The sequence below is a fragment of the Leptodactylus fuscus genome (genome assembly GCF_031893055.1).
Source record: "Leptodactylus fuscus isolate aLepFus1 chromosome 2 unlocalized genomic scaffold, aLepFus1.hap2 SUPER_2_unloc_2, whole genome shotgun sequence".
Lineage (NCBI taxonomy): Eukaryota > Metazoa > Chordata > Amphibia > Anura > Leptodactylidae > Leptodactylus > Leptodactylus fuscus.
In genome coordinates, this window is record NW_027439803.1 from 24,557 (window position 1) to 168,735 (window position 144,179).

The 144,179-nt window shown below is 46.3% G+C and overlaps 1 protein-coding gene across 1 annotated transcript; it reads left to right on the forward strand.

Annotated features, from left to right (window-relative positions):
* The first annotated feature begins 55,716 nt into the window (after positions 1-55,716).
* LOC142186332 (pancreatic secretory granule membrane major glycoprotein GP2-like) lies at positions 55,717-115,270 on the forward strand. Its single transcript, XM_075261159.1, has 9 exons — positions 55,717-55,780; positions 65,221-65,412; positions 65,491-65,592; positions 68,803-69,026; positions 83,712-83,860; positions 95,141-95,386; positions 95,541-95,697; positions 104,455-104,515; positions 115,104-115,270. Exons 1-9 carry the CDS (start codon positions 55,717-55,719, stop codon positions 115,268-115,270), a joined length of 1,362 nt encoding a protein of 453 aa, XP_075117260.1.
* Positions 115,271-144,179: the final 28,909 nt, after the last annotated feature.

Sequence of the window (144,179 nt, forward strand, 5' to 3'; positions counted from 1 at the left end):
AGAGGAAGACACAGAGCACCGGAAACTGCAAGAGGAAGACGCAGAGCACCGGAAACTGTGAGAGGAAGACGCAGAGCACCGGACACAGCGAGAGGAAGACACAGAGCACCGGAAACTGTGAGAGGAAGACACAGAGCACCGGAAACTGCGAGAGAAAGACACAGAGCACCGGAAACTGTGAGAGGAAGACCCAGAGCACCGGAAACTGTGAGAGGAAGACGCAGAGCACCGGACACAGCGAGAGGAAGACGCAGAGCACCGGACACAGCGAGAGGAAGACACAGAGCACCGGACACAGCGAGAGGAAGACACAGAGCACCGGAAACTGCGAGAAGAAGACACAGAGCACCGGAACCTGCGAGAGGAAGACACAGAGCACCGGAAACTGCGAGAGGAAGACACAGAGCACCGGACACAGCGAGAGGAAGACACAGAGCCCCGGAAACTGCGAGAGGAAGACGCAGAGCACCGGAAACTGTGAGAGGAAGACGCAGAGCACCGGACACAGCGAGAGGAAGACACAGAGCACCGGACACAGCGAGAGGAAGACGCAGAGCACCGGAAACTGCGAGAGGAAGACACAGAGCACCGGAAACTGCGAGAGGAAGACACAGAGCACCGGAAACTGTGAGAGGAAGACACAGAGCACCGGAAACTGCGAGAGGAAGACACAGAGCACCGGAAACTGCGAGAGGAAGACGCAGAGCACCGGAAACTGTGAGAGGAAGACGCAGAGCACCGGACACAGCGAGAGGAAGACACAGAGCACTGGAAACTGTGAGAGGAAGACACAGAGCACCGGAAACTGCAAGAGGAAGACGCAGAGCACCGGAAACTGCGAGAGGAAGACACAGAGCACCGGAAACTGCGAGAGGAAGACGCAGAGCACCGGAAACTGTGAGAGGAAGACGCAGAGCACCGGACACAGCGAGAGGAAGACACAGAGCACCGGAAACTGTGAGAGGAAGACACAGAGCACCGGAAACTGCGAGAGGAAGACACAGAGCACCGGAAACTGTGAGAGGAAATCACAGAGAACTGGAAACTGCGAGAGGAAGACGCAGAGCACCGGAAACTGCGAGAGGAAGACACAGAGCACCGGAAACTGCGAGAGGAAGACGCAGAGCACCGGAAACTGTGAGAGGAAGACGCAGAGCACCGGACACAGCGAGAGGAAGACACAGAGCACTGGAAACTGTGAGAGGAAGACACAGAGCACCGGAAACTGCAAGAGGAAGACGCAGAGCACCGGAAACTGCGAGAGGAAGACACAGAGCACCAGAAACTGCGAGAGGAAGACGCAGAGCACCGGAAACTGTGAGAGGAAGACGCAGAGCACCGGACACAGCGAGAGGAAGACACAGAGCACCGGAAACTGTGAGAGGAAGACACAGAGCACCGGAAACTGCGAGAGGAAGACACAGAGCACCGGAAACTGTGAGAGGAAGACGCAGAGCACCGGAAACTGTGAGAGGAAGACGCAGAGCACCGGACACAGCAAGAGGAAGACACAGAGCACCGGACACAGCGAGAGGAAGACACAGAGCACCGGAAACTGCGAGAAGAAGACACAGAGCACCGGAAACTGCGAGAGGAAGACACACAGCACCGGAAACTGCGAGAGGAAGACACAGAGCACCGGACACAGCGAGAGGAAGACACAGAGCACCGGAAACTGCGAGAGGAAGACGCAGAGCACCGGAAACTGTGAGAGGAAGACACAGAGCACCGGAAACTGCGAGAGGAAGACACAGAGCACCGGACACAGCGAGAGGAAGACACAAAGCACCGGAAACTGCGAGAGGAAGACGCAGAGCACCGGAAACTGTGAGAGGAAGACGCAGAGCACCGGACACAGCGAGAGGAAGACACAGAGCACTGGAAACTGTGAGAGGAAGACACAGAGCACCGGAAACTGCAAGAGGAAGACGCAGAGCACCGGAAACTGCGAGAGGAAGACACAGAGCACCGGAAACTGTGAGAGGAAGACACAGAACCCCGGAAACTGCGAGAGGAAGACGCAGAGCACCGGAAACTGCGAGAGGAAGACACAGAGCACCGGAAACTGCAAGAGGAAGACGCAGAGCACCGGAAACTGTGAGAGGAAGACGCAGAGCACCGGACACAGCGAGAGGAAGACACAGAGCACCGGAAACTGTGAGAGGAAGACACAGAGCACCGGAAACTGCGAGAGGAAGACACAGAGCACCGGAAACTGTGAGAGGAAGACCCAGAGCACCGGAAACTGTGAGAGGAAGACGCAGAGCACCGGACACAGCGAGAGGAAGACGCAGAGCACCGGACACAGCGAGAGGAAGACACAGAGCACCGGACACAGCGAGAGGAAGACACAGAGCACCGGACACAGCGAGAGGAAGACGCAGAGCACCGGAAACTGTGAGAGGAAGACAAAGAGCAGCGGAAACTGCGAGAGGAAGACACAGAGCACCGGACACAGCGAGAGGAAGACACAGAGCCCCGGAAACTGCGAGAGGAAGACGCAGAGCACCGGAAACTGTGAGAGGAAGACACAGAGCACCGGAAACTGCGAGAGGAAGACACAGAGCACCGGACACAGCGAGAGGAAGACACAAAGCACCGGAAACTGTGAGAGGAAGACACAGAGCACCGGAAACTGCAAGAGGGAGACGCAGAGCACCGGAAACTGCGAGAGGAAGACACAGAGCACCGGAAACTGCGAAAGGAAGACGCAGAGCACCGGAAACTGTGAGAGGAAGACGCAGAGCACCGGACACAGCGAGAGGAAGACACAGAGCACCGGAAACTGCGAGAGGAAGACACAGAGCACCGGAAACTGTGAGAGGAAGACGCAGAGCACCGGAAACTGTGAGAGGAAGACGCAGAGCACCGGACACAGCGAGAGGAAGACACAGAGCACCGGACACAGCGAGAGGAAGACACAGAGCACCGGAAACTGCGAGAAGAAGACACAGAGCACCGGAAACTGCGAGAGGAAGACACAGAGCACCGGAAACTGCGAGAGGAAGACACAGAGCACCGGACACAGCGAGAGGAAGACACAGAGCCCCGGAAACTGCGAGAGGAAGACGCAGAGCACCGGAAACTGTGAGAGGAAGACACAGAGCACCGGAAACTGCGAGAGGAAGACACAGAGCACCGGACACAGCGAGAGGAAGACACAAAGCACCGGAAACTGCGAGAGGAAGACGCAGAGCACCGGAAACTGTGAGAGGAAGACGCAGAGCACCGGACACAGCGAGAGGAAGACACATAGCACTGGAAACTGTGAGAGGAAGACACAGAGCACCGGAAACTGCAAGAGGAAGACGCAGAGCACCGGAAACTGCGAGAGGAAGACACAGAGCACCGGAAACTGTGAGAGGAAGACACAGAACCCCGGAAACTGCGAGAGGAAGACGCAGAGCACCGGAAACTGCGAGAGGAAGACACAGAGCACCGGAAACTGCGAGAGGAAGACGCAGAGCACCGGAAACTGTGAGAGGAAGACGCAGAGCACCGGACACAGCGAGAGGAAGACACAGAGCACCGGAAACTGTGAGAGGAAGACACAGAGCACCGGAAACTGCGAGAGGAAGACACAGAGCACCGGAAACTGTGAGAGGAAGACACAGAACCCCGGAAACTGCGAGAGGAAGACACAGAACCCTGGAAACTGCGAGAGGAAGACACAGAGCACCGGAAACTGCGAGAGGAAGACACAGAGCACCGGACACAGCGAGAGGAAGACACAGAGCACCGGACACAGCAAGAGGAGGACACAGAGCACCGGAAACTGCGAGAGGAAAACACAGAGCACCGGACACAGCGAGAGGAAGACGCAGAGCCCCGGAAACTGCGAGAGGAAGACACAGAGCACCAGAAACTGTGAGAGGAAAACACAGAGCACTGGACACAGCAAGAGGAAGACGCAGAGCACTGGAAACTGCAAGAGGAAGACACAGAGCACCGGACACAGCAAGAGGAAGACGCAAAGCCCCGGAAACTGTTAGAGGAAGACACAGAACACCGTAAACTGCGAGAGGAAGACACAGAGCACCGGAAACTGCGAGAGGAAGACACAGAGCACCGGACACAGCAAGAGGAAGACGCAAAGCCCCGGAAACTGCAAGAGGAAGACACAGAGCACCGGACACAGCAAGAGGAAGACGCAGAGCCCTGGAAACTGCGAGAGGAGGACACAGAGCACCGGAAACTGCGAGAGGAAGACACAGAGCACCGGACACAGCAAGAGGAAGACGCAAAGCCCTGGAAACTGCAAGAGGAAGACACAGAGCACCGGACACAGCAAGAGGAAGACGCAGAGCCCTGGAAACTGCGAGAGGAGGACACAGAGCACCGGAAACTGTGAGAGGAAAACACAGAGCACCGGACACAGCGAGAGGAAGACGCAGAGATCCGGAAACTGCGAGAGGAAGACACAGAGCACCAGAAACTGCGAGAGGAAAACACAGAGCACCGGACACAGCGAGAGGAAGACGCAGAGCACTGGAAACTGCAAGAGGAAGACACAGAGCACCGGACACAGCAAGAGCAAGACGCAAAGCCCCGGAAACTGTTAGAGGAAGACACAGAGCACCGGAAACTGCGAGAGGAAGACGCAGAGCACCGGAAACTGTGAGAGGAAGACGCAGAGCACCGGACACAGCGAGAGGAAGACACAGAGCACTGGAAACTGTGAGAGGAAGACACAGAGCACCGGAAACTGCAAGAGGAAGACGCAGAGCACCGGAAACTGCGAGAGGAAGACACAGAGCACCGGAAACTGCGAGAGGAAGACGCAGAGCACCGGAAACTGTGAGAGGAAGACGCAGAGCACCGGACACAGCGAGAGGAAGACACAGAGCACCGGAAACTGTGAGAGGAAGACACAGAGCACCGGAAACTGCGAGAGGAAGACACAGAGCACCGGAAACTGTGAGAGGAAATCACAGAGAACTGGAAACTGCGAGAGGAAGACGCAGAGCACCGGAAACTGCGAGAGGAAGACACAGAGCACCGGAAACTGCGAGAGGAAGACGCAGAGCACCGGAAACTGTGAGAGGAAGACGCAGAGCACCGGACACAGCGAGAGGAAGACACAGAGCACTGGAAACTGTGAGAGGAAGACACAGAGCACCGGAAACTGCAAGAGGAAGACGCAGAGCACCGGAAACTGCGAGAGGAAGACACAGATCACCGGAAACTGCGAGAGGAAGACACAGAGCACCGGAAACTGTGAGAGGAAGACGCAGAGCACCGGAAACTGTGAGAGGAAGACGCAGAGCACCGGACACAGCGAGAGGAAGACACAGAGCACTGGAAACTGCGAGAGGAAGACACAGAGCACTGGAAACTGTGAGAGGAAGACACAGAGCACCGGAAACTGCAAGAGGAAGACGCAGAGCACCGGAAACTGCGAGAGGAAGACACAGAGCACCAGAAACTGCGAGAGGAAGACGCAGAGCACCGGAAACTGTGAGAGGAAGACGCAGAGCACCGGACACAGCGAGAGGAAGACACAGAGCACCGGAAACTGTGAGAGGAAGACACAGAGCACCGGAAACTGCGAGAGGAAGACACAGAGCACCGGAAACTGTGAGAGGAAGACGCAGAGCACCGGAAACTGTGAGAGGAAGACGCAGAGCACCGGACACAGCAAGAGGAAGACACAGAGCACCGGACACAGCGAGAGGAAGACACAGAGCACCGGAAACTGCGAGAAGAAGACACAGAGCACCGGAAACTGCGAGAGGAAGACACACAGCACCGGAAACTGCGAGAGGAAGACACAGAGCACCGGACACAGCGAGAGGAAGACACAGAGCACCGGAAACTGCGAGAGGAAGACGCAGAGCACCGGAAACTGTGAGAGGAAGACACAGAGCACCGGAAACTGCGAGAGGAAGACACAGAGCACCGGACACAGCGAGAGGAAGACACAAAGCACCGGAAACTGCGAGAGGAAGACGCAGAGCACCGGAAACTGTGAGAGGAAGACGCAGAGCACCGGAAACTGTGAGAGGAAGACGCAGAGCACCGGAAACTGTGAGAGGAAGACGCAGAGCACCGGACACAGCGAGAGGAAGACACAGAGCACTGGAAACTGTGAGAGGAAGACACAGAGCACCGGAAACTGCAAGAGGAAGACGCAGAGCACCGGAAACTGCGAGAGGAAGACACAGAGCACCGGAAACTGTGAGAGGAAGACGCAGAGCACCGGACACAGCGAGAGGAAGACACAGAGCACTGGAAACTGTGAGAGGAAGACACAGAGCACCGGAAACTGCAAGAGGAAGACGCAGAGCACCGGAAACTGTGAGAGGAAGACGCAGAGCACCGGACACAGCGAGAGGAAGACACAGAGCACCGGAAACTGTGAGAGGAAGACACAGAGCACCGGAAACTGCGAGAGGAAGACACAGAGCACCGGAAACTGTGAGAGGAAGACCCAGAGCACCGGAAACTGTGAGAGGAAGACGCAGAGCACCGGACACAGCGAGAGGAAGACGCAGAGCACCGGACACAGCGAGAGGAAGACACAGAGCACCGGACACAGCGAGAGGAAGACACAGAGCACCGGAAACTGCGAGAAGAAGACACAGAGCCCCGGAAACTGCGAGAGGAAGACGCAGAGCACCGGAAACTGTGAGAGGAAGACGCAGAGCACCGGACACAGCGAGAGGAAGACACAGAGCACCGGACACAGCGAGAGGAAGACGCAGAGCACCGGAAACTGTGAGAGGAAGACAAAGAGCAGCGGAAACTGCGAGAGGAAGACACAGAGCACCGGACACAGCGAGAGGAAGACACAGAGCCCCGGAAACTGCGAGAGGAAGACGCAGAGCACCGGAAACTGTGAGAGGAAGACACAGAGCACCGGAAACTGCGAGAGGAAGACACAGAGCACCGGACACAGCGAGAGGAAGACACAAAGCACCGGAAACTGTGAGAGGAAGACACAGAGCACCGGAAACTGCAAGAGGAAGACGCAGAGCACCGGAAACTGCGAGAGGAAGACACAGAGCACCGGAAACTGCGAAAGGAAGACGCAGAGCACCGGAAACTGTGAGAGGAAGACGCAGAGCACCGGACACAGCGAGAGGAAGACACAGAGCACCGGAAACTGTGAGAGGAAGACACAGAGCACCGGAAACTGCGAGAGGAAGACACAGAGCACCGGAAACTGTGAGAGGAAGACGCAGAGCACCGGAAACTGTGAGAGGAAGACGCAGAGCACCGGACACAGCGAGAGGAAGACACAGAGCACCGGACACAGCGAGAGGAAGACACAGAGCACCGGAAACTGCGAGAAGAAGACACAGAGCACCGGAAACTGCGAGAGGAAGACACAGAGCACCGGAAACTGCGAGAGGAAGACACAGAGCACCGGACACAGCGAGAGGAAGACACAGAGCCCCGGAAACTGCGAGAGGAAGACGCAGAGCACCGGAAACTGTGAGAGGAAGACACAGAGCACCGGAAACTGCGAGAGGAAGACACAGAGCACCGGACACAGCGAGAGGAAGACACAAAGCACCGGAAACTGCGAGAGGAAGACGCAGAGCACCGGAAACTGTGAGAGGAAGACGCAGAGCACCGGACACAGCGAGAGGAAGACACATAGCACTGGAAACTGTGAGAGGAAGACACAGAGCACCGGAAACTGCAAGAGGAAGACGCAGAGCACCGGAAACTGCGAGAGGAAGACACAGAGCACCGGAAACTGTGAGAGGAAGACACAGAACCCCGGAAACTGCGAGAGGAAGACGCAGAGCACCGGAAACTGCGAGAGGAAGACACAGAGCACCGGAAACTGCGAGAGGAAGACGCAGAGCACCGGAAACTGTGAGAGGAAGACGCAGAGCACCGGACACAGCGAGAGGAAGACACAGAGCACCGGAAACTGTGAGAGGAAGACACAGAGCACCGGAAACTGCGAGAGGAAGACACAGAGCACCGGAAACTGTGAGAGGAAGACACAGAACCCCGGAAACTGCGAGAGGAAGACACAGAACCCTGGAAACTGCGAGAGGAAGACACAGAGCACCGGACACAGCGAGAGGAAGACACAGAGCACCGGACACAGCAAGAGGAGGACACAGAGCACCGGAAACTGCGAGAGGAAAACACAGAGCACCGGACACAGCGAGAGGAAGACGCAGAGCCCCGGAAACTGCGAGAGGAAGACACAGAGCACCAGAAACTGTGAGAGGAAAACACAGAGCACTGGACACAGCAAGAGGAAGACGCAGAGCACTGGAAACTGCAAGAGGAAGACACAGAGCACCGGACACAGCAAGAGGAAGACGCAAAGCCCCGGAAACTGTTAGAGGAAGACACAGAACACCGTAAACTGCGAGAGGAAGACGCAGAGCACCGGAAACTGTGAGAGGAAGACACAGAGCACCGGAAACTGCGAGAGGAAGACACAGAGCACCGGACACAGCGAGAGGAAGACACAAAGCACCGGAAACTGCGAGAGGAAGACGCAGAGCACCGGAAACTGTGAGAGGAAGACGCAGAGCACCGGACACAGCGAGAGGAAGACACATAGCACTGGAAACTGTGAGAGGAAGACACAGAGCACCGGAAACTGCAAGAGGAAGACGCAGAGCACCGGAAACTGCGAGAGGAAGACACAGAGCACCGGAAACTGTGAGAGGAAGACACAGAACCCCGGAAACTGCGAGAGGAAGACGCAGAGCACCGGAAACTGCGAGAGGAAGACACAGAGCACCGGAAACTGCGAGAGGAAGACGCAGAGCACCGGAAACTGTGAGAGGAAGACGCAGAGCACCGGACACAGCGAGAGGAAGACACAGAGCACCGGAAACTGTGAGAGGAAGACACAGAGCACCGGAAACTGCGAGAGGAAGACACAGAGCACCGGAAACTGTGAGAGGAAGACACAGAACCCCGGAAACTGCGAGAGGAAGACACAGAACCCTGGAAACTGCGAGAGGAAGACACAGAGCACCGGAAACTGCGAGAGGAAGACACAGAGCACCGGACACAGCGAGAGGAAGACACAGAGCACCGGACACAGCAAGAGGAGGACACAGAGCACCGGAAACTGCGAGAGGAAAACACAGAGCACCGGACACAGCGAGAGGAAGACGCAGAGCCCCGGAAACTGCGAGAGGAAGACACAGAGCACCAGAAACTGTGAGAGGAAAACACAGAGCACTGGACACAGCAAGAGGAAGACGCAGAGCACTGGAAACTGCAAGAGGAAGACACAGAGCACCGGACACAGCAAGAGGAAGACGCAAAGCCCCGGAAACTGTTAGAGGAAGACACAGAACACCGTAAACTGCGAGAGGAAGACACAGAGCACCGGAAACTGCGAGAGGAAGACACAGAGCACCGGACACAGCAAGAGGAAGACGCAAAGCCCCGGAAACTGCAAGAGGAAGACACAGAGCACCGGACACAGCAAGAGGAAGACGCAGAGCCCTGGAAACTGCGAGAGGAGGACACAGAGCACCGGAAACTGCGAGAGGAAGACACAGAGCACCGGACACAGCAAGAGGAAGACGCAAAGCCCTGGAAACTGCAAGAGGAAGACACAGAGCACCGGACACAGCAAGAGGAAGACGCAGAGCCCTGGAAACTGCGAGAGGAGGACACAGAGCACCGGAAACTGTGAGAGGAAAACACAGAGCACCGGACACAGCGAGAGGAAGACGCAGAGCCCCGGAAACTGCGAGAGGAAGACACAGAGCACCAGAAACTGCGAGAGGAAAACACAGAGCACCGGACACAGCGAGAGGAAGACGCAGAGCACTGGAAACTGCAAGAGGAAGACACAGAGCACCGGACACAGCAAGAGCAAGACGCAAAGCCCCGGAAACTGTTAGAGGAAGACACAGAGCACCGGAAACTGAGAGAGGAAGACACAGAGCACCGGCAACTGCGAGAGGAAGACGCAGAACACCGGAAACTGCGAGAGGAAGATGCAGAGCACCGGAAACTGTGAGGACGTCCCAAAGATGTAACAGAAGGTGAGTGTGTGTTTCTTTACACCTTCCTGGGACTCCACCTAATACACTCTGAGGTCTGAAGAGACCCCCAAGTGTAATAATGTCACTTCTGGTTTTTTAAAAACTGAAACGAATCTGAGCGGAGTCACCTGAACCTGAAACAAACCCAATCTTGGGAGGTGCGCCCATCTCTAACCAAGAAAACATCTGACAGTCCCTCATAGTAACAGGTAGTCCATCACTTTATACAGTAGATAAAACCAACAGACCCCGGGATTATCTGCGGCAGTGAGTGCAGGAGAATATCTATAGGGGTCACATAGGTTGTGGTCACACTCCGATGCCTGGGTGGGATCCAAGGGTCTCTCCATTGTAAGGGGTCTCTCCATTGTAAGGGGTCTCTCCTAATACTAGCCTGAGATAGTTTAGGGCCCAGTTATACATTTTGCATTGGGGCTCAGGAGCTTCATGTTACCAGTCCTGTATATACGAGAGGGGACCCAAAAGTTTCCAGAGAAGTTGTTTTTGAAGCGTGTATTTATTTTTTTGTACAAAATTCCTTCAATCTCCTTCATAGTCCTCTCCTTTAGCGGCAATACACTTGTCAAATCTCATCTGCCATTGTTCAAAACATTTTTAAACTCATCTACTTTGATGTCTGCAAGCGCCTCCGTCATTTTCCTCTTCACCTCCTCCACGTCGGTGAAACGCTTCCCCTTTAGGTTCCTCTTCATTCGTGGGAATAAAAAAAAGTCACTGGGAGCCGTATCGGGTGAATAGGGTGGGTGGGGAAAGACAGTCATGAAAGTATCACTGAGATGGTGGTGTGGGCTGGGGAATTGTCGTGGTGGAAAAACCGATCACCAGACTGCCACATTTCGGGCTTTTTTCGCCGCACACTGTTGTGCAACCTCTTGAGAACCTGGTTGACGGTCTGACCTGTTGGAACGAATTCTGAGTGCACAATCCCTTTTGCATCGAAAAAACAAATGACCTGTCAGGATACGGAGTCGCCGCGGTCTCCTTGCTGCGCGGCGTCTCCCTGGGAGACGTGTTCGGAGTTCTATTGGGTGTGCTTAGGTCATTAAGGGTTAATCTTTTCCTTACCTTCAGTCTCCATGCCGTTAGCCATCAGGTGTGTTCTCTGCTGCTATTTAAACTCCACCCAGGCATGGATCCTTGCCAGCCATTCACTTGGGTTTCCTGGTCCCCCTGCTCAGTCTGTTCCCCTGTCTGTTTGTATTCCATATGTTTTTGGTATTTAGACCCGGCTTGTATTTTTGACTATCCCTTGTCTTTTGATTCTGTACCTTTATTATTTCTCCTGGCTCGACCTCTTGCTCATCTGACCTCGCCTTCTCTTCTGTGTCTTGCTGGGACTTGTGGTCCTCCCTGGTTCCTTGCTGTATTAGTCTTTTGTTTTGCATTGCTGTTACACTGTGCTTTCTGTTTAGGTGTGACCCCCGTGTTTCCAGTCCCTAGGACTTTCAGGGCCTCCTCTCCCTTTATCCATAGCTGTCGGATAGAAGTATCAGGAGCCTTGGTAGGCGCACTTCAATTAGGAAGTGCATGGGTCTGCCTCATCTCAGATACTACAGCATAGTCATAGCCGCAGGGCCTACGACCCCTTTTGTCATTAGTTGCACAGTGTTGCTTTCCCAGATGTGTCACTTTGCACTGCCTGACCCTGACTCCAATCCTTACATGACCATTGTCTTCACATTGGACTTCACTTTTTGGCACGGGGCGAGGATGGCGTCTTCCAATGGCTTTATTGTTGTTGGGTTTCTGGGTCGTAAGCAGAGCACCAAGACTCATCTCCCTTTATAATTTTAGAAAAAAATTCTGGTTCGGTTTTGGTATGTTCATACATGGCACGGCATGTTTCCATGCGACGCTCTTACTGTTGATCAGTCAAGAGCTGCGGCGCAAACGTTGCAGTGAATCGTGACATGCCCAAATCCTCCGATAAAATGCGCTGAATTGAGCTCCAACTCACTCCAGACAACTCTTCGAGTTCCCCAATGGTTCGTCGTCGATCTTCACGCACGAGCTCGTTGATTTTTTTGGACACTTTCGTCCCCTCTTTCCCTTGCTGTTGGGGTTCCTCAGAGCTCGGTCCTCGGCCTCCTGCTCTTTTCTCTCTACACAGCCCCCATTGGACAAACCATTGCCAGATTTGGCTTCAGGTACCATCTTTATGCTGATGACACCCAATTATACACATCTTCCCGTGACATCACCCCTGCACTCATACAGAACACCAGTGACTGTCTCTCTGCTGTCTCTAATATCATGTCCTCGCTCTATCTGAAACTAAATCTCTCTAAGACTGAACTACTACTGTTTCCACCATCTAACAGATCTGTCCCTGATATATCCATTGCAGTCTCAGGCCTTACTATAACTCCTAGGCAGCAGGCCCGCTGCCTCGGGGTCATATTTGACGCAGACCTTTCCTTCACCCCTCATATTGAATCACTCGCACGTTCATGTCACCTCCACCTCAAAAACATCTCCAGAATACGCCCTTTCCTCACCAGAGATACACTAAAGACACTTATTGTCTCTCTGATTCATTCTCGCCTTGACTACTGTAACTCCTTACTAATCCGTCTTCCCCTCACTAAACTCTCCCCTCTACAATCTATTCTGAATGCAGCGGCCAGGCTCATCTATCAGGCTAGACGCTACAGCGAGGCCTCTGGTCTGTGCCGGTCACTACAGCGAGGCCTCCGGTCTGTGCCGGTCACTACAGCGAGGCCTCGGGTCTGTGCCGGTCACTACATTGGCTGCCTATTCATTATAGAATAAAATATAAAGTTATTACTCTCATCCACAAGGCTCTCCATAATGCCGCACCCCCATACATTTCCTCCCTCATCTCTGTCTACCGCCCAACCCATGTTCTCCGCTCACTCAATGACCTAACACTTCCATCCTCTATTATCAGAACCTCCCCCGCTCGTATACAAGACTTCTCCCGAGCTGCACCACTTCTCTGGAATGCTCTACCCCGGACAATAACATTAACTCCCAACTTCTACAGTTTCAAACGCAAACTAAAGACGCATCTTATCAGACAGGCCTATCACAATTCCTAATGCACAAAATTGTCTGAACACTGTATAAGCAATGCCGCCCCTGCTACCTCTTGTGTCACCCCCTCTACCTCATAGATTGTAAGCTCTTTTGAGCAGGGCCCTCAGTCCCATTGTGTGAAATGACGTTCTTTGTTATGTATGTCTGTATCTGAACCCTATAAATTGTACAGTGCTGCGGAATATGTTGGCGCTATATAAATAAAATGTATTATTATTATTATTATTATTATTATTGGTGGACGTGCAGAACGCGGTTGATCATCAATTGATATTTCACCATGTTTTAAAGTGGGTGAACCACGAGTAAACTTGAGCTTGACACACAGCGTCATCCTCTGCAACATTTGAACGGTTTCCAATGCTTTTTTCCCGAGCAGAAAGCAAAACTTCACAGCCGCATGCTGCTCATAAAACATCTCCATGAAGAAAGACGACGGCTGGACAAAACAGCTCTTGTAAGAAAATTCACTGCGGGTAGGCGAAACCTTCCGCATCAACGCCGCTTGGCACACTGACTGAGAAGGCGTGGTTGAACAAATAACTAGCTGCAGAATCGCGTACTATGAAAACTGCGCGCGCAGCAGCCTCATTCTGGAAACTTTTGGGTCCCCCCTTGTATTAGTATACGGCTTATTGGTGGGCCCGGGATTTGGAGGCCGCTGGTTCTAGTAGTGCAGAGAGTTGTAGAGAAGAGCTGAGAATGTGGTGTCCTGTATTAGTGACTAGTAGATGGTTTGCTGTGATATAATCTGCCGTGTATTCCTCTCTCTAGCCGCCTCCTGGCCTGTGTTGGCCGCCGCTCTGCTTGGACTGACTATGAAGCTCCTCTAATAAGATCTCTGAGAACCTGGAGATGGACGACATCATGGACACTATGGCCACCACTTGTAGTTACGCCTCATTTTTTACTTTTGGGACTTTAGTTCATTTATTTTTCTTCTTGTTCCAAAATCTCTGTCTGTTAATTCTCTGAGGGAACTGAGAACATAAAAGGACGATGTCTAGTCCTAATGATATCAGTGTAGCCTTCCGGAAAGTTCTCCTGAACCTCCATATCCCTGTGCTGGTATTGGCTTCTTAGTAGAGATGAGCGAACACTAAAATGTTCGAGGTTCGAAATTCGATTCGAACAGCCGCTCAATGTTCGTGTGTTCGAATGGGTTTCGAACCCCATTATAGTCTATGGGGAACAGATACTCGTTAAGGGGGAAACCCAAATCCGTGTCTGGAGGGTCACCAAGTCCACTATGACACCCCAGGAAATGATGCCAACACCTCTGGAATGACACTGGGACAGCAGGGGACTGGGGGCATCTAACACACCAAAGACCCTCTATTACCCCAACATCACAGCCTAACAACTACACACTTTACACACTCAATACCACCTCTCTGACAGTAGGAAAACACCTTGAAACATGTGTATTTGGCACTTGCAGTGAGGAGAGCTTGTCACCAGCAGTGAATTTGGCCCTTGTAGTAAGTTGAGGTTGGCACCAACATTTGTTTTGAAAATCAGGGTGGATTGAGCCTCTAACCAGCAGAGTTTGGGCAAATTCATGGTGGAGGGAGCCTCTAAACACCCCAGTTTGGGCAAATTCATGGTGGAGGGAGCCTCTAAAAACCCCAGTTTGGACCAATTCATGGTGGAGGGAGCCTATAAACAGCCCAGTTTGGACCAATTCATGATGGAGGGAGCCTCTAAACAGCCCAGTTTGGGCAAATTCATGGTGGAGGGAGCCTCTAAAAAACCCAGTTTGGACCAATTCATGGTGGAGGGAGCCTCTAACCAGCCCAGTTTGGGCAAATTCATGGTGGAGGGAGCCTCTAACCAGCCCAGTTTGGACCAATTAATGGTGGAGGGAGCCTCTAACCAGCCCAGTTTGGACCAATTCATGGTGGAGGGAGCCTCTAACCAGCCCAGTTTGGGCAAATTCATGGTGGAGGGAGCCTCTAACCAGCCCAGTTTGGACCAATTAATGGTGGAGGGAGCCTCTAACCAGCCCAGTTTGGACCAATTAATGGTGGAGGGAGCCTCTAACCAGCCCAGTTTGGACCAATTCATGGTGGAGGGAGCCTCTAAACAGCCCAGTTTGGGCAAATTCATGGTGGAGGGAGCCTCTAAAAAACCCAGTTTGGACCAATTCATGGTGGAGGGAGCCTCTAACCAGCCCAGTTTGGGCAAATTCATGGTGGAGGGAGCCTCTAACCAGCCCAGTTTGGACCAATTAATGGTGGAGGGAGCCTCTAACCAGCCCAGTTTGGACCAATTCATGGTGGAGGGAGCCTCTAACCAGCCCAGTTTGGGCAAATTCATGGTGGAGGGAGCCTCTAACCAGCCCAGTTTGGACCAATTAATGGTGGAGGGAGCCTCTAACCAGCCCAGTTTGGACCAATTAATGGTGGAGGGAGCCTCTAACCAGCCCAGTTTGGACCAATTCATGGTGGAGGGAGCCTCTAAACAGCCCAGTTTGGGCAAATTCATGGTGGAGGGAGCCTCTAAAAAACCCAGTTTGGACCAATTCATGGTGGAGGGAGCCTCTAACCAGCCCAGTTTGGGCAAATTCATGGTGGAGGGAGCCTCTAACCAGCCCAGTTTGGACCAATTAATGGTGGAGGGAGCCTCTAACCAGCCCAGTTTGGACCAATTCATGGTGGAGGGAGCCTCTAACCAGCCCAGTTTGGGCAAATTCATGGTGGAGGGAGCCTCTAACCAGCCCAGTTTGGACCAATTAATGGTGGAGGGAGCCTCTAACCAGCCCAGTTTGGACCAATTAATGGTGGAGGGAGCCTCTAACCAGCCCAGTTTGGACCAATTCATGGTGGAGGGAGCCTCTAAACAGCCCAGTTTGGGCAAATTCATGGTGGAGGGAGCCTCTAAAAAACCCAGTTTGGACCAATTCATGGTGGAGGGAGCCTCTAACCAGCCCAGTTTGGGCAAATTCATGGTGGAGGGAGCCTCTAACCAGCCCAGTTTGGACCAATTAATGGTGGAGGGAGCCTCTAACCAGCCCAGTTTGGACCAATTCATGGTGGAGGGAGCCTCTAACCAGCCCAGTTTGGGCAAATTCATGGTGGAGGGAGCCTCTAACCAGCCCAGTTTGGACCAATTAATGGTGGAGGGAGCCTCTAACCAGCCCAGTTTGGACCAATTAATGGTGGAGGGAGCCTCTAACCAGCCCAGTTTGGACCAATTCATGGTGGAGGGAGCCTCTAAACAGCCCAGTTTGGGCAAATTCATGGTGGAGGGAGCCTCTAAAAAACCCAGTTTGGACCAATTCATGGTGGAGGGAGCCTCTAACCAGCCCAGTTTGGACCAATTAATGGTGGAGGGAGCCTCTAACCAGCCCAGTTTGGACCAATTCATGGTGGAGGGAGCCTCTAAACAGCCAAGTTTTGGGAAATTCATGGTGGAGGGAGCCTCTAACCAGCCCAGTTTGGGCAAATTCATGGTGGAGGGAGCCTCTAAACAGCCCAGTTTGGACCAATTAATGGTGGAGGGAGCCTCTAACCAGCCCAGTTTGGACCAATTCATGGTGGAGGGAGCCTCTAACCAGCCCAGTTTGGGCAAATTCATGGTGGAGGGAGCCTCTAAAAAACCCAGCTTGGACCAATTCATGGTGGAGGGAGCCTCTAAACAGCCCAGTTTGGACCAATTCATGGTGGAGGGAGCCTCTAAAAAACCCAGTTTGGACCAATTCATGGTGGAGGGAGCCTCTAAACAGCCCAGTTTGGGCAAATTCATGGTGGAGGGAGCCTCTAACCAGCCCAGTTTGGACCAATTAATGGTGGAGGGAGCCTCTAAACAGCCAAGTTTTGGGAAATTCATGGTGGAGGGAGCCCCTAAAAACCCCAGTTTGGACCAATTCATGGTGGAGGGAGCCTCTAAACAGCCCAGTTTGGGCAAATTCATGGTGGAGGGAGCCTCTAAAAAACCCAGTTTGGACCAATTCATGGTGGAGGGAGCCTCTAACCAGCCCAGTTTGGACCAATTAATGGTGGAGGGAGCCTCTAAACAGCCAAGTTTGGACCAATTCATGGTGGAGGGAGCCTCTAAAAAACCCAGTTTGGACCAATTCATGGTGGAGGGAGCCTCTAAACAGCCCAGTTTGGACCAATTCATGGGGGAGGGAGCCTCTAAACAGCCAAGTTTGGACCAATTCATGGTGGAGGGAGCCTCTAAAAAACCCAGTTTGGACCAATTCATGGTGGAGGGAGCCTCTAAACAGCCCAGTTTGGGCAAATTCATGGTGAAGGGAGCCTCTAACCAGCCCAGTTTGGACCAATTAATGGTGGAGGGAGCCTCTAACCAGCCCAGTTTGGGCAAATTCATGGTGGAGGGAGCCTCTAACCAGCCCAGTTTGGACCAATTAATGGTGGAGGGAGCCTCTAAACAGCCAAGTTTGGACCAATTCATGGTGGAGGGAGCCTCTAAAAAACCCAGTTTGGACCAATTCATGGTGGAGGGAGCCTCTAAACAGCCCAGTTTGGGCAAATTCATGGTGGAGGGAGCCTCTAACCAGCCCAGTTTGGACCAATTAATGGTGGAGGGAGCCTCTAAACAGCCCAGTTTGGACCAATTAATGGTGGAGGGAGCCTCTAAACAGCCAAGTTTTGGGAAATTCATGGTGGAGGGAGCCCCTAAAAACCCCAGTTTGGACCAATTCATGGTGGAGGGAGCCTCTAACCAGCCCAGTTTGGGCAAATTCATGGTGGAGGGAGCCTCTAACCAGCCCAGTTTGGACCAATTAATGGTGGAGGGAGCCTCTAACCAGCCCAGTTTGGACCAATTAATGGTGGAGGGAGCCTCTAAACAGCCCAGTTTGGGCAAATTCATGGTGGAGGGAGCCTCTAACCAGCCCAGTTTGGACCAATTAATGGTGGAGGGAGCCTCTAACCAGCCCAGTTTGGGCAAATTCATGGTGGAGGGAGCCTCTAACCAGCCCAGTTTGGACCAATTAATGGTGGAGGGAGCCTCTAACCAGCCCAGTTTGGGCAAATTCATGGTGGAGGGAGCCTCTAACCAGCCCAGTTTGGACCAATTAATGGTGGAGGGAGCCTCTAAACAGCCAAGTTTGGACCAATTCATGGTGGAGGGAGCCTCTAAAAAACCCAGTTTGGACCAATTCATGGTGGAGGGAGCCTCTAAACAGCCCAGTTTGGGCAAATTCATGGTGGAGGGAGCCTCTAACCAGCCCAGTTTGGACCAATTAATGGTGGAGGGAGCCTCTAAACAGCCAAGTTTTGGGAAATTCATGGTGGAGGGAGCCCCTAAAAACCCCAGTTTGGACCAATTCATGGTGGAGGGAGCCTCTAAACAGCCCAGTTTGGGCAAATTCATGGTGGAGGGAGCCTCTAAACAGCCCAGTTTGGACCAATTCATGGTGGAGGGAGCCTCTAAAAAACCCAGTTTGGACCAATTCATGGTGGAGGGAGCCTCTAAACAGCCCAGTTTGGGCAAATTCATGGTGGAGGGAGCCTCTAACCAGCCCAGTTTGGACCAATTAATGGTGGAGGGAGCCTCTAAACAGCCAAGTTTTGGGAAATTCATGGTGGAGGGAGCCCCTAAAAACCCCAGTTTGGACCAATTCATGGTGGAGGGAGCCTCTAACCAGCCCAGTTTGGGCAAATTCATGGTGGAGGGAGCCTCTAAACAGCCCAGTTTGGGCAAATTCATGGTGGAGGGAGCCTCTAACCAGCCCAGTTTGGACCAATTAATGGTGGAGGGAGCCTCTAACCAGCCCAGTTTGGGCAAATTCATGGTGGAGGGAGCCTCTAACCAGCCCAGTTTGGACCAATTAATGGTGGAGGGAGCCTCTAACCAGCCCAGTTTGGGCAAATTCATGGTGGAGGGAGCCTCTAACCAGCCCAGTTTGGACCAATTAATGGTGGAGGGAGCCTCTAAACAGCCAAGTTTGGACCAATTCATGGTGGAGGGAGCCTCTAAAAAACCCAGTTTGGACCAATTCATGGTGGAGGGAGCCTCTAAACAGCCCAGTTTGGGCAAATTCATGGTGGAGGGAGCCTCTAACCAGCCCAGTTTGGACCAATTAATGGTGGAGGGAGCCTCTAAACAGCCAAGTTTTGGGAAATTCATGGTGGAGGGAGCCCCTAAAAACCCCAGTTTGGACCAATTCATGGTGGAGGGAGCCTCTAAACAGCCCAGTTTGGGCAAATTCATGGTGGAGGGAGCCTCTAAACAGCCCAGTTTGGACCAATTCATGGTGGAGGGAGCCTCTAAAAAACCCAGTTTGGACCAATTCATGGTGGAGGGAGCCTCTAAACAGCCCAGTTTGGGCAAATTCATGGTGGAGGGAGCCTCTAACCAGCCCAGTTTGGACCAATTAATGGTGGAGGGAGCCTCTAAACAGCCAAGTTTTGGGAAATTCATGGTGGAGGGAGCCCCTAAAAACCCCAGTTTGGACCAATTCATGGTGGAGGGAGCCTCTAAACAGCCCAGTTTGGGCAAATTCATGGTGGAGGGAGCCTCTAACCAGCCCAGTTTGGACCAATTAATGGTGGAGGGAGCCTCTAAACAGCCAAGTTTGGACCAATTCATGGTGGAGGGAGCCTCTAAAAAACCCAGTTTGGACCAATTCATGGTGGAGGGAGCCTCTAAACAGCCCAGTTTGGGCAAATTCATGGTGGAGGGAGCCTCTAAACAGCCCAGTTTGGACCAATTCATGGTGGAGGGAGCCTCTAAAAAACCCAGTTTGGACCAATTCATGGTGGAGGGAGCCTCTAACCAGCCCAGTTTGGGCAAATTCATGGTGGAGGGAGCCTCTAACCAGCCCAGTTTGGACCAATTAATGGTGGAGGGAGCCTCTAAACAGCCAAGTTTTGGGAAATTCATGGTGGAGGGAGCCCCTAAAAACCCCAGTTTGGACCAATTCATGGTGGAGGGAGCCTCTAAACAGCCCAGTTTGGGCAAATTCATGGTGGAGGGAGCCTCTAAACAGCCCAGTTTGGGCAAATTCATGGTGGAGGGAGCCTCTAACCAGCCCAGTTTGGACCAATTAATAGTGGAGGGAGCCTCTAAACAGCCAAGTTTGGACCAATTCATGGTGGAGGGAGCCTCTAAAAAACCCAGTTTGGACCAATTCATGGTGGAGGGAGCCTCTAAACAGCCCAGTTTGGGCAAATTCATGGTGGAGGGAGCCTCTAACCAGCCCAGTTTGGACCAATTAATGGTGGAGGGAGACTCTAACCAGCCCAGTTTGGGCAAATTCATGGTGGAGGGAGCCTCTAACCAGCCCAGTTTGGACCAATTAATGGTGGAGGGAGCCTCTAAACAGCCAATTTTGGACCAATTCATGGTGGAGGGAGCCTCTAAAAAACCCAGTTTTGGACCAATTCATGGTGGAGGGAGCCTCTAACCAGCCCAGTTTGGACCAATTCATGGTGGAGGGAGCCTCTAACCAGCCCAGTTTGGACCAATTAATGGTGGAGGGAGCCTCTAACCAGCCCAGTTTGGACCAATTCATGGTGGAGGGAGCCTCTAAAAAACTCAGTTTGGACCAATTCATGGTGGAGGGAGCCTCTAACCAGCCCAGTTTGGACCAATTAATGGTGGAGGGAGCCTCTAACCAGCCCAGTTTGGGCAAATTCATGGTGGAGGGAGCCTCTAAAAAACCCAGCTTGGACCAATTCATGGTGGAGGGAGCCTCTATCCAGCCCAGTTTGGGCAAATTCATGGTGGAGGGAGCCTCTAAACAGCCCAGTTTGGGCAAATTCATGGTGGAGGGAGCCTCTAACCAGCCCAGTTTGGACCAATTAATGGTGGAGGGAGCCGCTAAACAGCCCAGTTTGGACCAATTCATGGTGGAGGGAGCCTCTAACCAGCAGAGTTGGTGGAAATCAGGGTGGAGGGAGCCTCTAACCAGCAGAGTTGGGGGAAATCAGGGTGGAGGGAGCCTAGTATTAGCAGAATTGTGCAACGCTTATGGTGGATGAGTATGAGGATGCGGAGGAATTGGAGAGGTTGAGTACAGACATGGAGTTTCATGTTGGGGTGCTTTACACAGGTGGGCACAAAAATGAAGGCTCTACCCAGTGGTGGTTCATTTTTATCAAAGTGAGCCGGTCGGCACTCTCAGCTGACAGACGGGTGCGCTTGTCAGTGATGATGCCACCGGCTGCACTGAACACCCTCTCAGATAGGACACTGGCGGCAGGACAGGACAGCACCTCCAAGGCATATAGGGCAAGTTCAAGCCACAGGTCCAACTTCGACACCCAATACGTGTAGGGCGCAGAGGGGTCGGAGAGGACAGGGCTGTGGTTGGAAAGGTATTCCCGCAACATGCGCCTATACTTCTCACGCCTGGTGACACTAGGACCCTCCGTGGCGGCACTTTGGCGAGGGGGTGCCATCAAGGTGTCCCAGACCTTAGACAGTGTGCCCCTCGTTTGTGTGGACCGGTGAGAACTTGGTTGCCTACTGGAGGAACTGCCCTCCCTGCCGCCAACGTCACATGCTGGAAACATCTCCATCATATTCTGCACCAATTGCCTGTGGCAAGCATTGATGCGATTGGCCCTCCCCTCTACCGGAATAAAAGACGAGATGTTGTTTTTATACCGGGGGTCAAGGATAGTAAAGATCCAGTACTGGTTGTCCTCCATGATTTTGACAATACGCTTGTCGGTTGTAAAGCACCCCAACATGAACTCAGCCATGTCTGCCACAGCGTTAGTTGGCATGACTCCTCTGGCCCCACCGGAAAGTTCAATCTCCATTTCCTCCTCATCCTCCATGTCTACCCATCCGCGCTGCAACAATGGGACGATTCGAAGTTGCCCGGAAGCCTCCTGTATCACCATCACATCATCGGACAACTCTTCTTCCTCCTCCTCCTCCTCCTCCTCCTCCTCCTCCATTAAACGCAGTGAAGCGGACAGATGTGTGGACCTACTCTCCAGCTGTGATGGATCGGATGCTATCCCTGACTCCTCTGTGTGATCTGAGTTATCCCTGATGTCAATCAGGGATTCTCTCAGAACACACAAGAGCGGGATTGTAAGGCTCACCATCGCATCCTCAGAGCTCACCCTCCTTGTGGACTCCTCAAAGACCCGTAGGATGTCACAAAGGTCTCTCATCCATGGCCACTCATGGATGTGAAACTGAGGCAGCTGACTTTGTGGCACCCTAGGGTTTTGTAGCTGGTATTCCATCAAAGGTCTCTGCTGCTCAACCACTCTATTCAACATCTGAAACGTTGAGTTACAGCGTGTGGGGACGTCGCACAAAAGCCGGTGTTGTGGCACATGCAGGCGTTGCTGGAGAGATTTTAAGCTAGCAGCGGCTACTGTCGACTTGCGAAAGTGGGCGCACATGCGCCGCACTTTCACCAGTAGCTCTGGAACATTGGGGTAGCTCTTTAGGAAACGTTGCACCACTAGGTTGAAGACGTGGGCCAGGCATGGAACATGTTGGAGTCCGGCAAGCTCCAGAGCTGCTACCAGGTTCCGGCCGTTATCACAAACGACCATGCCTGGGCCCAGGTGCAGCGGCTCAAACCATATTGCCGTCTCATCGAGGAGGGCATCCCTCACCTCGGAGGCAGTGTGCTGTCTGTCCCCCAAGCTGATCAGCTTCAGCACAGCCTGCTGACGTCTACCAACGCCAGTGCTGCAACGTTTCCAACTCGTAGCTGGGGTCAATCTAACAGCGGAGGAGGAGGCGGTGGCGGAGGAGGAGGCGGTGGCGGAGGAGGAGGCGGTAGAGGAGGAGGAGGAGGGGGGTGTTCTTCTCGTGTCCCTGCCAGGAATGTTAGGCGGGGAGACGAGGTACACCGGGCCAGTTTGGGAAGCAGTCCCAGCCTCAACTACATTCACCCAGTGTGCCGTCAGTGAAATGTAGCGTCCCTGTCCGCATGCACTTGTCCACGCGTCGGTGGTCAAGTGGACCTTTGTGCAAAGCGCGGAACTAAGGGCCCGCCTGATGTTGAGTGACACGTGCTGGTGCAAGGCGGGGACGGCACACCGGGAGAAGTAGTGACGGCTAGGGACGGCATAGCGAGGTGCCGCAGTTGCCATCAGGTCCAGGAAGGCGGGAGTTTCAACAAGCCGGAACGCCAACATCTCCTGGGTCAGCAGTTTAGCGATGTTGGCGTTCAAGGCTTGCGCGTGTGGGTGGTTAGCAGTGTATTTCTGCCGCCGCTCCAATGTCTGAGAGATGGTGGGTTGTTGTAAAGAAGCGCCTGATGGTGCCTTTGATGGTGCAGGACAAGGAGATAAGACAGGACCAGGGGAGGATGAGGTAGAAGTCAACAAAGTGGCGGAGGCAGATGAAGTGGTGTCCTGGCTCGTCCTCTGGAGTGCATCGCCAGCACAGTCAGCAGTGGCAGTGGCAGAGGCAGAGGCAGAGGCAGTGGCAGTGGCGTGAACGGCAGGCGGCCTTTGTCCTGCCGTTGCTGCCTGCCACTGATTCCAGTGCTTGGATTCCAAATGACGGCGCATTGAAGTGGTGGACAGGTTGCTCTTCTCAGAGCCCCTAATCAATTTCGAGAGGCAAATTGTGCAGACAACACTATATCTGTCCTCGGCGCATTCCTTGAAAAAACTCCACACCTTCGAGAAACGTGCCCTCGAGGTGGGAGTTTTTCGGGGATGGGTACGAACTGGAACATCTTGGGAGATTCCGGGTGTGGCCTGGCTTCACCTAAGCTGCTGACCTCTGCCTCTGCCTCTAGCTACCCTTTTTGGTGCTGCACCTGCCTCAACATCCACACTACTTTCCCCGCTTGACATCCCCCCTGTCCAGGTCGGGTCAGTGTCCTCATCATCCACCACTTCCTCTTCCAACTCCTGTCTCATCTCCTCCTCCCGCACAATGCGCCGGTCAACTGGATGCCCTGACGGCAACTGCGTCACATCATCGTCGATGAGGGTGGGTTGCTGGTCATCCACCACCAAATCGAACGGAGATGGAGGAGACTCTAGTGTTTGAGCATCTGGACACAGATGCTCCTCTGTTAGGTTCGTGGAATCGTGACGTGGAGAGGCAGGTTGAGGGACAATGAAAGGAGCGGAGAACAGCTCTGGGGAGCAGGGACAGTTTGGGTTATTGTTCTGTAAAGCTTCGGAATTTTAGGAGGAAGGAAGACAAGACTGTTGGGTAATAGGAGGAGAGGAGGCAGAGTCTGACTGGCTGCTGGACAATGTGCTGTAAGCGTTCTCTGACAGCCATTGCAAGACCTGTTCCTGGTTCTCGGGCCTACTAAGGTTTGTACCCTGCAGTTTAGTTAATGTGGCAAGCAACCCTGGCACTGTGGAGTGGCGCAATGCTTGCTGCCCCACAGGAGTAGGCACGGGACGCCCTGTGGCTTCACTGCTACCTTGCTCCCCAGAACCATTCCCCCGACCTCGCCCACGGCCTCGTCCACGTCCCTTTCCGGGAGCCTTGCGCATTTTGAATTCCCAGTCAGAAACTGGCACTATATGGCAGTAGCAAGAGATGAGGGTATTTGTAACCCCAATATATTCTTTGAATTCCCAGTCAGACAATGGCACTGTATACCAGTAGTAAAAATTGTGGGTGCACGTAACCCCAATATATTCTGTGAATTCCCAGTCAGAAACTGGCACTATATGGCAGTAGCAAGAAATGAGGGTATTTGTAACCCCAATATATTCTTTGAATTCCCAGTCAGACAATGGCACTGTATACCAGTAGTAAAAATTGTGGGTGTATATAGCCCCAATTCTATTGCTAGGGGACTTGCAGGGTATTTCTGGGGTGAAGGTGGGGGGCACACCGTTGGAACGGGTATCGGGGGTATATATCGGGTATACGGGAATACACTGTCAGTGTATTCCATTCAGGATCCTGGGAAAGCTGGGTTGCGGCGATTGAGCCCGTCAGTGCCACGTTACACTGACAAGCTTCTCCCTGGAATTTAGCTCTTACAAGAGCTGTTGGTTGTCTTCTCCTTCCTATCCTAGCCTGTCCCTGCCTACCCAGAATCTAAGCCCTAGCTAGCTGGACGGAAACCTCCGTCCTCGGTGAATTGCAAGCTCAGAATGACGCGAACCTGGGCGGCGCTGTTCTTTTAAATTAGAGGTCACATGTTTTCGGCAGCCAATGGGTTTTGCCTACTTTTCTCAACGTCACCGGTGTCGTAGTTCCTGTCCCACCTACCCTGCGCTGTTATTGGAGCAAAAAAGGCGCCAGGGAAGGTGGGAGGGGAATCGAGTAATGGCGCACTTTACCACGCGGTGTTCGATTCGATTCGAACATGCCGAACAGCCTAATATCCGATCGAACATGAGTTCCATAGAACACTGTTCGCTCATCTCTACTTCTTAGTCCTAGACATGGCTGCCATCTTCTACTCTTCTTACTAGTCCTGTAGACCTGGATCTATTTCTCCTTTAATTGCATAAAATAAATGGAAAAGAAGCAAAGCACAAAAAACTGGAATAAACGAAGCAGCTCCATAATTATTCCACAAAAGACACAACACACAACAGTGCAAAATAACCAAAGGGCCAGCGGAACAAAGAGCCTGCAAACTCAGGCATGACTCCCTATATAATATATATTCCCTATATAATATTAATTAGAGGGAGGACCCGGTATGTTGTATGTGGTTTGTGTGTATGTCCATAAGCGTCATGTGATTATGTGGATCTCATTTTGGATATCAGTGGAAAACCTGTGATCAGTTGTTATGGATACCTGGAGTAAAGCTGTATCTAATCCTTCCCCGTGTAGTACTGTGTTTAGACGCAAGTATCTAATCCTTTTTGGTGTGGTACTGTGTGCAGATGTGTGTATCTAATCCTACCCCATGTGGCATTGTGTGAAGAGGCACGTATCTAATCCTCCGGTAAATGAAACTGTGTGCAGACGTGCATATCTAATCTTACGGCATGTGGTACTATGTGCAGACGCGTGTATCTAATCCTCTGGCGTGTGGTACTGTGTGCAGACAGGTGTATCTAATCTCTGGCGTGAGGTACTGTGTGCAGAGGCATGTATCTAATCCTCCCCCGTGTGGTACTGTGTGCAGACACGCGTATCTAATCCTCCCCCGTGTGATACTGTGTGCAGAGACGTGTATCTAATTCTCTGGCTTGTGGTACTGTGTGCAGAGGCATGTATCTAATCCTCCAAAGTGTGGTACTGTGTGCACACACACGTATCTAATCCTCCCCTGTGTGGTATTGTGTGAAGAGGCGCGTATCTAATCCTTCGGCGTGTGGAACTATGTGTAGACGCGCGTATCTAATCCTACTGCATGTGGTACTGTGTGCAGACGCGTGTATCTAATCCTATGGCGTGTACAACTGTGTGCAGTCATGCGTATCTAATCCTCTGGAGTGTGATACTGTGTGCTGATCTGTGTATCTAATCCTCTGATGTGTGTATCTCAGTTTGGATATCAGTGTTGTATTGTGTATGTGGAGTGACCGTGTGTATTGCAGTTGGAATATGAGTGAAAGTCTTGCAGGTTTGTATTGGCTAAGGGGGGGGGGCACTGTGTTTGGAATGCTGTATCTCAGCAACGGTACGTCTGAGCGAGTTGGAGTCTCGTCTTAAACCTTCCCGGATATCTGAAGTATCTCTGTGCCAAATTTGGTGAAGATCGGTCCAGTCGTTTGGTTCGTATTAGAGAACAGACAGACAGACGGACAGACATACGGACAAGAATTCATTTTTATAAGATAGAGAGAAGAGATATGTATCAGTGTCTGCATTTCATATGACAAAGAATGCATACATCATAATAGAAGTGTGCAGCAGATAGGCAGGTGCCATGATAAGTAGATCTCACATAGACTACTGCACATGGTATAATGACATGCAGCAAACTACGGAGTGGTCAGACATACGTGCTAACAGTGCCAACTATAAGTCAGATCAAGAAAAATAACCATAATGTTGTAGGTAACTGGAGACAGAGGGGAGAGGCTGTGCAATGGAATACGTCTGGAATACGTTCCCCCGGACAAAGGCGTATTCCAGCCAAAACGCGCGCCAGGTGTGGTCAGCGCACAGCCTCCAGTCTGTAACTGGAACTGTCTGAGCCGTCACCAGCCGGGACCTGTGAATAAATATATACTAAGTGCAAGGAGCGCAGGGAAACTTCTAGATCTGGGATCATCAACCTTCGGCTCTCCAGCTGCTGTGAAACTACAACTCCCAACATGCTCCAGTCACTTACATGGAAGTTCCAAGAACAACAGAGCAAGTATGCATGCTGGGACTTGTAGTTTTACAAAAGCTGGAGAGCCAAAGATTGCCTATACCTATTGCAGATGAAGACGACAGTATCTGAGGAACAGAGGAGGAAGAATAAGACATGTTATTGTTCTCCACCACCGCACACTACACTATGATTAGGCCATGTGATAAGCCTGACCAAACAGATGTCATTTTAGGGCAGTTATGAAGCTGCAATTGGGGATTAATCGGATTGTCTGGGGTAAAGCATTCCAAAGCACTAGTGCAGCCAAGAAATGTATTGGAGAGGGGAATGGGATGGAATATACCAGAGTGATCTTGTAACATCTCTGCCTGTTCGGGCCTCTGCTCGCATGCTGCGGCGCCGGAGGCGTGTGCAGTTTGACAATCTGCTTAAGGTTTTTAGTTGCACTGTGTGAACATGGCTCTGTCCTTAATTGGATTGGCACCACACCCGTCTTCTGCCAAGGTTACCTCTGTTCATTAAGTGGTTAATCTGTCTTGCCTGTGATTGACAGCTTTTCTTCCTGTCAGGTTCTGGGCGGGTTCTTCCTTCCCTATTTAGTCTTGGCTCACAGTCACACTGGTGCCGGTTATTGCCTCTAGCTTTCTGGTATCTCTTGCTGTTACTTACTTGTATACTGATCCTTGACCTCTGGCTTTCCTACTGACTATTCTCTTGACTCCGATTTGGCACTGCATCGCTCTCCTGTTACCGAACCCTGGCTAGCTGACCTCCCTTTGTTGTTGTGCGTCTTGTCTGCGTTTTGTGTTTCACGTATTCAGGGAGGGTTTGTCCTCGTGGTTGTCGCCTATCACCTAGGATAGGGTCTGGCAATAGGAAGGGAAAGCGGGGGGCTTCAGTTTAGGGCTCACTGTCCCTTGTGCCCCTCCCTCCAGGGTTCACCAGCAGCTTCTGGGGAATTATCATCTGCTATTCCCTAACAGAATAACCGGCCTGCAACCTACATCCATTGCTTCCCTACAGACAGCATGGATCCTATTCAGTGCTTTGCAGCCAAGTTGGAGGGATTGATAGGCCTGGTAGCTGAACTTGCTAAACAGGTTCAGACCCTAACTGAGGCTGCTGCACCATCCCCAGCTGTTTTGGCACCTTATAAGGTCAAGATGCTACTCCCAGACCGTTTTTCAGGGGACCGTGCAAAATTTGAAACTTTCAGGGAGTCTTGTCGCCTGTACTTCCGTGTTAATCCACATGTGACTCAGGCCCAAATGGTGGGAGTGGTCATATCTCTGCTACAGGGGGACCCACAAGCTTGGGCCCTTAAACTCCCTGCTGAGGCTGAGGAGTGGGTTGATCTGGAAAAATTTTTTAAGTCCCTGGGCTCTATCTATGCTGAGCCAGACCACATTGCGCTTGCGGAAACTCAACTCCTCACCATGCGGCAAGGAAAACGCTCTGCAGAGGAGTATTGCGCAGAGTTCCGTAAGTACAGTGTAACGGCAGGTTGGTGTGAGTCCGCGCTAAAGGCTCACTTTAAACAAGGGCTATGTGATCGTGTTAAGGAGCTCTGGGTTGGTCACCCAGATCCCCCAACTCTTGAGAAGGCCATGACTTTGGCGGTCCGTATTGACCGCAAGATCCGAGAGAATTTAAAAGAGAGAGTAGGGCCTGTTGCCTCCAAGTTTTCTGTCTCTTCCTCTCTCTCCTCTGATAAACCTACTTTTCCTCCCGTCACTTCTGGTGAGGAACCCATGCAACTGGGAGCTATGGACGCCAGAACACGACGAGCGTATCGTCTCCGGAATAACCTGTGCCTGTACTGTGGTTCCTCTGGTCATGTCATCCGAGACTGCTCTATCAGACCCCTGACACCTGCGCAAAGACTTCAATGCCTGAGTGGTAATCGGAAGAACCACTCAGGCAACCAGGTATGTGGTGGAAATAACAATAAGCTGATGTTATCTGTGTCTCTGTCCTCTGGGGACAGATCTGTTTCTGGCAAGGCCCTAGTTGACTCTGGGTCTGCAGCAAATTTTATTAAATATTCAGTTGTGGAATCTTTGGGCATTGAGCTTTTGCCACTTGATACCCCTCTGTCTGTTACTGGAGCGGATTCTACTCCACTGGCCAGGGGTAAAGTCAGTTTTAAAAACCCCTTGATCTCTTTGCAAGTGGGTTCTTCACATTCAGAGGTCATAAGCCTTTTTGTTATGGAGAATCTCTCTGCTGATGTTATTTTGGGGTTCCCCTGGCTGAAGCTCCATAACCCTATTTTTGATTGGGGTAAAAAGGAGTTGGTGGAGTGGGGAGATGAGTGCTCATCCCACTGTATTGCTTTACATTCTGTTGATTGTGTCAGTGAGGAGAAGGTCTCAGCTACTAAAAGTTGGGAACGCTCCTCTGGTATTAAAACCTGGTGGTATCAGAAGCGCCAGGTGAATAAAAAATGTTTGCCTGGTTCTCAAGCATCTGTGGTTCAAGCAGAACCAAAATACAAGGTAGGGAAAACTCAGAATCCCTCTAGAACTGGTTTGTCTGGTGAGGGTCCGGTGGCCCCTCATAAAAGGGGGGGTACTGTAACATCTCTGCCTGTTCGGGCCTCTGCTCGCGTGCTGCGGCGCCGGAGGCGTGTGCAGTTTGACAATCTGCTTAAGGTTTTTAGTTGCACTGTGTGAACATGGCTCTGTCCTTAATTGGATTGGCACCACACCCGTCTTCTGCCAAGGTTACCTCTGTTCATTAAGTGGTTAATCTGTCTTGCCTGTGATTGACAGCTTTTCTTCCTGTCAGGTTCAGGGCGGGTTCTTCCTTCCCTATTTAGTCTTGGCTCACAGTCACACTGGTGCCGGTTATTGCCCTTGCTTTCTGGTATCGCTTGCTGTTATTTACTTGTATACTGATCCTTGACCTCTGGCTTTCCTACTGACTATTCTCTTGACTCCGATTTGGCACTGCATCGCTCTCTTGTTACCGAACCCTGGCTAGCTGACCTCCCTTTGTTGTTGTGCGTCTTGTCTGCGTTTTGTGTTTCACGTATTCAGGGAGGGTTTGTCCTCGTGGTTGTCGCCTATCACCTAGGATAGGGTCTGGCAATAGGAAGGGAAAGCGGGGGGCTTCAGTTTAGGGCTCACTGTCCCTTGTGCCCCTCCCTCCAGGGTTCACCAGCAGCTTCTGGGGAATTATCATCTGCTATTCCCTAACAGATCTTTAATAAAACTAAACACTTTGACATTCATCTCAAATGAACTAAAATGGCCACCAAGATTTGTGCAGTGAAAATACAGAAGATGTTACATGTTACACGTTACATGTGTGACGTCCTGGCAATATACTGTCAGGTGATGCCAGGTTATCAGCCAATAGTCAGAGGTAGGTGGACACTTTACAGTGCAGATGATGTATACAGTATATAACACACTGTGGCCAGGAACACAAGGCATCTCAGTGATGGGGGACGTTGGGGGTGGATCTGTTATTCATCACAGAGCAATGTGTAGTAGAACAAGAGAATATTTGGAGTAGGAGAAGTAGAACAAAGATTAGTCAGATTGACTCAATTACAGGCAGATAGTGATAGAAATCATAGATAAGACTGAGCAGGGGAAAGGCAGGAGAAAGAGAAAACACATGTGCAAGTACTAACAAAAAGAATGTGAATGGCAACAGCAACACTACTTCTGGTCTCCACAGCCCCACCAGTAGTCATAGCATTGTTGTATATCATCAACATTAAGACCTTTTTGAAGGCAGAAAACACAAGTGTTGAGTCAGGTTTTTGCTTTTTCCTCTTCTGTAGTAGCACATAATTCCTCATGCTGTCTTTCTGTACTATCAACCATTTCTTCTTCACTGACACAGATCCCATTCTCTAGTAGTCATCCATGGAGAGAAATATTCCTTATGACCCAAGTCTTTCTCTTTTTGATGAGTTGATTGATAAAAAATGACAGTAGTGAAGCATCTAACCTTTTCGTCAAGCCGCCCCACCACGCCCCTTTTCTTTGAAGTGTGACAGGTACCACACCCCTTAGTTCCCAAAACACTTCTCGTCAACCCGCCCCACCACACCACATTACACCCCCTTTCCTTTGTGTGGTGACAGGTCTCCCCGCCCTCCTCCAACCCACCTACGCCCCCCATCCGCCCTTCACAGGAGTGTCTGGAAAAGAGCCTTCGCACCCCTCCCGTCACAGGGACCTCTGTGCGCATTCCAAAGGTTGAAGAATGCGATGTGCTCAAGAACGCGGCGTCAATTTGATCCAACTCTGATAATGTGTTTAGTTTCTCTATCTCAAATCAATGGACAAGTCCCCTCTCATCCTCCTCCCTTCACAAGCAATTCTGTCTAGAACGTGATGTGGTCTCGGCTGGCTCTTCGTCTGTTGCTATATTACAGATCTGTGTAAGGCGTGTGCATAGGATGTATAGTCAGGTGGACGTGTTGAGATTAAAATCATCATGATACCTCTCTCATATCACTTATTAGGCTCATGTGGTAGCCTAGGCCGCTAGAGATATGCCCTGGCATGATTTAGGGGGCTTATTGACATGCCCTGGCTTGTCTTAGGGCGCTTATATCTAGGTGTGGCGCTATATTATATATATGTGTGTAAGGGAATGGATTTTCAGAGCGAGTTATTAGCTAACGGCTGTATACGTATTAAACACAGGCAAAAATCCAATGTTTTAAAAAACTTTATAAAACAAATCATTAAAGCGCGTATTAGTTACATTATATAATAATATGCACATGATATATAAAGAGTCATTAAAATCAATATATTGCACCATACAATGAAAGGACAGCGGGGGCCTCTTGTAAAGAACATGGATCCCTCACCCCGTTCATTGTATCATGCAAAATATTAGAGATATCAGCAGAATCTGAATAATGTATCTGATAGCCTAGATATATCAGCAGACTGTATCTCATCACATTTAGCCTCTGCACTCACTAGTGTTTCCATATTTCTTCACGTTTAATTGTCACTCAATCAATGATGAGCTCTGCAGGTCTGTTGGTATATACAGCTGGCTTTGCACTTATTAGATATAGTAGGCAGCCGCTGTATTATAAATATTTCTACTAATTTATCATTATGGGAGCATTTTTTATTAAACAAATCTAAAACCTTCTTATAAGCGACACCCCGGGCTAAATTATATAAAAAGAACAAGGTGTAGGCGCCACAAACAGATGTATTCAAGGATTGTAATTGTCTATTTTGATAGATATATCTCTTACAATTCCTTTCTATAAACTGATCAAATCTCCGAGGATACATTTCAAAAGCAGGTGAAAATCCATAAGAGTCAAAAAATATAGCGACATCATGATACAATATAATTGGCGCCCAGTGCGAGCCACATTTACCTGAATCATCAGTATTGACAATGTACGCTGCAAGTCGTTGTAGCAGTGGCTCATCCGGTAATACACGGAGATACACCGGCAAATATACGGTTCATATACGGGTCAGATTTAGCCAGAATTGTAAGTTGTAGACTATTCATTTCTGAAAATGGCTGAGAATGTTTAATCAAAAATCGCACATGATCTCTCTTCGGTTGTTAATCTCCACAATGTTTGTATGAATAGAGTAAACTATCATATTCACCGTGTGGGGTGTTAGCACTGCAACGTGCACCTCTGTGCTAAGATTCCCAGTTGTAATGGTGAAAAATGTCCGGTGACAAATCAAATGCAAAAAATGTATAGCCGTTTATAAATTCACCTCTGTCTATGGCCGATCCACCATCACTTCTCTGCTTGTCTGATATATGGAGAAGGGCCGCATACTCCCTGACCGCTGAATCCATTTCAAAATCCGGTTGAAACGGCCTTGCAGGAATCTGCTGACCGTCCAGGCGCTTGATTCACATTATACTGGTAGAAGCGTAGCGGATTGCGGTTATACGATCCGCTAAAGGCTTCATTCTGAACAAAGCCTAGTATCACTGCTTTAGGCACCTGCCCCAGAAATAGATTCTCCTGCTATGTAAGACGCGTACCGGCAGGAATACCATAGACTTTGGGACAGGCTCTATCAATGGCGTATTGGCGTATTTCGATACCGGCTGCTAGAAGGGCCTGGCTGTGTCTGATTCTGACAGCTGGTGATACCTGTACCCGTTGACATACAGGGCCACTTGTAAGATTTGCACCTTAAATTGTTCAGCATCTGCAGACATCAGGCAAAAGGAGTCCTTATTCCTGGTTAGTTTAATTTTAAGATCCAAACAATTCAGTATGAGTTTCGGTTGATTAAATATATCACAAAAAATGAGGCCCAAAAGCTGTACAGGTCTAGATCGCACTGTATACCGAGCGGGTTTAGCAAACCCCAAATTACTAGCCTCAAAGACCCTCTCATGATGGTGACCGGGCGTGTCTTTATAGAACAGGCCCAATGTGAACTGCGATGACAGTGCTTATGGGCTGTAATTTAAAATAGTCTCTGTGTACGCTCTATAGCTGTACAAATTTTCTGAGATTGTGAAATGTCTGTCGCCGAGTGTCACGTCTATCTGGCTGAAAAGCGTGGCTATTGGATAATTAATCAAACCAACATTAGCGTCCGCGGGAATACCTGTATTGCCCGCCTTCACAATAAGGCAGCTGATATACAAGAGCGTGTTGTTCAGGTCGTAATAATATTAAAATTGAAATTGTAATGGAGTCGAAGTGCTGCTTACACAGCGGGATATAGTCAGGGGTCATGTAGCGTAATGTGACAATTGTGTTTTACAGTTCTCTACAGTTCTTAAAAGTTGAACGTAACTGTCACTCACCTACTGATATTGTATGGTGTCGCTGTAGATGTACACTGTGTAAAATCCATCTTTTATATCAGGATACGGTTTCCATCTGCCTGTATGATTTTCAGTCTCAGAATCATTAAAACAGCATGGTAACCCAAAAATATTACACAACTTGCGACCTAGTTCGAATCCTATTGTACGTGATGTGGGGGTCCTCACAGTGCCCCTTATTTCATCATAGCGGAGCCTAAAGTTTTCATCATTTAGCTTTAGTTTTTTTTGATCTTGTCATTCTGAGTTGAAATTAATTCTTCTACACTGGAGAAATACCGCAGGTTTACAAACTGCTCCGAGAGCTCGTCACTAGAGATGAGCGAACAGTGTTCTATCGAAAACATGTTGGATCGGATATCAGGCTGTTTGATGTATTCGATTCGAATCGAACATCACGTGGCAAACTCCAAAAAATTCGATTCCCCTCCCACCTTCCCTGGCGCCTTTTTTGCACCAATAACAGCGCAGGGGAGGTGGGACAGGAACTACAACACCGGAGGCATTGAAAAAAATCGGAAAAAGTCATTGGCTGCCGAAATCAGGTGACCTCCATTTTAGACGAATAGTGGATTTCAAATCCGGGTCATATGAGAATGTGAACTTTGTGACTATGAGACAGGGATAGCTGTACAGGCAGGGATAGCTAGGGAGAACCTTTATTTAGGGGGGAATGTTATTAAAAATAACTTTTTGGGGCTCTATCGGGTGTGTAATTGTGATTTTTGTGAGATAAACTTTTTCCCATAGGAATGCATTGGACAGCGCTGATTGGCCAGAGTACAGAATTCGACCAATCAGCGCTGGCTCTGCTGGAGGAGGCGGAGTCTAAGATCGCTCCACACCAGTCTCCATTCAGGTCCGACCTTAGACTCCGCCTCCTCCGGCAGAGCTAGCGCTGATTGGCCGAAGGCTGGCCAATGCATTTCTATGGGAATGCAGAGACTTAGCAGTGTTGAGCCAGTTCTGCTCAACTACACCGTGTGCCGGTCAGCCCATCAGATGTAGCAGAGCCGAGGGTGCACTAGAACCCTTGGTGCGTTGTTTGTCTTTCAGAGCGATCTTCCTGATCTGTCGGTACGTGCACTTTTTGGGTGTGGGCTGATCGGCCACATTTTGCAGTGACAGTGCAGCTCGGGGCCCACGGCTTCCAGTCAGCAGCACAAAAAATCTGATAAAGAATTGACAGCTCGGCATAAACAGGCAGCCCTCATCCTCCAGCACCTGCCGCTGAGCAACATCGCAGGGAATCACTGGGGAGACTTGTGCTTAGGTTTATTAAGAAATTCTGCCCCTAAAACCCAAAGAGTCTCAAGTGAAGGAAAGAATAAAATCTGCGACTGATCTTCTAGATGGCCTTTGTAGCTGGCACTCTGATAAGTAACTGTGGTTGACACTCTGGTGGGCGCTTGTGGTTGGCACTCTGGTGGGCGCTTGTGGCTGGCACTCTGGTAAGTACCTGTGGTTGGCATTCTGGTGGGCACCTTTGGCTGGCACTCTGGTGGGGACCTGTGGCTGGCACTCTTTAGGCATCTCTTAAATGCATATTTGGTGGTATTTGTGGCAGATAATCTGGAAAGCATCTGTGGCCGGCTTGCTAATAGGAATCTGATTGTGCCAACTTCCCGGGACCTATGAATGGCATACTAACATTTGTTGGTAGACAATTTAGAAGACAATCTAAGGCTGGCACTACTGGGGACATCTGAGTCTCAGGCTCTGTATGGGGTACAGTTGAAGTACTTATGGGGTATCTATAGCCAAAATGCCGATAGTTAATTTTATTGCACCACTTGGTTCCTTATAATATATAGTGCATGGGAAATCTCTGCCCCTAATATGTCAACATGGCCCAGGCGGGCAAACGACAGGTATTACTATAGAGGGGAAGATTCCTGAAATGTCGCTCAGAAGCCTCGTCATCACTTCAAAAATCCCATGAGGCTGTCGTGTCCTAGCGGAGGGTAATGTGGACAAAGATTACACTCTCGGGTTATATCAGTGTATTATATATATACCTACAGTATGGACCGCGTGTCAGAGGATTCTTGTATGGTCAGGTTGGCTCAACAGCGTGCCAGGCAATCCTCCAATGGGACCAACAATCTGACAGAATAATGGACACCAAACAGGCAATTCTCTTTGGACGTAACTTTGGAGCATTGAACCCTCAACCAGAGCGGAACATATCCCAAACCCTATAGGCATAAAGTGCCAGAGGCTTCCAGAATCTGAGAGCAACGTGGCACTGGTCAACTATGTGATATGAGGGCAAGATACTTGTCTTCAACAACCCTTGTGATGTAGCAGAGCCGAGTGTGCACAAGGCTTCTAGTGCACCCTCGACTCTGCTACATCTGATGGGCTGACCGGCACACAGTGTAGTTGAGCAGAACTGGCTCAACACTGCTAAGTCTCTGCATTCCCATAGGAATGCATTGGCCAGCCTTCGGCCAATCAGCGCTGGCTCTGCCGGAGGAGGCGAAGTCTAAGGTCGTACCTGAATGGAGACTGGTGTGGAGTGATCTTAGACTCCGCCTCCTCCATCAGAGCCAGCGCTGATTGGTCGAATTCCGTACTCTGGCCAATCAGCGCTGGCCAATGCATTCTATTAGCCCGATGAAGTAGAGCTGAATGTGTGTGCTTAGCTCAACTACGCCGGTCGAGTAGTTGAGCTAAGCACACACATTCAGCTCTACTTCATTGGGCTAATAGAATGCATTGGCCAATCAGCGCTGGACAATGCATTCTATTAGCGTGAGCTGAGTGTGCACAGGGGTTCCAGTGCACCCTCGGCTCCGCTACATCTGATGTAGCAGAGCCGAGTGTGCATAAGGGTTCTATTTATTTTAATACAGCTTTTATTGGTTTTTTGAAAGCAAGGAACATTACAAACATGAGGCATGTTGTCCAAAAATAAGGACAGGTACTAATAAAGTAAAGATTAACAACATTATTTGATAACAGATATTTCCAAAGAAACAAAGAATATCCATATAAGACATCTAATGCAGAAGATTAATGCAGTGAGCAATGTAAATAATAAACCTTGTGAACCTAAGGTAAATAAAGCAGAAAGTACTGCAGTCATTAGTCCAACATAATGTATGAGTAAACAATAACAAAATAATCTGAATCAAAGTCAGTAAAAAGGGGGGGGGGGGGGGGAGGGGGGGAGAGGAGGAGAGGAGTAAGATAGAGGGGGCAGAAGGATGGATGTGGACTGGTACATAAGGGGGAGGGGGGGGGGAACGAATATGTAGATCCAGAGGCATGGTCAGGGGTTAAGTACTAAACGCTGTCCAAGTCAGTCAAAGGTATGTCTCAGGTTTAGCCAGGCATTCCATATCTGGAGGAACTTGCAATGACTCCTATTTCTCCAACTGGTCAGTTCCTCGAAGCAAACAATTTCGTTCACTTTGGCCATCCATTGACACATAGAGGGTGTGGAGTCAGTCAGCCACATTTGTGGTATTATAGAGTTAGCTGCAATTAACAAAAGGCAAAGTAAACAATCCAGGTTAGTGCCATAACTTAGCGTAGGCAATGCCAGTAGAACTTGTTTAGGAGAGAGTGTTAGTGATGGGGATATAAGCTTCCGCAAACAGGATTGCACTTCAGAGCAATAGGGAGTGAGTTTGGGGCAGTTCCACCATATATGCAACAGTGAACCGGTATGCGTCTTACACCTCCAACATTTGTTATCTGTGGTCAGCGTCATCTGAGCAAGTTTTTCAGGAGTGCGATACCATCTTGTTAATAATTTATAATTTGATTCTTGGAGGCGAACACACCTAGATGGGCCATGAGAGTGTCGTAAAATCTGTGATATTCCCTCAGCTGAGAACGTAGTGTTAAGTTCCCTCTCCCAGGCGTAGATAAAGGCAGGTTTGCAGGGTATCGAGGGATCTATGTAAGTATGTAGAAGATGAGATATTTTCAACAATTTCTTGGATTTGGTCAATATCAATTTCTCAAAGGAAGTGAGATCTTTGCGCAAAGGGTATTGGGATGTGAATTGCTGAGTATAAAATTTCAGATGCTCCTTGAGGAGAAAGTTAGAGGAAGAGTCCTTTACTTTGTGAGACAATTCGCTTAGTGAGATAGTCCGTCCATCTAGAGAGAGATCTCTAAGAATCCAAGAGTTCAGGCTACTCCACACACCGTCAAAAAGGTCTTTATTCTTATCCAAAAATTTCGGAATGAGACCAGCCGGTAATAAAGGAGATGGAGCGGGTGCAATAGTGTCTTGAAGGCTATTCCAGACATCCATAAGGCCAGAAAGTAAAGGACGTGCGTAAGCGTCTCTGACAGGGTATAAGGAAGGCAACCAAACATGACTTAATAGAGAGGACCCTGTGAGTAAAGACATAAGTTGATTGTCCATGAAATCCGAGCCCAAGGTTGCAGTAGAAATCCACCTGCCCAGTTGTATGGCATGATAATATTTTCTGATGTCGGGGAGACCAATACCACCAAGTTGTTTTTTACGGATCAGCTGAGACCATGCAACTCTGGATCTACAGTTCTTCCAGATAAAATTAGCGAACAGTCGTCTCAGTGTCTGGAAGAAAGACGAAGGCAAATGGATCGGGACCATATTAAGCTTATATAAAATTTTTGGAACCAGGTATGTCTGAATATAATTCTTACGTCCAAACCATGAAAGCGGTAAAGAAATATGTGAAGCCAATTGAGATTTTAATCTCAGCTAGTAGGGTTAGGAAATTCTTGTCATATAAAGCAAAAGGGTCTGCGGTGAGAGAGATACCAAGGTACTTTATATGTGATGACGTCCATGGAAAGGGGGTCTGCGAAGCAAGCGACTGCTGGGTTGCTTTAGACAGGGTAACATTTAACACTTCCGATTTAGTAAAGTTGACTTTATAGCCAGACAGTTTACCATAATCCTCCATCAATGTAGCTATGTGTTTAAGACCTTCTTCAGGGTTCGTTATGATAAATAATACATCGTCCGCAAATGCGGTTGCATGCAATGACTCGCTTTCCACCTCCATTCCCTTGATATGGGGATGTTGGCGCACTGCCTGCAGCAACGTTTCCAAAACTAAGATGAAGATTGTCGGGGACAAGGGGCATCCCTGTCTCGTGCCGTTAGTTATTAAGAAAGGGGGGGGGGGGGGGGTGAGTGTTCCATTAAGTTTCAGGCGAGCTGATGGGTTATGGTACAGAGAAAGAATGGCAGTCACATATTGTGCAGGGAAGCCAAAGCGGAGCAATACCGCCCTCATGAAGTTCCAGTCCACCCTGTCGAATGCTTTTTCAGCATCCACACTGAGAAGAACTAGGGGAAATTTCTTCTTTTTGGCTAGATATAAGAGGGGGAGAAGTTTCGCTGTGTTGTTCTTTCCCTCCCTTCCAAAAACAAAACCAGATTGCTCTGGGTGGATTAGTGAGGGAATAAGCGGTTTCAATCTAAGTGCCAATATTTTTGCTCAAATTTTTATGTCTAAGTTCAAAAGGGAGATGGGACGATAGCTACCACAGGCCTGAGGGTCCTTACCCTCTTTAGCAATGAGGGCTATATGGGCCTCTTGTGATTGTTTGGGTAGATGTTTGCCAGACATTAAAGCATTACACAGAAGTGACAGGTGCGGAGACAGGGTGGACTGGAACTTCCTATAATACTGGAGCGGCAGCCCGTCCGGGCCAGGGCTTTTCCCAGGAGGGAAAGTCTTCAAAACCTGAGTAATCTCATCTAAAGAGATGGGTGCAGTTAGTTTTTCTCCCACATCTTGCGAAAGAGTTGGGAGGTTGAGCTCAGTCAAAAAAGCATCAATGCATTTAGTGCGTTCGTCTGAGGAATAATGGACATTATCAGGGTTTGCTTTAAGGTTGTACAGGGAATCGTAAAAGGAGACAAATTCGGTTGCAATATCTTTAGTTGCTGTTACTAATTTGCCACTAGGAGTTTTAATAGAGGGGATGAATGTTTTGGCTCTGGCTTTTTTAATAAGTGCTGTCATAAGGCGTCCCCCCTTATCACCATGTGCGTATAGCAATTGCCGATACTGAAGATGGAATTTAGATGCCTTTTTGTTCAGAATATCTTTTAAAGATTCTCTAAGAGACTGTAATTCTTTGAAATGTGACATCGCTATGGATCTCTTGTGGGTTCTCTCAAGCATGGTTATACGGCATAAAAGATCATCTAGTTCCTTTCGTGCCTTCTTTTTAAGCCGTGTGGCTAAAGAAATGAGAACACCTCTGATGAAGGCCTTATGGGCCTCCCAGGTGATAGTCGGGCAGATGTCAGATCTAGAATTAAGTGAGAAGTATTCCTGCAATTGGTCAAGTAAGTATTTAACATTTTCCTCACTATCAAGTATGGACTCATTCAAGCGCCATTGCCATTCTTTAGCTGGTAGCGGTTTTAGTTCCGCAGTTACAGATACTGGTGCGTGGTCAGACAGGGTTATTGCACCAATACACGCCTTGGTGGCAGAGGTGAGGAGGCCCTGGGTAGCAAAAATATAGTCTAACCTATGATAGGTCTTCCCTGCTGAGGAATAGAAAGAATAATCTTTAACAGATGGGTGAAGACGTCGCCACACATCAGATAAACCGAGGTCCTGAAGGGTTTTGATTAGTTTGCTAAGTAGCTTTTGGGAAATTGGAGGTCTCTGCGTGGTAGAGTCTATGAGCGGGTCTAATGCTAAATTGAAATCTCCCCCTATGACAACTTGACCTTCTGCAAAAAGTCTAAGTTTTTCTAACACTTTCAGTAACCAAGAAACCTGACGTCTGTTAGGAGCATATATATTCACAAAAGTATAAGGTATAGATGCAATACTACTAGAGATGAGCGAACACTAAAATGTTCGAGGTTCGAAATTCGATTCGAACAGCCACTCACTGTTCGAGTGTTCGAATGGGTTTCGAACCCCATTATAGTCTATGGGGAACATAAACTCGTTAAGGGGGAAACCCAAATTCGTGTCTGGAGGGTCACCAAGTCCACTATGACACCCCAGGAAATGATACCAACACCCTGGAATGACACTGGGACAGCAGGGGAAGCATGTCTGGGGGCATAAAAGTCACTTTATTTCATGGAAATCCCTGTCAGTTTGCGATTTTCGCATGCTAACTTTTCCCCATAGAAATGCATTGGCCAGTGCTGATTGGCCAGAGTACGGAACTCGACCAATCAGCGCTGGCTCTGCTGGAGGAGGTGGAGTCTAAGATCGCTCCACACCAGTCTCCATTCAGGTCCGACCTTAGACTCCGCCTCCTCCGGCAGAGCCAGCGCTGATTGGCTGAAGGCTGGCCAATGCATTCCTATGCGAATGCAGAGACTTAGCAGTGCTGAGTCAGTTTTGCTCAACTACACATCTGATGCACACTCGGCACTGCTACATCAGATGTAGCAATCTGATGTAGCAGAGCCGAGGGTGCACTAGAACCCCTGTGCAAACTCAGTTCACGCTAATAGAATGCATTGGCCAGCGCTGATTGGCCAATGCATTCTATTAGCCCGATGAAGTAGAGCTGAATGTGTGTGCTAAGCACACACATTCAGCACTGCTTCATCAAGCCAATACAATGCATTAGCCAGTGCTGATTGGCCAGAGTACGGAATTCGGCCAATCAGCGCTGGCTCTGCTGGAGGAGGCGGAGTCTAAGGTCGGACCTGAATGGAGACTGGTGTGGAGCGATCTTAGACTCCGCCTCCTCCAGCAGAGCCAGCGCTGATTGGCCGAATTCCGTACTCTGGCCAATCAGCGCTGGCCAATGCATTCTATTAGCTTGATGAAGCAGAGTGTGCACAAGGGTTCAAGCGCACCCTCGGCTCTGATGTAGCAGAGCCGAGGGTGCACAAGGGTTCAAGTGCACCCTCGGCTCTCCTACATCAGAGCCGAGGGTGCGCTTGAACCCTTGTGCAGCCTCAGCTCTGCTACATCAGAGCCGAGGGTGCGCTTGAACCCTTGTGCAGCCTCGGCTCTGCTACATCAGAGCCGAGGGTGCGCTTGAACCCTTGTGCACACTCTGCTTCATCAAGCTAATAGAATGCATTGGCCAGCACTGATTGGCCAGAGTACGGAATTCGGCCAATCAGCGCTGGCCAATGCATCCCTATGGGAAAAAGTTTATCTCACAAAAATCACAATTACACACCCGATAGAGCCCCAAAAAGTTATTTTTAATAACATTCCCCCCTAAATAAAGGTTATCCCTAGCTATCCCTGCCTGTACAGCTATCCCTGTCTCATAGTCACAAAGTTCACATTCTCATATGACCCGGATTTGAAATCCACTATTCGTCTAAAATGGAGGTCACCTGATTTCGGCAGCCAATGACTTTTTCCAATTTTTTTCAATGCCCCCAGTGTCGTAGTTCCTGTCCCACCTCCCCTGCGCTGTTATTGGTGCAAAAAAGGCGCCAGGGAAGGTGGGAGGGGAATCGAATTTTGGCGCACTTTACCACGTGGTGTTCGATTCGAACATGGCGAACACCCTGATATCCGATCGAACATGTGTTCGATAGAACACTGTTCGCTCATCTCTAAATACTACCTTTAAGCATGAGGACTCTCCCCTCTGCATCCTGATATTGCTGAGTACATAGAAAGGGAACAGAAGGAGCAGACAGGATTGAGACACTTTTGGCTGCGGAGGTGGGGTGGGTACAGTGAAAGGACACAGGAAATTGTTTAGACGGAAGCTTGGGTATTTTCCCCAATTTAAAATGGGTCTCCTGGATAAATTCTACATCTGTCCGTAGTTTCTTCAATAACACAAATATACTATGCCTCTTCTGCGGGGTGTTAAGCCCATTAACGTTGTACGAGGTAAAGGTGAGTTTGGAGATTGTTGAGAAGAGGGAGGAAGTATGTCACAGTCCAAGCCAGGGGGAGCGAAGGGGGGAAAGAAAAAAGGAGAGATAAAGAGAAAGGTAGGGACAGGTAAAAATGTGGTAGGAAAAGTCAGACTAACAAATAAAACTATTCAACACTTCCACCAGAAGCGTGCTAAGTAGATAGTAGTGGTCCGCGTTCTGGGACGGCACACTATAAACAACAGATTTCAAAAATACGAGGGAAGGAGTAATTCCTGATCGGTAACGACCGGGTCAGCTTCCATAATAACACTTTGGAGCAGATTTGACAAACAATAGTCAAGAACAATTCGTCTGAATAAGGGAGGGCAGGAGGGGAAGGTTGCATACGCATGGGGGGGGGGAGGGGTGTGCTGTAGATAGCGGAAAAGGACATAGCCAAGGGCGAGTCACCTGGCAAGGGCCGCGTCCCCGCACCAAGCACGGTGAGACACGGCGGCCACCAGGCAAGTGCACACTCAGCAATAAGCTATACGGAAAAAGAAGGGGGGGAGGGGGGGAGAAAGGAGCATCTAGCACAGCAAGTTTCAATAAACAAACTAGTAAAGTGAACCTTTTTAAGTGTAATACACAAACTACAATTATATGAACAGTTACTAAAGATCGCCACTTATATTACCGTAAAACAACCACGTATGCGGAGCACCAAGGGATTAATATAATAATGTACAGCACCATGGGATTAATATAATAATGTACAGCACCATGGGATTAATATAATAATGTACAGAGCACCATGGGATTAATATAATAATGTACAGAGCACCATGGGATTAATATAATAATGTACAGCACCATGGGATTAATATAATAATGTACAGAGCACCATGGGAGTAATATAATAATGTACAGAGCACCATGGAATTAATATAATAATGTACAGAGCACCATGGGATTAATATAATAATGTACAGAGCACCATGGGATTAATATAATAATGTACAGCACCATGGGATTAATATAATAATGTACAGAGCACCATGGGATTAATATAATAATGTACAGCACCATGGGATTAATATAATAATGTACAGAGCACCATGGGATTAATATAATAATGTACAGCACCATGGGATTAATATAATAATGTACAGCACCATGGGATTAATATAATAATGTACAGAGCACCATAGGATTAATATAATAATGCACAGCACCATGGGATTAATATAATAATGTACAGAGCACCATGGGATTAATATAATAATGTACAGAGCACCATGGGATTAATATAATAATGTACAGTGCACCATGAGATTAATATAATAATGTACAGCACCATGGGATTAATATAATAATGTACAGAGCACCATGGGATTAATATAATAATGTACAGAGCACCATGGGATTAATATAATAATGTACAGAGCACCATGGGATTAATATAATAATGTACAATAAGAAGGAGCTTCACAGAAAATGGTGTCCAACCAAACATGTTTATTAGTAGAGTTTCAGTAGTGAACGTTTTCGGTCTTTATCGACCTTCATCAGACTCTACATAAATTTCAGAAAAATAAATAAATCAATAAACTTGAGAAAAATTATACTGATTCACAATTAATCGGTGTGACACATCGTGATACAGACATATACAGTCCTATGAAAAAGTTTGGGCACCCCTATTAATCTTAATCATTTTTAGTTCTAAATATTTCGGTGTTTGCAGCAGCCATTTCAGTTTGATATATCTAATAACTGATGGACACAGTAATATTTCAGGATTGAAATGAGGTTTATTGTACTAACAGAAAATGTGCAATATGCATTAAACCAAAATTTGACTGGTGCAAAAGTATGGGCACCTCAACAGAAAAGTGACATTAATATTTAGTAGATCCTCCTTTTGCAAAGATAACAGCCTCTAGTCGCTTCCTGTAGCTTTTAATCAGTTCCTGGATCCTGGATAAAGGGATTTTGGACAAACAATTCAAGTTCAGTTAAGTTAGATGGTGGCCGAGCATGGACAGCCCGCTTCCAATCATCCCACAGATGTTCAATGATATTCAGGTCTGGGGACTGGGATGGCCATTCCAGAACATTGTAATTGTTCCTCTGCATGAATGCCTGAGGATTTGGAGCTTTGGTGTTTTGGATCATTGTCTTGCTGAAATATCCGTCCCCGGCGTAACTTCAACTTCGTCACTGATTCTTGAACATTATTCTCAAGAATCTGCTGATACTGAGTGGAATCCATGCGACTCCCAACTTTAACAAGATTCCCGATGCCGGCATTGGCCACACAGCCCCAAAGCATGATGGAACCTCCACCAAATCTTACAGTGGGTAGCATGTGTTTTTCTTGGAATGCTGTTTCTTTTTGGACGCCATGCATAACGCCTTTTTTTTATAACCAAACAACTCAATTTTTGTTTCCAAAATGAAGCTGCCTTGTCCAAATGTGCTTTTTCATACCTCAGGCAACTCTATTTGTGGCGTACGTGCAGAAACGGCTTCTTTCTCATCACTCTCCCATACAGCTTCTCCTTGTGCAAAGTGCGCTGTATAGTTGACCGATGCACAGTGACACCATCTGCAGCAAGATGATGCTGCAGCTCTTTGGAGGTGTCTGTGGATTGTCCTTGACTGTTCTCACCATTCTTCTTCTCTGTCTTTCTGATATTTTTCTTGGCCTGCCACTTCTGGGCTTAACAAGAACTGTCCCTGTGCTCTTCCATTTCCTTACTATGTTCCTCACAGTGGAAACTGACAGGTTAAATCTCTGAGACAACGTTTTGTATCCTTCCCCTGAACAACTATGTTGAACAATCTTTGTTTTCAGATAATTTGAGAGTTGTTTTGAGTAGCCCATGATGCCACTCTTCAGAGGAGATTCAAATAGGAGATCAACTTGCAATTGACCACCTTAAATACCTTTTCTTATGATTGGATACACCTGGCTATGAAGCTCACTGAGGTTACAAAACCAATTTTGTGCTTCAGTAAGTCAGTAAAAAGTAGTTAGGGGAATTCAAATTAATAAAATGATAAGGGTGCCCATACTTTTGCACCGGTCAAATTTTGGTTTAATGCATATTGCACATTTTCTGTTAGTACAATAAACCTCATTCCAATCCTGAAATATTACTGTGTCCATCAGTTATTAGATATATCAAACTGAAATGGCTGTTGCAAACACCAAAATATTTAGAACAAAAAATGATTAAGATTAATAGGGGTGCCCAAACTTTTTCATAGGACTGTATATACAATCATATACATTATATACAAAGAAAGCCATGTATGTGCAAAAAATGAGGTTGCCAACAACAAAGGTTACACGATAGCTGTATATGGGGTGTCAAGGTAAGCAATATGTCATACTGAAAGGTGATAGAGGGTAGTAAGAAGCAAAAATTGAGAAGGAGAATATCCCCTGTCTTGTAGTGGAAGCAGTGGTAATATCAAGGTAATGGAGGCTCACAGATACCTGCAAACAGCATAATGTACGTTCCTAAGAATAAACACATTCCAATAGTTCAATGGTGTAACTGCTCGTTCCCTAGGGGTCCTTACCTCCGCTGGAACTGAACCAAGCCCGCTATGGATCAATACATATGTGCTGCCCAAAAATGAATCAGGCGATATGCCAGGGGAAAGCGCGGATAGAGTGGCGTCTTACCTCCCTTCAAAAATGGTGCTGGACCTCACCTGATTGGTCCGGATCGCGCCTACGTGCATGTGACCAACAGATAGGAGCGTGCATGCGCAGGTAGGCACATGCACATCATGAAGTAAGGGAAATAAGATGTAAGCGTCTAAGCATATAAAGAGAAGAGCAGTAAAAGGACCCGAAAAGAGATCCTGGGAGGGGGCAAGGGTGGCATGACTCTGTTGGGAAGATTGGGCATGTTGGGAGGAAGGAGGGGGAAGACTCTTGGGTATGAACACGACTGCAGGTAGTGGCTGACCGGCTGCTGTAAAAGCAAGGGGGCGTGCTTTAATTTTGGAGGGGGGCCTGAAAAATAGCAGCAAACCACTGCATTTACAAGTCCATATAGCTGGAAAAAAAACTTGAATTTTGTTGCTTCTTGAAAAATTGCAGCAATCCACTGCAGTTACTTCTTGCTATATACATGCAAAGCAGCTTTTCAGGCTGTGTAACCCCAAAACAAGGATACAGAGCAATTAGGTCAGGCTATGTCCGCTCAATCCAGATATCCAGGGTGTGTACCCCAAAACCTAGGTGGGAGAGAAAGAATTTCAGTCCAGTTATATCAGCTCAATCCAATTTTTTGTTCAATCCAGTATTGTTTGCTCTCCATGATGTGAAGTATGCCTTTGTCTCTTGAAAAGCAACCCAACATGAAGTCAGCCATGTGTGCCAGTGTGTTACTTGGCATGCCTTTGCTGCCCCCAACTGTAAGGGTCACTCTCCATTTCCTCCATTTTCCACTCCCCTTCACACCATTTGTGGTGAAGCAATGGGATGCACTGAAGTGCACCCTCTAGCCTCCTGTGGGACAGGGACATCAGATGCCACTCCAACCCCCTCGTCTTCCTCCACCAGCCAACAGTGCAAAGATGAGAGGAGTGTGCTCTGAATGTTTTCTGCCTAGCAGAGGCTACTTCTCACTTACGAAAATGGCCACACTTTGACCTGTATATCAGGCACAATGATGTAGGTTTCAAAGAAACATGGCACCAACAAGTTGAAAACGCGGGCCATGTGTGGACCGTGTTTAAGCCTGGCAAGCTCCAGATCTGCTACCAGGTTCCGGCCAGGGAAAAACACATTGCCAACTGAGCCAGGATGGCATCCCTGACCTCGGAGGCACTGTGCTGTCTGTCCCCCAAGCTGATGAGCGGCCTGCTGACATCTACCCACGCCAGTGTTACAGCATTTGCCGCTAGTAGCTGGGGTGAAGGTTGCAGCGTAGTAGGGTTTCAGTTAACTCCTGCCATGAATTTTGGCCTGGGAGAGGAGATAGGCCACCCCAGTTTGCACCCGGGGACCAGACTCCACCACATTCACCCTGCCTGTCATTAAAGATAAGCACTGCAGCATCCCTGACCACAGGCGCTTGTCCATGTGTCAGTGGTCAAGTGGACCTTGCAACAAAGCGCAAAGCTCTGGGCCCGACTGATGTTATGGGACACATGCAGGCGCAAGGCGGGGATAGCACACCAATAGAAGTAGTAACGGCTAGGCCCAGCATAGGGAGGTGCCCCAGCTGCCATCTGCTGACGGAAGGCCTGGGTCTCCAGAAGCCTAAACACCAACATCTCCAGGGCCAGAAGTTTTGAGATGAGGCCGCTAAAGGCTTGGTCATGTGGGTGGCTTGCGCTGTACTTCTGCCTGCAATGAAACACCTGGGAGATGGGGAGTGGCTGGGAAGAGGTGCATGATGGTGCAGGCCATGCTGGAAGCTATGGTAGCTGCCTAGAGTTGGTTGCTCCAGGGTTCTCTTACAGCAAATTGCCAAGGGAACTCAGATGAACAGCACTGAGGCCAACTCCTCTGAAATCCCAAGGGAACTTGACAGGAGTTGTGTTTGACCCTTGACAGGGTGGTGTTTCAGCACTCCTGCCAGGAATATTGGGCAGGGGAGACAAATCAGGCCACCAGTTAGCAACCCAGTCCCAGCCTCAACTACATTCATCCAGGCTCACGTTAAGGGCCATAAAAGTGAATTTTGGAAGGTCTCCCCACATCACACACACACATATACATATATATATATACACATCACACACATCCACAATGACAGGTCAGGGGGGGACTGAAGGATTTCCCATTGTCTATTCCATCTGTGCTTGTCATGGGTAATGTGATATAAAGGGGGGCTCGGTAATGTTTGTGGAGCTTACATTGGGGTTTGTGTCCCTCCATTTGGGGAGTAAAGAAGGTTTCCAGGTATTTCCCCCACTGTGATAGACGTTGTAGTGAGTGTGTATAGTGTGTAGTTGTTAGGCTGTGATAGTGGGGTAATAGAGGGGCTTTGGTGTGTTAGATGCCCCCAGACATGCGCCCCCTGCTGGCCCAGTTACATTGCAGAGGTGTTGCATCATTTCCTGGGGTGTCATAGTGGACTTGGTGACTCTCCTGAGGTGAATGGTGGGATCCCCTGGAGTGAAGCATTGTCTCCCATAGACTATAATGGGGTTCCATATTCCTTCCAATAGTCACATATTCAGATGATATTCGGAACGGATAACGAACATCGAATATTTTACTGTTCGCTCATCTCTAATCGATACGTATTGTGGTTATTTAAAAACCTCCACATTTTTATTTTTAACATTCTGTTAAATCCTTCCACTAAAAAAGCTTTGATGCAGTTTGTAGTAAAAAAAAAAAAAAGAAAAGGTGAATATTACGCTCTTGACAAAGCTGTTTCATAGCGTTGTTCATAAATTCACAACCCCGGTCTATCTGTAGTTTATGAGGCACGTGGCAATCATTCTTGAAAATCAATTCAATAGTTTTGGCTATAGAAGTCCCCGTCTTATCTTTCAAGGGTACAGCCCAGGCATATTTTGATAGCACATCAACAACTGACAGTAGGTGCTTTATACCTAGAGATGAGCGAATGCCGTTCCATCGAATATCAGGCCGTTCAAGGTATTCCATCCCAATCGAATACAAGGCTGCAAACGCAGTAAAAATTTGTGTCCCCTCCCACCTTCCCTGGCGCGTTTTTTGCACCAATAACTGTGCAGAGGAGGTGGGACGGGAACTACAACAACGGAGGCAGTGAAAAAAATTGAAAAAACCCATTGGTTGCCGAAAACATGTGACCTCTGATTCATAAGAATAGTGTCGGCCATCTTCGTGTCATTTTAGTTTTGGAGTGATAGGGAGAGTTTGTTCTCAGGGCGATACTGGGCTTATAGCTTTGGTTAGGCCGGAAATAACAGAGCTAAATACATGATACAGCAGCGTAGCAGCAGGGGATGTGGGCGAGGACATGGATATACCGCTGTATATCCACCCCACAGTCCAGGTACTGGAGAGAGGCTGCCAGCACACAATTCACTCCTCCTCCTCCTCATTCTCCTCCTCCTCCAACCCCAGCCCCTACTCCGGTATGTAATGATAAAAAAAAACATAGTTTTTTTTTTTTTTTAATTACAATTAATCTTTCATGTACCCCCCCCCCCCCCCCAAGGGCCTGAAATCTAATTTTTTTTAGGGGTTACTCCAAGGGCCAAAAGATGAAACACTGCTGGTGCTGCTGCATGGCTCTAGTCACTTCGAGGGCATAAAACACTGTATTTTAAAGACTCTACTCACTCCAAGGACACAAATCTCTGCTGGTGAAGGCTGAACTAAGTTGCAGGGCCTAAATCTCTGCCGGTAGAGGCTGAAGTCACCTGAGGGGCCCCAATCTCTGCAGGGGCTCAGCTTAAGGGCTGGAACTTCATTTGTACGGGCTCATGTTAAGGGCCATAAAAGTGAATTTTGGAAGGTCTCACCACATCACACACACACATATACATACATACATATATACATATATACACATCACACACATCCACAATGACAGGTCAGGGGGGGACTGAAGGATTTCCCATTGTCTATTCCATCTGTGGTTCTCATGGGCAATGTGATATAAAGGGGGGCTTGGTAATGTTTGTGGAGCTTACATTGGGGTTTGTGTCCCTCCATTTGGGGAGTAAAGAAGGTTATAATCCAAAAAGAGCAATCAAGATATAAGACTTAACGTTTAATTATATAAGTTAACCACTTCAGTACCGGGCCAATTTGTGCTCCAGGACCAGACACATTTTAGGTTTATTTTGTATGTGCGGTTTTGAGGTCTGTAACATTTTCCTCGTAAGTCTCAGTCAACTAATTTTTGCGTCTTTTTTCGGGGACACATAGGGCTTTATTTTTATGTTATTTTTATTTTCGAATGTGTTTTAATTTTATTAATATCCAGGAAAATATAAACAAAATAGGAGGGAAATTGTGTCTGGCTTTCAAATTTTTTTTTTTTTTTAAATTAATAACACAAAGTGTCACTGAAAAACTTTATAAAATAGTTTTTCCTCTCCGTTATGGTAATTTTTATTTTGTATGGTGTCGTCGGGGGTGGGGCTATAACCTTTAATAACAGCATTTTATTAGCGTATTATTTATTTATTTTTTTATTATTATTTTATTTACATTTTTTTTTAAAACTTTTTTTATTATATTTTTATTTTATTTTTTTTCCACATTGTGTCCCCATAAGGTGATAAGAGACCTTTGGGGACATCTGATCACTTATTTTTTTGTACTTGAGGCTGATTTCTCCTATAACTGAGGCTGGTACATTTAACCTCAGTTGCAGGAGAAATCCATCCTCCTGCACGCTGTATATACAGCTTACTGAGCTGATCTGGGGTCCTGCAGGACCCAGCAGCTCTGGTAAGACTCTGCTCCCGGAGGATCACGTGTCCGCCGGGTCAGAGGGCGGCTGAATTATGGCAGCGTCCATAGCTGTGTATACAGCGCTCATTGAGCTCCATGTCCATCGCAACACCTCCAACATGGCCTGCAGGGCAGAGCTAGGCAGACTCCCCCTATGGATCACCATACAGAAGAGGGCGCTAGCTTTCCAGGCACACATCCAGGGGAGCAAGCCCGACTCCTACCACCACCAAGTATGGCTAAGCCACCGGAGCAAACCAGACACTCACCAACCAAACAGCAGCCAACCACCAAACCAAAAACACCAACAGATGATAACCAAGGCCGAAATAAAGGCGACCACAGAGGCAAACAGAGAGCGGTATATTGAAGAATGGAGAAACGAAATAAATAACTCCAAGAAACTCACCAATGTGTACCAATCCCTACAAAGGGACTACACCATGGCCACCTACCTGGAGAGAATACGCCACCCCAAGCACAGACAGACCCTGAGCCGGTACAGACTGAGCGCCCACAACCTAGAGATAGAGACGGGGCGATACAGACAGACGTACAAGCCACGGAAGAACAGACTGTGCCAGCACTGTGACCAGGGGGCCCTAGAAGACCAGACCCACTTCCTGCTACACTGCACCAAATACTCAGCTGTGAGGGCCGTCTACTACCAAAGACTCTCTGCCCACATCCCAGACTGGGAGAAGAGGAAACTCTACATCCTACTGGGAGAAGAAGAGGCCACTGTGGAGATCGCTGCCCAATACGTGTCCAGCTGTCACCAAACAAGAGGAAGATGAGACTCCACGGACTGTTATATTTATCCCAATACACCCGCCCCACCCCACCCCCCCATATAGCGGTCACCAACCAAGAGGAAGATGAGACTCCACGGACTGTTATAACCCAAACCACCACCCCCACCCCCCCATACCCACCACTCACCCGCCCGAATCCAATTCCCCCCCCACACACACACTTTACTAGCTTTGGCAATGCCAAATATCTATTCGGACGTGCCAATAAAGCTTTTTTTGATTTGATTTGATTTGATATACACAGCGATCAAGAAGGCAGGGGAGGTAATAAATCTGCCCTGTCTTCTCACTGGGAGCTCTGGCTGAAGTTACAGCCGGCTCCTAGTGAAAGCAGCTGCACGATCTCCGTGCAGCTGCTGTGTTCTGACTGGACGTACCGATACATCCTGTCAGAACTAGGCAACCACTTCCCGGACGTCTATGGGCGGTCCGGAAGTGGTTAAAATTATAAATATTCACAAAAATATATAAAAAAGTCACACATCTGACATGTTACCTCATAGAAAACAATGAAACAACTCCACAACCACTGAATAGTTTACAGTGGACACGGCGGTCCCAAGTAAGGTAACCAATCACACTTACACAATTTCAATCCGTGATAGGAAAGTTCCAAAAAGGACCGACAGGGTATTGGTCAGCTACACCAAAGCTAAGCTCGGCCCCAACAACTTATGGCTCTCTAAACACGGAGACCTAAGAGACAAGTAGGGTGAGAGCTGAAAGAGGCTAGGGACTGGGGTACTAAAGGCAGTCACCCCTAGCGAAGAACAGGTGCAGCTGCAAACAGTAACAACTAGGAAGAGACGTGCTGGACAACTAACAGGTGCAGCAAAATAGGGTGGAGCCGATCTTGAGATTTCAGGAACATATTTAATATCCAATTTCCGATCATTTTCCATTCGAACCCGATCTTGATCCCAATTCTGATCCTAATGTAAATCAATGGGATTTTTTAATGATCGAAGATCAGATTTTAAAAACGATCCTATTCACTACACAGCATGGAGTCCAAAAATTGAAGGCTTCAATTTTCGGACTCCACGCTGTGTAGTGATAAAATATCCACCGGCTACTCAGTCCCCTTCACTTACCTGCACAGAATCGTTGCCACTGCCGCTCCCCATTCTTCTCGCTTCTCTTCTCTCTCATTCACAGTCCTACCTAGGCTGGTGTGACTGATGCTGGGAGTAGGCAGGGCTTGTTGTGGCTTAGGAGAGTGTGTCGGCGGGTACAGGGTGGGGAGATGTGAGTGCATCACTCACATCTCCCCTCCCATACTTTCCTAAGCCACAAGCCCCGCCTTCTCTCTAACACTAGCCTAGGAGGCGGGGGTGCGCATGGCGCTCTGAAAGCCTGTGAATGAGAGAGAAGAGGAGCAAGAAAAACGGGGAGCGGCAGCGCTTCTGTGCAGGTAAATTGAGCGATCAGGATTGTAATTCCGTTCCCAATCTTTTTTAGGCGGGATCAGAACTCGATCGCGATCGTGAAATTTACTCAATCGCTGATCAGGATCTGATCTTTTCCGATCCCGATCGCTCAACCCTACAGCACAACCACTAAACACACAACAGGAGATTGAGGAGAGGCAAAGTGGAGTAGTGAGGAAAGGGTATCACAGGACAGGGGCAAAACAAACCTGAAGCCCAAAAAACTCACTAATACTAAACAGTGTCAGGCAGCCAGGAATACAGGACAGGGGGTGAGCAGAAATGTTGAGGGTTAAAAAGATTCTCACACAGAACAAACTCACAGCACTTCCAAACCAGCTCCTGAGCCGTGCAACTTTCACAAACCACTCCTCCTAAACTGGGCCAAGAATCCTGGTCTGTAACAACGAAAACCGGTGAGGACTGAAGCCGTCAGTGAGTCTGACACAGAGCCCGGAATGACTTGATAGGCTGATGACAAAGTCAAACACCTGAAGCCGCAGCACCTGAGACACCAAACAAGTGTATACTAAGGCAGATACCCAACGCCTGACTCCACAGCTCAGTGGTAAAGAGAACGACCAGAGAGTCACAGGACACCGGCTCAAATCCCCAGAACAAAACCTCCAGAAACTACACAACAATGTTACAAACAGCTCAGGTCCTGACACATGGGTGGATTTTCACATATTGTGACTTGGGTATATTATTCACTACATTACATACAGTCACTTCCATCTTCTGCTCCTCTACTATAACATCACACAGACACAAAAGTTGAAAATATGAACTTAGTACAAGAGATAGTTATGTAGAGAAAACATCGAATTTCATGCTCAGTGTCATGGACAGATCATGTCGTGTGTCCTCGGGGGTAAGGCAGGGCAGAGCTGACCTTAATACCCAGAATCCTCCACATCTGAACATTCCTGAAATACACGGCTGTAAATGTCACGTTAGCCTTTACGTCACTATCATACAACATCTCCTGTGTTCGGCACCAGCTTAGTCTCTACCCCCTTCGGGGTAAATCTCCTATGAAGGCGACACCAAGTCTCTGCCTCGCACTTGTTAGCACTGCAGTGTCCTGAAGAAGAGGCGAAGACGACGGAAGACATGAGATCTCTTCTTGTGCTCGCCTTGTGCGCTCTGTTGGAATACGCAGGTAACATCTGATACTGAAGACGACTCCATTGTCAGGGGATGGATTTCCATCTCTTTGTCTTTCATTCCTTCACTCCACTTTCTATGTCTTGATGGGATTTGGTATACAGTAGACTTGGATGCTTCTGAATGTATAACTTTGCCTTGCTGGTGACATATTGTAGCCCCGACCTCAGAGAGCTTCTATAGGATACAACCAGATTTGGGGAATATCCTAGAAATCCATTGTATGTGATATAAGAGGTTTTCCTGCCCCTGTGTATGGCCGCCGGGTTTAGTGGCCAAGCTGCAGGATGGTACAATGATATACATGTCTACATCTGATATAAACCCTGCCCAGACAGCGAGCATATGAGGTTGTCCCCATGGTGGTCCCAGTGTCCCTACTTATGTCCCTTCTGTTAGTGGAAGCCATGATGGGGGTATATAATGCTATATACACTACAAGACTGAGGGGTAACACATTATTCATCGGGGCCCTTCAATGTCTGCAGAATGTATAACCTGGATGAGATGAATAATAACTCGTGTATGGACTTCTATTACACTGACTATATTCTATATGTGCTGGGGGTCACTTATATCTCTTATTCTCTCCTTCCATTACAGGGGCAGCGTGTTACAGTAAGTCATTTCCATCCTTCCATGCTTGCTAGTGATGTGTGCAGAGGGTTTGGTGTTTGCTCGGCCTTATGGCGTCCATATTTATAAGCGCTGTCATCCTTCTTCTGTATTATATTCTCTGTCACCAGTTAGAGGGGAGAGATTCCACCAGTGTGACCCGTCTATATAGATCCACCAGTGTGACCCGTCTATATAGAGCCACCATTGTGGATTGTTAGATGACAGGAGTAGTAGAGAGCCCTGGACTCTTTGCTCAGTCTCCGGATAGGCAGCACCTATGGACTGTGAGACATGTAGGGAACACAGGAGCGGGAGATTGGGGCCATAGAGAGTATGTAGGATATACCAGGGGGAGAACCATATAGAACTGCTGGATACCTTATATGAAGCTCTGGACCTATGAGAAACACCAAACCAGTCTGCATGTGTAAGGGATGGAGCGGAGATGAAACTGGCGGCAAATCTGAAAGACCCCGTGAGGTTCCCGGTAAGAGTCAGCCATGTTTGTATTCACTTGGTGGTCTAATGTCTCAGATAACTCTGATATATGAGGTGTGAGGTTATACTGGGCGGATGAAGAAATGGGGAGTCTTAGACTCTTTGCAGTGTTGTCACTGGAGCTGAATCTGTCCTGTAAAGTCGGAAGCGGCTGTAGGAACAGTGCGAGGGTTAAAAGACAAAAGTAAGAAAACTGCACCAACAATTCTTAAGGCTGGAGCTAGAGAGTCTCACGTCTTGCCGATAGGCAGTAACCCTTTCAGTACTGACCTTTTAATATAAGGGTTAACGGTGTCCCTGAGGGGTGAGGGAGGAGAGGTGTGTCTGACATTCTGTATCATAAACCTAAAAAAGAACAGGGCGGAAGACGTTAAGATTCTTGGACTGTCAGACTTTAAAAGAGATCAAAGTGCTTTGAGAAAGACCTGGGAGCCCCTCCCCCCTCAGGCCGCTAGTAATGGTCTGCCCCTCCTCCATGACAGTGTTCCAGAAGGAGCAGCAGAGTTTAGTCTCTACACAAAGTTCTACAAAATGATTCTCTAGAACTTTTATTATATAAGGAAAGTGTATTTTTATCACATTTCCACTGGGGTTGAGCAATCGAGATCGGAAAAGATCGGATCCCAATCGGCGTTGGAGTAAATTTCACGATTGCGATCAGGTTCCAATCCCGCCTAAAAAAAAAAAAAAAAAAAAAAAAATCGAGAACGGCATTCCGATCCTGATTGCTGAACTTACCTGCACAGAAGCGCTGCCACTTCCCGTTGTTCTTGCTCCTCTTCTTTCTCCTTCACATGCCTTCAGAGCGCCGTGCGCGCCCCCGCTTCCCTAGACTAGTGTTAAAGATGCTGGGAGAAGGCGGAGCTTGTGACTCTCCTAAGCCACAACAAGCCCCGCCTACTCCCATCATCTCTAACACTAGTCTAGGGAGGTGGGGGCGTACAGGGCGCTCTGAAAGCGTGCCAATGAGAGAGGACCGGACCAAGAAGAATGGGGAGCGGCAGTGGATCTGTGCAGGTAAGTGGACACCAGGGGGGCTAAGTAGCCGGGGGATTTTTTTCTTAATCACTACACAGTGGGGAGTCCAAAAATTTAAACGATTTTTGGACTCCATACTGTTATGTCAGTCCAGGTAGCTGCAACGGGGCTAAGGGATAGCAGTAGGGAATCTCGCCCTGCACTACTCCCACTAGCTATCCCGGTCCCTGCCTCACGGGTGTGGGTCGGCTGTACTCAGGCTAAGCCTGACCCCGACAGCTCCTCTCTCACTGATTCCGTAGGCCTAGAGGGAAGTGGGAGAAGGAATGCCCTATAAGACCTCTAGGGACTGGAGACTAAAGGGGGTCACCCCTAACGAACAAGTGAAGCTGCTACTGACAGGGACTGATAAGGGTGTGCGCTGACTAACAACACAAGCAGCACACAGGAAAAATGTGGGAAAGGATTCCCCCAAACCAATATGGGAAGGAACCTTACACTAGGAAACAAACACAGGGAAACTGAGTAGAAATCAAAGGATAAGGCAATTCACTCACACAGTCAGTTATACACAGAGGGAGGATTGGTGAACACAGAAGGGAAAACACACAAACCAACTCGTTCACCCAAACCTCCCAAAAATCAACCACGGAACTTCCTCTATCCCAGAACACCACCTACTCCTCCTGCTAAGGCCTAGCTCTGTAAAAGCGACACTCAGCACAGAACCATGGGAGGCATGGGTTTAAATACAGAGTAGAGACCACTCCTCCCAGGTGCAAATGGGAGGACAGACTAATCAACCAGGAGATAAAGCTGCCTACCATCAGTGCGCGCGTGCAAGTCAGAAGGTGTGCACCAATACTCACGACAGGACAACCCCGCAGCGCCAGGATGCCACCCCAGACACTGCGCAGCCAAAAACTCCCCAGGTAAGAAAAATAGAAATTAAAGAACCTAAATACTCCTAACAGGATCCTCCCCTCAAGGAGAAGACTCCGGATTATCTAGGAGCATCCCTCTTCGGGAACTCCTTGTGGAATTTCTCCACGAGTCTGGGAGCTGACACATCCGACTCCAGGACCCAAGAATTATCCTCAGGACCGTATCCCTTCCATGCCACCAGATACCGTAGCTTCCCCCGAACATATTTGCTATTCAGAACTCGGGATATCTCATACTCCCCGGACTCAGAAACTGGTGGAACCTTAACTGGAGGCGTTCCCTTCTTGGCCTTCTTTAACAAGGAGACATGGAAGACCCGGTTTATCTTCCACCTTTTAGGTAGTTGCAGCTGCGCCGCCACTTCATTTACCATCTTGATGATCTTAAAAGGACCCACAAATCTGGGACCCAGCTTCTTGCTAGGAACCTTCAACCTGATATTCTTGGTGGACAACCAAACCATCTCACCAGGGAAGAACTGCAACTCTCCTCTCTTCCGATCCGCCTGGACCTTAGCCTGGTGCGACGCCCGCACCAGATTCTCTCGGATACGGGACCATACCCCTTGCAGCTTTTTAGAAAATAGATCCTCCTCCGGAACTGGGGAAGAAATGGAAGAAAATACTCCGAAAACAGGATGTCTACCACCGGAGCAAAAAAAAGGTGTGGTACCTGTGGCATTGGAATCATGGTTGTTTAGGGAAAATTCTGCCAGGGGGAGAAAGGCAGCCCAATTATTCTGGTTCTCTCGAACAAAACACCTCAAAAACTGTTCCACATCCTGATTCTTCCTCTCTGTTTGTCCGTTAGACTCTGGGTGAAACCTGGAGGAAAACGACAGTGTAACTCCCAACCTGCTGCAAAAAGCCCGCCAGAATTTAGCCACAAATTGCGGTCCCCTGTCCGAAACGATCTCCTCAGGAAGACCATGCAACCTTACAATCTCTTTAATAAACGCCTCAAATAGTGTCTTGGCACATGGCAGCCTGGAAAACGGGATCAAATGGCACATTTTCGTGAAGCGGTCAACGACTACCCAAATGACCGTGAAACCCTTAGACACCGGAAGGCCCGTGATGAAATCCATAGACAGATGAGTCCAAGGTGCCTTAGGAGGTTCCAATGGATGTAGAAGACCGTGGGGACGGGTATGCGACGCCTTGGCTCTTGCACAGACCGAACAATTTTGAACAAACTGCAAGACCTCCTTACTCCACCCTGGCCACCAAAAATTCCTAGACACCAATCTCATGGTCTCTGAAACCCCCGGGTGACCAGCAAGAACCGACTCATGACACTCCCTCAGGAGACTTTGTCGGAGAGTAGTTGGGACAAAAAGCTTGTTTCTAGGTATCTTGGAAGGTGCAGCGTGTTGCGCTTCGATCAAGGCCTTCTCCAATTTCGCGCCTAATACTGCTACCACCACTCCATCCCCAAGAATAGCGGCAGGCGCCTCTCGTTCCTCCTCAGTCGACATATACCGGGATAAAGCATCAGCCTTAACATTCTTTGAACCCGGCACATAAGTCACGTTAAAATGGAACCGCGCAAAAAATAGAGCCCATCTGGCCTGCCGTGCATTTAATCTCTTCGCCGACCCAAGATAAACCAAATTCTTGTGGTCAGTAAATACCTGGACTGGCCTTCTGGCGCCCTCCAGGAAATGACGCCAATGTTCGAACGCTAGTTTTATTGCTAGTAGTTCCCTATCTCCGATGTCATAATTCCATTCAGAGGCAGAGAATTTCTTAGAAAAGAAGGCACAGGGATGCGTACCCTCCTCGAACTCCTGAGAAAGTACTGCTCCCACCCCCACCGAGGAGGCATCCACCTCCACTCGGAAGGCCAACCTCTCATCCGGCTGTCTCAAAATGGGAGCGGACGAGAATCGCTTCTTCAGTTCTTCAAACGCAGCTAGCGCCTCTGGCGACCACTTAGCACAGTCAGCCCCCTTCTTAGTCAAGTCCGAGATAGGTTTCACAACCTCAGAAAATCCCTTGATAAACTGGCGATAATAGTTGGAGAACCCCAAGAACCGTTGGACCGCCTTTAGGTTCTCGGGTCGCGGCCACTCCAAGACTGCCCTGACCTTCTCAGGATCCATCTCAAACCCCTTGTCCGATAGGATATAGCCAAGGAAACATAATTTATTGACCGCGAACACACATTTCTCCAGCTTAGCACTTAATTGGTTAACCCTCAGGAGATTTAAAACCTCTCTCACTCTCTCCCAATGAGTCTCCAAATCCGGGGTGTAAATGAGTATATCGTCCAGATAGACCACAACCCCCCTCCCTATGACGGCACTTAGTACATCATTAATAAAATTCTGAAAAAACGCAGGCGCATTGGTTAGACCGAAAGGCATCACAAGATTCTCAAAGTGTCCTAGGGGTGTGTTAAACGCTGTTTTCCACTCATCCCCCTTCTTGATTCTCAGCAAGTTATACGCCCCACGTAAATCTATTTTACTAAACCAGCGGGCTCCCGTAATCTGGCTGAATAGATCCGAGATCAACGGAATGGGATAGGGATTCCGCACCGTGATTTTGTTAATCTCCCTAAAATCCAAACAAGGGCGCAACCCTCCATCTTTCTTCTTAACAAAGAAAAACCCCACTGCTACTGGGGACTTAGATGGGCGAATATGCCCCACCTCTAGACTCCCCTCAATATACTCTTTGAGCGCCTCCCTCTCCGGAATAGTGAGATTGTACAACCGTGTCTTGGGTAACACTGCATTTGGTATGAATTTAATCGAGCAATCATAGGTGCGATGTGGTGGTAATGTCTTGGCTGCCCTTTCCTCAAAGACCTCCCTGAACTCACATATTTCTTGAGGCAAATTGTCTATAGACAAAGACATAACGGATATGGGCAGACATCGACCATTACACCCCTGCCCCCAAGAAACTACTGTCTCGGTCTCCCAGTTGATAATAGGGTTATGCTGCTTCAGCCAGGGCCACCCCAACACTACTTGTGCTGGTAACTTAGACAACAAGAACAAGTCAATCTCTTCCCTGTGGCCACCCACAATAAACTCCAAACCCTCCACCTGTTTGGAGATGACAGCTTGCTGTAGAGGGGTCTTATCAATAGCCCACACCGGTATCTGAGACTCCAAGACCAAAGGACTCACCCTTAATTGCTCACAAAACTCTGAGTCAATAAGGTTGACTGCCGAACCACAATCAACCAAAATCCGGCACTTCTGCCCATTTACCCATCCTTCAAGGGTCAACCCGGCAGTCTGAGTACAGGAAATATGCACACCTCCCTCCTTAGTAGGTTTTCTCCCTTTACCCTCAATAGACCTGGGGTTATTACTCTCCTTGGCGAACCATTCTCTGGAGGGGCATACCCTTGCTACATGTCCCATCCCTCCACACACAAAACAGCGTACTGTGCGGGACCCTTCACTCTTGGGTCTAGCACTTCGCACAGTGGCCCCAATCTGCATGGGTTGGTCCCCCGGGTCCTCTCTAAAAACAGAGAATTGAGGAGGGCTAAGCCCCCCAGGACTCTTGTCTCCACGCTCCCGGAGGCGCCGTCCAACTCTAATTGCCAGCTGCATGGCCTCATCTAGATCTCCCGGAACAGGGTGAGAAACTAGATGGTCTTTAACCTGGTCCGAGAGCCCTGTCTCAAACTGACTAAGTAGAGCGGGGTCATTCCAGTGTACTTCTGCTGCCCACCTACGAAACTCGGTGCAATATTTCTCTATAGCGTGATCCCCTTGCACCACACGTCGTAGGTTATACTCAGCCGTGTGTACCCTGTCTGGGTCGTCATACAGTAACCCCATTGTGGAGAAAAACGCCTCTACAGTTAGTAAGCAAGCTGAGTCGGCTGGTAACGAATGTGCCCAGATGAGGGGATCATCTCTCAATAAAGTAATAATAATCCCAACTCTCTGTACCTCAGAACCGGAGGAAAACGGCCGTAGCCGGAAATACAAAAGACAGTCCTTTTGAAATCGGAAAAAATCTGACCTCTTACCTCGGAAGGGTTCAGGTAAGCTGACTTTTGGCTCCAGAGGCCGACCCACAGGGGCGCTACTCACCTGCCTCTGTATGCCCTCCACCTGAGAGGCTGTGTGTTGAGCCAACTGCTGTAACTGAGATACGCCAGAAGCTTGGATGGCATCCATTCGTAGCTTGATCCCCTCCATCTCAGTGGAAATCTGCTGCACCGCCTGGTACAACTGTTTCAGGTCCGTCATAATGCAAACGAACCTTTTTTTTTTTTTTTACCGTCTGAGTGTACTGTTATGTCAGTCCAGGTAGCTGCAACGGGGCTAAGGGATAGCAGTAGGGAATGTCGCCCTGCACTACTCCCACTAGCTATCCCGGTCCCTGCCTCACGGGTGTGGGTCGGCTGTACTCAGGCTAAGCCTGACCCCGACAGCTCCTCTCTCACTGATTCCGTAGGCCTAGAGGGAAGTGGGAGAAGGAATGCCCTATAAGACCTCTAGGGACTGGAGACTAAAGGGGGTCACCCCTAACGAACAAGTGAAGCTGCTACTGACAGGGACTGACAAGGGTGTGCGCTGACTAACAACACAAGCAGCACACAGGAAAAATGTGGGAAAGGATGCCCCCAAACCAATATGGGAAGGAACCATACACTAGGAAACAAACACAGGGAAACAGAGTAGAAATCAAAGGATAAGGCAATTCACTCACACAGTCAATTATACACAGAGGGAGGATTGGTGAACACAGAAGGGAAAACACAAACCAACTCGTTCACCCAAACCTCCCAAAAACCAACCACGGAACTTCCTCTATCCCAGAACACCACCTACTCCTCCTGCTAAGGCCTAGCTCTGTAAAAGCGACACTCAGCACAGAACCATGGGAGGCATGGGTATAAATACAGAGTAGAGACCACTCCTCCCAGGTGCAAATGGGAGGACAGACTAATCAACCAGGAGATAAAGCTGCCTACCATCAGTGCGCGCGTGCAAGTCAGAAGGTGTGCACCAATACCCACGACAGGACAACCCTGCAGCGCCAGGATGCCACCCCAGACACCGCGCAGCCAAAAACTCCCCAGGTAAGAAAAATAGAAAGTAAAGAACCTAAATACTCCTAACACATACTGTGTAGTGAGTAGGATCGTTTTTAAAATCTGATTTTCGATAATTAAAAAAATCCCTTTGACTTGCATTAGGATCGGAATTGGGATCGGGTTCGAATGGAAAATGATCGGAAATCGGATTTTAAAAACGATCCTGAAATCTGAAGTTCGGCTCAACCCTAATTTCCACTTATTATATTTTTGGGTGTGACACGACCTCATAGTATAATGATAACACCTCGGGAATCTGACAAACAAGTCCGGCTTAAACTCATCTCAGAAACATCTTGGCCCGAAACAAATCTTCAAAGTTTTGCTCCTATTTACTTTATTAGCAGAGAAATATCCTGTTAAATTGTTCCTGCGTCTTATAGAGTGAAGTCAGGAGGTTTCGGCAGGGCCCCCCAGTTCCTTAATGGTCGGGAGGAGCATGGACAAGGCGCTCTGCCCAATCACTGAGACAGATGTATATACTGATATATACAGAGCGGAGCCGGGGAGGAGAAGAGACTGGATAGAGAGGACTGTGGGACAGAGTCGTCTTCCTCCATACAGGGAGGGCCATTATACTGGGAGGGGAGGGGGCAGAAGGGAGGCATTGTACTGTGAGGGGAGGGGGCAGAGGGGCAGAAGGGAGGCATTGTACTGTGAGGGGAGGGGGCAGAGGGGCAGAAGGGAGGCATTGTACTGTGAGGGGAGGGGGCAGAGGGGCAGAAGGGAGGCATTGTACTGTGAGGGGAGGGGGCAGAGGGGCAGAAGGGAGGCATTGTACTGTGAGGGGAGGGGGCAGAGGGGCAGAAGGGAGGCATTGTACTGTGAGGGGAGGGGGCAGAGGGGCAGAAGGGAGGCATTGTACTGTGAGGGGAGGGGGCAGAGGGGCAGAAGGGAGGCATTGTACTGTGAGGGGAGGGGGCAGAGGGGCAGAAGGGAGGCATTGTACTGTGAGGGGAGGGGGCAGAGGGGCAGAAGGGAGGCATTATACTGTGAGGGGTAAAAGTGGGCCATTGTACTCTGCGGGAGGGATTATACGGGGCTGTTATACTGTGTGTGATAGAAGGAAGACATATTATAGTGTGTGTGGCAAAATGGGCCATTATACTGTGTTGGGATCAAAAGGTGACAATTATACTACAAGTGGAAGCAAAAAGGGGCCAATATATGGTGACTTGGGCAAAAAGGGCCATTTTGTTTGTGTTTTGGGACACAAGGGGGCCATTATATTGTGAGTGGGTCATTATACTGCTATACTATGGGGGCACCAGAGAGCACAACGTTACTATTACTGCTTATCAGCCACACTTACAGACGGGCAGACGACATATACAGCAGAATATCTCCTTATTCACTTGTTGTTTCTGATTCATTCTCAAGTCTCAGGTCAGTGACAAAGTGACCCCTCCATTATGTAACACTGATGATGTCGCCACTGATGTCTTCTGTCTGTGACTGTACACGTCTTCCTACCCGGTGTCCTCAGATTTTCTGCTGCTATTAATCACATTATGGCTGCAGCAAATTTTACATTTGTCTCTGAGGCAGGGCAGGCACAAGAAGGGATATATATAGGAGAGGCAGAGTTAGGTTTTACTTGCAACACCTGAAAATGTCAAGGCTCTGGGTGTGTTAGATTGGTCTTACACGGCCGCAATGTAAGTCCGCAATTGAGGGTTTTCAACTGCGAACCATTTGCGGATACATTATATTCAATGCGGCCTCTTACACCACCAGATATTTTATCCATGGTGTGGCCGGGCCACAACCGAGGTCCGCAATTTATAGCACATGTCCGTAATGGCCATGAATTGCGGCACTGCGCGGACTTACCCATAGAACTCTATGGGCGAGTGCGGCAGGACTCAGGCGTCTGCGGAGTCTATGTTGCCGATCAGCAACTTGCGGACTGTAGATTCAATACGGTCGTGTAAGACCAGACTTATCTGCGACAGACTGGCGGGCAGATAACATTGCCTGAGCCAAGACCACGCCACCTACAGGAATCTTCAGTCTTCAATGCTCCTGATTTAAACCAGTCCATTCTAAACCTCACTACAGCATTAAATAGACTCTCCTTACACTAATTGTATGCTATGAGAAGCTGCAGACTCCTCTCTGTGCAGTGTCCAGGATGGGAAAGCTGTGCAGACATGTAGAGACTGTGCAGAGACACCTGCCCCTCCCCCTCCCATCTTCATCCTGCTGGTTTCTAAAGACTGAACCTCCCTGGGAGCGGCAAATTATCAGTCAGGGAGACACCGAGTGGTGTGAGATTATCAGGCAGAAAACAGCAACATCTTTCTATAAAGTATCTCATGTTGGTGCAGAATCACAATCTCTATTATATGAATGTAAGTTCTGTGAGAAGGTCCCGGCCATGTGCAGATGTTTTCTGTTCCCTGTATCATTTCTGCTTTGTTTCTGCAGGCGGCTCCGATCCTGTTCTGTGCAGTGCTGATTCCTGTGCAGGGTTTTGCATTCCTGGTAATGGCTGTCTCTGTAAGGATGGCTTTACAAACTGTGTCCCCCCTAGTAATACTGAATGTCCGATGGAGGACAACACGTGTTGTAGTAACCTTGTAGGCTGGTACTGGGATAGTAACTTACACTGCTGCACAGGTAAGTGGGACTGTTGTATAATAGTGGCTCCGCCATATTGTCTTGTCTTGTAGATTCATCTCTGTTTTTCTGTTGCAGAAACTCCATTCTGTTATCCATACTGCACACGGGATGAGGTTTGTTCAGTTCTAAATGAAGCTGCAACTTGTGATTGTAATAGCACCACATATGAGGGAATAAGTAAGTAGCAATACGTTTTCTTAGTCATTGCTCTTCCTTGGTGTTCATGTATTTTAATGTATTTAAAGAAAGCTCATGGTGTACAGCACAAAGCCATGGGCAGGGAGTGGAGAGAACCAGGTAAGAAATGGAGAGAACTGGGTCAGAGAGTGGAAAGGGCTAGGACAGGGAGTGGAAAGGGCAGGGAGGTAGAGAATGCCAGGCATGGAGTGGAGAGTGCTAGGGTTGGGAGTGGAGAGGGCTAGGGATGGGAGTGGAGAGGGCTAGGGTTGGGAGTGGAGAGTGCTAGGGTTGGGAGTGGAGAGGGCTAGGGTTGGGAGTGGAGAGGGCTAGGGTTGGGAGTGGAGAGTGCTAGGGTTGGGAGTGGAGAGTGCTAGGGATGGGAGTGGAGAGGGCTAGGGTTGGGAGTGGAGAGTGCTAGGGTTGGGAGTGGAGAGTGCTAGGTTTTGGAGTGGAGAGTGCTAGGGTTGGGAGAGGAGAGTGCCAGGGATGGGAGTGGAGAGTGCTAGGGATGGTAGTGGAGAGTGCTAGGGATGGGAGTGGAGAGGGCTAGAGTTGGGAGTGGAGAGTGCTAGGGATGGGAGTGGAGAGTGCTAGGGATGGGAGTGGAGAGTGCTAGGGTTGGGAGTGGAGAGTGCTAGGGTTGGGAGTGGAGAGTGCTAGGGTTGGGAGTGGAGAGGGCTAGGGTTGGGAGTGGAGAGTGCTAGGTTTGGGAGTGGAGAGTGCTAGGGTTGGGAATGGAGAGGGCTAGGGTTGGGAGTGGAGAGGGCTAGAGTTGGGAGTGGAGAGTGCTAGGGTTGGGAGTGGAGAGGGCTAGGGTTGGGAGTGGAGAGTGCTAGGGTTGGGAGTGGAGAGGGCTAGGGTTGGGAGTGGAGAGTGCTAGGTTTGGGAGTGGAGAGTGCTAGGGTTGGGAGTGGAGAGGGCTAGGGTTGGGAGTGGAGAGTGCTAGAGTTGGGAGTGGAGAGGGCTAGGGTTGGGAGTGGAGAGGGCTAGAGTTGGGAGTGGAGAGTGCTAGGTTTGGGAGTGGAGAGTGCTAGGGTTGGGAGTGGAGAGGGCTAGGGTTGGGAGTGGAGAGTGCTAGAGTTGGGAGTGGAGAGTGCTAGGGTTGGGAGTGGAGAGTGCTAGGGATGGGAGTGGAGAGTGCTAGGGATGGGAGTGGAGAGTGCTAGGGTTGGGAGTGGAGAGGGCTAGGGTTGGGAGTGGAGAGGGCTAGAGTTGGGAGTGGAGAGTGCTAGGGTTGGGAGTGGAGACTGCTAGGGTTGGGAGTGGAGAGTGCTAGGGTTGGGAGTGGAGAGGGCCAGGCTCGGGAGTAGAGAGGACCAGACGCGGAGTGGAGAAGACCAGGTAGGAAATGGAGAGGACAGAAGAGTGGAGAGGGCCAGGTGGGGAAAGAAGAGAGGGCTAGGCAGGGAGTGGAGATGAGCAGGCAGAGTCAAGAGGGCCAGGCTGAGAATGGAGAGGGCCAGGGCAGGGAGTGGAGATGGCTGGGGGAATTAGTAAACCAGGACCAGTTGGGGGATGGAAATAGGAGTCCCTGTCCCGGCATGATGTTTGGGCTGCTAAATCTGGCCAACATACAGACTGAATTTCATGGATGAATAAAGGATAAGGCTACATTCACACAACTGTGGTGCAAAACGGCCAATAAAAAACATAATTTTTCTCACGTCCGTCTTGCACCCAAAGGACAATCATCTTCATGGATCCCTCGTATATCTGAGTGTATGGATCGGTCTGTGAAAAAGGACAAAATTGGACCTATAGGGGCGGTCTATTACAATAGTATTAGAAGAAGTAAAAAGGAAAAAGAAAAAAATTACAAAAATTGAACAGCCTCCCCCTTCTCTAGGTCACATATAAAAGTAACTAAGGTGCTGAGAAGCCCAAACTGATGAGGTCTCTGTGTCCACAAACAGCCGCTCTAGAAACTCAGAAAAATACAGGGGAAAAAGATCAAAAGTGTCAAAGTGATTGAGAGATTTATTGATTGATTTGTTTTGCCTCTGATAAAAATTTTTAACAAAAAGTGATCAAAGCAATAACAATTCCCCAAAATGGTATAACTAAAGTGTACACCTGACACCCCCCCCCCCCCCCTGCAAATTTAAAATTGTTATGGGTATCGGAACATGGTGACTTTAAGAAAATTTAGGATTTTTTGTAAGCGGTTAAAACCTAAAGTAAACGATATAAATTTGGTTTCCCTGGAATTGCACCGCAACGTAGAGTACAGGGGACGGGTCAGTTTGGCTGCAGAGTGAACGCCATAAAAATGAAGCCCAAAAGAAAGTCACAGAAATTCTATCAATTTGATGTCCATTAAAGAAACAGATGTCACATTATCCGTGTGAATACAGCTCTATAGAGCAGATCTGGTTTTCGGCAGTGAATATTTTCTGTGTGACGTTTTTTTTCAATGTCCATCACAGAAATGCATTGAATTCAATGTTTAATGGTCCATCAAAAAACAAAATGGAGCTTGTCTTATTTTTGTCCGTTTTCTCACTCACTTAAGGGAAACATCTGTCAAAATGGATGTTAAAATGTTTTTCATGACCGTTTAGCACCTCAGTCTTGTGGATAAGCCCCTGCTTTATAAGAGTTCACCTACTTTATGTCAGGGGTCCCCGACCACCAGTCTGTGGACCAGTACCGGGCCGCGGGGTATGTTGCACCAGTCCGCGTACCGGCGGCGAAGAGTCAGCAGCTGCTGTGTAGCCGGCTCCATAGCACTGACGCTTGGTTGTTGCTCATTGGGATAAGGTGAGCAAAGTGCGGGGTTGTGCCGGGATCCGCTGTATGTCCGGGATTCTAGTAAGGACATGCAGCGGGTCTTGGCTCCACCTTGCACTTGCCTACTAAACTTTGGGCAACTACATTACACATTACTTGTCCTTGTGACATGTAATGTAGCTGTATTGAGGTTGTAGTAACCCCACCCCCATCCACACCCCTTCCCCGCCCCCACCGAGCCATAGAAAAATTGTCTTGCTGAAACTGGTCCCTGGTGGAAAAAAGGTTGGGGACCACTGGGTTATGTAGTCAAATATAATCTAAGAGATGTCCGACATGATGGAGAGAGTCCCAGGGACCAGACAATCTCCGACACAACTCCAAGCCTGTTCACCGAGGACCAGAACACAGCTGCTAATGTAGGACTCTGTTGTAAGAATTGTCACCTCTAAGACATCATTTTGTATTTGTCTGCAGAGATTTCAGATGTGAAACCTATAGTGAGTTGTGAGGGCGGCCTAATGACGGTCTCTGTTTGTCGGTGCCAACTGCAGCAACTGGGATACGACACCAGCAGCTTCCACCTCATTAATGACTCGGCTGCGTGCAACTATCCTTATACGGACGCTATAGACTATATCCGAGTGGACAGTATGGAAGTAAAAGCCGCCATAGGATGGTGCGGGAATGTTTTTAGTAAGGTAAGACTATGAGAAGGACATGGAATAGAATTATACCATTAGTTTGGTACAAGTGTCCCCGGAGGTGGCGCCATCTGCATTCAGTCCCTAGACCACCCATACTATCACTGCTTAGGCCTTATTCACACCTCCGTGGCTCAGTCAGTAGTTTAGATTCCATTTGCCAATACTAGAGATTAGTGAATTGGATGGAATTGAACTGCATTCGACCCAAATATTCAAAATTGTTCTGTTTTTTAATGAAACCGAACAATTTGAAATTTGTCTTGGATGAAGTAAAAATGGTGTCGGCTTGTAGATGATAGCGGGACCCCAAATACTGTTATCAGCTATTGTGGGTCACACTCACGTAATAATATCTCTGTGTGGATCAGAGCCCAGAAAAACCCCAAGAGCTGGCACCGGTGCTAGGGGAGGTGAGTAACACGGTCTATTCACCTCCCCCGCCCTCCACTTATTATACTCTGGGGTCTGTAGAGATAATAGTAGTTCCCGGTGGTGAGTCCCAAAGATTGTGTGTTCAGTTGAATGTAAAAATTTTGGAAAATTCATATCAGAAGCCTGTTTGGTTAACTCTATGTATGTGGCATTATGGGACATTATACTGTCTGGAGGGGATAGTATATATACACATACCTCCCAACTTTTGAAGAACTGAAAGAGGGACAAAATGTGCGTCGCGCTATGCGCGCCGCGGCAAATTTAGCCCCGCCCACTTTTGTGTTGACTCCGCCCACTCGTTAATTTTTCATGTGCCCGCACACAGTATACTCCTCCTACAGTCGCCCGTAAATTATATGTCCCCCCTCTATCTCTCCCCCAGTTTCATATACACCCTTCATCTGCCCCCAGTTTCATGTCCCTCTTCCATCTCTGCCCCCAGATTGATGTCCCCCCTCCATCTCTGCCCCCAGATTCATGTCCCCACATCTCTGCCCCCAGATTCATGTCCCCCTATCTCTGCCCCCAGATTCATGTCCCCCCATCTCTGCCCCTAGATTCATGTCCACACCATCTCTGCCCAGAATTCATGTCCCTCCATCTCTGCCCCCAGATTCATGTCCCCACATCTCTGCCCCCAGATTCATGTCCCCATCTCTGCCCCCAGATTCATGTCCCTCCATCTCTGCCCCCAGATTGATGTCTCCACATCTCTGCCCCCAGATTCATGTCCCTCCATCTCTGCCCCCAGATTGATGTCTCCACATCTCTGCCCCCAGATTCATGTCCCCCCATCTCTGCCCCCAGATTCATGTCCCCCCATCTCTGCCCCTAGATTCATGTCCACTCCATCTCTGCCCCCAGATTCATGTCCCTCCATCTCTGCCCCCAGATTCATGTCCCCACATCTCTGCCCCCAGATTCATGTCCCCATCTCTTCCCCCAGATTCATGTCCCCCCATCTCTGCCCCTAGATTCATGTCCACTCCATCTCTGCCCCCAGATTCATGTCCCCCATCTCTGCCCCCAGATTCATGTCCTCTCCATCTCTGCCCCCAGATTCATGTCCCTCCATCTCTCCCCCAGATTCATGTCCACTCCATCTCTGCCCCAGATTCATGTCCCCCATCTCTGCCCCCAGATTCATGTCCTCTCCATCTCTGCCCCCAGATTCATGTCCCTCCATCTCTCCCCCAGATTCATGTCCCTCCATCTCTGCCCCCAGATTCATGTCCCACATCTCTGCCCCCAGATTCATGTCCTCTCCATCTCTGCCCCAGATTCATGTCCCCCATCTCTGCCCCCAGATTCATGTCCTCTCCATCTCTGCCCCCAGATTCATGTCCCTCCATCTCTCCCCCAGATTCATGTCCCTCCATCTCTGCCCCCAGATTCATGTCCCCATCTCTTCCCCCAGATTCATGTCCCCCCATCTCTGCCCCTAGATTCATGTCCACTCCATCTCTGCCCCCAGATTCATGTCCCCCATCTCTGCCCCCAGATTCATGTCCTCTCCATCTCTGCCCCCAGATTCATGTCCCCATCTCTGCCCGCAGATTCATGTCCTCTCCATCTCTTCCCCCAGATTCATGTCCCTCCATCTCTCCCCCAGATTCATGTCCCTCCATCTCTCCCCCAGATTCATGTCCCTCCATCTCTGCCCCCAGATTCATGTCCCACATCTCTGCCCCCAGATTCCTGTCCCTCCATCTCTGCCCCCAGATTCATGTCCCCCATCTCTTCCCCCAGATTCATGTCCCTCCATCTCTGCCCCCAGATTCATGTCCTCTCCATCTCTGCCCCCAGATTCATGTCCCTCCATCTCTGCCCCCAGATTCATGTCCCCACATCTCTGCCCCCAGTGTCATGCCGTCCTCTCCATCTCTGCCCCCAGATTCACGTTCCACCTCCACATTAAACTTACCTTCTCCTCTGCTCCCTCGCCGCTCTCTGCCCGCCTCTCTCGCTGACACATGCGGCTGAAGGAAGGAGCTGACACAGGTCAGCTCCTCGCTTCACCGCTGCCCGCCTCTCTCCCTGACACATGCGGCTGAAGCTGCTCGCGTGCTCGCTTCGCCACTGCGTGTCTCTCTCCCTGACACATGCGGCTGAAGCGAGGAGCTGACCTGTGTCAGCTCCTCGCTTTGCCGCTCCCGCCGGCTCCTGGCTTGTACATCGCGTCTACAAGCCAGGAGTCGGCGGCAGCAGCGAAGCGAGGAGCTGACACAGGTCAGCTCCTCGCTTCAGCCGCATGTGTCAGCGAGAGAGAGACGCAGCGGCGAAGCGAGCAGGCGAGCAGCTTCAGCCCCATGTGTCAGGGAGAGAGGCGGGCAGCGGCGAAGCGAGGAGCTCACCTGTGTCAGCTCCTTGCTTCAGCCGCATATGTGTTCAACTCAGATCTGCGTCCTCTGGACGCAGATCTGAGTTGAAATCGGGACATACCTCCCTCCAACCGGGACCGCGGGACATGTCAACCAAATCGTGACTGTCCCGCGGAAATCGGGACGGTTGGGAGGTATGTATACAGGGGCCAGTATAGGACAATATACTGTATGGGGGTCACTATGGGACATTATACTGAATGGAGGGGATAGTATATATACAGGGGCCAGTATAGGACAATATACTGTATGGGGGTCACTATGGGACGTTATACTGTATGGAGGGGATAGTATATATACAGGGGCCAGTATAGGACAATATACTGTATGAGGGTCGCTATGGGACGTTATACTGTATGGAGGGGATAGTATATATACAGGGGCCAGTATAGGACAATATACTGTATGAGGGTCACTATGGGACGTTATACTGTATGGAGGGGATAGTATATATACAGGGGCCAGTATAGGACAATATACTGTATGAGGGTCACTATGGGACGTTATACTGTATGGAGGGGATAATATATATACAGGGGCCAGTATAGGACAATATACTGTATGGGGGTCACTATGGGACGTTATACTGTATGGAGGGGATAGTATATATACAGGGGCCAGTATAGGACAATATACTGTATGGGGGTCACTATGGGACGTTACACTGTATGGAGGGTATAGTATATATACAGGGGCCAGTATAGGACAATATTCTGTATGAGGGTCACTATGGGACATTATACTGTATGGAGGGGATAGTATATATACAGGGGCCAGTATAGGACAATATACTGTATGAGGGTCACTATGGGACATTATACTGTATGGAGGGGATAGTATATATACAGGGGCCAGTATAGGACAATATACTGTATGGGGGTCACTATGGGACGTTATACTGTATGGAGGGGATAGTATATATACCGGGGCCAGTATAGGACAATATACTGTATGGGGGTCACTATGGGACGTTATACTGTATGGAGGGGATAGTATATATACAGGGGCCAGTATAGGACAATATACTGTATGAGGGTCACTATGGGACATTATACTGTATGGAGGGGATAGTATATATACAGGGGCCAGTATAGGACAATATACTGTATGGGGGTCACTATGGGACATTATACTGTATGGAGGGGATAGTATATATACAGGGGCCAGTATAGGACAATATACTGTATGGGGGTCACTATGGGACATTATACTGTATGGAGGGGATAGTATATATACAGGGGCCAGTATACGACAATATACTGTATGAGGGTCGCTATGGGACGTTATACTGTATGGAGGGGATAGTATATATACAGGGGCCAGTATAGGACAATATACTGTATGAGGGTCACTATGGGACGTTATACTGTATGGAGGGGATAGCATATATACAGGGGCCAGTATAGGACAATATACTGTATGGGGGTCACTATGGGACGTTATACTGTATGGAGGGGATAATATATATACCGGGGCCAGTATAGGACAATATACTGTATGAGGGTCACTATGTGACATTATACTGTATGGAGGGTATAGTATATATACAGGGGCCAGTATAGGACAATATACTGTATGAGGGTCACTATGGGACATTATACTGTATGGAGGGGATAGTATATATACAGGGGCCAGTATAGGACAATATACTGTATGGGGGTCACTATGGGACGTTATACTGTATGGAGGGGATAGTATATATACAGGGGCCAGTATAGGACAATATACTGTATGAGGGTCACTATGGGACGTTATACTGTATGGAGGGGATAGTATATATACAGGGGCCAGTATAGGACAATATTCTGTATGAGGGTCACTATGGGACATTATACTGTATGGAGGGGATAGTATATATACAGGGGCCAGTATAGGACAATATTCTGTATGAGGGTCACTATGGGACATTATACTGTATGGAGGGGATAGTATATATACAGGGGCCAGTATAGGACAATTTTCTGTATGAGGGTCACTATGGGACGTTATACTGTATGGAGGGGATAGGATATATACAGGGGCCAGTATAGGACAATATACTGTATGAGGGTCACTATGGGATGTTATACTGTATGGAGGGGCTAGTATATATACAGGGGCCAGTATAGGACAATATTCTGTATGAGGGTCACTATGGGACATTATACTGTATGGAGGGGATAGTATATATACAGGGGCCAGTATAGGACAATATACTGTATGAGGGTCACTATGGGACGTTATACTGTATGGAGGGGATAGTATATATACAGGGGCCAGTATAGGACAATATTCTGTATGAGGGTCACTATGGGACATTATACTGTATGGAGGGGATAGTATATATACAGGGGCCAGTATAGGACAATATTCTGTATGAGGGTCACTATGGGACATTATACTGTATGGAGGGGATAGTATATATACAGGGGCCAGTATAGGACAATTTTCTGTATGAGGGTCACTATGGGACGTTATACTGTATGGAGGGGATAGGATATATACAGGGGCCAGTATAGGACAATATACTGTATGAGGGTCACTATGGGATGTTATACTGTATGGAGGGGCTAGTATATATACAGGGGCCAGTATAGGACAATATTCTGTATGAGGGTCACTATGGGACATTATACTGTATGGAGGGGATAGTATATATACAGGGGCCAGTATAGGACAATATACTGTATGAGGGTCACTATGGGGCGTTATACTGTATGGAGGGGATAGTATATATACAGGGGCCAGTATAGGACAATATACTGTATGAGGGTCACTATGGGACATTATACTGTATGGAGGGTATAGTATATATACAGGGGCCAGTATAGGACAATATTCTGTATGAGGGTCACTATGGGACGTTATACTGTATGGAGGGGATAGTATATATACAGGGGCCAGTATAGGACAATATACTGTATGAGGGTCACTATGGGACGTTATACTGTATGGAGGGGATAGTATATATACAGGGGCCAGTATAGGACAATATTCTGTATGAGGGTCACTATGGGGCGTTATACTGTATGGAGGGGATAGTATATATACAGGGGCCAGTATAGGACAATATACTGTATGAGGGTCACTATGGGACATTATACTGTATGGAGGGGATAGTATATATACAGGGGCCAGTATAGGACAATATACTGTATGAGGGTCACTATGGGACGTTATACTGTATGGAGGGGATAGTATATATACAGGGGCCAGTATAGGACAATATTCTGTATGAGGGTCACTATGGGACGTTATACTGTATGGAGGGGATAGTATATATACAGGGGCCAGTATAGGACAATATTCTGTATGAGGGTCACTATGGGACGTTATACTGTATGGAGGGGATAGTATATATACAGGGGCCAGTATAGGACAATATACTGTATGGGGGTCACTATGGGACGTTATACTGTATGGAGGGGATAATATATATACCGGGGCCAGTATAGGACAATATACTGTATGAGGGTCACTATGTGACATTATACTGTATGGAGGGTATAGTATATATACAGGGGCCAGTATAAGACAATATACTGTATGAGGGTCACTATGGGACGTTATACTGTATGGAGGGGATAGTATATATACAGGGGCCAGTATAGGACAATATACTGTATGAGGGTCACTATGGGACGTTATACTGTATGGAGGGGATAGTATATATACAGGGGCCAGTATAGGACAATATACTGTATGAGGGTCACTATGGGACGTTATACTGTATGGAGGGGATAGTATATATACAGGGGCCAGTATAGGACAATATTCTGTATGAGGGTCACTATGGGACGTTATACTGTATGGAGGGGATAGTATATATACAGGGGCCAGTATAGGACAATATTCTGTATGAGGGTCACTATGGGACGTTATACTGTATGGAGGGGATATTATATATACAGGGGCCAGTATAGGACAATATACTGTATGAGGGTCACTATGGGACGTTATACTGTATGGAGGGGATATTATATATACAGGGGCCAGTATAGGACAATATACTGTATGAGGGTCACTATGGGACATTATACTGTATCGAGGGTATAGCATATATACAGGGGCCAGTATAGGACAATATACTGTATGGGGGTCACTATGGGACATTATACTGTATGGAGGGGATAGTATATATACAGGGGCCAGTATAGGACAATATACTGTATGGGGGTCACTATGGGACATTATACTGTATGGAGGGGATAGTATATATACAGGGGCCAGTATAGGACAATATACTGTATGGGGGTCACTATGGGACATTATACTGTATGGAGGGGATAGTATATATACAGGGGCCAGTATAGGACAATATACTGTATGAGGGTCGCTATGGGACGTTATACTGTATGGAGGGGATAGTATATATACAGGGGCCAGTATAGGACAATATACTGTATGGGGGTCACTATGGGACGTTATACTGTATCGAGGGTATAGCATATATACAGGGGCCAGTATAGGACAATATACTGTATGAGGGTCACTATGTGACATTATACTGTATGGAGGGGATAGGATATATACAGGGGCCAGTATAGGACAATATACTGTATGAGGGTCACTATGGGATGTTATACTGTATGGAGGGGCTAGTATATATACAGGGGCCAGTATAGGACAATATTCTGTATGAGGGTCACTATGGGACATTATACTGTATGGAGGGGATAGTATATATACAGGGGCCAGTATAGGACAATATACTGTATGAGGGTCACTATGGGACATTATACTGTATGGAGGGGATAGTATATATACAGGGGCCAGTATAGGACAATATTCTGTATGAGGGTCACTATGGGACGTTATACTGTATGGAGGGGATAGTATATATACAGGGGCCAGTATAGGACAATATACTGTATGAGGGTCACTATGGGACGTTATACTGTATGGAGGGGATAGTATATATACAGGGGCCAGTATAGGACAATATTCTGTATGAGGGTCACTATGGGACGTTATACTGTATGGAGGGGATAGTATATATACAGGGGCCAGTATAGGACAATATTCTGTATGAGGGTCACTATGGGACGTTATACTGTATGGAGGGGATAGTATATATACAGGGGCCAGTATAGGACAATATACTGTATGGGGGTCACTATGGGACGTTATACTGTATGGAGGGGATAATATATATACCGGGGCCAGTATAGGACAATATACTGTATGGGGGTCACTATGGGACGTTATACTGTATGGAGGGGATAGTATATATACAGGGGCCAGTATAGGACAATATACTGTATGAGGGTCACTATGTGACATTATACTGTATGGAGGGTATAGTATATATACAGGGGCCAGTATAGGACAATATACTGTATGAGGGTCACTATGGGACGTTATACTGTATGGAGGGGATAGTATATATACAGGGGCCAGTATAGGACAATATACTGTATGAGGGTCACTATGGGACGTTATACTGTATGGAGGGGATAGTATATATACAGGGGCCAGTATAGGACAATATACTGTATGAGGGTCACTATGGGACATTATACTGTATGGAGGGGATAGTATATATACAGGGGCCAGTATAGGACAATATTCTGTATGAGGGTCACTATGGGACGTTATACTGTATGGAGGGGATAGTATATATACAGGGGCCAGTATAGGACAATATACTGTATGAGGGTCACTATGGGACGTTATACTGTATGGAGGGGATAGTATATATACAGGGGCCAGTATAGGACAATATACTGTATGAGGGTCACTATGGGACGTTATACTGTATGGAGGGGATATTATATATACAGGGGCCAGTATAGGACAATATACTGTATGAGGGTCACTATGGGACGTTATACTGTATCGAGGGTATAGCATATATACAGGGGCCAGTATAGGACAATATACTGTATGGGGGTCACTATGGGACGTTATACTGTATGGAGGGGATAGTATATATACAGGGGCCAGTATAGGACAATATACTGTATGAGGGTCACTATGTGACATTATACTGTATGGAGGGTATAGTATATATACAGGGGCCAGTATAGGACAATATACTGTATGAGGGTCACTATGGGACATTATACTGTATGGAGGGGATATTATATATACAGGGGCCAGTATAGGACAATATACTGTATGAGGGTCACTATGGGACGTTATACTGTATGGAGGGGATAGTATATATACAGGGGCCAGTATAGGACAATATACTGTATGAGGGTCACTATGGGACGTTATACTGTATGGAGGGGATAGTATATATACAGGGGCCAGTATAGGACAATATACTGTATGGGGGTCACTATAAGACGTTATACTGTATGGAGGGGATAGTATATATACAGGGGCCAGTATAGGACAATATACTGTATGAGGGTCACTATGGGACGTTATACTGTATGGAGGGGATAGTATATATACAGGGACCAGTATAGGACAATATACTGTATGGGGGTCACTATGGGACGTTATACTGTATGGAGGGGATAGTATATATACAGGGGCCAGTATAGGACAATATACTGTATGGGGGTCACTATGGGACGTTATACTGTATGGAGGGGATAGTATATGTACAGGGGCCAGTATAGGACAATATACTGTATGGGGGTCACTATGGGACATTATACTGTATGGAGGGGATAGTATATATACAGGGGCCAGTATAGGACAATATACTGTATGAGGGTCACTATGGGACATTATACTGTATGGAGGGGATAGTATATATACAGGGGCCAGTATAGGACAATATACTGTATGAGGGTCACTATGGGACGTTATACTGTATGGAGGGGATAATATATATACAGGGGCCAGTATAGGACAATATACTGTATGGGGGTCACTATGGGACGTTATACTGTATGGAGGGGATAGTATATATACAGGGGCCAGTATAGGACAATATACTGTATGGGGGTCACTATGGGACGTTACACTGTATGGAGGGGATAGTATATATACAGGGGCCAGTATAGGACAATATACTGTATGGGGGTCACTATGGGACATTATACTGTATGGAGGGGATAGTATATATACAGGGGCCAGTATAGGACAATATACTGTATGAGGGTCACTATGGGACATTATACTGTATGGAGGGGATAGTATATATACAGGGGCCAGTATAGGACAATATACTGTATGAGGGTCACTATGGGACATTATACTGTATGGAGGGGATAGTATATATACAGGGGCCAGTATAGGACAATATACTGTATGGGGGTCACTATGGGACGTTATACTGTATGGAGGGGATAGTATATATACCGGGGCCAGTATAGGACAATATACTGTATGGGGGTCACTATGGGACATTATACTGTATGGAGGGGATAGTATATATACAGGGGCCAGTATAGGACAATATACTGTATGGGGGTCACTATGGGACATTATACTGTATGGAGGGGATAGTATATATACAGGGGCCAGTATAGGACAATATACTGTATGGGGGTCACTATGGGACATTATACTGTATGGAGGGGATAGTATATATACAGGGGCCAGTATACGACAATATACTGTATGAGGGTCGCTATGGGATGTTATACTGTATGGAGGGGATAGTATATATACAGGGGCCAGTATAGGACAATATACTGTATGAGGGTCACTATGGGACGTTATACTGTATGGAGGGGATAGCATATATACAGGGGCCAGTATAGGACAATATACTGTATGGGGGTCACTATGGGACGTTATACTGTATCGAGGGTATAGCATATATACAGGGGCCAGTATAGGACAATATACTGTATGGGGGTCACTATGGGACGTTATACTGTATGGAGGGGATAATATATATACCGGGGCCAGTATAGGACAATATACTGTATGAGGGTCACTATGTGACATTATACTGTATGGAGGGTATAGTATATATACAGGGGCCAGTATAGGACAATATACTGTATGAGGGTCACTATGGGACATTATACTGTATGGAGGGGATAGTATATATACAGGGGCCAGTATAGGACAATATACTGTATGAGGGTCACTATGTGACATTATACTGTATGGAGGGTATAGTATATATACAGGGGCCAGTATAGGACAATATACTGTATGAGGGTCACTATGGGACATTATACTGTATGGAGGGGATAGTATATATACAGGGGCCAGTATAGGACAATATTCTGTATGAGGGTCACTATGGGACATTATACTGTATGGAGGGGATAGTATATATACAGGGGCCAGTATAGGACAATTTTCTGTATGAGGGTCACTATGGGACGTTATACTGTATGGAGGGGATAGGATATATACAGGGGCCAGTATAGGACAATATACTGTATGAGGGTCACTATGGGACATTATACTGTATGGAGGGGATAGTATATATACAGGGGCCAGTATAGGACAATTTTCTGTATGAGGGTCACTATGGGACGTTATACTGTATGGAGGGGATAGGATATATACAGGGGCCAGTATAGGACAATATACTGTATGAGGGTCACTATGGGATGTTATACTGTATGGAGGGGCTAGTATATATACAGGGGCCAGTATAGGACAATATTCTGTATGAGGGTCACTATGGGACATTATACTGTATGGAGGGGATAGTATATATACAGGGGCCAGTATAGGACAATATACTGTATGAGGGTCACTATGGGACGTTATACTGTATGGAGGGGATAGTATATATACAGGGGCCAGTATAGGACAATATTCTGTATGAGGGTCACTATGGGACGTTATACTGTATGGAGGGGATAGTATATATACAGGGGCCAGTATAGGACAATATTCTGTATGAGGGTCACTATGGGGCGTTATACTGTATGGAGGGGATAGTATATATACAGGGGCCAGTATAGGACAATATTCTGTATGAGGGTCACTATGGGACATTATACTGTATGGAGGGGATAGTATATATACAGGGGCCAGTATAGGACAATATACTGTATGAGGGTCACTATGGGACGTTATACTGTATGGAGGGGATAGTATATATACAGGGGCCAGTATAGGACAATATTCTGTATGAGGGTCACTATGGGACGTTATACTGTATGGAGGGTATAGTATATATACAGGGGCCAGTATAGGACAATATACTGTATGAGGGTCACTATGGGACGTTATACTGTATGGAGGGGATAGTATATATACAGGGGCCAGTATAGGACAATATACTGTATGAGGGTCACTATGGGACGTTATACTGTATGGAGGGGATAGTATATATACAGGGGCCAGTATAGGACAATATACTGTATGAGGGTCACTATGGGACGTTATACTGTATGGAGGGGATAGTATATATACAGGGACCAGTATAGGACAATATACTGTATGAGGGTCACTATGGGACGTTATACTGTATGGAGGGGATAGGATATATACAGGGGCCAGTATAGGACAATATACTGTATGAGGGTTGCTATGGGACGTTATACTGTATGGAGGGGATAGTATATATACAGGGACCAGTATAGGACAATATACTGTATGAGGGTCACTATGGGACGTTATACTGTATGGAGGGGATAGTATATATACAGGGGCCAGTATAGGACAATATACTGTATGAGGGTCACTATGGGACGTTATACTGTATGGAGGGGATAGTATATATACAGGGGCCAGTATAGGACAATATACTGTATGGGGGTCACTATGGGACGTTATACTGTATGGAGGGGATAGTATATATACAGGGGCCAGTATAGGACAATATACTGTATGGGGGTCACTATGGGACGTTATACTGTATGGAGGGGATAGTATATATACAGGGGCCAGTATAGGACAATATACTGTATGAGGGTCACTATGGGACGTTATACTGTATGGAGGGGATAGTATATATACAGGGGCCAGTATAGGACAATATACTGTATGGGGGTCACTATGGGACGTTATACTGTATGGAGGGGATAGTATATATACAGGGGCCAGTATAGGACAATATACTGTATGAGGGTCACTATGGGACATTATACTGTATGGAGGGGATAGTATATATACAGGGGCCAGTATAGGACAATATACTGTATGGGGGTCACTATGGGACGTTATACTGTATGGAGGGGATAGTATATATACAGGGGCCAGTATAGGACAATATACTGTATGGGGGTCACTATGGGACGTTATACTGTATGGAGGGGATAGTATATATACAGGGGCCAGTATAGGACAATATACTGTATGGGGGTCACTATGGGACGTTGTTCCGTCACTGGGATCTTTCATGGGAAGGGGAGGCATCAGCTACTGAACAGTCTGGTGCCCATGGTATCCTTAATCTGCCCATGACCCATCAGGACCATTGTGTGGCTTCATCCCAAGGGTAAGTTTAGACTGAGTTTTTTGCCGGCAGATTTTAAAACAGATTCCACCTCGTAAACCTCATAGCAATTGATAGGAGGCAGAAAAAAACATTAGCTGGTTTTATTTGTTTGTTTATTTTGGAGAAGTTTTTGCAAAAAAACAGTTTCTTGCCTCCCATTTATTCCAATGGGGTTTGCAATCTGCCTGAATATAGATCATGACACCTGAAAACCACCTAGAGAAAAAAAATCTGCTGACTCCAATACGGATGAATGGGAGATTTTTTGAGACAGATATTAAGGTGGAATAGGCCTCCAAAAACCCACTTGCAAAAAAATCTCATGTGAACTTACCCTTACATGGTTTGTCTCATGTGCACAATTCCTTATTCCTTACATGGTGGAATGTAATATGGGGCTGAGGATCACAGAGCGGGGATCTACCAAATCCATAGGGCCCAATAATACACCTTTATATCTGCAAGATCAAGAACATATTTTTTTTATTATACTAAGGGGATTTATTTTAGAATTTTGATAGAAAACACCAATACGATCTTCAAATATCCATCCAAAAAGTCCTAAGAATGTGCATTTGGTCTACGGAAGATGTTTGTTCTCGTACCGTGTTAGCCGGTGGGTAGGAAATATAAAAAAAAACAAAACACTTGCTAGTCTTCAGTAGTTGATCCCTTTGTAATGGCTGATAATACTGAGGACAAATTACAACGTTTCGGATCTCTCGGCTCCTTTCTCAAGTAAATTTAAAAACCATTTCTGAAGGAGCAGATTTATATACAAAAGGCACACAGGGATAGAAATCCAGGAGGAAGGGGGGGGGGGGGGGTTATTAGTAATTGGTAGTAACAATGTAAGAACAATGTAAACAATTCCAGGTCCTTATCAGTTCTCAGGGTCTCAGGTCAGTGATTTCTGTAAAATGCCATAAAGCCATGTGACAGATTTAACCCCTTCTCCAGTGTGTGGAGCAGGGTCATAAGTTTATACTCATAAATCCATTGTTCTTTCTTTGATTTAAAATTCCCTCTTAAAACCAAAATTTTTATGTGATGGGTAATATTATGATCCTCATTGCAGAAATGTTTTGATATGGGAAGGTCCAGTCTTCGTTCTCTAATTGTATGGCGATGTGAGTTCATACGTATTCTAAGCTTCTGTCCGGTCTCTCCAACATACAGATTTTCAGTGGGACACTTGGTGCACATTATCAAATACACTACATTAGGTGTGAACATTTCCATGCAGACAGAAAAGGTGCAAAACCTGCCCTCACATACTGACCACTGACAGGATAGAGATACCAAACTCTAACAGGGAATATAAAGTCCCAGGTACGTTCACCTGCAGCACACCTAATGTAGTGTATGTAATAATGTGCACCAAGTGTCCCACTGATAATCTGTATGTTGGAGAGACCGGACAGCAGCTTAGAATGCGGATGAACTCACATCACAGGGAACTACTGAAGACTAGCAAGTTTTTTGGTTTTTTTTTTTTTACATTTGGTCGACGTAAGACATCCAGGGCACGATCAAGCCAATAACTTATTGTATTCGCTCACACAGACTGATTCCAAAATCTACTTCACCAACACGCTCCACATCAGTCCAAAGCCTGGACTGTCCCCCACCATAAGTCCAATCGCCTTTAACTTTACCTGCGAATACAACCTGACTATGCAGACCAGCCTTAGCTTCTCTCCCAAACCTATCAGGTGAGATGTCAATGTCCAACATGCTATATACAGTGTATGCAGGCTCTTCTCATACTTGGATTTTGTTGTATTGTATCTGGATAAACATGATGTCATCTGAGAATATCTAAGAACAATCCTGCTGGATTCCACTTTGAACAAGGATCTGAATGGTGGGATTCTATAGACTTCTTTACATGGTTGTCTTGCCCATTTTCATGGGTCCCTGATATATTTGAGTGTATGGAGGGATCCCTGAAAAAGGACAAGAACAGAACATGATCCATATTGTGACATTCTATTACAATGGACTGGCAAGATAACGGTTCCTGAATGCCGCCATGTGACAGCCACTAGACGGACATCACACGGCCGCTATTCACTTTGAGTAAGAGCTCATTCACACGGGCGTTTTGACCAACCCTCAAATTCATTGGAATGGGCGAATAGGTTCGTAATTATCCGGGTTCATCCAGAATGTTTCGAATTGTTTGTTTTTCAACAAAACTGAACAAATGTTGTTTCAGTTCAGACAATCAAAAATGGCCACACCACGAAAATGTGTCCAGTGCCACGTTATACCAGACAATACAGAGCAGACAATGTCATATGTGCAGAGACTCCCACATCATGTGATAGTGTCAGCCAATAGACAATGATAGGTGGAGCTTACAGCGCTGATGTCATATATGGTATATAAGGTTGTGCTCTCGTGATTAGCCCTTAGGTGCTGTAATGGGGTAATCTCGATGAATCTTATATAGGAGGAGGACTTAGAGAATCAGCAATGTACACAGGCAGATTAGTAGTGTTAGAATAGAATATACAGACATAGCGATACAGGACAGGTTCAGTCACTGAGTTAACCCTTTTATTGCCAGGCAATCACCTATATTGTCTGACAGTACTTGTGATAGAACGATTTCATCTCTTCTGTATACACATAACACATTCTTTCTAGCATTGAAAATCTGAACAGAATATTTTAAACCTTTCTCTGTAATGTGCAAGTCCACTGTGTGCACAGATGTAATTGTAGATACACTGATTAGTAAAAGGGTAACGATGTTCTGACTTTGTGACTTTGAGGCTCCATCTCAACATCTACTACAGCTTGGAACGTGAGATTCCCATCATGTTATAGACAATCCCATACATAAATGTGACTTACAGCTACTAAGCATATGATTAGTTCTGCAGATTCTTCTCATGTAGCTGTAAAGTTACCGTTTTGCTCCTGGTGGTGGAAAAATCTTTCCCAAGTGAGAGGTCACTGGTTGACATAGAGGATCAGCCATGAAGAAGATTTACAGAGAAAAGAGAACCAGCGTCATCCAGCTCATTGATAGCGGTCTCTAGGCCAAGGAAATTGTCAAACTGCGTCATGTGAGCGTCAGGACAGTGGGAACAATATGAAATGAAGCCCATCTATCTATTCTGAAGCCAAGAGGTAGACATCCAGACAAATATCAGTCAACAAGTTGTTTCATCACAAGGTCTATCAATTATGATACCACAAAAACGGCAGTGGAAGTGTCTCATAATAGTGAGATCACAGACGTCCGTGCAAGCAATGTGCAACGCACATCACATAAGTCTGGAATGGTGGCCCAAAGTAAAGGTGGGAAAGCCTCAACCGCAATTTCGTCATAAGAAGCGTTGGCTCAAGTTTGCTGCAAAGTCGACAGTAGAAGATTAGAAATGGGTTATTTGGAGCAATGACATGAATGTCAATAGACTGGGCACTGATGGGTGCAAATGGGTCTGGAAGAAACAATGGAAAAAGGGGCTAATGGATTGAGAAATGAAAGGAACCGTCAAGTTTGGTGGAGGAAGCCTGATGACATGGGATCGTTTCACAGCCAAAAGTGCCACCAGGATCGATGTGGTCTCATTAGTGAGCTAAATGTGAGTGTCCTACAAGACAAGTTACTTAATACACTTCAGTACTATGTGTATGATAAGGACGACATCATGTTCCAGAAGAACAATGACTAGGGTTGAGTGATCGGGATCGGAAAAGATCGGATCCCGATTGGTGATCGAGTAAATTTCGCGATCGGGTTCCGATCCTGCCTAAAATAGATTGGGTATGGAGTTCCAATCACTAAACTTACCTGCACAGATCCGCTGCCGCTGTTGCTCCCCATTCTTCTTGGCCCGGTTCTCTCTCATTTACAGGCCTTCATAGCGCCATGCATGCCCCTGCCTCCCAGGTTAGTGTTACACACCTAGGAAGAAGGTGGGGCTTGTGGCTTAGGAGAGTGTGGGCGGGTACTTGGAGGGAGGGAACATTCACGCAAGTACTACAACTGCTAACAATAAGAATGTGGGTGACAACAGCAACACTGCTTCTGATTTTGGTGGTATCGCCAGTAGCTGAAGGATTGTTCTACTTCCTGAAAATGTTGATGAAGTTTATGATTATTTTGCTTGCTCATCTCAGTCATAGAAGGATATTTTGTCTAAGAGTGATGTCATCTTGAGTCAGAATTCAACTGTGTCTCCTTCACATTCCAGGGGGTGTGGTGCTACTACTGGTAGGGGAGCTAGGGTGACATCTGAAGGTGGAAATTCTGAGAGTATCCATGGTCGTGACGTGTTACAAAAAACAAGGAAGATGATCATGATGACATTGCTGATAATGTTTCTCTTCTGATTAGGACTTGGAAACCAGGTCACAGTAACAAGGTGACATCAGATCAATAGGGTGATGCAGGTGGTGATAATAATTCCAGTCATTTCACAGGTCCAACATCCTAAAATCTTGCTAGGGGCAGACCTAGGGAACCTATCAGGGTGGGGATGGTGGTACTGGTCGTAATAGTGACAGACTTGTTCCGCCTGCGTCTGGCAGCAGCAACTACACGAGGTCATCTCTAGTGTTCAAATTTTTTATGTACATTGCCCAACAATAAACTCATGGAGATGTGAAAGATCTGCAAGCATAAACATAGCTGTGGCCGTGCAGGAGAAAATGTAGGAATGACAACTCTACGTTCTCACATGAAGAGGCATCACTCTCTTGTTTGGAAAAATAAACTTGGCAGTGGTACTGGCAGGGGAAGGATCCACACTGTAATATCCTTCCCGCGATCTTGCAGGCAGGTCACATCTACACGTAGCACTAGCATCATTATCATCACCAAATGTTTCTCCTCCTCCTCCACACCAACGTCAATCATCCATAAGGGAATGTGTGGCCAGGAGAGTGCAATATGCGTCCAGTTATTCGGCAGTTACAACTTAACTTCCACCTGACCAATCTGCTGGTGGTGCAGTGAGTGCCGGACCACTTAGTGGATTCCACTGCTTTTCGCCAACTGATGGCATGCTCTCAACCTCGATGGAGGATACCCAGCCACCATTATTTCTCCACGAAAACTTTCCTTTCTTTATATCAAGATGGGGCCTTTCTTTAGACAGTTCAGTCTGAGGGAAGGTGCACCCCACCGTCATCACATGGAGCAGCAATAATGTAAAAGGACAATACTTGGCTTCCACACTTAGGTCAATGATTTGAGTGGCAGCAGTCACAATACACAAAAGAAGCCAGGTCAGTTGCTAGTCCCACCTTGAGTTTACGGGCTCAGTTTCAATACCATGCAGGGCTCATCCTAATCTTCTGGATCCTCCTCTGTGGGCCATTTCCAACCTACATCTTCACCAGGGCAAGGTCTCCACTAGGGCAAGGTTTCCACTCCTCCCCCCTTCTTTTATGAGTGTAAGATGGAGTGCTACCTGGATGTGAGGAGTCACACAAGGAGGAGCTGCTTCACTATATCCTGCAACAAGTATTCCCCTGAAGGGCTTTCAAAAACTCCAACTGGTAGCGCTGCCTGCAACAACCACACTAATATGTTTGCTGCGCTGCAGTTAGGATGAATAACATATTGTCCCTGTATTGTGCATGTCCTTAATCTGGTGGTATGTCGGTTCATTAACATGTATGGTGGCTGAAAAGAGATGCTCCTCATGGCCACTTTCTGGGACCTCTGTGTCATTCTTATGTCGCAAAAAACACCCTGCTGGATTTGCAGCAACAAAATGGTCTGCCATTGCACAACCTAGCTGCAACATTTCAACTTGTTGGAACTCCACCTTAAACATGCTGGGGCATCTGTGTGAGCAGCAGAAGGTGGTGAATGATTATTGCATGCAGCAGACCACAGGGACAATGTGTTACTTCAGCATATGTCATACACAATCTAGGTGCAGCTGAGCAAAGCTGCGCTCCTGGCTGGTGGGTCTTACCAAATCCCTGGTAAAGGTCTGGCTGCTGGGGCAGGGAGTATTGGTGTCTCTACTCCATTCAGCCACTCCAGGTTTTGGGATATGTGGGGTTAAATCCTTGCTATCCAGAAGTCTGTGTATAACAGGGCAGTCAGACTACAGGTATATGGCTCTCTCTGCTCCTGGGAAACTACTTGTGAGTAATACTGCTGGTTTGTGTTTAGGGAGTTGTTCAGAAGGCCCCGCTCTCATAGTTAGGATACCTGTGTTGTAGGTAGAAGCCGAACAGGATTTTATTCTGTATTGTTTCTGTTTTGATTTGCCTGGAAAAACCCTAATAAAACTGGTTACGGCCAGTTGCACCAGACTTGGCTGGTTTGGACTTTCATTTTGTGCCAAAAAGTGCTCAAGACAGCGATCCCTGAGCTAATCCTGTTACAAATGGTGGAGGCTGCGCTGGCACAAAAATCCAGCAACTTGCATGTCGTGGGTTAAGTCTGTGGCTCCTGCAAAGCGAAACCCTGCAAGCATGGAGGAAGTGATGAAACAGCTGATCCTGTCTAATGTCCAGCAACAGGAGACCAACCGTCTGCTTATAGAGTCCACACAAGCGGCCTCCAGAGAACAAGAGGTGATTAATAAAAGTCTGCTGGAGCAGATCAAGCTGCTGGCGGAAAGGACTCAAGTCCAGGCGCCAAGTGTCTCTCCTGGAAGGAAGGTGCAAGCATCTACAAAAGATGACCCCAGAGGATGATGTGGAAGCCTTCCTCACCATTTTTGAGAGGGAGATGCTTCCAGCTGACCAGTGAGCGGATACCGTGGCTCCATTTCTCAGTGGAGAGCCGCAAAAGGCTTACTTTGATTTAAGCGAGCAAGATGCCAGACTGTACCCAAAGCTAAAGGCGGAAATCCTTGCTCGCTTAGGCGTCACACCTGCTGTCAGAGCCCTGGGTACATACCTGGAAGTTCCAGATGGGAAAACCTGTGAGGTCACAAATGTATGACCTGGTGCACCTGGCTAAAAAGTGGGAGAAGCAGTGTACATTTCTCCCAGGTTCCTGTCCTACACAATCTAGGTACAGCTGAGCAGAGCTGCGCTCCTGGCTGGTGGGTCTTACCAGAACCCTGGTAGAGGTCTGGCTGCTGGAGCAGGGACTATTGGTGTCTCTACTCCATTCAGCCACTCCAGGTTTTGGGATATGTGGGGTTAAATCCTTGCTATCCAGAAGTCTGTGTATAACAGGGCAGTCAGCCCACAGATATACAGCTCTCTGGGGGCCACACGATGGCTCAGTAGTTAGCACTGCAGCCTTGTAGCGCTGGAGTCCTGGTGTTCAAATCCTGCCAAGGGCAAAAAAAACCCATCTGCAAGGAGTTTGTATGTTCTCCCCGTGTTTGCATGGATTTCCATCCCATATTCCAAAAAGACATACCGATAGGGAAAAAATGTACATTGTGAGCTCTATGTGGGGGGAGGGGCTCACAATCTACATTTAAAAAAAAAAAAAAAAAAGATATATGGCGCTCTCTGCTCCTGGGGAACTACCTGTGAGTAATACTGCTGGTTTGTGTTTAGGGGGCAGTGCAGAAGGCCCCGCTCTCATAGTTAGGATACCTGCTGCTAAAGGTAAGAGCCGGACGGCTAGGATTTTATTTTGTCTTGTTTTGCCTGAAAAAAATCCTAATAAAACTGGTTGCGGCCAGTAGCGCCATACTTAGCTGGACTAGACTTTCATTTTGTGCCAAAAAGTGGTCAAGACAGCGATCTCTGAGCTAGTCCCATTACTATATATATATATATATATATATATATATATATATATATATATATATATATATATATATATAGTAATGGGATTAGCAGGTGTGGATATACCCACGTAGACAAAATTGATGTTCCCCTAGTTAATGAAAGAAAACCTCACAATGGTCACAGAAATAACTTGAATCTGACAAAAGTAATAACAACCAAACTACATGGTGACAAACCACAAAGCTTCTAGGAAAAGTGTTCAATGGACAGATGAGGCAAAAATCAAACTTTTTGGCAAGACACATCAGCTCTATGCTCACAGAAGGAAAAACAAAGCCTATCCTGAAAAGACTGTCCCTACTGTGACACATGGAGGAGCTCTGTTATGTCCCTACTGTGACACATGGAGGGGGTTCTGTTATGTCCCTACTGTGACACATGGAGGGGGCTCTGTTATGTCCCTACTGTGACACATGGAGGAGCTCTGTTATGTCCCTACTGTGACACATGGAGGAGCTCTGTTATGTCCCTACTGTGACACATGGAGGAGCTCTGTTATGTCCCTACTGTGACACATGGAGGGGGCTCTGTTATGTCCCTACTGTGACACATGGAGGAGCTCTGTTATGTCCCTACTGTGACACATGGAGGAGCTCTGTTATGTCCCTACTGTGACACATGGAGGAGCTCTGTTATGTCCCTACTGTGACACATGGAGGGGGCTCTGTTATGTCCCTACTGTGACACATGGAGGGGGCTCTGTTATGTCCCTACTGTGACACATGGAGGGGGCTCTGTTATGTCCCTACTGTGACACATGGAGGGGGCTCTGTTATGTCCCTACTGTGACACATGGAGGAGGCTCTGTTATGTTCCTACTGTGACACATGGAGGGGGCTCTGTTATGTCCCTACTGTGACACATGGAGGGGGCTCTGTTATGTCCCCACTGTGACACATGGAGGGGGCTCTGTTATGTCCCTACTGTGACACATGGAGGAGCTCTGTTATGTCCCTACTGTGACACATGGAGGAGGCTCTGTTATGTCCCTACTGTGACACATGGAGGAGGCTCTGTTATGTCCCCACTGTGACACATGGAGGGGGCTCTGTTATGTCCCTACTGTGACACATGGAGGAGCTCTGTTATGTCCCTACTGTGACACATGGAGGAGCTCTGTTATGTCCCTACTGTGACACATGGAGGGGGCTCTGTTATGTCCCTACTGTGACACATGGAGGAGCTCTGTTATGTCCCTACTGTGACACATGGAGGGGGCTCTGTTATGTCCCTACTGTGACACATGGAGGGGGCTCTGTTATGTCCCTACTGTGACACATGGAGGGGGCTCTGTTATGTTCCTACTGTGACACATGGAGGAGCTCTGTTATGTCCCTACTGTGACACATGGAGGAGCTCTGTTATGTCCCTACTGTGACACATGGAGGGGGCTCTGTTATGTCCCTACTGTGACACATGGAGGGGGCTCTGTTATGTCCCTACTGTGACACATGGAGGAGCTCTGTTATGTCCCTACTGTGACACATGGAGGGGGCTCTGTTATGTCCCTACTGTGACACATGGAGGGGGTTCTGTTATGTTCTGGGGCTTCTTAGCTGCATCTGGCACAAGGGGGTCTTGAATCTGTGCAGGGTGCAATGAAATATCAAGACTATCAGACCATCAAAAACATTGCTTTTTGCAATACAACCACCGTCTGTCTGAAATATCGTGAGCAAGCACATTTCCTTAATAAATGAGTAATTGTTGGGATTTATGAAATGTTTAATGTATAAAAGTTAGTGTCAGTGCAATGTAGGGGTAAATTATTAGTATATATCTTCTGCTCACGATCTGTCTTTCATTATACATAAATATCACTTTGACATTATTTTTGCTGTGTTTTTCTTAGAGACATAACTTGATATGAGAACTAAGAGTGCTGTATACTATGGAGTCCTGACATTGTCATACACTATGTATTATAGATATATATAGTCCTGGGAGCCCTGACAGTGTCATACACTATGTATTATATATATATATAGTCCTAGGAGTCCTGACATTGTCATACACTATGTATTATAGATATACAGTCCTATGAAAAAGTTTGGGCACCCCTATTAATCTTAATCATTTTTAGTTCTAAATATTTTGGTATTTGCAACAGCCATTTCAGTTTGATATATCTAATAACTGATGGACACAGTAATATTTCAGGATTGAAATGAGGTTTATTGTACTAACAGAAAATGTGCAATATGCATTAAACCAAAATTTGACCGGTGCAAAAGTATGGGCACCTCAACAGAAAAGTGACATTAATATTTAGTACATCCTCCTTTTGCAAAGATAACAGCCTCTAGTCACTTCCTGTAGCTTTTAATCAGTTCCTGGATCCTGGATAAAGGTATTTTGGACAAACAATTCAAGTTCAGTTAAGTTAGATGGTCGCCGAGCATGGACAGCCCGCTTCCAATCATCCCACAGATGTTCAATGATATTCAGGTCTGGGGACTGGGATGGCCATTCCAGAACATTGTAATTGTTCCTCTGCATGAATGCCTGAGGATTTGGAGCTTTGGTGTTTTGGATCATTGTCTTGCTGAAATATCCATCCCCGGCGTAACTTCAACTTCGTCACTGATTCTTGAACATTATTCTCAAGAATCTGCTGATACTGAGTGGAATCCATGCGACTCTCAACTTTACCAAGATTCCCGGTGCCGGCATTGGCCACACAGCCCCAAAGCATGATGTAACCTCCACCAAATTTTACAGTGGGTAGCATGTGTTTTTCTTGGAATGCTGTTTCTTTTTGGACGCCATGCATAACGCCTTTTTTTATAACCAAACAACTCAATTTTTGTTTCCAAAATGAAGCTGCCTTGTCCAAATGTGCTTTTTCATACCTCAGGCAACTCTATTTGTGGCGTACGTGCAGAAACGGCTTCTTTCTCATCACTCTCCCATACAGCTTCTATTTGTGCAAAGTGCGCTGTATAGTTGACCGATGCACAGTGACACCATCTGCAGCAAGATGATGCTGCAGCTCTTTGGAGGTGGTCTGTGGATTGTCCTTGACTCTTCTCACCATTCTTCTTCTCTGCCTTTCTGATATTTTTCTTGGCCTGCCACTTCTGGGCTTAACAAGAACTGTCCCTGTGGTCTTCCATTTCCTTACTATGTTCCTCACAGTGGAAACTGACAGGTTAAATCTCTGAGACGTTTTGTATCCTTCCCCTGAACAACTATGTGGAACAATCTTTGTTTTCAGATCATTTGAGAGTTGTTTTGAGTAGCCCATGATGCCACTCTTCAGAGGAGATTCAAATAGGAGAACAACTTGCAATTGGCCACCTTAAATACCTTTTCTTATGATTGGATACACCTGGCTATGAAGTTCAAAGCTCACTGAGGTTACAAAACCAATTTTGTGCTTCAGTAAGTCAGTAAAAAGTAGTTAGGAGTATTCAAATCAATAAAATGATAAGGGTGCCCATACTTTTGCACCGGTCAAATTTTGGTTTAATGCATATTGCACATTTTCTGTTAGTACAATAAACCTCATTTCAATCCTGAAATATTACTGTGTCCATCAGTTATTAGATATATCAAACTGAAATGGCTGTTGCAAACACCAAAATATTTAGAACAAAAAATGATTAAGATTAATAGGGGTGCCCAAACTTTTTCATAGGACTGTATATAGTCCTAGGAGCCCTGACATTGTCATACACTATGTATTATAGATATATATACTCCTAGGAGCCCTGACAGTGTCATACACTATGTATTATAGATATATATAGTCCTAGGAGCCCTGACAGTGTCATACACTATGTATTATTGATATATATAGTCCTAGGAGCCCTGACAGTGTCATACACTATGTATTATAGATATATATAGTCCTAGGAGCCCTGACAGTGTCATACACTATGTATTATAGATATATATAGTCCTAGGAGCCCTGACAGTGTCATACACTATGTATTATAGATATATATAGTCCTAGGAGCCCTGACAGTGTCATACACTATGTATTATAGATATATATAGTCCTAGGAGCCCTGACAGTGTCATACACTATGTATTATAGATATATATAGTCCTAGGAGCCCTGACAGTGTCATACACTATGTATTGTAGATATATATATATATATATAGTCCTAGGAGCCCTGACAGTGTCATACACTATGTATTATTGATATATATATAGTCCTAGGAGCCCTGACAGTGTCATACACTATGTATTATAGATATATATATAGTCCTAGGAGCCCTGACAGTGTCATACACTATGTATTATAGATATATATATATAGTCCTAGGAGCCCTGACAGTGTCATACACTATGTATTGTAGATATATATATAGTCCTAGGAGCCCTGACAGTGTCATACTCTATGTATTATAGATATATATATATATATATATATATATATATATATATATATATATATATACTAGCTTTTACCCGCGACTTCGTCTGTGGTGATTTGAGAATTGGGCGGACACAGACGTGTGACACTGTAAAAGTGCTTTAAAAAGTTTGGTGGGCTAGCTGATGTGATGTGTTATATTGTGTATCTAGTGATAGAGACAATGTGATGTTTTGTATTGTGTATGTAGTGATACAGATAATGTAATGTGTTAAGTGGAAAGCTATATGTAAATGTGTGTGAGTCTATAGCTGGGGCTGGGAGTCCTGCTTTTGTGAGTCTCCTGCTAGGAAGCCATGTTGTTTAGTGGCACCAAAAGTAGCCTGTGACTCAATCCTAAGGGAAAACTATGTTTGTGGAAAATTGCACGCAAATCCGTCCAGGCGTTTTAGCGTGATTGAGGAACAAACATCCAAACACACAAACTTTCACATTTATAATATTAGTAGGATTATTATTATTCTACACCACTTTAATGTTTGATTGATACCAATTGACCTGAGCACCGCAGCCACTGAGTCCGATCACCTAACACATCATGAGAGGTTTATCCATCTTATTTCTGTGGTTTGGTTTTAAAAAGAAAGACCAATGAAATTTATTGAAAAAAAATATTTTTGATTATAAAAATGGAACAGATGTAAAATGGCTGTCAAACCCCTCCCTGTTATGTGGATAAGTTCGGCCATCATACGTCTGACCCCGGAGGATTCTTGTGGCCTCGGCTTTTTTCTCCCCATTTGAAGGTGAATGTTTTTGGACAGGGTGTGGCTGAGATCTTCCCCTATACCCCACTATAATGGTGGCTCTAATATTCTGTGTATAAAACATTTATTATTTTTAATTCATTGATTTTATTTTTTGACAGGGTAAATATTCTGACCCCACAAACTGGTTCTGGGACACTTACAGTCGTCATGGCAGCTTACTCCGATCCAGAATTTATTGTTCCTATACAGCAGAGTGACGTTGTGTATGTGAAGTCTAAGATCTATTTGGGATTGTTTTCTCCTGATATGGATGGACGTGCCTTTGCTCTAAGGGTAGAGAAGTGCTTTGCGACGCCAACCAGTGACCCAAATGACCCCAATCAATTTGTGTTTGTAAATGGAGGGTAAGTCCCATTATTCTCAGCATTTCTTGGTTCCTCTATTGGTCGGTGACTTTAGTGATGGCTTCTCCTGATAGGATGTAATCCCCTGCTCTGTGTATGTAGGATGGATGGCATTACTAGGACTGATCACTAATATTCTCCTTTGTGTTACTAGCTGTGCAGTAAATGGCGACGTCCAGACCACAGTCCTACAGAACGGCAATGCTACAGAGGCCAGGATCCAGACCAGCGCCTTTCTGTTTAATGATTACCCAGAAGTCTATATATTTTGTAATGTGAGGCTATGTGACAAATCCATTGGCTGTGAAGGGGTAAGTATGGAGACGTTTTATCATAGAGCTCACCTGCCATGGGGAACGTGCTCCCTGGTATAGCAGGACATGGATGTCTCTTCTGAATCACATACAGGCTCATGGCAGATAGAGAGATGCGAGGAATCATAGTAACTAAAAAGAAAGAGAAGAGACAAACTGCAGGATCATTTAGTTCTCTGTGTGAAGTGATGTTGATAATACAGCTGGACTGAGGTTAGAGGACCCGAGGAGGGGGCACAGCATGTAGATATAACAGGCAGAATCTGCTTTTTTGCAGAGGTGGGGACATAGGCAGCCATCACCATAACATGTGGTAGATCCTTTGGTAGGTTGTAGGATCTCATGCTCACAGCTCATAGTTCAATATCTTGCATCAGCGCTATTATTTCTTAACTACAAAAATGTCCCAAAAAGTGCCCCATCCTTCTTCACAAGCCCTCCTCCTTTCTTCTTACCACTGTCACGAGTTCTATCCACCCAAAGTCTGAAGCCATCTAGGGAGACAGGGTGCTGATTATTCCTCCATATTAACTGCTCTCTTGCCATGATTCCTTGAATTCGTGGGGGATGATGGTAACAGAGGCTGTAATAGAGTCCCATGTGTCCACAGTAAAAGAAAAAAAAAAAGAAATATCAGTCAGCCGACCACAGGCATCTTCCAAGCCTAAACAATAAACGCCGAAAACATTTCCTTGAAAGAAGACGACCACAGTTTCACGCAGGTTTCTTGTTCATGCTTTGTCTGCTTCATGTTGCCCATTCTTCCTTTAGCTGGTGGGGGCTGATGGAAACAAGGCTCATGTGCACAGGGAATTCTATTCAGCCAACTGCAGGCATCTTCCAAGCATAAACAATAGACACAAGAAAATAGTCCGCAGGTTCTTCCATTCGATTATAGTTAGCTACTTCATAGTGCTTGGTTACTTGAGGAGAGGATTCTGGAAGATACGGACAAAGAGAGTGAAAAGGAAAGACTAAGGTGACTCTCTGTATCAGGATGTTAGTAGATTAATGGTCGACAGTCCTTCTAGTGAGAGGTGGCAAACATAGCCGGGTGTCCGTGTACAAGTAGGGTCACCGGATGGACTCCAAGCCAAGAGACCCCTAGATAACACAAAATATTCAGTGCGACTGGTTTGTGTTTGTTGTTTGCAATATTCAGAAATGGTTATGTTTAGATGTTTATTTTTACCATAAACATATAGCACATGTAAGAAATCTAACATATATACATATAATACATACAACGCATATAGCACATATACATATAATACATCATACATGTAACACACATACGTGTAATACATTATACATATGGCCGCAGCTCAGGATCTGAGCGACTACTGAGCGGAATACTGCAGTCCATGGGACTATGTAAAGATCGCATGTTCCAGGCTGTGGGGAGAAGGTTTAAAAAGAAATGAAAAAATACATTTTTTTGAAATATAAAACCAAAAAATAAATCCCCTTTCTCTAGAAATCAAATAGTGACAAAAAAAAAAAAATAGACATCACAAAATATTCATCTCCACATCCAAAAATATACAAACTAGAAACCTAGAAAAATAGTATTCCCGAGAGTTGGAATAAAAGGTTGAAATGTCCTCCTAAAAGATAAAATAATAAGTGACAGACATTCCCAAAATGGTGGAATAAAAAATACATCTGTCCTGGCAATAAATACATGGAAATATAACAAAAAAAATAGAATAGGACGAAGCTAAGAAATTTTATTTGCAACATTTTGGTCTAAAAGGGTCAAATAGAAATAAAAATAAATTATAGAAATTTGGTTTCACCATAATAGTATCAACCCATAGACTATATGGGGACATATAGAATACCAGGGGGGACATAGAGGAAACAGGGGGACATGTAGAATACAGGGGGGACACATAGAATACAGGAGGACACATAGAATACAGGGGGGACACATAGAATACAGGGGGGGGGGGACACATAGAATACAGGGGGGACACATAGAATACAGGGGGGACACATAGAATACAGGGGGGACACATAGAATACAGGGGGGACACATAGAATACAGGGGGGACACATAGAATACAGGGGGGACACATAGAATACAGGGGGGACACATAGAATACAGGGGGGACACATAGAATACAGGGGGGACACATAGAATACAGGGGGGACACATAGAATACAGGGGGGACACATAGAATACAGGGGGGACACATAGAATACAGGGGGGACACATAGAATACAGGGGGGACACATAGAATACAGGGGGGGGGACACATAGAATACAGGGGGGGGACACATAGAATACAGGAGGACACATAGAATACAGGGGGGACACATAGAATACAGGGGGGGGACACATAGAATACAGGAGGACACATAGAATACAGGGGGGACACATAGAATACAGGGGGGACACATAGAATACAGGAGGGGACACATAGAATACAGGAGGGACACATAGAATACAGGGGGGACACATAGAATACAGGGGGACACATAGAATACAGGGGGGCACATAGAATACAGGGGGACACATAGAATACAGGGGGACACATAGAATACAGGAGGACACATAGAATACAGGGGGGACACATAGAATACAGGGGGGACACATAGAATACAGGGGGGGACACATAGAATACAGGAGGGACACATAGAATACAGGGGGGACACATAGAATACAGGGGGGACACATAGAATACAGGGAGGACACATAGAATACAGGGGGGACACATAGAATACAGGGGGGGACACATAGAATACAGGAGGACACATAAAATACAGGGAGGACACATAGAATACAGGAGGACACATAGAATACAGGAGGACACATAGAATACAGGGAGGACACATAAAATACAGGGGGGGACACATAGAATACAGGAGGACACATAGAATACAGGGAGGACACATAAAATACAGGGGGGGACACATAGAATACAGGGGGACACATAGAATACAGGAGGACACATAGAATACAGGAGGACACATAGAATACAGGAGGACACATAGAATACAGGAGGACACATAGAATACAGGGAGGACACATAGAATACAGGAGGACACATAGAATACAGGGGGGGGACACATAGAATACAGGAGGACACATAGAATACAGGGAGGACACATAGAATACAGGGAGGACACATAGAATACAGGGGGGGGCACATAGAATACAGGAGGGGACACATAGAATACAGGAGGGGACACATAGAATACAGGGGACACATAGAATACAGGAGGACACATAGAATACAGGGGGGGGGCACATAGAATACAGGGAGGACACATAGAATACAGGAGGACACATAGAATACAGGAGGACACATAGAATACAGGGAGGACACATAGAATACAGGGAGGACACATAGAATACAGGGGGGGGCACATAGAATACAGGGGGGGACACATAGAATACAGGGGGGACACATAGAATACAGGGGGGGGGACACATAGAATACAGGGAGGACACATAGAATACAGGAGGGGCACATAGAATACAGGGGGACACATAGAATACAGGGGGGACACATAGAATACAGGAGGGGGACACATAGAATACAGGGAGGACACATAGAATACAGGGAGGACACATAGAATACAGGAGGGACACATAGAATACAGGAGGGGCACATAGAATACAGGGGGACACATAGAATACAGGGGGGACACATAGAATACAGGAGGGGGACACATAGAATACAGGGAGGACACATAGAATACAGGAGGGACACATAGAATACAGGAGGGGCACATAGAATACAGGGGGACACATAGAATACAGGGGGGACACATAGAATACAGGAGGGGGACACATAGAATACAGGGGGGACACATAGAATACAGGGGGACACATAGAATACAGGGGGGGGACACATAGAATACAGGAGGGGACACATAGAATACAGGGGGGACACATAGAATACAGGAGGACACATAGAATACAGGGGGGACACATAGAATACAGGAGGACACATAGAATACAGGGGGGGGACACATAGAATACAGGAGGGGACACATAGAATACAGGAGGACACATAGAATACAGGAGGACACATAGAATACAGGAGGACACATAGAATACAGGAGGACACATAGAATACAGGGAGGACACATAGAATACAGGGAGGACACATAGAATACAGGGGGGGGCACATAGAATACAGGAGGGGACACATAGAATACAGGAGGGACACATAGAATACAGGAGGGGGGACACATAGAATACAGGAGGGGGGACACATAGAATACAGGGGGGACACATAGAATACAGGAGGACACATAGAATACAGGAGGACACATAGAATACAGGGAGGACACATAGAATACAGGGAGGACACATAGAATACAGGGGGGGGCACATAGAATACAGGGGGGACACATAGAATACAGGAGGACACATAGAATACAGGAGGACACATAGAATACAGGGAGGACACATAGAATACAGGGAGGACACATAGAATACAGGGAGGACACATAGAATACAGGGGGGGGCACATAGAATACAGGAGGGGACACATAGAATACAGGGGGGGACACATAGAATACAGGGGGGGACACATAGAATACAGGAGGGGCACATAGAATACAGGAGGACACATAGAATACAGGAGGACACATAGAATACAGGGGGGGACACATAGAATACAGGAGGACACATAGAATACAGGGGGGGGACACATAGAATACAGGGGACACATAGAATACAGGAGGGACACATAGAATACAGGAGGGGCACATAGAATACAGGAGGGGCACATAGAATACAGGGGGGACACATAGAATACAGGAGGACACATAACATACAGGAGGACACATAGAATACAGGAGGGGACACATAGAATACAGGGAGGACACATAGAATACAGGAGGGGACACATAGAATACAGGGGGGACACATAGAATACAGGGGGGACACATAGAATACAGGGGGACACATAGAATACAGGAGGGGGGACACATAGAATACAGGGGGGGACACATAGAATACAGGGGGGGACACATAGAATACAGGGGGGGACACATAGAATACAGGGAGGACACATAGAATACAGGGAGGACACATAGAATACAGGGGGGGACACATAGAATACAGGAGGGGCACATAGAATACAGGAGGACACATAGAATACAGGAGGACACATAGAATACAGGGGGGGACACATAGAATACAGGAGGACACATAGAATACAGGGGGGGGACACATAGAATACAGGGGACACATAGAATACAGGAGGACACATAGAATACAGGAGGACACATAGAATACAGGGAGGACACATAAAATACAGGGGGGGACACATAGAATACAGGAGGACACATAGAATACAGGGAGGACACATAAAATACAGGGGGGGACACATAGAATACAGGGGGACACATAGAATACAGGGAGGACACATAGAATACAGGGGGGACACATAGAATACAGGAGGGGGGACACATAGAATACAGGGGGGACACATAGAATACAGGGAGGACACATAGAATACAGGGGGGACACATAGAATACAGGGAGGACACATAGAATACAGGGGGGACACATAGAATACAGGGGGGACACATAGAATACAGGGAGGACACATAGAATACAGGGGGACACATAGAATACAGGAGGGGGGACACATAGAATACAGGGGGGGACACATAGAATACAGGGGGGGACACATAGAATACAGGGGGGGACACATAGAATACAGGGGGGGACACATAGAATACAGGGGGGGACACATAGAATACAGGGAGGACACATAGAATACAGGGAGGACACATAGAATACAGGGGGGACACATAGAATACAGGGGGGACACATAGAATACAGGGGGGACACATAGAATACAGGGGGGACACATAGAATACAGGGGGGACACATAGAATACAGGGGGGACACATAGAATACAGGGAGGACACATAGAATACAGGGGGGACACATAGAATACAGGAGGGGGGACACATAGAATACAGGGGGGACACATAGAATACAGGGAGGACACATAGAATACAGGGGGGACACATAGAATACAGGGAGGACACATAGAATACAGGGGGGACACATAGAATACAGGGGGGACACATAGAATACAGGGAGGACACATAGAATACAGGGAGGACACATAGAATACAGGGGGGGGACACATAGAATACAGGGGGGACACATAGAATACAGGAGGGGGACACATAGAATACAGGAGGACACATAGAATACAGGGGGGGACACATAGAATACAGGGGGGACACATAGAATACAGGGAGGACACATAGAATACAGGAGGACACATAGAATACAGGGAGGACACATAGAATACAGGGGGGACACATAGAATACAGGGGGGACACATAGAATACAGGGGGGACACATAGAATACAGGAGGGACACATAGAATACAGGGGGGACACATAGAATACAGGAGGGACACATAGAATACAGGGGGGACACATAGAATACAGGAGGACACATAGAATACAGGGGGGACACATAGAATACAGGAGGGACACATAGAATACAGGGGGGACACATAGAATACAGGAGGACACATAGAATACAGGAGGACACATAGAATACAGGGGGGGGGACACATAGAATACAGGGAGGACACATAGAATACAGGGAGGACACATAGAATACAGGGAGGACACATAGAATACAGGGAGGACACATAGAATACAGGGGGGGGACACATAGAATACAGGAGGACACATAGAATACAGGAGGACACATAGAATACAGGGAGGACACATAGAATACAGGGGGGGGCACATAGAATACAGGAGGGGACACATAGAATACAGGGGGGGACACATAGAATACAGGGGGGGACACATAGAATACAGGAGGGGCACATAGAATACAGGAGGACACATAGAATACAGGAGGACACATAGAATACAGGGGGGGACACATAGAATACAGGAGGACACATAGAATACAGGGGGGGGACACATAGAATACAGGGGACACATAGAATACAGGAGGGACACATAGAATACAGGAGGGGCACATAGAATACAGGAGGGGCACATAGAATACAGGAGGACACATAGAATACAGGAGGGGACACATAGAATACAGGGAGGACACATAGAATACAGGAGGGGACACATAGAATACAGGGGGGACACATAGAATACAGGGGGGACACATAGAATACAGGGGGACACATAGAATACAGGAGGGGGGACACATAGAATACAGGGGGGGACACATAGAATACAGGGGGGGACACATAGAATACAGGGAGGACACATAGAATACAGGGAGGACACATAGAATACAGGGGGGACACATAGAATACAGGAGGGGGGACACATAGAATACAGGGAGGACACATAGAATACAGGGAGGACACATAGAATACAGGGAGGACACATAGAATACAGGGGGGACACATAGAATACAGGGGGGGACACATAGAATACAGGGGGGGACACATAGAATACAGGGGGGGACACATAGAATACAGGAGGGGGGACACATAGAATACAGGAGGGGGGACACATAGAATACAGGAGGGGGGACACATAGAATACAGGAGGGGGGACACATAGAATACAGGAGGGGGGACACATAGAATACAGGGGGGGACACATAGAATACAGGGGGGGACACATAGAATACAGGGGGGACACATAGAATACAGGGGGACACATAGAATACAGGGGGGACACATAGAATACAGGAGGACACATAGAATACAGGGGGACACATAGAATACAGGAGGACACATAGAATACAGGGAGGACACATAGAATACAGGGAGGACACATAGAATACAGGGAGGACACATAGAATACAGGGGGGACACATAGAATACAGGGAGGACACATAGAATACAGGGGGGACACATAGAATACAGGGGGGACACATAGAATACAGGGAGGACACATAGAATACAGGGAGGACACATAGAATACAGGGAGGACACATAGAATACAGGGGGGACACATAGAATACAGGGAGGACACATAGAATACAGGGGGGGACACATAGAATACAGGGAGGACACATAGAATACAGGGGGGGACACATAGAATACAGGGGGGGACACATAGAATACAGGGAGGACACATAGAATACAGGGGGGGGACACATAGAATACAGGAGGGGACACATAGAATACAGGAGGGGACACATAGAATACAGGGAGGACACATAGAATACAGGGGGGACACATAGAATACAGGGGGGGACACATAGAATACAGGGGGGGACACATAGAATACAGGGGGGGACACATAGAATACAGGGAGGACACATAGAATACAGGGGGGGACACATAGAATACAGGGGGGGACACATAGAATACAGGGGGGGACACATAGAATACAGGGGGGGACACATAGAATACAGGGGGGGACACATAGAATACAGGGGGGGACACATAGAATACAGGGGGGGACACATAGAATACAGGGGGGACACATAGAATACAGGGGGACACATAGAATACAGGGGGGACACATAGAATACAGGGGGGACACATAGAATACAGGGAGGACACATAGAATACAGGGGGGGGACACATAGAATACAGGGGGGGGACACATAGAATACAGGGGGGACATGTCATTTTGGCTTTGCAGTGAATACTATAAAAATTTACCCCATTCTAAAATGTTTTCCCGCTTCCCTGTACATTATACACCAATCGTTACCATTATGAAATATAATTTATGCAATAATTACGCCCTTACATGGATTTATGATAGGATGATAATGACCTTCTGGACTTTCAGTCCCTTCATCCCTCTCCTTTCTGTTCACAGTGTAATCTCGGCCGTTCATCACCAGCAGATACGTCACAATTGGGAATACAACTGTATTTAGGTAACGTAAAATAATTCTTAAATTATTCAACAAGAAAAAGCGGAGACACCAGAGAGGGAGATGTAGTCAGGGCAGATATATGGCGGCATCTATAGGGTTGTGTCACAGGAGAGGTCACAGTAAGGACCCAGTTACACCTGATAACAAGAGGGGCAATGACGGGGTGAAAAAACTCCGAGAAAGTCATTTATATGTAGAAATCCAACAATTAGGAATATAGTCATAATGTGTATGGATATACCTGTACTAGGACACATTGCACCTGCCTACAGTCCTATTGTCTATGTATATACCTGTACTAGGACACATTGTACTGCCTACAGCCCTATTGTCTATGTATATACCTGTACTAGGACACATTGTACTGCCTACAGCCCTATTGTCTATGGATATACCTGTACTAGGACACATTGCACCTGCCTACAGTCCTATTGTCTATGTATATACCTGTACTAGGACACATTGTACCTGCCTACAGTCCTATTGTCTATGTATATACCTGTACTAGGACACATTGTACTGCCTACAGCCCTATTGGCTATGTAAATACCTGTACTAGGACACATTGTACTGCCTACAGCCCTATTGTCTATGTATATACCTGTACTAGGACACATTGTACTGCCTACAGTCCTATTGTCTATGTATATACCTGTACTAGGACACATTGTACTGCCTACAGCCCTATTGGCTATGTAAATACCTGTACTAGGACACATTGTACTGCCTACAGCCCTATTGTCTATGTATATACCTGTACTAGGACACATTGTACTGCCTACAGTCCTATTGTCTATGGATATACCTGTACTAGGACACATTGTACTGCCTACAGTCCTATTGTCTATGTATATACCTGTACTAGGACACATTGCACCTGCCTACAGTCCTATTGTCTATGTATATACCTGTACTAGGACACATTGTACTGCCTACAGCCCTATTGTCTATGGATATACCTGTACTAGGACACATTGTACTGCCTACAGTCCTATTGTCTATGTATATACCTGTACTAGGACACATTGTACTGCCTACAGTCCTATTGTCTATGTATATACCTGTACTAGGACACATTGTACTGCCTACAGCCCTATTGTCTATGTATATACCTGTACTAGGACACATTGTACTGCCTACAGCCCTATTGTCTATGTATATACCTGTACTAGGACACATTGTACCTGCCTACAGTCCTATTGTCTATGTATATACCTGTACTAGGACACATTGTACTGCCTACAGTCCTATTGTCTATGGATATACCTGTACTAGGACACATTGTACTGCCTACAGTCCTATTGTCTATGTATATACCTGTACTAGGACACATTGTACTGCCTACAGCCCTATTGTCTATGTATATACCTGTACTAGGACACATTGTACTGCCTACAGTCCTATTGTCTATGTATATACCTGTACTAGGACACATTGTACTGCCTACAGCCCTATTGTCTATGTATATACCTGTACTAGGACACATTGTACTGCCTACAGTCCTATTGTCTATGTATATACCTGTACTAGGACACATTGTACTGCCTACAGTCCTATTGTCTATGTATATACCTGTACTAGGACACATTGTACTGCCTACAGTCCTATTGTCTATGTATATACCTGTACTAGGACACATTGTACTGCCTACAGTCCTATTGTCTATGTATATACCTGTACTAGGACACATTGTACTGCCTACAGTCCTATTGTCTATGTATATACCTGTACTAGGACACATTGTACCTGCCTACAGCCCTATTGTCTATGTATATACCTGTACTAGGACACATTGTACTGCCTACAGTCCTATTGTCTATGGATATACCTGTACTAGGACACATTGTACTGCCTACAGTCCTATTGTCTATGGATATACCTGTACTAGGACACATTGTATCTACCTACAGTCCTATTGTCTATGGATATACCTGTACTAGGACACATTGTATCTGCCTACAGTCCTATTGTCTATGGATATACCTGTACTAGGACACATTGTACCTGCCTACAGTCCTATTGTCTATGTATATACCTGTACTAGGACACATTGTACCTGCCTACAGTCCTATTGTCTATGGATATACCTGTACTAGGACACATTGTACCTGCCTACAGTCCTATTGTCTATGTATATACCTGTACTAGGACACATTGTACTGCCTACAGTCCTATTGTCTATGTATATACCTGTACTAGGACACATTGTACTGCCTACAGCCCTATTGTCTATGGATATACCTGTACTAGGACACATTGTACTGCCTACAGTCCTATTGTCTATGTATATACCTGTACTAGGACACATTGTACTGCCTACAGTCCTATTGTCTATGTATATACCTGTACTAGGACACATTGTACCTGCCTACAGTCCTATTGTCTATGTATATACCTGTACTAGGACACATTGTACCTGCCTACAGTCCTATTGTCTATGTATATACCTGTACTAGGACACATTGTACTGCCTACAGTCCTATTGTCTATGTATATACCTGTACTAGGACACATTGTACTGCCTACAGTCCTATTGTCTATGGATATACCTGTACTAGGACACATTGTACTGCCTACAGCCCTATTGTCTATGGATATACCTGTACTAGGACACATTGTACCTGCCTACAGCCCTATTGTCTATGTATATACCTGTACTAGGACACATTGTACTGCCTACAGCCCTATTGTCTATGGATATACCTGTACTAGGACACATTGTACTGCCTACAGTCCTATTGTCTATGTATATACCTGTACTAGGACATATTGTACTGCCTACAGCCCTATTGTCTATGTATATACCTGTACTAGGACACATTGTACTGCCTACAGCCCTATTGTCTATGTATATACCTGTACTAGGACACATTGTACTGCCTACAGCCCTATTGTCTATGGATATACCTGTACTAGGACACATTGTACCTGCCTACAGTCCTATTGTCTATGTATATACCTGTACTAGGACACATTGTACTGCCTACAGCCCTATTGTCTATGGATATACCTGTACTAGGACACATTGTACTGCCTACAGTCCTATTGTCTATGTATATACCTGTACTAGGACACATTGTACCTGCCTACAGTCCTATTGTCTATGTATATACCTGTACTAGGACACATTGTACTGCCTACAGCCCTATTGTCTATGTATATACCTGTACTAGGACACATTGTACCTGCCTACAGCCCTATTGTCTATGGATATACCTGTACTAGGACACATTGTACTGCCTACAGTCCTATTGTCTATGTATATACCTGTACTAGGACACATTGTACTGCCTACAGTCCTATTGTCTATGTATATACCTGTACTAGGACACATTGTACTGCCTACAGTCCTATTGTCTATGAATATACCTGTACTAGGACACATTGTACTGCCTACAGTCCTATTGTCTATGTATATACCTGTACTAGGACACATTGTACTGCCTACAGTCCTATTGTCTATGGATATACCTGTACTAGGACACATTGTACTGCCTACAGTCCTATTGTCTATGTATATACCTGTACTAGGACACATTGTACCTGCCTACAGTCCTATTGTCTATGGATATACCTGTACTAGGACACATTGTATCTGCCTACAGTCCTATTGTCTATGTATATACCTGTACTAGGACACATTGTACTGCCTACAGTCCTATTGTCTATGAATATACCTGTACTAGGACACATTGTACTGCCTACAGTCCTATTGTCTATGTATATACCTGTACTAGGACACATTGTACTGCCTACAGTCCTATTGTCTATGTATATACCTGTACTAGGACACATTGTACTGCCTACAGCCCTATTGTCTATGAATATACCTGTACTAGGACACATTGTACTGCCTACAGCCCTATTGTCTATGTATATACCTGTACTAGGACACATTGTACTGCCTACAGTCCTATTGTCTATGTATATACCTGTACTAGGACACATTGTACTGCCTACAGCCCTATTGTCTATGAATATACCTGTACTAGGACACATTGTACTGCCTACAGCCCTATTGTCTATGTATATACCTGTACTAGGACACATTGTACTGCCTACAGCCCTATTGTCTATGTATATACCTGTACTAGGACACATTGTACTGCCTACAGTCCTATTGTCTATGTATATACCTGTACTAGGACACATTGTACTGCCTACAGCCCTATTGTCTATGTATATACCTGTACTAGGACACATTGTACCTGCCTACAGTCCTATTGTCTATGTATATACCTGTACTAGGACACATTGTACTGCCTACAGTCCTATTGTCTATGTATATACCTGTACTAGGACACATTGTACTGCCTACAGTCCTATTGTCTATGTATATACCTGTACTAGGACACATTGTACTGCCTACAGTCCTATTGTCTATGTATATACCTGTACTAGGACACATTGTACTGCCTACAGTCCTATTGTCTATGTATATACCTGTACTAGGACACATTGTACTGCCTACAGCCCTATTGTCTATGGATATACCTGTACTAGGACACATTGTACTGCCTACAGTCCTATTGTCTATGTATATACCTGTACTAGGACACATTGTACTGCCTACAGCCCTATTGTCTATGGATATACCTGTACTAGGACACATTGTACTGCCTACAGTCCTATTGTCTATGGATATACCTGTACTAGGACACATTGTACTGCCTACAGCCCTATTGTCTATGGATATACCTGTACTAGGACACATTGTACTGCCTACAGCCCTATTGTCTATGTATATACCTGTACTAGGACACATTGTACTGCCTACAGCCCTATTGTCTATGGATATACCTGTACTAGGACACATTGTACCTGCCTACAGTCCTATTGTCTATGGATATACCTGTACTAGGACACATTGTACTGCCTACAGTCCTATTGTCTATGTATATACCTGTACTAGGACACATTGTACTGCCTACAGTCCTATTGTCTATGTATATACCTGTACTAGGACACATTGTACTGCCTACAGTCCTATTGTCTATGTATATACCTGTACTAGGACACATTGTACTGCCTACAGCCCTATTGTCTATGGATATACCTGTACTAGGACACATTGTACTGCCTACAGCCCTATTGTCTATGTATATACCTGTACTAGGACACATTGTACCTGCCTACAGTCCTATTGTCTATGTATATACCTGTACTAGGACACATTGTACTGCCTACAGTCCTATTGTCTATGTAAATACCTGTACTAGGACACATTGTACTGCCTACAGCCCTATTGTCTATGTATATACCTGTACTAGGACACATTGTACTGCCTACAGTCCTATTGTCTATGTATATACCTGTACTAGGACACATTGCACCTGCCTACAGTCCTATTGTCTATGTATATACCTGTACTAGGACACATTGCACCTGCCTACAGTCCTATTGTCTATGTATATACCTGTACTAGGACACATTGTACTGCCTACAGTCCTATTGTCTATGTATATACCTGTACTAGGACACATTGTACTGCCTACAGTCCTATTGTCTATGGATATACCTGTACTAGGACACATTGTACTGCCTACAGTCCTATTGTCTATGGATATACCTGTACTAGGACACATTGTACTGCCTACAGCCCTATTGTCTATGGATATACCTGTACTAGGACACATTGTACTGCCTACAGCCCTATTGTCTATGTATATACCTGTACTAGGACACATTGTACTGCCTACAGCCCTATTGTCTATGGATATACCTGTACTAGGACACATTGTACCTGCCTACAGTCCTATTGTCTATGGATATACCTGTACTAGGACACATTGTACTGCCTACAGTCCTATTGTCTATGTATATACCTGTACTAGGACACATTGTACTGCCTACAGTCCTATTGTCTATGTATATACCTGTACTAGGACACATTGTACTGCCTACAGTCCTATTGTCTATGTATATACCTGTACTAGGACACATTGTACTGCCTACAGCCCTATTGTCTATGGATATACCTGTACTAGGACACATTGTACTGCCTACAGTCCTATTGTCTATGTATATACCTGTACTAGGACACATTGTACCTGCCTACAGTCCTATTGTCTATGTATATACCTGTACTAGGACACATTGTACTGCCTACAGCCCTATTGGCTATGTAAATACCTGTACTAGGACACATTGTACTGCCTACAGCCCTATTGTCTATGTATATACCTGTACTAGGACACATTGTACTGCCTACAGTCCTATTGTCTATGTATATACCTGTACTAGGACACATTGCACCTGCCTACAGTCCTATTGTCTATGTATATACCTGTACTAGGACACATTGCACCTGCCTACAGTCCTATTGTCTATGGATATACCTGTACTAGGACACATTGTACTGCCTACAGCCCTATTGTCTATGGATATACCTGTACTAGGACACATTGTACTGCCTACAGTCCTATTGTCTATGTATATACCTGTACTAGGACACATTGTACTGCCTACAGCCCTATTGTCTATGGATATACCTGTACTAGGACACATTGTACTGCCTACAGTCCTATTGTCTATGGATATACCTGTACTAGGACACATTGTACTGCCTACAGCCCTATTGTCTATGGATATACCTGTACTAGGACACATTGTACCTGCCTACAGTCCTATTGTCTATGGATATACCTGTACTAGGACACATTGTACTGCCTACAGTCCTATTGTCTATGTATATACCTGTACTAGGACACATTGTACTGCCTACAGTCCTATTGTCTATGTATATACCTGTACTAGGACACATTGTACTGCCTACAGTCCTATTGTCTATGTATATACCTGTACTAGGACACATTGTACTGCCTACAGCCCTATTGTCTATGGATATACCTGTACTAGGACACATTGTACTGCCTACAGCCCTATTGTCTATGTATATACCTGTACTAGGACACATTGTACCTGCCTACAGTCCTATTGTCTATGTATATACCTGTACTAGGACACATTGTACTGCCTACAGTCCTATTGTCTATGTAAATACCTGTACTAGGACACATTGTACTGCCTACAGCCCTATTGTCTATGTATATACCTGTACTAGGACACATTGTACTGCCTACAGTCCTATTGTCTATGTATATACCTGTACTAGGACACATTGCACCTGCCTACAGTCCTATTGTCTATGTATATACCTGTACTAGGACACATTGCACCTGCCTACAGTCCTATTGTCTATGTATATACCTGTACTAGGACACATTGTACTGCCTACAGTCCTATTGTCTATGTATATACCTGTACTAGGACACATTGTACTGCCTACAGTCCTATTGTCTATGGATATACCTGTACTAGGACACATTGTACTGCCTACAGTCCTATTGTCTATGGATATACCTGTACTAGGACACATTGTACTGCCTACAGCCCTATTGTCTATGGATATACCTGTACTAGGACACATTGTACTGCCTACAGCCCTATTGTCTATGTATATACCTGTACTAGGACACATTGTACTGCCTACAGCCCTATTGTCTATGGATATACCTGTACTAGGACACATTGTACCTGCCTACAGTCCTATTGTCTATGGATATACCTGTACTAGGACACATTGTACTGCCTACAGTCCTATTGTCTATGTATATACCTGTACTAGGACACATTGTACTGCCTACAGTCCTATTGTCTATGTATATACCTGTACTAGGACACATTGTACTGCCTACAGTCCTATTGTCTATGTATATACCTGTACTAGGACACATTGTACTGCCTACAGTCCTATTGTCTATGTATATACCTGTACTAGGACACATTGTACCTGCCTACAGTCCTATTGTCTATGTATATACCTGTACTAGGACACATTGTACTGCCTACAGCCCTATTGTCTATGGATATACCTGTACTAGGACACATTGTACTGCCTACAGTCCTATTGTCTGTATATACCTGTACTAGGACACATTGTACCTGCCTACAGTCCTATTGTCTATGTATATACCTGTACTAGGACACATTGTACTGCCTACAGCCCTATTGGCTATGTAAATACCTGTACTAGGACACATTGTACTGCCTACAGCCCTATTGTCTATGTATATACCTGTACTAGGACACATTGTACTGCCTACAGTCCTATTGTCTATGTATATACCTGTACTAGGACACATTGCACCTGCCTACAGTCCTATTGTCTATGTATATACCTGTACTAGGACACATTGCACCTGCCTACAGTCCTATTGTCTATGTATATACCTGTACTAGGACACATTGTACTGCCTACAGTCCTATTGTCTATGTATATACCTGTACTAGGACACATTGTACTGCCTACAGTCCTATTGTCTATGGATATACCTGTACTAGGACACATTGTACTGCCTACAGTCCTATTGTCTATGGATATACCTGTACTAGGACACATTGTACTGCCTACAGCCCTATTGTCTATGTATATACCTGTACTAGGACACATTGTACTGCCTACAGCCCTATTGTCTATGGATATACCTGTACTAGGACACATTGTACTGCCTACAGTCCTATTGTCTATGGATATACCTGTACTAGGACACATTGTACTGCCTACAGCCCTATTGTCTATGGATATACCTGTACTAGGACACATTGTACTGCCTACAGCCCTATTGTCTATGTATATACCTGTACTAGGACACATTGTACTGCCTACAGCCCTATTGTCTATGGATATACCTGTACTAGGACACATTGTACCTGCCTACAGTCCTATTGTCTATGGATATACCTGTACTAGGACACATTGTACTGCCTACAGTCCTATTGTCTATGTATATACCTGTACTAGGACACATTGTACTGCCTACAGTCCTATTGTCTATGTATATACCTGTACTAGGACACATTGTACTGCCTACAGTCCTATTGTCTATGTATATACCTGTACTAGGACACATTGTACTGCCTACAGCCCTATTGTCTATGGATATACCTGTACTAGGACACATTGTACTGCCTACAGTCCTATTGTCTATGTATATACCTGTACTAGGACACATTGTACCTGCCTACAGTCCTATTGTCTATGTATATACCTGTACTAGGACACATTGTACTGCCTACAGTCCTATTGTCTATGTAAATACCTGTACTAGGACACATTGTACTGCCTACAGCCCTATTGTCTATGTATATACCTGTACTAGGACACATTGTACTGCCTACAGTCCTATTGTCTATGTATATACCTGTACTAGGACACATTGCACCTGCCTACAGTCCTATTGTCTATGGATATACCTGTACTAGGACACATTGTACTGCCTACAGTCCTATTGTCTATGGATATACCTGTACTAGGACACATTGTACTGCCTACAGTCCTATTGTCTATGTATATACCTGTACTAGGACACATTGTACCTGCCTACAGTCCTATTGTCTATGGATATACCTGTACTAGGACACATTGTACTGCCTACAGTCCTATTGTCTATGGATATACCTGTACTAGGACACATTGTACTGCCTACAGTCCTATTGTCTATGGATATACCTGTACTAGGACACATTGTACTGCCTACAGTCCTATTGTCTATGTATATACCTGTACTAGGACACATTGTACTGCCTACAGTCCTATTGTCTATGTATATACCTGTACTAGGACACATTGTACTGCCTACAGTCCTATTGTCTATGTATATACCTGTACTAGGACACATTGTACCTGCCTACAGTCCTATTGTCTATGTATATACCTGTACTAGGACACATTGTACCTGCCTACAGCCCTATTGTCTATGTATATACCTGTACTAGGACACATTGTACTGCCTACAGCCCTATTGTCTATGTATATACCTGTACTAGGACACATTGTACTGCCTACAGCCCTATTGTCTATGTATATACCTGTACTAGGACACATTGTACTGCCTACAGTCCTATTGTCTATGGATATACCTGTACTAGGACACATTGTACTGCCTACAGTCCTATTGTCTATGTATATACCTGTACTAGGACACATTGTACTGCCTACAGTCCTATTGTCTATGTATATACCTGTACTAGGACACATTGCACCTGCCTACAGTCCTATTGTCTATGTATATACCTGTACTAAGACACATTGTACTGCCTACAGTCCTATTGTCTATGGATATACCTGTACTAGGACACATTGTACCTGCCTACAGTCCTATTGTCTATGTATATACCTGTACTAGGACACATTGCACCTGCCTACAGTCCTATTGTCTATGTATATACCTGTACTAGGACACATTGTACCTGCCTACAGCCCTATTGTCTATGTATATACCTGTACTAGGACACATTGTCTCTGTTTATGGTTCTATTCAGTATCATTATTTCTGCTCCTTTGTGTGTAGTTGTTCCTCCTTACTGAATCCTGAAGCTTTGTTATAGATAGTCCCTTGACCCTGGCACATCGCAGTGCTATACGGAGGACAGAGACACGAGTATATACATTCCTAGGCTGATGGTCTTGTAGGTTGTATGACTGAGGAATCCCAATATCCAAGAAGAACTGAGTTATGGGATATTAGTTATGAAGGAATGTGTTACTTGTATTTTACATCCCTGGTAAATGTTATTTCTCTTTCAGATCTTGGTTATTTCGGTAACTCTGGACACTGCACAGGTAAGATCAAATCCCACAAATACAGCGATATCTTACATTGTATTCTTTACAGTTACAATGAGCATCCTCAGTGTATTTTGTCAGAACTAGAGATGGGCAAGTTGCTACAGCACAAGACAAGTTTGACCTGAATCTATCAAGTACAATTTAGAGTTTGTCTTGAACAAACTAAAATGGCGGCCGCTAGTAGAACGTAGACATCCGAGAATAATATTTGGAGGTTAAAAAAAAAAAAAAAAAAAAAAAAACCCACCTTCACCTCCTCTAGGCCTCTATGTGCTGTCAGCTACTCGCGGCATCTGGAACCCATCTGTGGTGGTGTGCACCTCAGGTCTATTATTGGGCCTCAGCGGTGTGGTGTCCTGTATTAGTGACTAGTAGATGGTTTGCTGTGATATAATCTGCCGTGTATTCCTCTCTCTAGCCGCCTCCTGGCCTGTGTTGGCCACCGCTCTGCTTGGACTGACTATGAAGCTCCTCTAATAAGATCTCTGAGAACCTGGAGATGGACGACATCATGGACATCATGGCCACCACTTGTAGTTACCGATCATTTACTTTTGGAACTATGGACAATGTTTATTTATTAAGATATCATTGTAGCCTTCTGGAAAGTTTTCTTAAACCTCCATATCCCTGTGCTGGTATTGGCTTCTTAATCCTAGACATGGCTGCCATCTTCTCCTCTTCTGACTAGTCCTTGTAGATCTGGATCTATTTCTCCTGTAACTGTATACAATAAATGTATAAACCTGTGCAGTATATGGGGTCACCAAGGTTTGGTGTCACACTTATTGTTACTACTAGAGATGAGCAAACTGTTTCGATCCAAGTGAAGATAGACTGGAATTGTTCAGTTCTTGATGAAACGAAGACATGAAGATTAACCCTTTCATTGGCAATAATCTATTTTTGTCGCCTGTTTTGGAGTAAACCAGTTGTATCTGACACTGCCCACAGACGGTCTGTCATTACTTGCACAGACCAATGCCGTCATCTTAGTGAAAAATCTTTTCGTAAGAGTATTTTTGGGCAAAGTACCCATTGCCATTCGAACAGCAAAACACTGATTCCGACAGTGTTAATAAAAACAAAAAACAAAAAAAACTCTCTCTTTTTCAGGAATTTTCTTTGGTTATCTGTTTATATGGAAAACAATTAAATGACACCCACATCCATAAACGTAAAAATGTATCCAAAATAACAACATGGACACATAGACACAACATACACAACAACAACACCAGGGGAACCATAAGGTAATCATGCCAAACACATCATACGAATGAATGGTAAGTCTCACTGTACCAGTATCAAAAGTCACCACTGACTACACAGTGTAAGATGGAAAGAAAATGAAGGCTATACAATGTTAGTGACTGTATGTTGTCCTGGAATAAGACCTAGGTCCCAAAATGTCACCAAATACATTGAGTTCAATCAATGCTACATAAACGGGGATGAGATTGTGAGCCAGACACATGTCCAGTACATTATGGAAATGTCTACAAGTAGCCAAATAGCCAAGCAACGCATATACAAAGAGATGGGAGATGGCAAAGAAGTAAAACTAAACTGCGCCTTACCACCACATAGCTGAGGACTATACTTCTTATATATGGCGACCAGCTGCACCCGATTGTTTTCCTGTTTAGTGTTGTATTTTCGGGTGCCCCTGGTTGTCACATATAATAATAATACATGTTATTTCTATAGCGCCAACATATTCCGCAGCGCTGTACAATTTGTAGGGTACAAATACAGACCGAAAGATACATTACAGAGAAAGTCATTTCACACAATGGGACTGAGGGCCCTGCTCACAAGAGCTTACAATCTATGAGGTAGAGGGGGGACACAAGAGCTTACAGTCTATGAGGTAGAGGGGGGGACACAAGAGCTTACAGTCTATGAGGTAGAGGGGGGGGGACACAAGAGCTTACACTCTATGAGGTAGAGGGGTGACACAAGAGCTTACAGTCTATGAGGTAGAGGGGGTGACACAAGAGCTTACAATCTATGAGGTAGAGGGGGGGACACAAGAGCTTACAATCTATGAGGTAGAGGGGGTGACACAAGAGCTTACAGTCTATGAGGTAGAGGGGGGACACAAGAGCTTACAATCTATGAGGTAGAGGGGGTGACACAAGAGCTTACAATCTATGAGGTAGAGGGGGGGACACAAGAGCTTACAATCTATGAGGTAGAGGGGGGTGACACAAGAGCTTACACTCTATGAGGTAGAGGGGGGGACACAAGAGCTTACAATCTATGAGGTAGAGGGGGTGACACAAGAGCTTACAATCTATGAGGTAGAGGGGGGACACAAGAGCTTACAATCTATGAGGTAGAGGGGGGTGACACAAGAGCTTACAATCTATGAGGTAGAGGGGGTGACACAAGAGCTTACAATCTATGAGGTAGAGGGGGGGACACAAGAGCTTACAATCTATGAGGTAGAGGGGGGGTGACACAAGAGCTTACAATCTATGAGGTAGAGGGGGTGACACAAGAGCTTACAGTCTATGAGGTAGAGGGGGGGACACAAGAGCTTACAATCTATGAGGTAGAGGGGGGGACACAAGAGCTTACAATCTATGAGGTAGAGGGGGGGACACAAGAGCTTACAATCTATGAGGTAGAGGGGGTGACACAAGAGCTTACAGTCTATGAGGTAGAGGGGGGGTGACACAAGAGCTTACAGTCTATGAGGTAGAGGGGGGTGACACAAGAGCTTACACTCTATGAGGTAGAGGAGGGACACAAGAGCTTACAATCTATGAGGTAGAGGGGGGACACAAGAGCTTACAGTCTATGAGGTAGAGGGGGGTGACACAAGAGCTTACACTCTATGAGGTAGAGGGGGGGACACAGGAGCTTACAATCTATGAGGTAGAGGGGTGACACAAGAGCTTACAATCTATGAGGTAGAGGGGGTGACACAAGAGCTTACAGTCTATGAGGTAGAGGGGGGTGACACAAGAGCTTACACTCTATGAGGTAGAGGGGGGACACAAGAGCTTACAGTCTATGAGGTAGAGGGGGGTGACACAAGAGCTTACACTCTATGAGGTAGAGGGGGTGACACAAGAGCTTACAATCTATGAGGTAGAGGGGGTGACACAAGAGCTTACAATCTATGAGGTAGAGGAGGGACACAAGAGCTTACAATCTATGAGGTAGAGGGGGTGACACAAGAGCTTACAGTCTATGAGGTAGAGGGGGGACACAAGAGCTTACAATCTATGAGGTAGAGGGGGTGACACAAGAGCTTACAGTCTATGAGGTAGAGGGGGGACACAAGAGCTTACAGTCTATGAGGTAGAGGGGGGTGACACAAGAGCTTACACTCTATGAGGTAGAGGGGGGGACACAAGAGCTTACAGTCTATGAGGTAGAGGGGGGGACACAAGAGCTTACAATCTATGAGGTAGAGGGGGGACACAAGAGCTTACAGTCTATGAGGTAGAGGGGGGGACACAAGAGCTTACAATCTATGAGGTAGAGGGGGTGACACAAGAGCTTACAATCTATGAGGTAGAGGGGGTGACACAGGAGCTTACAATCTATGAGGTAGAGGAGGTGACACAAGAGCTTACAGTCTATGAGGTAGAGGGGGGGACACAAGAGCTTACACTCTATGAGGTAGAGGGGGTGACACAAGAGCTTACAGTCTATGAGGTAGAGGGGGTGACACAAGAGCTTACAGTCTATGAGGTAGAGGGGGTGACACAAGAGCTTACAGTCTATGAGGTAGAGGGGGTGACACAAGAGCTTACAATCTATGAGGTAGAGGGGGTGACACAAGAGCTTACAGTCTATGAGGTAGAGGGGGTGACACAAGAGCTTACAGTCTATGAGGTAGAGGGGGTGACACAAGAGCTTACAATCTATGAGGTAGAGGGGGTGACACAGGAGCTTACAATCTATGAGGTAGAGGGGGTGACACAAGAGCTTACAGTCTATGAGGTAGAGGGGGGTGACACAAGAGCTTACAGTCTATGAGGTAGAGGGGGTGACACAAGAGCTTACAGTCTATGAGGTAGAGGGGGTGACACAAGAGCTTACAGTCTATGAGGTAGAGGGGGTGACACAAGAGCTTACAATCTATGAGGTAGAGGGGGTGACACAGGAGCTTACAATCTATGAGGTAGAGGGGGTGACACAAGAGCTTACAGTCTATGAGGTAGAGGGGGTGACACAAGAGCTTACAATCTATGAGGTAGAGGGGGTGACACAAGAGCTTACAGTCTATGAGGTAGAGGGGGGGACACAAGAGCTTACAATCTATGAGGTAGAGGAGGTGACACAAGAGCTTACACTCTATGAGGTAGAGGGGGTGACACAAGAGCTTACAGTCTATGAGGTAGAGGAGGTGACACAAGAGCTTACACTCTATGAGGTAGAGGGGGGTGACACAAGAGCTTACAGTCTATGAGGTAGAGGGGGTGACACAAGAGCTTACAGTCTATGAGGTAGAGGGGGTGACACAAGAGCTTACAATCTATGAGGTAGAGGGGGGGACACAAGAGCTTACACTCTATGAGGTAGAGGGGGGACACAAGAGCTTACAGTCTATGAGGTAGAGGGGGTGACACAGGAGCTTACAGTCTATGAGGTAGAGGGGGGACACAAGAGCTTACACTCTGAGGTAGAGGAGGTGACACAAGAGCTTACAATCTATGAGGTAGAGGGGGTGACACAAGAGCTTACAATCTATGAGGTAGAGGGGGTGACACAAGAGCTTACAATCTATGAGGTAGAGGGGGTGACACAAGAGCTTACAATCTATGAGGTAGAGGGGGGGACACAAGAGCTTACACTCTATGAGGTAGAGGGGGTGACACAAGAGCTTACAGTCTATGAGGTAGAGGGGGGGACACAAGAGCTTACAGTCTATGAGGTAGAGGGGGACACAAGAGGCAGCAGGGGCGGCATTGCTTATACAGGGGTCAGACACTTCTGTAATAGAGGTCACTGTCATTACACAAACATAAGACTTTATGAGCCGTCACCAGTCGTGTCCTGTAACATGTGGATGGAGCCTGGACAGATAAAGTTATCCTGAGATGGCCTCAAATCATTATTATTATTTATTTATATAGCGCCATTAATCCCATGGTGCTTTACATTATTATATTAATTCCATGGTGCTTTACATTTGGGGGTTACATACAATTCACAAAATATACAGGTAGATATCATACTAACAGTGATCGGCTGGCACAGTGGGGTAGAGGGCCCTGCCCGCGAGGGCTTACAATCTATGGGGGAAGGGGGGTAGAGACAGAAGGAGAGGGGGAGACTGTACAGATGGCGGTGCGGTAATAGTGTTATTGGAGGTTGTAGGTCTTCCTGAATAGGGGAGTCTTCAGGGCCTTCTTGTGATTGTGGGGCTCAGTCTTATGTGTCATGGTAAGGAGTTCCAGAGTATGGGGGATGCACGGGAGAAGTCTTGGAGACGGTTGTGTGAGGAGCGGGTGAGAGCAGAGCGGAGTAGGAGATCATTGGAGGATCTGAGGTTGCATGTGGGCAGGTAGCGGGAGATGAGGTCAGAGATATATGGAGGGGACAGGTTGTGGATGAGGTCAGAGATATATGGAGGGGACAGGTGAGGTCAGAGATATATGGAGGGGACAGGTGAGGATGAGGTCAGAGATATATGGAGGGGACAGGTGAGGTCAGAGATATATGGAGGGGACAGGTGAGGATGAGGTCAGAGATATATGGAGGGGACAGGTGAGGTCAGAGATATATGGAGGGGACAGGTGAGGTCAGAGATATATGGAGGGGACAGGTGAGGATGAGGTCAGAGATATATGGAGGGGACAGGTGAGGATGAGGTCAGAGATATATGGAGGGGACAGGTGAGGTCAGAGATATATGGAGGGGACAGGTGAGGATGAGGTCAGAGATATATGGAGGGGACAGGTGAGGTCAGAGATATATGGAGGGGACAGGTGAGGTCAGAGATATATGGAGGGGACAGGTGAGGATGAGGTCAGAGATATATGGAGGGGACAGGTGAGGTCAGAGATATATGGAGGGGACAGGTGAGGATGAGGTCAGAGATATATGGAGGGGACAGGTGAGGTCAGAGATATATGGAGGGGACAGGTGAGGATGAGGTCAGAGATATATGGAGGGGACAGGTGAGGTCAGAGATATATGGAGGGGACAGGTGAGGATGAGGTCAGAGATATATGGAGAGGACAGGTGAGGATGAGGTCAGAGATATATGGAGGGGACAGGTGTGGATGAGGTCAGAGATATATGGAGGGGACAGGTGAGGATGAGGTCAGAGATATATGGAGGGGACAGGTGTGGATGAGGTCAGAGATATATGGAGGGGACAGGTGAGGATGAGGTCAGAGATATATGGAGAGGACAGGTGAGGTCAGAGATATATGGAGGGGACAGGTTGTGGATGAGGTCAGAGATATATGGAGGGGGCAGGTGAGGTCAGAGATATATGGAGGGGACAGGTTGTGGATGAGGTCAGAGATATATGGAGGGGACAGGTGAGGATGAGGTCAGAGATATATGGAGGGGACAGGTGTGGATGAGGTCAGAGATATATGGAGGGGACAGGTTGTGGATGAGGTCAGAGATATATGGAGGGGGCAGGTGAGGATGAGGTCAGAGATATATGGAGAGGACAGGTGAGGATGAAGTCAGAGATATATGGAGGGGACAGGTGAGGATGAGGTCAGAGATATATGGAGGGGACAGGTGTGGATGAGGTCAGAGATATATGGAGAGGACAGGTGAGGATGAGGTCAGAGATATATGGAGGGAACAGGTGAGGATGAGGTCAGAGATATATGGAGGGGACAGGTGAGGATGAGGTCAGAGATATATGGAGGGGACAGGTGAGGATGAGGTCAGAGATATATGGAGGGGACAGGTTGTGGATGAGGTCAGAGATATATGGAGGGGGCAGGTGAGTATGAGGTCAGAGATATATGGAGGGGACAGGTGAGGATGAGGTCAGAGATATATGGAGGGGACAGGTGAGGATGAGGTCAGAGATATATGGAGGGGACAGGTTGTGGATGAGGTCAGAGATATATGGAGGGGACAGGTTGTGGATGAGGTCAGAGATATATGGAGGGGACAGGTGAGGATGAGGTCAGAGATATATGCAGAGGACAGGTGAGGATGAGGTCAGAGATATATGGAGGGGACAGTTGAGGTCAGAGATATATGGAGGGGACAGGTGAGGATGAGGTCAGAGATATATGCAGAGGACAGGTGAGGATGAGGTCAGAGATATATGGAGGGGACAGTTGAGGTCAGAGATATATGGAGGGGACAGGTGAGGATGAGGTCAGAGATATATGGAGGGGACAGGTGTGGATGAGGTCAGAGATATATGGAGGGGACAGGTTGTGGATGAGGTCAGAGATATATGGAGGGGACAGGTTGTGGATGAGGTCAGAGATATATGGAGAGGACAGGTGAGGTCAGAGATATATGGAGGGGGCAGGTGTGGATGAGGTCAGAGATATATGGAGGGGACAGGTGAGGATGAGGTCAGAGATATATGGAGAGGACAGGTGAGGATGAGGTCAGAGATATATGGAGGGGACAGGTTGTGGATGAGGTCAGAGATATATGGAGGGGACAGGTTGTGGATGAGGTCAGAGATATATGGAGAGGACAGGTGTGGTCAGAGATATATGGAGGGGACAGGTTGTGGATGAGGTCAGAGATATATGGAGGGGACAGGTGTGGATGAGGTCAGAGATATATGGAGGGGACAGGTGAGGATGAGGTCAGAGATATATGGAGGGGACAGGTTGTGGATGAGGTCAGAGATATATGGAGGGGACAGGTGAGGATGAGGTCAGAGATATATGGAGGGGACAGGTTGTGGATGAGGTCAGAGATATATGGAGGGGGCAGGTGAGGATGAGGTCAGAGATATATGGAGGGGACAGGTGAGGATGAGGTCAGAGATATATGGAGGGGACAGGTGTGGATTAGGTCAGAGATATATGGAGGGGACAGGTGAGGATGAGGTCAGAGATATATGGAGGGGACAGGTTGTGGATGAGGTCAGAGATATATGGAGGGGACAGGTTGTGGATGAGGTCAGAGATATATGGAGGGGGCAGGTGAGGATGAGGTCAGAGATATATGGAGGGGGCAGGTGAGGATGAGGTCAGAGATATATGGAGGGGGCAGGTTGTGGATGGCTTTGTATGTTAGCGTTGGTAGCTTGAACTCGATTCACTGGGCTATAGGTAGCCAGTGGAGGGACTGACAGAGGGGAGCAGCCGATGAGGATCAGGCTGTGAGGTGAGTGAAGCGAGCAGCGCAGTTTAGGGTGGACTGGAGAGGGGCGAGGGTGTTTGCTGGGAGTCCATGGAGAAGGGTGTTGCAGTAGTCTAGGCGGGAGATTATGAGGGCTTGGACGAGCATCTTGGTAGTTTCCTGGGTGAGGAAGGGGTGAATTCGGTGGATGTTCTTGAGCTGGAGGCGGCAGGAGGTGTTGAGGCCTTGAAGGATAGGTCAGAGTCCAGGGTTACCCCAAGGCATCGGGCCTGTGGGACAGGGGTAATTGTGGTTTCATTAACTTTGATAGATGGAGAATAGCTGTTTGGGGTTGTGAGAGAGTGCAGATATGAGTGTGGTGAAGTAGACCTGCTTTGCAGAGGTGAGTGCGTTCTTAAATGAGAGAACTGCCTCTTTGTACCTGAGGAAATCCTCCTGGGAGTGGCTTTTCTTCCAGAGGAGTTCTGCAACCCGCGAGGCACGTCTCAGTTTTTTAGTCAGGTCAGTGTGCCAGGGTTGTCTATTGATCGGTCGGGCTCTGGTGTAGGGGGCCACAGAATCAAGGGCTGAGGTAATGGTGGTATTATAGAAGGCAGCAGCGGCATTTGTGTCCTGGAGTGAGGAGATGTCAGCGAGTGGTAGGAGAGAGTCTGAGAGGGTGCAGGTGTCAAGGCGGTTGAGGTTCCTGCGGGGGTGTGGTGGTTTAGAGGTTGGGGTGTCTATTGGAGAGGAGAGGGCAGAGAACGTCAGCAGGTTGTGGTCCGAGAGCATGGATGGAGAGTTAGAGAGGTTGCATATGGAGCAGAGGCGGGTGAATATTAGGTCTAGTGTGCCCCTTTATGTGGGTGGCAGAGGAGGACCATTGGGAGAGACCAAAGGAGGCGGTGAGAGACAGGAGACTGGAGGCGGAAGGGTGGTCTGTGTTAATGGGGATGTTGAAGTCGCCCATGATGATGGTGGGGGTGTCTGTGGAGAGGAAGTGTGTAAGCCAGGTGGTGAAGTGGTCGATGAAGGCAGCGGTAGGTCCCGGCGGTCGGTATATGATGGCCAGTCGGAGGTTGGAGGGTGAGTAGATACGAACAGAATGCACTTCAAAGGAGGGGGGGGGTGAGGGCAGGTAGCGCCTGGATAGGGGCAAATGAGCACTTGTCTGACAGGAGGACACCTACACCTCCACCAGGTTTGTTGTTGGGGCGGGGGGTATGTGAGAAGTGCAGACCTCCATAGGAGAGGGCGGCGGGGGAGGCGGTGTCTGAGGGGGTCAGCCATGTTTCTGTGAGACAGAGAAATGTAAGTTTGTTAAGAATAAAAAGGTCGTGGATGTAGGTAAGTTTATTACATACGGAGCGGGCATTCCATAGTGCACCAGGGAGGGCAGGGGGAGGGGTAGGAGTGAGTGTGATTGGTGTGAGATTTCGGAGGTTCCGTGTGCTAGCGCCAGGTGTGGGGATTTGCTGGGGAGGCCCAGGGTTAGGAGATATGTCACCAGAAGTAAGGAGGAGTAGGGAGAGTGACAGCAGGTGTAGGTAGGAGAGGCTGCGGGGGGGTTGTGTGTGTCTGGGGCGGAAAGCCTGCAGGTGTGTGAGGAGCTGTGCAGAGAAAGTTATATGGTGGGGTAGGAGAGAGGGAGAGATGAGGATGTAGTTACTGACAAGGCTGGTTTGGGGTGGAAAAGTGGTTTTTACAAGGAGTGGGAGAACAACAGTGATTAAAATGAGAAGCATTTCTGTTAGACAAGTGAGCAGTTTATAGCAGTTAGATTATGTTACCTTCTGTTCCCTTCTGGTTCAGTTCTGGTATAATTCTGAAGTCTACACTTAGTTGCACACTTGGATTGCACACTGGATAGCACAAATGACCAGGGACAAATGACCAGAGGCCTTACATTTATACAAGCCAAAGTTTGTATGATGTCTATCAGGTGTGAATGGGCTGTGCATATAAGCAGACACAGTCAGGCCAGAATCAAGTGGGGGTAATCATGTGGGGTAATGTGGGAGCGGGGACAAAGGAGCGTTAAGGGTTTACGTTAGACATTGTGATCGGCTTGTCTGAAAAGATGCGTCTTTAGTTTGTGTTTGAAGCTGTAGAAATTGAGAGAATCTGATTGTCCGGGGTAGAGCATTCCAGAGAAGTGGTGCAGCTCGGGAGAAGTCTTGTATATGAGCGGGGGAGGTTCTGATAATAGAGGATGGAAGTGTTAGGTCATTGAGTGAGCGGAGAGCACGGGTTGGGCGGTAGACAGAGATGAGGGAGGAAATGTATGGGGGTGCGGCATTATGGAGTGCCTTGTGGGGGAGGGGGAGAACTTTATATTTTATTCTATAATGAATAGGCAGCCAGTGTAATGACCGGCACAGACCAGAGGCCTCGCTGTAGTGACCGGCACAGACTGGAGGCCTCGCTGTAGTGACCGGCACAGACCGGAGGCCTCGCTGTAGTGACCGGCACAGACCGGAGGCCTCGCTGTAGTGACCGACACAGACCGGAGGCCTCGCTGTAGTGACTGGCACAGACCAGAGGCCTCGCTGTAGCGTCTCGCCTGATAGATGAGCCTGGCCGCTGCATTCAGAATAGATTGTAGAGGGGAGAGTTTAGTGAGGGGAAGACGGATTAGTAAGGAGTTACAGTAGTCAAGGCGAGAATGAATCAGAGAGACAATAAGTGTCTTTAATGTATCTCTGGTAAGGAAAGGGTGTATTCTGGAGATGTTTTTGAGGTGGAGGTGACATGAATGTGCGAGTGATTCAATATGAGGGGTGAAGGAAAGGTCTGCGTCACACATGACCACGAGGCAGAGGGCCTACTGCCTAGGAGTTATAGTAAGGCCCGAGACTGCAATGGATATATCAGGGACAGATCTGTTAGATGGTGGAAACAGTAGTAGTTCAGTCTTAGAGAGATTTAGTTTCAGATAATACTCACCCAGAAATGCTGAGAGAAATCACATGAAAAGTATATCCACTACTGCAAAAAGATGACCATCTATAATCCATATCTCCAGACCCCCCTCTCCTGTGCTACAGCCACCAAACCTCAGGAATATGGTGATCAGCAGCTCACTGTCACCTCCAACTAACACAGGAACATTTCCATGTGGAGAGAAGAGGAGCAAAACCCGCCCCCACATACTGACCACTGACAGGATAGAGATACCGAACTCTAACAGGGAATATAAAACCCCAGGTACGTTCACCTGTAACACCCCGCATGTAGTGTATGTAATAATGTGCACCAAGTGTCCCACTGATAATCTGTATGGTGGAGAGACCGGACAGCAGCTTAGAGTGCGGATGAACTCACATCGCCATACAATTAGAGAACAAAGACTGGATCTTCCCGTATCAAAACATTTCTTCAATGAAGATCATAATATCACCGATCACATGAAAGTTTTGGTTTTAACAGGGAATTTTAAATGAAGGAAACAGAGACGGATTTATGAGTACAAGTTTATGACCCTGCTTCACACACTGGAGGAAGGGATGAATCTCTCACATGGGTTCATGGCGTCCTACAGAAATCACTGACCTGAGACATAAAAGACACTCTGTGAACTGATAAGAACATCACAAGCTGATGAATTGTTTATTTGTATGTACCAATAACCAATAACCTTCCCCCCCTTCCGCCTAGAATTCTATTCCTGAGTGTCTCTCTGTACATAAATATGCAGCCATCAGAAAGTGTTTTTAGATATACAGTCCTATGAAAAAGTTTGGGCACCCCTATTAATCTTAATCATTTTTAGTTCTAAATATTTTGGTATTTGCAACAGCCATTTCAGTTTGATATATCTAATAACTGATGGACACAGTAATATTTCAGGATTGAAATGAGGTTTATTGTACTAACAGAAAATGCGCAATATGCATTAAACCAAAATTTGACTGGTGCAAAAGTATGGGCACCTCAACAGAAAAGTGACATTAATATTTAGTAGATCCTCCTTTTGCAAAGATAACAGCCTCTAGTCGCTTCCTGTAGCTTTTAATCAGTTCCTGGATCCTGGATGAAGGTGTTTTGGACAAACAATTCAAGTTCAGTTAAGTTAGATGGTCGCCGAGCATGGACAGCCCGCTTCAAATCATCCCACAGATGTTCAATGATATTCAGGTCTGGGGACTGGGATGGCCATTCCAGAACATTGTAATTGTTCCTCTGCATGAATGCCTGAGGATTTGGAGCGGTGTTTTGGATCATTGTCTTGCTGAAATATCCATCCCCGGCGTAACTTCAACTTCGTCACTGATTCTTGAACATTATTCTCAAGAATCTGCTGATACTGAGTGGAATCCATGCGACTCTCAACTTTAACAAGATTCCCGATGCCGGCATTGGCCACACAGCCCCAAAGCATGATGGAACCTCCACCAAATCTTACAGTGGGTAGCATGTGTTTTTCTTGGAATGCTGTTTCTTTTTGGACGCCATGCATAACGCCTTTTTTTTATAACCAAACAACTCAATTTTTGTTTCCAAAATGAAGCTGCCTTGTCCAAATGTGCTTTTTCATACCTCAGGCAACTCTATTTGTGGCGTACGTGCAGAAACGGCTTCTTTCTCATCACTCTCCCATACAGCTTCTATTTGTGCAAAGTGCGCTGTATAGTTGACCGATGCACAGTGACACCATCTGCAGCAAGATGATGCTGCAGCTCTTTGGAGGTGTCTGTGGATTGTCCTTGACTCTTCTCACCATTCTTCTTCTCTGCCTTTCTGATATTTTTCTTGGCCTGCCACTTCTGGGCTTAACAAGAACTGTCCCTGTGCTCTTCCATTTCCTTACTATGTTCCTCACAGGGGAAACTGACAGGTTAAATCTCTGAGACAACTTTTTGTATCCTTCCCCTGAACAACTATGTTGAACAATCTTTGTTTTCAGATCATTTGAGAGTGGGCTGTCCATGCTCGGCCACCATCAAACTTAACTGAACTTGAATTGTTTTGTAGAAAGAAATGGTCCAAAATACCTTCATCCAGGATCCAGGAACTGATTAAAAGCTACAGGAAGCGACTAGAGGCTGTTATCTCTGCAAAAGGAGGATCTACTAAATATTAATGTCACTTTTCTGTTGAGGTGCCCATATTTTTGCACCGGTCAAATTTTGGTTTAATGCATATTGCACATTTTCTGTTAGTACAATAAACCTCATTTCAATCCTGAAATATTACTGTGTCCATCAGTTATTAGATATATCAAACTGAAATGGCTGCTGCAAACACCAAAATATTTAGAAGAAGCCGAGAGCCTCGAAACGTTGTAATCTGTCATCAGTATTAGTCAGCCATTAATAGGGATCAACTACTGAAGACTAGCAAGTATATATATATATATATATATATATATATATATATATATTTCCTACCCACTGGCAAGTATATATATATATATATATATATATATATATATATATATTTCCTACCCACTGGCTAACACGGCCGGGATATCTTCTCATACATGTAGTGTCCCTGCATGATAACCCGGCTACAATAAGACAATCATAGCTGGGTTCCTGACTAGTCCCAGACCATAGAAAGTTTCTGCATTTGTGGTCATATCCATGGCAGTTGATCAAGATAACGGACTCTCACCACTAAGAAAGTTAGAGAAAATCATTACCATTTTGGAGAAAGTCTGAAGTTTTGGTAAGTTCTATTATGGAGAGTGAATCAGAGTAAGTGTGGGGGTTTAGTTTCCAGACTGTGGCATTTTTATCTACGTCATTAGCCTCCCCTGGGGGTGAATACACAATCCTTTCATCCCCATTCTTTATTATATATATATATATTTCAGCTATTTGTATTGTGACTGTATTGTCTCCGTTGTGGTGTTTGATAGTCTGTGGTTACTATGTAGAGACAATATCACACATGAGAAGGCAATGCATGGCCAGACAACAGAAGGGTAGTGACCAGCACAACATATGAGCCTTGTAGGTTACAACATACAGATGACATGTAACATACTAATAACATACAACATACTGATAATATAGGTTTATTTGTTGTTACACTTTCTAGTCTGCTCTTAATACTTATAGAGATAGGGCCACAACATGCACATACAGGGGCCAATAGTGACATCACTATAAGATCTCACAGATCCATTCTCTATATGTTACATAATGTCAGTCACATACTATGGGCAGATACGCCTGTTACCTTCTTACAGTATATAGAGAGCGGGTGCCCTGGTCCTAATCACTCCCTGGAATAACAAATCCACTGGAAGAACTAAGAGATATATCGCAGAAGAGCCGCGACGTGGAGGTGACAACAGTGAGATAAGATGGGGTGCTGATTGTACCCAAGGAAGTCGTGGTGCCTGAAGTACAAGCCCATACTAAAGAAGTAATAGGGCGGCAGATGAGGCTGCTGGAGCTGTAGCCGGCCGGTAGTTGCCTGAAGCCCAGGAGGAGGCCCATGTAATGCAGTCTATGTAATGCAGTCTATGTAATGCAGTCTATGTAATGCAGTCTATGTAATGCAGTCTATGTAATGCAGCCCATGTAATGCAGCCCATGTAATGCAGTCTATGTAATGCAGCCCATGTAATGCAGTCTATGTAATGCAGTCTATGTAATGCAGTCTATGTAATGCAGTCTATGTAATGCAGCCCATGTAATGCAGTCTATGTAATGCAGTCTATGTAATGCAGTCTATGTAATGCAGTCTATGTAATGCAGCCTATGTAATGCAGTCTATGTAATGCAGTCTATGTAATGCAGTCTATGTAATGCAGTCTATGTAATGCAGTCTATGTAATGCAGCCCATGTAATGCAGTCTATGTAATGCAGTCTATGTAATGCAGTCTATGTAATGCAGTCTATGTAATGCAGCCCATGTAATGCAGCCTATGTAATGCAGCCTATGTAATGCAGTCTATGTAATGCAGCCCATGTAATGCAGTCTATGTAATGCAGTCTATGTAATGCAGTCTATGTAATGCAGTCTATGTAATGCAGTCTATGTAATGCAGTCTATGTAATGCAGTCTATGTAATGCAGCCCATGTAATGCAGCCTATGTAATGCAGTCTATGTAATGCAGCCCATGTAATGCAGTCTATGTAATGCAGTCTATGTAATGCAGTCTATGTAATGCAGTCTATGTAATGCAGTCTATGTAATGCAGTCTATGTAATGCAGTCTATGTAATGCAGCCCATGTAATGCAGTCTATGTAATGCAGTCTATGTAATGCAGCCCATGTAATGCAGCCTATGTAATGCAGTCTATGTAATGCAGTCTATGTAATGCAGTCTATGTAATGCAGCCCATGTAATGCAGCCTATGTAATGCAGCCTATGTAATGCAGTCTATGTAATGCAGTCTATGTAATGCAGTCTATGTAATGCAGCCCATGTAATGCAGCCTATGTAATGCAGCCTATGTAATGCAGTCTATGTAATGCAGCCCATGTAATGCAGTCTATGTAATGCAGCCCATGTAATGCAGTCTATGTAATGCAGCCCATGTAATGCAGTCTATGTAATGCAGTCTATGTAATGCAGTCTATGTAATGCAGCCCATGTAATGCAGCCCATGTAATGCAGTCTATGTAATGCAGTCTATGTAATGCAGTCTATGTAATGCAGCCCATGTAATGCAGTCTATGTAATGCAGCCCATGTAATGCAGCCCAAGTAATGCAGCCCATGTAATGCAGTCTATGTAATGCAGTCTATGTAATGCAGTCCATGTAATGCAGCCCATGTAATGCAGCCTATGTAATGCAGTCTATGTAATGCAGTCTATGTAATGCAGTCTATGTAATGCAGTCTATGTAATGCAGCCCATGTAATGCAGTCTATGTAATGCAGTCTATGTAATGCAGCCCATGTAATGCAGTCTATGTAATGCAGTCTATGTAATGCAGTCTATGTAATGCAGTCTATGTAATGCAGTCTATGTAATGCAGCCCATGTAATGCAGTCTATGTAATGCAGTCTATGTAATGCAGTCTATGTAATGCAGTCTATGTAATGCAGCCCATGTAATGCAGTCTATGTAATGCAGTCTATGTAATGCAGTCTATGTAATGCAGCCCATGTAATGCAGTCTATGTAATGCAGCCCATGTAATGCAGTCTATGTAATGCAGTCTATGTAATGCAGTCTATGTAATGCAGTCTATGTAATGCAGTCTATGTAATGCAGCCCATGTAATGCAGTCTATGTAATGCAGCCCATGTAATGCAGTCTATGTAATGCAGTCTATGTAATGCAGCCCATGTAATGCAGTCTATGTAATGCAGCCCATGTAATGCAGCCTATGTAATGCAGTCTATGTAATGCAGCCTATGTAATGAAGTCTATGTAATGCAGCCCATGTAATGCAGTCTATGTAATGCAGCCCATGTAATGCAGTCTATGTAATGCAGTCTATGTAATGCAGCCCATGTAATGCAGTCTATGTAATGCAGCCTATGTAATGAAGTCTATGTAATGCAGTCTATGTAATGCAGCCCATGTAATGCAGTCTATGTAATGCAGTCTATGTAATGCAGTCTATGTAATGCAGCCCATGTAATGCAGTCTATGTAATGCAGCCCATGTAATGAAGTCTATGTAATGCAGCCCATGTAATGCAGTCTATGTAATGCAGCCCATGTAATGCAGTCTATGTAATGCAGCCCATGTAATGAAGTCTATGTAATGCAGCCCATGTAATGCAGTCTATGTAATGCAGCCCATGTAATGAAGTCTATGTAATGCAGCCCATGTAATGCAGTCTATGTAATGCAGCGCATGTAATGCAGTCTATGTAATGCAGCCCATGTAATGCAGTCTATGTAATGCAGTCTATGTAATGCAGTCTATGTAATGCAGCCCATGTAATGCAGTCTATGTAATGCAGTCTATGTAATGCAGTCTATGTAATGCAGTCTATGTAATGCAGCCTATGTAATGCAGTCTATGTAATGCAGCCCATGTAATGCAGTCTATGTAATGCAGTCTATGTAATGCAGTCTATGTAATGCAGCCTATGTAATGCAGTCTATGTAATGCAGCCCATGTAATGCAGTCTATGTAATGCAGTCTATGTAATGCAGCCCATGTAATGAAGTCTATGTAATGCAGTCTATGTAATGCAGCCCATGTAATGCAGTCTATGTAATGCAGCCCATGTAATGAAGTCTATGTAATGCAGCCCATGTAATGAAGTCTATGTAATGCAGCCCATGTAATGAAGTCTATGTAATGCAGCCCATGTAATGCAGCCCGGGCCAGGACCAGTTCACCTTCATTGTTTAAATATTTGTCAAATGAAGCTACAGAAACTGACATGAAAAGGAGAAGGAGCAACAAGAAATCTGGAGGGTGGGAGAGAACCTGTGCCTTGTAATGATGAGACAATGTGCCATGTGGTGTCTTGGTGGTCGGCCGACTCTCCATTGCTGCTAATACATGTGTTTATGGTTGTATAACATGGACCCCTAATAATAATAATAATGGGAGAAGTGGGAGAGGACAGGACGGCACATGGTGTATCCAGACCAGCTCACCTGTAGACTCAGTTACTAGGGGAGGACGATATAAAGATGTCCTTGTCTATGAAGATATCTTATCAGGACGGGCCTAAGCCTGGTCTCCAGCTACAGACGGGAAGAACGTGATTAGGTGGTAAGTAGATATAGGATAACTAGAAGAGTTTCTTCCTTTGGTTTGTACCGAGCTGGGATTGACCCAAATAGTCCAAATGGTTTGTTATGAAACCAATAAAATGGAGATTGTTCATACTCGGCGTCTGCTTCTCTCTTGGACCTCCTGGTGACCTCGGGGGCTCGGGCTCATTACACATCTATATTACACATCTATATTACACATCTATATTACACATCTATATTACACATCTATATTACACATCTATATTACACATCTATATTACACATCTATATTACACATCTATATTACACATCTATATTACACATCTATAAACCTGGGTGTTGTGGAGAAGAAATAACATATCTGGCCAAAGTGTGATCTGGGGACGTCCCATTCATCGTGGTCATCCCTCCCCTTTATGTTCCCATATTACACACTTGCTAATACTTTGACTTATATTTTACTTAGATACTTCCATTATCCTTATCCTTTATCATTATCCTCTCCGATCGTCTTCTCCTTTTTCATTCCTTTTGAGTTATAAAAAAATTCTACATAAGAAATGTCCTAAATATGAATTATTTGTAGTTACTCTCAGGTATAGAGATAGTTATGGACAGAAACCCTATAATTTCATCCTCAGTGTCCAGAATAGACCATGTCATGTATCCTCGGGGGTAAGGCAGGGCAGAGCTGACCTTAATACCAGAATCCTCCACATCTGTACATTCCTGAAATACACGGCTTAGTCTCTACCCCCTTTGGGGTAAATCTCCTATGAAGGCGACACCAAGTCTCTGCCTCGCACTTGTTAGCACTGCAGTGTCCTGAAGAAGAGGCGAAGACGACGGAAGACATGAGATCTCTTCTTGTGCTCGCCTTGTGCGCTCTGTTGGAATACGCAGGTAACATCTGATACTGAAGACGACTCCATTGTCAGGGGATGGATTTCCATCTCTTTGTCTTTCATTCCTTCTCTCCACTTTCTATGTCTTGATGGGATTTGGTATACAGTAGACTTGGATGCTTCTGAATGTATAACTTTGCCTTGCTGGTGACATATTGTAGCCCCGACCTCAGAGAGCTTCTATAGGATACAACCAGATTTGGGGAATATCCTAGAAATCCATTGTATGTGATATAAGAGGTTTTCCTGCCCCTGTGTATGGCCGCCGGGTTTAGTGGCCAAGCTGCAGGATGGTACAATGATATACATGTCTACATCTGATATAAACCCTACCCAGACAGCGAGCATATGAGGTTGTCCCCATGGTGGTCCCAGTGTCCCTACTTATGTCCCTTCTGTTAGTGGTAGCCATGATGGGGGTATATAATGCTATATACACTACAAGACTGAGGGGTAACACATTATTCAATGTCTGCAGAATGTATAACCTGGATGAGATGAATAATAACTCGTGTATGGACTTCTATTACACTGACTATATTCTATATGTGCTGGGGGTCACTTATATCTCTTATTCTTTCCTTCCATTACAGGGGCAGCTTGTTACAGTAAGTCATTTCCATCCTTCCATGATGCTAGTGATGTGTGCAGAGGGTTGGGGGTTTGTATGGCGTCCATATTGATAAGCGCTGTCATCCTTCTTGTGTCTCGCACTCTCGTACTCCTGGTCCTGCCCTATTAGATCTGTTGCTATATCTTGTGTACATTGCACTCACCAGACATCACAGACGGCAGACATTATTATATATAGTCATCTTACCCTGATGAGACTGCAGCACTTACTTTGCACATCCATCTTAGACTCGCTGTATATCTGTATATAGATCTGTATATATATATATATATATATATCCAGTACCGGGTCTGCTTCGTGTCAGTTTATTGCAGCGTGACCTGTGACTACATCTTGTAGGTATATGTAACATTCGGCTGTATAATATAGTCTCAGGTCTCTCAGGGAATAATTCATGTGAGACTGGGAACTTGCAGAAATGATTCTCCATTATGAGACAGAGAGTCTAAGAGAGTCATGTAATAATGTGGGGGGGAAATCGGGGTCCGCTCCCCCTCTGGGCCATGTAACACACTGACTTATTCTCTCTCCTTCTTGCTACTCATTATAAGGTGTATAAGATTTATTTCATGCTTGAGAAATTTTGAAGGTTTCTTGTTACTAGAGAGTCATAATGTATATTATGGGAGTCAATGGGTCTCCTAAGGGATTACCCCTGATACTGAGAAGAGACAGACCTTCCCCCGCTCCACACCCGTCCTGACTTTGTAAATCTAGCGAGTATTGTTTATTGGGGTTCGTCTCATCTTTGCTAAATAGAAACAACAAATAAAGCAAATGCGTTCCATAGAGACATGGCTGTGAGTGCTGACACATCTAAGATGAAGAATTTCTCCAATGTTTAGTTACACGCGGCTTTATTTCCTTTCATGTAACAACACAAAAAATCCCAAAATGATATCACTTCATGGAAAACTCCACAAATGGGACAATACATTTAATATTTTGTTGCCCACCCTTTGGAAAATAACTGAAATCAATGACCTCTTATATCCATCCAGAAGCTTCTTACACCTCTCACCTGGAATTTTGCCCCCTCTTCTTTTGCTCCAGGTCTCTCATATTTGGGGGACGTCTTTTCTTCTCCCAACAGTAATTGTAAGATCTCTCCCCAAGTGTTCCATGGAATTTAGATCTGGACTCATTACTGCCACTTCATAACTAGACACACAACACAAATATGGAGTCAACTTCTCTCCTGATCTGTTTGCAGGTGGGAATTTTTATATTGCCCACACCTGTTACTTGCCAGAGGGAAGTCTAAACAAACATCACAGGCTGGAAACAAAGTAATTCAACCAAAATTTTGAAAAGATTCCAACAATTTTTCAGTTTTTCCAATACACTCGAAAATAAACCTATGTATAATAAAACATGCGTAATTACAATAATGTAAGGGAGAAATATTTCATTTTCTTGAACAATTTTAGGGGTGTCAACACTTAAGACCATGGCTGTACATAGTAAGGGACGCTATAACTAATATTTGAAAATATATACAAATCTTTTTTGGCACATTTTTAGATTAAAAGCAATTCAAAAATTAAAAGCAATTCAAAATCAAGGCAACCAAGTCTTGTAACAAATGCAATAATGTAAAAAAAAAAAGGACAATATTATAATATATCACGTGATCACATGGATATACAGTATACATTACTGCCTGCGACCCTGTAATAATGATATACAGAAGTGATTACAATATTACAGGAGAAGGTTATTGAGTGAGTGAGAATTAGAAGTCTAAGGCCCCATTCCCACGGAGTAACGCCCCGCTCATTCTGACACATAAACATGTGTCAGAGTGAGCGCTTCATAACAGAATCCCATTGACTTTAATGGGTTCCGTGTTACGTGCGCTGCACATTGAAATCAATGGGATTCTGTTTTGAAGCGCTCACTCTGACACGTGTCTGCCTCATGTTGCCCATGCTTTCCTTACCTCATGGGGGGATGGTAACAAGACACATGTCCACACAGGATATCCCAGCTGAACAGGTGTCTTCCAAGCTTAACCCCTTCCCGACATGCACCGTAATAGTACGGCGCATGTTGGGTCTGTAACTATGGCGACCGCCCGGGAGCCGGGCGGCCACCATAGCCACCGGGTGTCTACTGCTTTAAGCAGTAGGCAACCGGGGACCGATCGGAAGCATTAACGCCTCTGGCGCCGCGGTCAAAGGCCATGCGCCACCATTTTGGCCGGAATCGCTGGCTCCTGGAGCATGTTCCAGGGCCGACGTCCCGTTGCCATGACAGCCGGGAGCCTTGTACAGGCTCCCAGGCTTGTCTGCAAAACCTCTCTTTTGCAGGCTGGTCTATGCAGCCTGCAAAAGAAAGGATGCTTTTTTGCAATGCATTGCAATGCATTAGCATTGTAATGCATTGCATTAGTGATCAGACCCCCTGGGGTTCAACACCCCTAGGGGGTCTAATAAATGCAAAAAAAAAAAAAAAAGTTAAAAAAAAATATAAAAAAAATATAAAAAGAATTAAAAGTTCAAATCACCCCCCTTTCCCTAGAACACATATAAAAGTAGTTAAAAACTGAGAAACATATACATGTTAGGTATCCCCGCTTCTGAAATCGCCGGCTCTACAAATCTATAAAAATATTTTTCCTGTTCGGTAAACGCTGTAGCGGGAAAAATGGTCAAAAGTGCCAAAACGCCGTTTTTTCACTCTTTTGATTCTGATAAAAATTTGAATAAAAAGTGATCAAAGCAATAACATTTCCCGAAAATGGTAGAACTAAAAAGTACACCCGGTCCTGCAGAAAAAGACGCCCTATGCATCCCCGTACACGCACGTATAAAAAAGTTACGGCCGTCGGAATATGGCGACTTTTAGAAAAAAAAATTTTTTAATACAGTTTTGGAATTTTTTTAAGGGGTCAAAATGTAAATAAAACCCTATAAATTTGGTATCCTTGGAACTGTACCGAAACACAGAATACAGGGGACATGTCATTGTGGCTGCACAGTGAACGCCGTAAAACCAAAGCCCATAAGAATGTCGCAGAAATGCATTTTTTCTTCAAATCCACCCCATTCAGAATTTTTTTCCTGCTTCCCAGTACATTATATAAAATAATTAATGGTGGCATCATGAAGAAAAATTTGTCCTGCAAAAATTAAGACCTCATATGACTCTGGGAGCGGAGAAATAAAAAAGTTATGGGGTTTAGAAGGAGGGGAGTCAAAAACGAAAAAATGCCATCGGCGGGAACGGGTTAATCAATAGACACAAAGAGAATAGTCGGCAGGTTCTTCCATTTATGATAGTTGCTAATCCATAGTGCCGGGTTACTTGAGTAGAGGATTCTTGAAGATACAGACAAAGCGAGTGAAAAAGGAAAGATAAAGGTCGCTCTCAGCTTGGAGCTCTGTATCGAGGCAGCCACTCGTGCAGCGCCATCTTGGAAAATTATATATATACACAAAAATATAAAATCTCGTGTTGGTGCAGAATCACAAGCTCTATTATATGAATGTAAGTTCTGTGAGAAGGTCCCGGCCATGTGCAGATGTTTTCTGTTCCCTGTATCATTTCTGCTTTGTTTCTGCAGGCGGCTCCGATCCTGTTCCTTGCTCTTCCTGTGCAGGGTCTTGCACTTTTGATAATGGATGCTTCTGTGTTGATGCCTTAACAAACTGTGTCCCTAGAAATAGTGAATGTCCGATGGAGGACAACACGTGTTGTAGTAACCTTGTAGGCTGGTACTGGGATAGTAGCTTACACTGCTGCACAGGTAAGTGGGACTGTAGTATAATAGTGGCCCCGCCATATTGTCTTCTTCTCTGCAGACTCATCTCTGTTTTTCCATTGTGTAATCCGGGTTGTTCTACTGGTGAATTCTGTGAAGTTGCTTCCACCTGACTATCGATTGAATAAGCCCTGACACTTTCTGTGGCCTCCCCTTGTGGCCTCCTCTCATTCATACATAAAAGTAATTGTATTTGTAGTGTGGGCAGGTTAGCTCAGAAAGAGCAGTGGTCGGACCCAAACAGTCAAGACAGGGACACAAAATTTGCAGCAAACCGGTTAATTTAGAAAAAAAACAAACAGGAAAATAAATAAACTTTCACTTCAGGCAAAAACAAAATAGAAACCTGCTCATCTGAGCAACTAACTAAACAGTAATGTAAATCTAACTATACATGTGGCTGCTACAGAACAGGCTTAATATTGTCTCACTGGACTTAGGGTTACAGTACAGAACCAGACACCTACTTTCACCTCTTGGAACGACAGACTTTTCTCGCCCAGTAATGAGCCCAGGATCTACACCTGCAGCTGAGGCTACTCCAGACCCGAGCTGGACCACACATAGGTCAGAAACCTAGGGGAGATATCTGGACTCCAGCACTCTGCCTGTCACCTTCTCACCCTTCCCCCCCACCCCCATGTTCGCACCTGTAGGGGTGGACACTTGGATAGGACATCAGTATTCCCCTGCAGGTCTCCTGCCTTGTGTTCCTCAGGGTCAGAGACCTCCTGGTGACTCCGGGGTTCCGGCTTATAGTGTCGGCCAGGAGGTTGTACCTTAGGGATTTCCGGGCCCACTTATGGCTGAGCCCTCCCTCTCCACAATGCTGTAATGTCTCTCCGGGGGTGTAAGCTTCCTACTCAGGTCAGTGACTGGGGGCTCTTCATCACCCACCATTTGGGGTAGCGCTGCACCTAACCCTACATCATAGGGGTCAGTCTGAACCACACGCTCTTCATTAAAGTCAGGTGAGACCAAAACCTTTTAACAGAGCATTGACTACAGCTCCTGGATGTCCCCTCTGCCTCCTCACTCCATGTGACCAGGACAGAATTAGCCCCCTTAGTCAGGTCTGTCACTGGGGCTGCAATAGTAACAAAATTTGGGATGAACCTGCGGTAATAGCCCACGATTCCCAGGAAAGCCCTCACTTGCTTTTTATTTAAAGGTCGGGGCCAATTTTCAACGGCCTCCACTTTATTAACTTGGGGTTTTATTGCGCACAAAAAGACGCGGTCAAAAAGACGCGTGTTATATGAACATGCCATTGAATTCAATGGATAACTACATTTTACACGTGTATTTTTACATGTGTGAAATGTACAGAATACACGGAGCGTAACTCTGTGTGAAGGGGCCCTTAATCTTCAGGGTGGAATCTACCCTCCGGTAGGTTTGATCCATCCTCCATTGGGACAACTGTCCAGCAAGACAACTTGGCCACGGCAAGGTCTACCCCAATAATCCAGTTGGATCTATCGGGTACATATTCTTAAAGACCTTTGTGGTGACATGAGCTCTCTCGGGTTGCTTCCACTCTTGCTCCATAAGTTTGGCCAAAATAGCGTCTGCATGTAAGGTCCTTTGCCCCCCCAGTGGTGGTCCCTTGACCAGATGGACTTCAGCAACCTAGGCGTTTTATCGCAGTGGAATATAGGTCTGCTGGAAAAGGTGGATTCTTCATTGTCCGATGGTATGGACTCATCAACTACATGTAGCCTCTCCATAGAGGGCAAGGACAGGGAGCTGAGTAATGGAGTCATGGATATCCTTCAAAGAATCCTCCTAAAAGAAGAAGAGGATGCTTACCAGAAGTGAGGAAGAGACGTCCACTTTAATTCTGTATCCGTACTCACCATAAACTCCTTAACCCAGACCACTTCTTCTCTCATGGAGGGTTCCTCCAGGGCAGGGCCTCTGCAGGAGCGGCAATGTGACCAATCGTAGTGTAGGAAACATAAAAATTACTATCCCATCCGGGAGCGGAATATGACAATCCGCACATGATAAATGTTTCCTCTTAGATGAACTTTTCTTCATCTTATGGTTGCCCGGAGGAGTAGTGGAAGACGGCATATCTGACAAAGGAGCTGTCATAGGAACAGCAGTAAAGCTCACCTAAGAGCAAAGAGAAGTGGGTAATAAAAGGAGTATATATATATATATATATATATATATATATATATATATATATATATATATATATATACAGTCCTATGAAAAAGTTTGGGCACCCCTATTAATCTTAATCATTTTTAGTTCTAAATATTTTGGTGTTTGCAGCAGCCATTTCAGTTTGATATATCTAATAACTGATGGACACAGTAATATTTCAGGATTGGAATGAGGTTTATTGTACTAACAGAAAATGTGCAATATGCATTACACCAAAATTTGACCGGTGCAAAAGTATGGGCACCTCAACAGAAAAGTGACATTAATATTTAGTAGATCCTCCTTTTGCAAAGATAACAGCCTCTAGTCGCTTCCTGTAGCTTTTAATCAGTTCCTGGATCCTGGATGAAGGGATTTTGGACCATTTCTTTCTACAAAACAATTCAAGTTCAGTTAAGTTTGATGGTCGCCGAACATGGACAGCCCGCTCTCAAATGATCTGAAAACAAAGATTGTTCAACATAGTTGTTCAGGGGAAGGATACAAAACGTTGTCTCAGAGATTTAACCTGTCAGTTTCCACTGTGAGGAACATAGTAAGGAAATGGAAGAGCACAGGGACAGTTCTTGTTAAGCCCAGAAGTGGCAGGCCAAGAAAAATATCAGAAAGGCAGAGAAGAAGAATGGTGAGAACAGTCAAGGACAATCCACAGACACCTCCAAAGAGCTGCAGCATCATCTTGCTGCAGATGGTGTCACTGTGCATCGGTCAGCTATACAGCGAACTTTGCACAAATAGAAGCTGTATGGGAGAGTGATGAGAAAGAAGCCGTTTCTGCACGTACGCCACAAATAGAGTTGCCTGAGGTATGAAAAAGCACATTTGGACAAGGCAGCTTCATTTTGGAAACAAAAATTGAGTTGTTTGGTTATAAAAAAAGGCGTTATGCATGGCGTCCAAAAAGAAACAGCATTCCAAGAAAAACACTTGCTACTCACTGTAAAATTTGGTGGAGGTTCCATCATGCTTTGGGGCTGTGTGGCCAATGCCGGCATCGGGAATCTTGTTAAAGTTGAGAGTCGCATGGATTCCACTCAGTATCAGCAGATTCTTGAGAATAATGTTCAAGAATCAGTGACGAAGTTGAAGTTACGCCGGGGATGGATATTTCAGCAAGACAATGATCCAAAACACCGCTCCAAATCCTCAGGCATTCATGCAGAGGAACAATTACAATGTTCTGGAATGGCCATCCCAGTCCCCAGACCTGAATATCATTGAACATCTGTCGGATGATTTGAAGCGGGCTGTCCATGCTCGGCGACCATCTAACTGAACTGAACTTGAATTGTTTGTCCAAAATACCTTTATCCAGGATCCAGGAACTGATTAAAAGCTACAGGAAGCGACTAGAGGCTGTTATCTTTGCAAAAGGAGGATCTACTAAATATTAATGTCACTTTTCTGTTGAGGTGCCCATACTTTTGCACCGGTCACATTTTGGTTTAATGCATATTGCACATTTTCTGTTAGTACAATAAACCTCATTTCAATCCTGAAATATTACTGTGTCCATCAGTTATTAGATATATCAAACTGAAATGGCTGCTGCAAATACCAAAATATTTAGAACTAAAAATGATTAAGATTAATAGGGGTGCCCAAACTTTTTCATAGGACTGTATATATATATATATATATATATATATATATATATATATATATGTAAAAAGTCTTACCTCCATGAAAAAAAGGGGCCCACAGAAAGCCCCCGCAGCCCAAACTTACCAACGCTAACTGACTGCAAACTGGGAAGTGGAGGCTGCATCCCCCGGAACTCAGAACCAAAAACAAGGTTTCAGGGTCGCGGTGTATAGTGACAGAAGAAGTCCCCTGAAAGTAAGAAAGGCGGGCAGGGGGGGGGGGGGAGTCCTGAGGCTGGAGGCTCGTAACCAACTCCCTTTTCTTTCCACAGAAAGGAAGAACCGAATTAAAAAGAAGAGAGAAGTGGCCCAGGTAAGAAGCAGGTCCTGACCCAGACACACAGAACAGAAAAGAACACACATGGGGGGAGGTCTCTGTGCCCTCTTATAGGGTCGTAGCCATGTATATTTAAATTGACTGATTAAAACCTGTCCTACCAACACACAGGGGCAGAAAATACCCCACATTGTGCTGCTGTAGGACAACAGGGAATAGGCATTACTGCTGCGATTGTGTCCTGTATCAGGGTAATGGGCTCTGTAAGGAGTTTGCTCTTGTTCCCAGGCTTTCTTGGCCATGTCTAGGAGACCACGTGGGTGTCCACCATACACCAACTCCAATGGGGATAAACCTCTGGAGGACTGGGGGACCTCCCGGACTGCAGGCATTGCGTAGGGCAGTAGGAAATCCCAATCTTTACCGTCCTTGCTAACCTCCCTCTTTACCAGCCCCTTAAGGGTTTTATTGCACCTCTCCACTAGGCCATCTGTGGGGGGGGGTATACAGTGTAGGGGCCATCTGTCTGGTGGGGGGGTGATATACAGAGGGTCACAGGGGTATAATTGTCAGGAGCTTACACATTTCTCATTACCCTGGACATAGGAGGAGTCCCTTGGTCAGACCTGTCTGAGAGAACATACAGTATGAAAGAGCTCCTTGGCCATTAGCTTAGTCAAAGTATTATTATCATTCATTTATTTATTTATTTAGCTCCATTACTCCCATGGTGCTCTGTACATTATTATATTAATCCCATGGTACTCTGTACATTATTATATTAATCCCATGGTGCTCTGTACATTATTATATTAATCCCATGGTGCTGTACATTATTATATTATTCCCATGGTGATCTGTACATTATTATATTAATCCCATGGTACTCTGTACATTATTATATTAATCCCATGGTGCTCTGTACATTATTATATTAATCCCATGGTGCTCTGTACATTATTATATTACTCCCATGGTGTTCTGTACATTATTATATTAATCCCATGGTGCTGTACATTATTATATTAATCCCATGGTGCTCTGTACATTATTATATTAATCCCATGGTGCTCTGTACATTATTATATTACTCCCATGGTGTTCTGTACATTATTATATTAATCCCATGGTGCTGTACATTATTATATTAATCCCATGGTGCTCTGTACATTATTATATTACTCCCATGGTGTTCTGTACATTATTATATTAATCCCATGGTGCTGTACATTATTATATTAATTCCATGGTGCTCTGTACATTATTATATTAATCCCATGGTGCTCTGTACATTATTATATTAATCCCATGGTGCTCTGTACATTATTATATTAATCCCATGGTGTTCTGTACATTATTATATTAATCCCATGGTGCTTTGTACATTATTATATTAATCCCATGGTGTTCTGTACATTATTATATTAATCCCATGCTGCTCTGTACATTATTATATTACTGCCATGGTGTTGTACATTATTATATTAATCCCATGGTGCTCTGTACATTATTATATTAATCCCATGGTGTTGTACATTATTATATTAATCCCATGCTGTTCTGTACATTATTATATTAATTCCATGGTGCTCTGTACATTATTATATTAATCCCATGGTGCTCTGTACATTATTATATTAATCCCATGGTGCTCTGTACATTATTATATTAATCCCATGGTGCTGTACATTATTATATTAATCCCATGGTGCTCTTTACATTATTATATTAATCCCATGGTGTTGTA

Coding starts and splice junctions, on each gene's coding strand:
- LOC142186332 (XM_075261159.1), top strand. CDS start 55,717: ATGTGTAAGGGATGGAGCGGAGATGAAACTGGCGGCAAATCTGAAAGA. Junction 65,413..65,490: donor TAACTTACACTGCTGCACAG/GTAAGTGGGACT, acceptor TTTCTGTTGCAG/AAACTCCATTCTGTTATCCA. Junction 95,387..95,540: donor TTTGTGTTTGTAAATGGAGG/GTAAGTCCCATT, acceptor TTGTGTTACTAG/CTGTGCAGTAAATGGCGACG.